The sequence below is a fragment of the Puntigrus tetrazona genome, chromosome 14, assembly GCF_018831695.1.
Source record: "Puntigrus tetrazona isolate hp1 chromosome 14, ASM1883169v1, whole genome shotgun sequence".
Lineage (NCBI taxonomy): Eukaryota > Metazoa > Chordata > Actinopteri > Cypriniformes > Cyprinidae > Puntigrus > Puntigrus tetrazona.
The window spans coordinates 8,081,082-8,194,046 of record NC_056712.1 but is presented as its reverse complement, the minus strand read 5'-3'; the positions used below and the strand labels follow the sequence as shown (position 1 = coordinate 8,194,046).

Below are 112,965 nucleotides of genomic sequence, written 5' to 3'. Positions count from 1 at the left end.
TGTTTTGCCTGTGTATTCATCCTCTGGCAAGGGTGTTTAATTGGTTTGTACATGATCAGAACTCTGCTTGCTTGTTTATTTAATGGTGTTTGTCCTGTGTTTAACTGTTTGGTCTGTGACTGCATCCAAATCACATGTTCATGGAGCATGATGGTTGTTGTAATTGACTGAATTGTTTAGCCAGATTCTGTTTGTAATGTTCATTTCTTTTAGCAATACAAAACTCTTGTTTGCAGCCATTTGATGTTTTCTGTGTTACTGATGTTTATTCCAAAGTTGTTTTTCTAAGCTTGTTCTAAAGGCATACTGATTCAATTTAAAGTTTGTAAAGTTGGTCTAGGAAGCTGATTTTTTTGTCCCAGATCTTCTCTTTTTCTTTTTCCTTTTTACTCACTTGTTTTCCTAAAAATATTTAGGTCAGTCTAATGTAGAATATTGAGTATTTAGCACATCTTAAATCACAGTTTTTGTGGATTTATTTTTTTTAAGGACAAAAATGCATGCATCTCAGACCAGTTAAATGTTTTTGGAAGCTGCAATGCAACTAACATTTTAGATCGCGAGATGTCAGTGTAAACCTAGAGAAAGACTCGTGACGTCAAACGGTTGCTCATGTGGGTTTTTTTCCGCCTTCTCGGTTTATTCGTGCGTTTTCTCATTTTCAGCACAGGAGCTGTTAGATTTGTCAAGATTGAGTACATCGTTTTTGCATTGCTGACAGGCTTTCGTCGCAAAATGTCGAGCAAAGATGAATCTATTCAACAAACATTTGCAGATTGATCTTGAAATTAATTTGGATCTTTGTGATATCAGAAAAAAAATGGAACAAAGAAGACGCTCTCGTCGGCCGGAGCTGAACGCCAAACTCGCTTTTATTGCTGTCTGGTTGTTGTTTGGAAGAACGGTTTGGGCGCAAATACGGTACTCGATCTCGGAGGAGCAGAAGGACGGGGTTGCTGTGGGAAATATCGCGAAGGATTTAGGTATTGATCACAGAACACTGAAGGAAAGAGGATTTCGCATCGTGTCGACCTCAGGCGAGTCCATGTTCAGTTTGAATCAGAATGACGGCGTCCTTTATGTGAACGGTAAACTAGACAGAGAGGAGGTGTGCGAGAGAAGCGCTCCGTGTTTAATCAACCTGAAAATCGCTCTAGAAAACCCGCTGGAAATTCACTATGTCATTGTAGAGATACTAGATGTGAACGATCACAGTCCACGGTTTCCTGAGTCTGAAAAGCGGCTAGAAATCGGGAATCTGTTCGCGCCAGGCGCGCGATATCCTCTACAGGCAGCGCGTGATCCTGATAGTGGAAGTAATTCGGTTCAGACATACAAACTCAGTCAAAACGAGCATTTCCGTCTTGAGATTAAAGACAGAGAAGAAGATGGTAAAATTCCTATTCTGATTTTGCACAAGTCTCTTGACAGGAAGTGATGAAAAACATCAAATTAGTATTAACTGCTTTAGATGGAGGGAGACCTCCTAAGTCTGGCTCAGTAGAAATATTTATTGATGTGCTGGATATTAATGATAATGTGCCTGTATTCACTGAAAGAAACTTACACTGTGACACTGAATGAAAACGCAGCCGTGGGCACAACAGTTGTGCAGGTCAATGCCACTGATTTGGACGAGGGTCAAAATGGAGAAGTAATTTATGCATTGGGAAATAATGTTGACAATAATTTACGTGAACTTTTTAAAGTTAATGAAATTACTGGAGAAATTATTTTGAATGGCCTTTTAGATTTTGAGGTCAAAGATATATATGAGATTGATATTCAGGCGTCTGACAAAGGAACTGTTCCTCTTGCGACGGATAAAAGTGTAATCATAAAAATAGTTGATGTAAATGATAATGCACCGGAAATAGAAGTCACATCATTTTCAAGCGCCATTCCAGAAGATTCTAGACCTGGGACTACAGTGGCTTTGATTAGCATCACTGATTTAGACTCTGGACTCAATGGAAAAATCTCCTGTTCAATATCTGATGATATACCTTTTAAATTAATGCCGTCATCACACGATAATATTTATTCTTTAGTTACTTCTGGATCACTAGACAGAGAAACCACGATTCAGTATGACATCACATTAAGTGCAAAAGATATGGGACAACCATCACTGTCTTCTGTTAAATCTATAACTGTTCTGATATCAGATGTAAACGATAATAGTCCAGCATTCTCATTTTCTCCATATGAGTTTTATGTTACGGAAAATAATGTCCCAGGCAAATTTTTATTTTCTGTGTCTGCGACTGACAAAGACTCAAATGAAAATGCTATAGTTAGCTATCAAATATGGAGAGAAGGTAGTGAGAGAAAACAAATATACGTCCTTCATTAACATTAACTCTGAAAATGGGAGATTTATGCTCTAAAGAGCTTTGACTTTGAGTCTGTTAAAAGTTCCAGTTCCACGTCCTCGCCACAGACTCTGGAGCTCCGTCTCTGAGCAGTAACGTGACAGTGAACGTGTTCATTCTGGATCAGAACGACAACGTTCCAGTGATCTTCTATCCAGTCAGCGCTAACGGTTCTGCTGAGGGTGTGGAAGAGATTCCTCGTAATGTGAACGCAGGTCATTTGGTGACTAAAGTCAGAGCCTATGCGCGAGATATAGGATACAACGGCTGGTTATTATTTTCACTGCAGGAAGTTAGTGAGCACAGTCTCTTTGGTTTGGACCGCTATACAGGACAGATAAGGACCCTTCGCTCGTTCACAGAAACAGACGAGGCCCAGCATAAACTGATCATACTGGTCAAAGACAATGGGAACGTTTCTCTCTCAGCAACAGCGACTGTGATTGTCAAAGTTGTGGAGCCCAAAGAGGCTTTTGCAGCTTCTGACGTGAAAAACGCAGTAAAAGACGAGGAGGAAAACAACGTGACATTTTATTTGATCCTCACTTTGGGCTCGGTTTCGGTGCTTTTTGTCATCAGCATCATCGTGTTGATTGTAATGCAGTGCTCTAAATCCACAGACTATTCGTCCAAGTATTTACAGGATACAAATTACGACGGGACTCTGTGTCACAGCATCCAGTACAGATCTGGAGACAAACGGTACATGTTAGTTGGACCCAGAATGAGTATCGGCTCTACTATAGCACCAGGCAGTAATAGAAACACTCTGGTGATACCAGATCGAAGGAGGAGAGAGTCTGGAGAGGTAAGCAATTGGCCAATGCATCTGTGTATTGTTGAAAACAATCTTAAGTCATGAGTTGGCTGCTCTCCATGGTACTGAACCTAATCAGTCCACTACTGAAGTGGCTCCCAATCCCGTTTCTAGATGCCCTCCAACTCTGCAATGTTTTCCATGTCTCCTTAATCAAACACACCTGATTCAGCTAATCAGCTCATTAGTAGAGACTCCAAGACCTGAAATGGTTGTATCAGAGAAAGGAGAGATCCAGGCCCCCGGGAACACTGGAAACCACTGCAGTACTGATATTTTTAAAAAGAACACAGTTTTCTTTTCTTTTCTTTTCTTAAAATCAGACTTTATATGACTTAGACTTACAATTTTACACTACCAAAGCCCATGATTATAACTATTATTTTGGTCATGGAATTTAATGTTAGAAATATTACAATTATTTGTGTGTTTTCATTGTATTCTGCTCTTGAAGGCATTATGTGGATTGTGTGCTGAACTCTGCTTGCAGTCTCTAATGATGTTTGTCCTTTTAGAGAAAGTGGTCTGTGAATGGACCCCATATCACATATCTACAGAGTGTGATGTTTTTTGTTTGTTTGTTTTAACTGACTGGATTGTTTTCGGACGTAATCTGATTGAAATGTAAATTAACAATCTTCTCCAAAGTATAATACTCCTAATGCCTTGTCCCCAGATTGTTTGCAGCTTTGATGTTTTCTGTACTGCTGATCTTTATTCTAAAGTTTGTGCAGTTCTAAATGTGTGTTAACGGCATACTGTTCAATTTTTAGTTATAAAGTTGGTATTGGAAGCAGAGTCTTTTTCAGAACTTCCCTTCTTTTTTCTTTTCCTTTCATTCACTCACTTGTTTTCCTAAACAATATTTTCGATCTTGTGTAATTCTATTTGGTATTTCAGCACATCTTATATCACGGTTTATATGGATTTATAGATTTTTTGAGGACAAAACTGCATGCATCTGAGACCAGTACAGTATTTTTAGACGCTGCAATGTAACTAACGCTTTAGCTCGAAAGATGTCAGTGTAACCTAGAGAAAGACTCGTGACGTCATAAGGCTAAGGGTTTTTTTCTTGATCCGCCCTCTCTGTTCATTCTTGTGTTTTCTCATTTTTAGCTCCGGTGCTGTTAGATTTTGTCCAGATTGAGTACAGCGTTTTTGTATCGCCTGACAGGCTTTCGTCGTAAATGTGAGCAACGATGGAACTATTCAACAAATATTTGTAGACTGATCGTGAAATTAATTTGGAACAAAAAAATCAAAAATGGAACAAAGAAGACGCTCTCGTCGGCCGGAGCTGAACGCCAAACTCGCTTTTATTGCTGTCTGGTTGTTGTTTGGAAGAACGGTTTGGGCGCAAATACGGTACTCGATCTCGGAGGAGCAGAAGGACGGGGTTGCTGTGGGAAATATCGCGAAGGATTTAGGTATTGATCACAGAACACTGAAGGAAAGAGGATTTCGCATCGTGTCGACCTCAGGCGAGTCCATGTTCAGTTTGAATCAGAATGACGGCGTCCTTTATGTGAACGGTAAACTAGACAGAGAGGAGGTGTGCGAGAGAAGCGCTCCGTGTTTAATCAACCTGAAAATCGCTCTAGAAAACCCGCTGGAAATTCACTATGTCATTGTAGAGATACTAGATGTGAACGATCACAGCCCACGGTTTCCTGAGACTGAAAAGCGGCTAGAAATCGGGGAATCTGTTCTGCCAGGCGCGCGATATCCTCTACAGGCAGCGCGTGATCCTGATAGTGGAAGTAATTCGGTTCAGACATACAAACTCAGTCATAACGAGCATTTCCGTCTTGAGATTAAAGACAGAGAAGAAGATGGTAAAATTCCTATTCTGATTTTACACAAGTCTCTTGACAGGGAAGTGACGAAAAACATCAAATTAGTATTGACTGCTTTAGATGGAGGGAGACCTCCTAAGTCTGGCTCAGTAGAAATATTTATTGATGTGCTGGATATTAATGATAATGCGCCTGTTTTTACGAAGGACGCTTACACAGTGACACTGAAGGAAAACGCACCCGTGGGCACAACAGTTGTGCAGGTCAATGCCACTGATTTGGACGAGGGTCAAAATGGAGAAGTAATTTATGCATTGGGAAATAATGTCAACAATAATTTACGCAGGCTTTTTAAAGTTAATGAAATAACTGGGGACATTATTTTGACAGATCGTTTGGATTTTGAGGTCAAGGATAAATATGAGATTGACATTGAGGCGTCTGACAAAGGAATTGTTCCTCTTGCGACGGATAAAAGTGTAATCATAAAAATAGTTGATGTAAATGATAATGCACCGGAAATAGAGGTGACATCATTTTCAAGCGCCATTCCAGAAGATTCTAGACCTGGGACTACAGTGGCTTTGATTAGCATCACTGATTTAGACTCTGGACTCAATGGAAAAATCTCCTGTTCAATATCTGATGATATACCTTTTAAATTAATGCCGTCATCACACGATAATATTTATTCTTTAGTTACTTCTGGATCACTAGACAGAGAAACCACGATTCAGTATGACATCACATTAAGTGCAAAAGATATGGGACAACCATCACTGTCTTCTGTTAAATCTATAACTGTTCTGATATCAGATGTAAACGATAATAGTCCAACATTCTCATTTTCTCCATATGAGTTTTATGTTACGGAAAACAATGTCCCAGGCAAATTTTTATTTTCTGTGTCTGCGACTGACAAAGACTCAAATGAAAATGCTATAGTCAGCTATCAAATATGGAGAGAAGGTAGTGAGGAAAACAAATATACATCCTTCATTAACATTAACTCTGAAAATGGGGAGATTTATGCTCTAAAGAGCTTTGACTTTGAGTCTGTTAAAAAGTTCCAGTTCCACGTCCTCGCCACAGACTCTGGAGCTCCGTCTCTGAGCAGTAACGTGACAGTGAACGTGTTCATTCTGGATCAGAACGACAACGTTCCAGTGATCTTCTATCCAGTCAGCGCTAACGGTTCTGCTGAGGGTGTGGAAGAGATTCCTCGTAATGTGAACGCAGGTCATTTGGTGACTAAAGTCAGAGCCTATGACGCAGATATAGGATACAACGGCTGGTTATTATTTTCACTGCAGGAAGTTAGTGAGCACAGTCTCTTTGGTTTGGACCGCTATACAGGACAGATAAGGACCCTTCGCTCGTTCACAGAAACAGACGAGGCCCAGCATAAACTGATCATACTGGTCAAAGACAATGGGAACGTTTCTCTCTCAGCAACAGCGACTGTGATTGTCAAAGTTGTGGAGCCCAAAGAGGCTTTTGCAGCTTCTGACGTGAAAAACGCAGTAAAAGACGAGGAGGAAAACAACGTGACATTTTATTTGATCCTCACTTTGGGCTCGGTTTCGGTGCTTTTTGTCATCAGCATCATCGTGTTGATTGTAATGCAGTGCTCTAAATCCACAGACTATTCGTCCAAGTATTTACAGGATACAAATTACGACGGGACTCTGTGTCACAGCATCCAGTACAGATCTGGAGACAAACGGTACATGTTAGTTGGACCCAGAATGAGTATCGGCTCTACTATAGCACCAGGCAGTAATAGAAACACTCTGGTGATACCAGATCGAAGGAGGAGAGAGTCTGGGGAGGTAAGCAGATTTCAAAATCATAACATAAATTATACAGAATCCTTTCATTATTTTCCTCTGCAGTTTTTAAGACATATATCTTTAGACTCTATGATAAGAAACGTATTGTTCAGCTGGTATAAAAACAGTAACTGAATTGAGTTTCTGAACATAGGAAAGAGGCGGATCGCTTTCTGTGGTGCTGATATTGATTTGTTTTGTTACTTTATGTTGTTTTCTGTATTGGTGCAGTATGTATGTGTATCTATGAGTACGCACAGCCTAATGTAGTATTTGATTCATTTGAAGTACAACTTTGCAACAGAATGCAATGCACTTCAGCTGTAAGATCGCGAGATGTCAGTGTAATCCTGTAGTACGGCTCGTGACGTCAAATAGCCTACTGTTTTTCCTCCCCTTTTCATTTACTGCTCGTCCTTCCTACTGGTCGATGGGATTTATTGTTTTCTTGCTTTTGCCATTAAGCGGTCCGTTTCTTTTTTTTCTGCAGTGAATGTCAACGTTTAGATGTTAAAGAAATGGTTAATCTAGTCGAGGAAGTGAATTAAAGGAACTGTCGTAGAACCTGCTGGTATTATCTGCAAAATGGAACAAAGAAGATACTCTCAATGGGTGATGGAGCACACGAAACTGAGTCTGTTGACTGCACTGCTTGTGTTTGGTTCGGTGGGACGAGCGCAAATCCAGTACTCGGTCTCCGAGGAGCAGAAGGACGGAGCCGCTGTGGGAAATATCGCGAAGGATTTGGGTTTAGATCATAGAAGCTTAAAAGAGCGAGGATTTCGGATCGTGTCGACTTCAGGCGAGTCCATGTTCAGTGTGAATCAGAATGACGGTGTGTTGTATGTGGACGGTAAAATAGACAGAGAGGAGGTGTGCGAGAGAAGCGCTCCGTGTTTAATCAACCTGAAAATTGCTCTAGAAAACCCGCTGGAAATTCATTACGTAATTGTTGAGATTTTGGACGTAAACGACCACGCACCGAGTTTTCCTGAAAGTCAGATGCAGTTAGAGATCGGAGAATCTGCCCTTCCCGGCGCGCGATTTCAGCTCGAGGCAGCGCGCGATCCCGATAGTGGAAGTAATTCCGTGCATCAATACAAACTCAGTCATAACGATCATTTCCGCCTTGAAGTCAAAGATCGCGGAGAAGACGGTAAAATCCCCATCTTGATTTTACAAAAACCTTTAGACCGAGAGGTTATTAGAAATATTATCTTACAGTTAACAGCTCTCGATGGAGGAAAGCCTGCCAAATCAGGGACAATGGATATAATGATTAACGTGATCGATATTAATGATAATATTCCCGTTTTCACCAGAGATACTTATTCAGTCACGCTTAATGAAAATGTACCTATAGGTACAGCTGTGATACAGGTCAACGCCACAGATTTTGACGAAGGCCCAAATGGTGAGGTTGTTTATTCATTTGGTAAAAATGTTAACAGTAAAGTACGAAACATTTTGATATTAACACCATCACTGGTGAGATAACTGTTAAGGGGCTATTAGATTATGAGGACAAAGACAGCTATGAGATTGATGTCCAAGCGTCTGACAAAGGAACAGTTCCCCATACAACAGATAAGAGTATAATGATAAAGATAGTTGATGTAAACGATAATGCTCCAGAAATAGAAGTCACGTCATTTTCAAACTCCATTCCAGAGGATTCTAGACCTGGGACTACAGTGGCTTTGATTAGCATCTCTGATTTAGACTCTGGACTCAATGGAAAAGTCACTTGTTCTTTAGAAGATAACATGCCTTTCAAACTAGTACCTTCTTCGCAGCATAGCACATATTCATTAGTTACCACCTCACCTTTAGACAGAGAAACACAATTTCAGTATGACATCACATTAGTTGCAAAAGATACGGGACAGCCATCACTGTCTTCAGTTAAATCTATAACTGTTCTGATATCAGATGTAAACGATAATAGTCCAGCATTCTTATATTCCCCATATGAGTTTTATGTGATGGAAAACAATGTCCCAGGCAAATTTTTATTTTCTGTGTCTGCGACTGACAAAGACTCAAATGAAAATGCTATAGTTAGCTATCAAATATGGAGAGAAGGTAGTGAGGAAAACAAATATACATCCTTCATTAACATTAACTCTGAAAATGGGGAGATTTATGCTCTAAAGAGCTTTGACTTTGAGTCTGTTAAAAAGTTCCAGTTCCACGTCCTCGCCACAGACTCTGGAGCTCCGTCTCTGAGCAGTAACGTGACAGTGAACGTGTTCATTCTGGATCAGAACGACAACGTTCCAGTGATCTTCTATCCAGTCAGCGCTAACGGTTCTGCTGAGGGTGTGGAAGAGATTCCTCGTAATGTGAACGCAGGTCATTTGGTGACTAAAGTCAGAGCCTATGACGCAGATATAGGATACAACGGCTGGTTATTATTTTCACTGCAGGAAGTTAGTGAGCACAGTCTCTTTGGTTTGGACCGCTATACAGGACAGATAAGGACCCTTCGCTCGTTCACAGAAACAGACGAGGCCCAGCATAAACTGATCATACTGGTCAAAGACAATGGGAACGTTTCTCTCTCAGCAACAGCGACTGTGATTGTCAAAGTTGTGGAGCCCAAAGAGGCTTTTGCAGCTTCTGACGTGAAAAACGCAGTAAAAGACGAGGAGGAAAACAACGTGACATTTTATTTGATCCTCACTTTGGGCTCGGTTTCGGTGCTTTTTGTCATCAGCATCATCGTGTTGATTGTAATGCAGTGCTCTAAATCCACAGACTATTCGTCCAAGTATTTACAGGATACAAATTACGACGGGACTCTGTGTCACAGCATCCAGTACAGATCTGGAGACAAACGGTACATGTTAGTTGGACCCAGAATGAGTATCGGCTCTACTATAGCACCAGGCAGTAATAGAAACACTCTGGTGATACCAGATCGCAGGAGGAGAGAGTCTGGGGAGGTAAGAAAAAACATTTACTAGCTTTATTGTACTTCATGGCCAGAATTGAACTTATAAGTATTTATATACGTTCAATATGTATATATTCTTGTATATATATTTGAACAAATATTCTATCTTCATTTTTATAGCTACACATGCATGTTATTCCTGGAATTATTCCTGTGTGTAAATGACTGAGCAAACTGTGAAGAGCGAGAGTCTCTGTCCTTGGTGCTGAATACATAATGCAGCTTTCTGCTCTACGTATTTTATGTAATTTTCCTATTTCTAATACACTTTTTAGGTGCATAAGATGAGCTCCAAGAGATTAAAAATTGTTTATTAGTTTCATTATGTACTTGTAGATTTTAATAAATAACATTGCAACGATAGAGCACTAGGTGTCAGTGTAAACCTGAAGTGAATCTCAAATCGTAGGAGTACCTCCTCCTTTTTTTTTTTGTCATCATTTAGATTTGTATATCTCTCTCTTGTTCATCAGCGGCGTGGCTTGGTCGATGGTTTTATTCTTCATCTTTATTTGTGATCTTTCGAGGATTAAAGAACCTTTCATGTGTTCATTAGACTAATATTTGGACATTCGTAGAGAAATTGCTGTGGAACCAATACGTTACAAAAATGGGACAAAGAAGACTTGAGCAGTGGCCTGAGCGGCATGTGAAAATCGTTTTCATTGTTATATCGCTTCTTTGTGGCAGAACGGTTTGGGCGCAATTACGCTACTCGATTTCTGAAGAGCAAAAGGACGGAGCTGCTGTGGGAAATGTTGCAAAGGATCTGGGAATTGATTACAGAACCTTAAAGGAACGTGGATTTCGCATCGTCTCGACCTCAGGCGAGTCAATCTTCAGTGTGAATCAGAATGACGGCGTCTTGTATGTAAACGGTAAATTAGACAGAGAGGCGGTTTGCGACAGAAGCACCCCGTGTTTAATAAATCTAAAAATCGCATTAGAAAACCCTCTCGAGATTCATTACGTGACTGTTGACGTAATAGACGTGAATGACCACGCTCCGAGCTTCCAAGATCAGGAAAAGCATTTAGAAATAAGTGAAACGGTGCTTCCCGGTGCGCGTTTCCAACTTCAGGCAGCGCGCGATCCAGACAGCGGCAGCAATTCAGTTCAGACTTACAAACTGAGCCACACCGATCATTTCCGTATCGACATTAAAGATCGTGATGAAGACGGCAAAGCTCCCGTGCTGATATTACTAAAGCCACTCGACCGAGAGGTCACAAAAAATATGAAATTGCAGCTGACTGCTTTAGATGGAGGCAGACCTCCAAAATCCGGAACTATGGAAATAACGATAGATGTGTTAGACATAAACGACAATGCACCTGTTTTCACCAAGGAGGCTTACATTGTAATGCTAAATGAAAACACACCCGTTGGCACGACCATTTTTAGGGTGAACGCGACTGATTCGGATGAAGGTCAGAACAGCGAAATAGTTTATTCATTAGGGCATGAAGTAAACGATAAACTGCGCAAGCTTTTTAACGTTAATCCAATCACAGGAGAAATCGTTGTGACCGGTCTTTTGGATTTTGAAGTTAAAGATAAATATGAGATTGATATTCAAGCATCAGACAAAGGAACTGTTCCTCTAACAACAGATAAAAGTTTAACTATAAAAATTGCTGATGTAAATGATAATGCCCCTCAGATAGAAGTGACATCATTCTCCAATGCCATTCCTGAAGACTCCAAACCTGGCACGACGGTGGCTTTAATAAGTGTATCTGATTTAGATTCTGATATAAATGGGAGAGTCACCTGCACTTTACCTGAGGACATACCTTTCAAACTAATGCCGTCATCACAAGAAAATGCATACTCTTTAGTGACAACTTCATCTCTTGATAGAGAGACAATTTCTAGCTATGACATCACTTTAGAAGCCAAAGACGCTGGTCAGCCACCACTGTCTTCTGTTAGATCTATAACTGTCCATGTATCAGATGTTAATGACAATAGCCCAGAGTTTTCTTTTTCTCCTTATACATTTTATGTGATAGAGAATAATGCGCCAGGCAAATCTTTATTTTCTGTGTCTGCGTCTGACAAAGACACAAGTGAAAACAGTGCAGTGAGTTATCACATATGGAGAGATGGTGCTGAGAACAAATATGCATCTTTCATTAACATTAATTCTGAAAATGGGGAGATTTATGCTCTAAAGAGCTTTGACTTTGAAACCGTTAAAACTTTCCAGTTCCACGTCCTCGCCACAGACTCTGGATCTCCGTCTCTGAGCAGTAACGTGACAGTGAACGTGTTCATTCTGGATCAGAACGACAACGTTCCAGTGATCTTCTATCCAGTCAGCGCTAACGGTTCTGCTGAGGGTGTGGAAGAGATTCCTCGTAATGTGAACGCAGGTCATTTGGTGACTAAAGTCAGAGCCTATGACGCAGATATAGGATACAACGGCTGGTTATTATTTTCACTGCAGGAAGTTAGTGAGCACAGTCTCTTTGGTTTGGACCGCTATACAGGACAGATAAGGACCCTTCGCTCGTTCACAGAAACAGACGAGGCCCAGCATAAACTGATCATACTGGTCAAAGACAATGGGAACGTTTTCTCTCAGCAACAGCGACTGTGATTGTCAAAGTTGTGGAGCCCAAAGAGGCTTTTGCAGCTTCTGACGTGAAAAACGCAGTAAAAGACGAGGAGGAAAACAACGTGACATTTTATTTGATCCTCACTTTGGGCTCGGTTTCGGTGCTTTTTGTCATCAGCATCATCGTGTTGATTGTAATGCAGTGCTCTAAATCCACAGACTATTCGTCCAAGTATTTACAGGATACAAATTACGACGGGACTCTGTGTCACAGCATCCAGTACAGATCTGGAGACAAACGGTACATGTTAGTTGGACCCAGAATGAGTATCGGCTCTACTATAGCACCAGGCAGTAATAGAAACACTCTGGTGATACCAGATCGAAGGAGGAGAGAGTCTGGGGAGGTAAGAAACATTACGGTATGATATAGATATATACATTAATTTTTACATGTATTGTTCTGCTCATTACCATTGAGATACAGATCATAGTTAAAGAGTTCCATCAAACCTTTAGACATACATTACTAGATCTGAGTGGATTTCTGGGTCCAAATGTACTTTGCATGGGATTGAATCACAATAGTAATGTTGATGTTACCAAGTGCGGGACATACTCGCTAGTGTTTAATTTGTTCATATTTAGAAGAGTTTATGTTGTTGCTATATTTGTAGTTGCTATTGTGCTGAAGCATGGATCCTGTTCTAAGATTGTGGGCCGCTGCATAAATACAATGGTGCTGCTTTACTAAATATGCCTAAAAATGCTATTACAGTGTATCTTTTCTGGCTTTCTTTTATTATACATTACAATTAGTTAATATTTATTACAATTATTTGTAGCATGTGGACATTACATATTCTATATTACATAGTTTCATTCAATTGACAGACATTTTATTTCATGGTGCAGTTTGATAAATTCATGGTCAGATTAAACTAGTAAACTTTGCCGAAATCTACCTATCTACCTATCTATCTATCTATCTATCTATCTATCTATCTATCTATCTATCTATCTATCTATCTATCTATCTATCTATCTATCTATACTTTTCATTGATTGTTAAAGACAATGGTGATTTTTTTAGTGCAGTGGTTTGAGCTTTTTTCCCCACCATATAAAATGCAAGTTTTAAATTTAGTTCTATTTAAAAATAAGTCATAATGTTATACAACCCTAGTACTACAGCTATTAGTAAAGGAAGGACGTCACACAGTAGTCCCTAATCTGACTATTACTGGCCTTACACATCCTGTTTTGTGAACTCTGTGTCATTCTATGGTGGTTTTAGAATGTTAGTTTTCAATTAGAATGTTTGATGATGAGCTTCAATTCACATAATTACTGAGAGACAGTGATCCAGCTTCTACCAGTATGTGAGATACAGCCAACTTCCTTTCCATGTCTTTGAACTCCTTTCTGATGCCATATAGCTTGTTTAAAAGACAACAAGTTAACGTTCATGATGGTAGGTCTGGGCTATAAAAGTGGATTGTTTTGGTTTGTGTGAAAAATGAAACTCTTATGCTGCTAAACACTTCTGTGCGCCGTTTGGACATACATCTCTTGTCCTAAATATGACTTATTTTAAGTTCATGATATTCCGGTTTATGTTCTTTTTTTTATGTATATGATTTTGTCAGATAAACCATTTTTTTACTTAGCTTGTCTATTGTTTTAAGCTTTTTAGTTACGTTCGTTTGCAGTGAAAAATAAATTCGCGTGGTGTCAGTAGACACCAAAAATACGGACCTGACTTGGTGTCGCGTGTTGGCGGTTTCGTTCTCTTTCTCCATCAGTTCGTAAAGAACGCCGCGGACATCGCTTTCACGTTCGCCAAGAGCTACCTGCTTTCCATCGTAAGGATTTTCTAGCATAAATCATGATTTTCGTGGTCTGTTTTTAAGTTCGTTTCAACATTTTCGAGCGGAGCATCTTTAAACGTCGTTTTAATTTCCTGCAAAATGCAACAAAGGGCGCGTTCTTCATGGCGCCGCAGACTTGTGTTCATGGCGCTGGGGATGCTGCTTTGGAGAGAGGTACGCGCACAGATACGATATTCTCTTTCTGAGGAGCAGAAAGAAGGATCTGTGGTCGGAAACCTTGCGAAGGATTTAGGTCTGGATTCCAGAACGTTAAAGGAGAGAGGATTTCGGATCGTTTCAACCTCAGGCGACTCGCTGTTCACGGTAAATCAGAACGACGGGATTTTGAGCGTAAATGGGAAAATAGATCGCGAGGAGGTGTGCGAGAAAAGCGGATCGTGTGTCGTCAATCTAAAAATCGCGTTAGAAAACCCTTTGGAGATTCACTACGTGTCGATAGAAATCGTGGACGTCAATGATCATTTTCCGACATTCCCAGAAAAAGAAAAGCGATTGGAAATATCTGAATCTGCTCTACCTGGAGCTCGGTTTCAGTTACAGGCGGCGCGGGATCCCGATGGCGGAATGAACTCTGTTCAACAATATAAACTCAGTCATAACGATCATTTCCGCATAGAGGTTAAAGATCGCGGAGAAGACCGCAAAATGCCCTTTTTAATTCTACAAAAGCCTTTGGATAGAGAAACAAGCCGTAGACACAAGCTGGTCCTCACTGCGCTTGATGGAGGGCGACCCCCAAAGTCTGGAACAATGGATATAATAGTTGATGTTTTGGATGTTAATGACAATATGCCAGTTTTCACACAAGACGTTTACTCTGTAACGCTTCGAGAAAATGTACCTGTGGGCACAACTGTTATACAGGTTAATGCTACTGACATGGACGATGGGCCAAATGGAGACGTTTTTTATTCGTTTGGTAAGGATATAGATAATAAGCTTACAAATCTTTTTGATTTAAACCCCAGGACTGGAGAAATGACTGTGATTGGCCCAATAGATTTTGAAAAGATGAATAACTTTGAAATAGATATCCAAGCTTCAGACAAAGGAAGTGTTCCTCTCACATCAGATAAGAGCATAACCATTAAAATCATTGATGTAAATGACAATGTGCCCGAGATAGAAGTCACATCATTTTCAAGTGCAGTACCTGAGGACTCTAAAATTGGAACCACAGTGGCTTTAATCAGCGTTAGTGATTTGGATTCTGGTGTAAATGGGAAAGTATTGTGTTACATAACCGAAGAAGTACCTTTCAGGCTAACAGCATCATCCCAAGATAACATTTACGCACTGGTTACAGCCTCATCTCTTGATAGAGAATCTGTACCTCGCTACGAAATCACATTAGTAGCCAAAGATGCTGGACAGCCACCTCTGTCTTCAGTCAAAACTATAACTGTGCAGATATCAGATGTGAATGACAATAGTCCAGCATTTTCACTTTCACCCTATGCTTTTTATGTCATGGAAAACAATATTCCGGGAAAATCTTTGTTTTCTGTAGTAGCTTCTGATCGTGACTTAGATGAAAATGCTGTTGTACACTATAACATTTGGAGAGACCCTGGAGAAGAAAACAAATATACGTCTTTCATTAACATTAACTCTGAAAATGGGGAGATTTATGCTCTAAAGAGCTTTGACTTTGAAACTGTTAAAACGTTCCAGTTCCACGTCCTCGCCACAGACTCTGGAGCTCCGTCTCTGAGCAGTAACGTGACAGTGAACGTGTTCATTCTGGATCAGAACGACAACGTTCCAGTGATCTTCTATCCAGTCAGCGCTAACGGTTCTGCTGAGGGTGTGGAAGAGATTCCTCGTAATGTGAACGCAGGTCATTTGGTGACTAAAGTCAGAGCCTATGACGCAGATATAGGATACAACGGCTGGTTATTATTTTCACTGCAGGAAGTTAGTGAGCACAGTCTCTTTGGTTTGGACCGCTATACAGGACAGATAAGGACCCTTCGCTCGTTCACAGAAACAGACGAGGCCCAGCATAAACTGATCATACTGGTCAAAGACAATGGGAACGTTTCTCTCTCAGCAACAGCGACTGTGATTGTCAAAGTTGTGGAGCCCAAAGAGGCTTTTGCAGCTTCTGACGTGAAAAACGCAGTAAAAGACGAGGAGGAAAACAACGTGACATTTTATTTGATCCTCACTTTGGGCTCGGTTTCGGTGCTTTTTGTCATCAGCATCATCGTGTTGATTGTAATGCAGTGCTCTAAATCCACAGACTATTCGTCCAAGTATTTACAGGATACAAATTACGACGGGACTCTGTGTCACAGCATCCAGTACAGATCTGGAGACAAACGGTACATGTTAGTTGGACCCAGAATGAGTATCGGCTCTACTATAGCACCAGGCAGTAATAGAAACACTCTGGTGATACCAGATCGAAGGAGGAGAGAGTCTGGAGAGGTAAATTTGTGATCTGCAATGGCTGTTGAGTTTCAGACCAATTGATTGAACATATGTATGTGTTTATGTATTATCTGTTTATGTCAGTGTTTCCCAACCACGTTCTTGGAGGCCCACCCCAACACTGCATATTTTCTATATAAACACACCTGATTCAGATAATCAGCTCATTAGTAGAGACTCCAAGACCTGAAATGCGTGTGTTAGACAAAGAAGAGAGGGGCCTTTAGGAACGGGGTTGGGGGACCTCTGGTATGTGATATAGTGTTAGTTACACTCTGTTGAAAGTAAATCTCAATATTATTTCAATAACTGCTGCTGCAAAGATGCAATGATATATTTGATTTTTAATTTTTAATGTTTATAATGTTTTAAAGGATTTCGTCTTCCAAATTTACAAACATAATATAAAAAAACTCTCTCTCTCTCTCCATCACTCTTTTTCTCTCTCACTAACTCACTGACTTATTCGCTTGTAGCATTTATTTCCCCTGACCTTATCTGTATTTGAGAATTTAGCTTATCTAATGTGTGTCTCATTCGCCATATGCTTGCAGATGTGACAACAAATTCTGTCATCATTAGCATTCCATCATATGGCACATTCTGATTCCCATTCGGTCTCTGTCTGGTATCCATGGCAACACACTCCTTACCCAGAGAAAAGGGAGTATGAACAGTAAATGGAGACAAACAGAAAAAGATTAACAGAATACATTCGTTGATCACCTTGCTGGGTCATAAACAATTGGCTATATTGCTTGAAATGGATTTAGATGGAGAAGTCGATGCTGCAATTTAGTCAGCAGATGGTGTCAACAGATTCAGCCCCCTGTGAAGAGGACACGGAGTCGTGTGTTTGATTGTGGGAGGCAGTCTCGGTCGCGTGTTCTCTCGGACGTGTGTGTAGTGGGTTGTGTTGTCATGCTTGTCTTAATAAGATTGTTTCTGTGCAAATAAACATCATATTAATGAGGTTGCTTGTTTTAATGTAGCACTCCGATGACAGCAGATTTTTTTTTTATCTGTTGGAGAGTTATTTATGTACTGAACACCTCAGGCTGTTACTCTAGTATATTTTAGTCCATCAAGCAGACAGGATTGGCCTTGTTCCATGTTGTTGAACACACACAGTGCTCCCTTAGCCACAGAGCTTTCATCTCTCTTCTGAAGAGTTTTTTTTCCTGTTCTATCTTTCCTCACTCTCCTCATCTTTTTGTTTCCCTTGTAATTTTTTCATCTATCTATCTATCTATCTATCTATCTATCTATCTATCTATCTATCTATCCGATTGATTGATTGATTGATGATGAGGATTTAGTGTGGTGGTTTATGCTTTTTCCCCTACATATAAAATGCAAGTCTTAAATTTAGTTATATATCTATCCGTATCACCTGTATTGTTATTACTATTAATTTAGACAAACTGTTGTATACTATTCAAGCAATTAATGTGTCCAATTAAATCAGTATTTTATACAGAATGCTGGGATGAGTCAGGTTCTTAAATGCGTTTTGCGTGAATGATGAAATCCACTGTTCTGCTGCGCAGGAACTGCAGGTCTAGTCAAGTATTGCAGAGATCAGCAAAATATTGAGTCTGGTCAAGCAAAAACACACACACACACACACACTCATCATAGACCAGCCCTGCTAGGGTGCAGCTCAGCATCTCATTAAGCCGCTGCAGCATCTGCTATCCGAAGTCTTTGTGTTGTGTCTGAATTAAAAACCTTGGATTTTATAACAGTGTAAATCTATTCAGGCGGTCTCAGTTTCAAGCTCGCGTTGTTGGTTCAGATTTCAGTTCAAATAAATTCACACCGTTAAACCATTTAGCATTGCAGTTGATTTATCGGTGCTTTGACATTCAGCCTGTACGAAAATAATTTCACAATATTATATTGTTTTTGTAATAGAAAAGGCAGACATTTAGACCTTTTTTTGCCCACCCCAGTTGCTATGGTAACAGAAGAGCCAGAACACTTTCTTTGTTTACTGATTCCGGTTGCTTAGGTGACAGAAAGATTTTTTTGAAGCTTTTATTTTTATTTGTTTATCTATTTTCACAATTGCATTTAAACTGAAATAATTAAGCTTTGTTTGTTTGTCTGTTAGCTGGACAAGTGTGGTTTTGTAGTTACCTGTATGCGATTTGGATCTAATCCCCACTCTGCTGCCTGCGTTTTATCTTTTTGATGCATATGCATATTTGTGTCATATAAACGATGCGTGTTATTTTAAAGAAATGTGGTTTGTTTGTGTCATTTTTCAAATCTAAAAAGTCACTTTGCCCTGTTCGTGTTGACAGATCGTCCAGGATCTCTCTCTCTCTCTCGCTTAATGCAGAACAGAATTGCCCGAGGCATTTGCACATGACAGATCGTTTAATGGGTCGGGTTAGGTCCGTGCGCTAACATATGTTGTTATAGCTCCGGCAGGTCAGCGCAGATGAGCTTTGAGGCAACTGCAACACGCTACAGGTTGGTAGAACACAAAATGCTCTGTGCATATATAAATGCACAAAAGGCTTGAGCAGGAAACGTGGCAATGACAGGGCAGACAGTTCTGTGCATGAGAGCAGGTCAGGTCCATTCTGCAGTGGTTCAGTACTTTAGTGGGTCACATCAGTTCTGCTTTTGGTTCATGCGGTTATAAGTAGCACTGTCCTCTATATCTCTGTCTGCAGCTGGTCTCAAGTGTATCTCTCTCTCGTTTATATAATCTTTGACTTTAAGTCTTCATTTATCTTCTGAGCTCTCTCACTCTCCTAATGGTCGTAGAAACGGTTTAGAAGTGTGTTTAATTTATTATTATTAGACGCGTTGGTCTTTAATGATATGTATAAAGTCTTTATTGTTCGTCTTTGTTCATTTGCTAGCATTAGAATAATTTATATAGTACATACTTTAGCATATTTCCTTCTGCAAGTGAGTGTCAGATGCTTCACATTACAAATAGCCCTACGTTATACAGGCACAAGACTTTTTCACATTACATGTTTATGACTGCCGGTGTTGCTCTGTTACTATCTATCTGTTGTGTTTTTGAATACAGATGTGTATAAAATGTCTTGGAGTCTTTAAAGTTTGATCTAACAGATAGTTTATATCACTTAAGATTAATTTAAGTGTATCGTGAGATACATTTTTCTGTGCATTGTGCTCTTATTGCATACCCATTGCATATTGCATGCATATATATATATATATATATATATATATATATATATATATATATATATATAAGAAAAATCAATTCCTGTGTACAGTATTCATACTATCTGCTGCAGAAAGAGTTAGCATGCTATTCCAAACGCACTGCTTGATGACTGTAACATAGATGATTCTGACACAGTTTTAAAGCTTCCGTTTGTGATTGCTGGAGCGCTACAATGCCCACAAGAGATCTCAGGCTGAAAGCATAGCTGTGTACTGAATGTGGGTGGAGTCAGGGATATGAGTGCTATTTTTAGAAAGCCTGTGCTGCTTGTCTTATATGTGAGATTTAGTAGTAGTGTAGAAGTATTATGATGTGTAAATCCTAAATTAAATTGGGTTAAAACCATGCTGCGAGGAATGGTATGGTATGGTTCAGGCATATTTATAGATGGTCTCTGGAGTCCTGAGCTGTTAGGTCATATCTTCCCTGTGGTCTCTGCACTACTTGGCATTCTGGGTAATATTCAATCATCTGAAAAATTAAATGTTTTGCAAGTCAGCATTTTTCCGAAGTTCTTGCTTGCACTGAAAACAGTTTCAGGGGCCTGTTCTGCGTCATTTAAACTTGAGAGTAACAAAGAAACATGAATTCATGTGAAAATACAGGGCAGGATGTGCAGAAAAAAAAAATTGAGGTCAAAGAAGAACATGGTTTTATGGGGTGTTTCAGGTTATCGGATCTTTGACTTTCGTGTCTTTGGCAAATCTGTGACATTGTATTTTGGTGGAAAATAAGGTTTTTGAGGTGTGTGTGTGTCTGTTGGTTAATGATTGGATTTATACTTTTTGTTTTGCAGTTAGAGGCAAGATGGTCTCACAGAATTGCATTGTTGTTACTAGTGAATGTAATTTTTTTTCTGTTTAATACATATTGTTATTAATATGGTAATTATTCAATAATTCCAGATTTAAATAGAATTGGTGATAGTATTTTACATTAAACATTCTTATTTATATTTATAACTAACTTTCATAGCGCAAAGTTTGCCCCTAAAGTGAAGACTACTTCACATTGACTGATGCATATATATATATATATATATATATATATATATATATATATATATATATATATATATATATATATATTCCTTAATACACAAATATAGCATAAATGTACAGGTATAGCACATATAGCAATTTTTTTATTGATAACAAATATATGCCAAAGACGTCAACATGTCTGCATCATAAGAACATTATTTTTATGTCCATAGAAAGTACATTAAATTTAAGTACTTTTAAGGTTTCAAGTAAGTTTTTCTGCCAACAACAATTTAAAGCAGTATTTTATTTATTATGGTTAAACCCTTAAAATCTTTGACCCATATATGTATATTTAAATTAAACATGGTTTTCAAATATTTAAAAAATATGTTGAAATATAAGTTGCAATTAAACACAGAAAAGTTATGGTTTCATTTTTTTGTTAATTATTCGTTATTACAATACAGTATTAGTTTAGTTCATACCGTGCTGTACAATACAGTTTGAGATATGCTAATATTATTAGACAATAGCAGGTTTTCAAGTTATTTAAAATGTATTTAAAGGATAGTTCATCCAAAAATAAAGTTTTTTTTCCTGCTGAACAGAAAGGATATTTTGAAAAAAAGGTTTTGTATCAAACAGTTTTTATAGTAGGTGGAACAAACAATATAGATGCATGCAAGTAAAATTAATTCTATCTATTAATTCTAGACTTGGATTATACCTCTCCGTTCGCATGGATCGGTTATACAACACATTTATGGCCTTTTTTTCTATTTGCATGTACTTCAGCTGGAGGGACAGAAAAGGTTTCATTAAACATATTTTAATTTCTGGGTGAACTTTCCTTTTAACATGAGTTTAACATGCTGTCAATTACTTAAAAAAATAACTAATGCAGAATCTTCACACCACTGAGCACAGACACAGAAAGGACATGAAGAACAGTGATATACCTGGTGTGGATGTCCTCCTTGTTATAATGATAAAAACAGTGAAGTAAACAATACACAAATGAAAAAAACAACAACAACAACATGATTTTAAACGATTCAACTAATCATACATACACACAGAAAAAAAGAATATCAAACAGCAAACATTAATGCTAAGTTATGTACAGACATACAGCTATGTACGTTTTTTACGAAGGCTTGATTTGCTTATGTACTAATGAACAAACTCCATATTGTCCTTCAGTTCATTTATCTTTTAAGTTCTAAATTGATTAGCGCTCGTAAAACAATTCCCACTCTCATGGCCTAATGCATAAACGGGATGTTAAGTTCCACGAAACCTAAATGAAGCACATGTTTTAAGTGCTTTACAACTAAATATCAAACACGACTAATTAAAGACATTTTGCATACCTTTACTTTATGCTTTTAAATGATGTGCATGCAGTTTTTATTCTAAACACAGTACTTGCTCTCATAAACGACACAAGTGGATGCAGTATATAGCCTAGTAGCCTAACTGTTATACAATAAACAGATTTCAAATATTTAAACAAAAGTAATACTGCCACTTCTAAATTATTTTAAATGCACAATTAATTAGCTATTAATTATTAATTAATATATCATTGCAAGATGCAGTTTTTGAGTGCAATTAAGTGTTAACTATACTTAAGTGCCTTTTCATTTTTTGTTAATAGGTTACAATATTACCTGCATGTAAACTTTAAAAAAAAAAAATCTAATTAAAAGGTAAATGTTCCTCACATGTTTGTTCATACACTTTTATCATATATGTCTCCATCAAATATTGGAATAACAAATATGTGTGCATATATCTTTACATATATTAACTATTATACATGTATATGTGTATATATGTGTGTGTGCACCTGGTATGTATCACGTTATGGGGACCAAATGTCCCCACAAGGATAGCAATACAGTCAATTTTGACCTTGTGGGGACATTTTTTAGGTCCCCATGAGGAAACAAGCTTATACAGAATTAATTTTTTTGAATATGAATTTGCCAATAGTTTCCTGTAATGGGTAGGGTTAGGTGTAGTGTTGGTGTATGACAATAACACCTACAGTATAAAAACCATTACATCTATGGAAAGTCCCCATAAACCATGAAACCCAATGTGTGTGTGTGTGTGTGTGTGAGTCTATGTATCGCACTTCCATATGGCCTAGCTCAAATCCAAATGTGTTTTGATTTAAAAAGTATTTTGTTTCCTTTTCTTTGGCATCCAGAACATGAAGGTGAATTAATGACATTTTTAATGTTTTGTTTGGAAGCTCAGTATATTTAGTTTTGTTCAGGATGATGAGAGAGCCTTGACGTAAAAGCATGGAGGAGGAGGAGGAGGAGGAGGAACAGTGACTCATCTCCACTTGTGTGTGTGTCTCTGTGCATGCGTTCATATATGTGTGTTCTTTAGAGACAGCAGCCATTTTGAAAGTATTCATAGGACAACAAGGTATGCTTTAATTATAGGAGATAGCAACCTATAATTATAAAGTGTCTGTATCATGGTCTATTTTTCCGTAGTATACAGATATCATGCCAAACATGTTAAAAATTAGGTAACAGGCAGTCAGTGTTTTATATGGCAAGCTGTTTCCATGCAGACGCAGTCTTTTAAGCATGCTATATGTTCTCCTACAGTTCCATTCAAACAGGATCCTTCTGTGTGTGTGTGTGTGTGTGTGTCTCTGTGATTGGATTTCTGCCCTGAGGGAGGGGCTTTGGAGCAAATACCCGAAGAAACAAATGTGAATTGTGTGCTTGTGAACATGCATGAGTGCATTCAACTAGATTTAGACTCATACTGTAAATTCTTAATGCACAAAGGAACTTAGAAACACACAAACACACACACACACACACACACACACACACACACACACACACAGAGAGAAGAAAGTGGAGAGAAAATAAGTGAGTGATGTTTATTTCTAATGTTTATTATTCATCCTGGTAAAGTACTCAGCCAACACTGTTGCAATAATATACTCACCAATACATTTTTTCTCTTATTTTGGAGCTTACCCAGTGTTAACCTCAGGTTCTGCATACAAATGAAAAACATGTAAAAATGGCAGCCAGTGCTGTTTGCGTGGTCATCTGGGTATGTGTCTTTTGTGAGTGGCAAAGACATTTGGACAGTGACTCATGCATGCATGTCAGATACAAGCCTTGTGTGTGTGTGTGTGTGTGTGGGTGTGTATCGGTCAATCCATGAACATGAGGAAGATCTCTTCTCCTGTAACAGAATGTCATCATGTATAAAACTGGGCATATACACTCTACTTGTGCTAATGGTCTGCTCTGTAAATTTCTAGCTTCAGTTTTCATTCTCTATCACAGTGACCTCTCTAGTGAGAGTCGTTCTTTTGGGGATTTCACAGAAGCTTTTAATGTCGCTGTGAATTTCGGAGCATGTTTGAGTCCGAACAGCATCCTTGCATCCCTCACACATGAACACACACACACACAGACATTTGCCTGGAAGATGTAGGCCAGCACGATGTGAATAATTTAGTCTGTTCACTGACTGCAGCTTAAATATGGCTGAATTCTCTCCTTTCTTTTTTTAAAAAGAGGTTTTGTGTGGATAACCTTGAAAGCTCCGTCTCTTAATTTATTCTGTAGTCTTTCTTTAATTGTTCTGTTTGTTTTGCATGCATAGTTTTTGTTTACACTGACTAGAGTTAAGAGGTTGCATTAATACATTAATAAATCTCAGTTTGATTATAATGGACTATCGTGGATTAATAATGGATTTTTTCGTGATGCAACTATTTATTTTTAAATGTTTATTGTTATTTTGCATTAATACAATTTAATTTTAGTTCTGGTAAATGGTTAAAAATACTTTTTTTTTTGTCTGCTTTTAATATTGCAAATATCTTTTAATATTTTAATGAGCACTAGGGATGTGAAACATTAATTGTAGTAAGTTATTTTTGCTCAAATTAATAGAGCTTAGGTTTTATGTCCATATTAGCCTGGTTATACAAAGCCGTGTTTGCTTGTGGTTTATTTTTGAGAATAATGGTGGTTGGCATGCAGGTGCAGGGAATTAACATGGTTTTCCTGTGTTTCTGCTGCTCTCTGGATGTGTGTGTGTGTGTGTGTGTGTGTGTGTGTGTGTGTGTGTGTGTGTTCATTACATCTAAGAGCGATTCCAGCCACATCCTTCTGCAGCTGCTCTCTCTGAAAGAGAGCAGTGTGTGTCAGCCGTGAAAGACGTTCAGATTAACTCAGGTTCTGAATCGGTGTCAGATTTGCTTTTGTCCGTTATCTTTTCCTTCATCTTTTTTCCATCTCTTGTTCATTTCAACACTCGTCATCCTGCTGTTCCTTCTCATTGCGCTCATTGTAATATTCATGGTGTATAAACTTCACACACCTCAAGTGTGTGTGTGTGTGTGTGTGTGAGAGACACATTTTATAACTGCATATAATATTTGCTCATAACAGTTTGATGTGTGGTTTTTTTTATGCCTCGATCTCATTCTCTCTCACTTTTCCAAATAATTATGAATGCACACAATACCTTTAATGGTTTATTATCTGTACGTGTTTGTGTGATTGCTGATTACCTTCGGTAAAGGTCACTGACAAACAGTATAATGCTAGTACATGTGAAGGTGCTATCTTTGTCAGTGACATGATTTTTTTATTTTTTTTTTTTCCTGTACGATTAGTTTTGCGTGCAAAAGATTGAAAGCGCTGACTAGGTCTGTAAACCATCTGGGATCTGTACGCGATTTATAAAATATTAGATTGTCTGGATGTTTCCATTTCACTGATAATCTGTTGGGTTTATAAAGGCTGAAAATGTCTGGTCTCATGCCTCATACTCTTTCTGTGTTTTCTGTTAAACGTAAATAAGATGCAGTGAACACTGTAGCGATGTTTTATTAAACATAACCAAGAAGACGGAAAAGCATTTCATCCATTCCGTCAGTTAATAATGAACACCGATGTGACTAATTGTGTTGATCGCTCTTGAACAGTCGTTAGGGAATACTCAAGTTAGCAGTGACCTTGCGCTCTTCAGAATCGCTCTGCCACGCCGTGAGTGTTGATATTGATATTTTCAGATTGGCTTTGGAGAGAGTCTTCTCGGCTGAGTCTGTGCAGCTCAGGTGTTTTGAGGTTAATCTGGTCCAACGAGCTTGTGGTTCCGGTGGTGTTGATGTGTGCTGTTGTATTAGGCCTGTCAGCATAACCGGGGAGACGGTAATCCAACTACGAGCTTTCTAATGGGATTACAGAGGAAAGTCATCAGCTTTACAGCGGTCTGAAGGGGGAGAGAACTTTATCCAGCATGCAAAAGACCTGTCATTCACACGTGCAATGCACACACATTTAGTCCATCGGGAGCCACTAAAAACTGTAACATTAATTTCCTGTCTAATTTGGTTCTCACACACTTCTTTTATCTTGTTTTCCCCTCACTTTTTCTCCACCTCTTAATCCCGGTTTAATTTGCCTTTATCTTTCTTTAATTCACTCCCTCACTAACCTCATTCTTTCATGCTGCTCTTCTTTTTTTTTCTTGTCTGCGTGACCGGTCTGCTCGCTCTCTTATGCTTTTGCTGTTTTTGCTCCATTTTCACTGCCTCCTTTCGTCACGCTGTTAATCACGTCTCTCTCTCTCCCTGGCCTTGGATTTTTTTAGTTGTTTTTTTTCACGCATAGTTTATCTTTGAGAGTCACAGGCATTAATATTGATGATGCGCTTGCTCTTTGGCCTTAAAAGTGGTTTTGGTCACTGTCATGGATTATTGTTATAATGCATATTTGGTTTTCGGGCCAAAAAGTGCACTAGCGTGTTTTCAGGTTTGCAGACCTTATCTGCTGCAATTATGTTTACAAAGATATTTACTTTGCAAGAAGTAGAAGAGGCTTCTAGAGGCTAGAAGGCTGAAATGCGTGTGTGTGTGTTTATATAAAGGTTTGGCATGTTTAGTGTCTTTTTGGCATGTCTTGATGCTTTGACCTTTTATAAATGCTTTCCCAATAGTCTAGAAATGTAAAACTTCTGCATGCTCATCTCAAATACATTTATTAAATTTACATATAAAATCTGAATCCATAACAAAAAAAAAACATACGATGGAACGATATTTATGGACGTAAAATAACAATGGTAAGTACATGGTGGCCGCATTGACTTATATTTCAGTGTTTAAGTTGGTTTTACAGGTATTTTAACCCCTATTTAATCCATATACAATAAGCAACCGTAGGTCTTTTTCAGGAAAACTCCAAATGTCCATCTTTGTGTCTCAGCACAGCCGGGCCTCTGACCGGATATCACATCTGTTTGAGTTTGAAACGTGTGCATTTCAAGTCGACGCTTTAACAAAAGTAAAGTACTAACCTCTGCTCCTTTCTCTTCTTCTCTCTTTTTCATCGCAACCTCCATGCGTATGCTGCGTCCCCAGAGCACACTCAAGGTAAGACCATGACGACGACTACTTTTTCTTTTTTTTTTTTTTTGAAGTAGATAGAAAAATAGCTAAAGTGGTTATAAAAGAATTAGGATGTGAAGTTCTTGATAATGCATGAGACCAAGTGAAATTAAGTTTTGATGAGGAGAGTGAAAGAAGTTTGGCTTGTGTGTGTGTGTGTGTGTGTGTGTGTGTGTGTGTGTGTGTGTGTGCAGGAGAGAGAGAAGGTTGAATATAGAACAGAACTTTGGGAACACTAGGTTCTGTTTCTGTCCACTTGAAACGTCCCATAAGCGTTCTTGCTGATGTCATTCTGCAGTACCCCAGCACACAGTCGCCTGCAGCACCACTCCATCTATCTATTCTCTATCTATTCCTCTGCACCGAAATCTGCACCGCACCGTTTACACACAATCGACAGTCACACACACGAAGCATAAACCACCGAGGATACAAATAATGTTTTTGAGTTTATAAACAATAGTATTTACAAGTAAGTAAATAATTAGGTCGCATGCGTGGGGAGCAGCTGGATTATATTTTTTGTGCACGTTTTTTTTCCAGGTTAATGGATTATAGGGGAATAGGGGTCAAACGTGTTTATTACAACAGCAGGTCACTAGATTACTACAATGTGTGTGGGTTACTTACATGATTATATGCTGTATAGTTTGGTGACCAAGATTTGAAAAAAAAAAAAAAAAAAAAGATATCCAACATAATGTATGTCACTGTATGCCATCACATTTTTCTCTCTTTGTCTGTCTGTATGTATGTGAGTGACTACAAATTGTTCTAGTGAAATCATCCTAAATCTGAAACAAATTTTATTAGAACAAATTTTATTAGTTGCATGAATACAACGCACAATAGGCAACTGAATAACACTGCAATGCTGTACAAATCATGCACAATATAATAAATATTACAGTCTAGATTTGTGATATGTGTGTTATCAGATTGCTCTGCCTTTGCTGAGTGGATTCCTTTCTGTCTTAACATTATGCCAGCTGCATTTTCATTTCCTCTGACATGGAGTGTAAGAGAGAGTGTGTGTGTGTGTGTGTGTGTGAAAGAGCTTTGGTTTCTTTGTTCCACAACTGACTCACAAATGAAAATCTCCACCTGGTGGCGGATCAGTGTAATGATTTATTGTGTGTTTTGGGTGCATGTAAATGTCTGTGTGTGTGTTTGTGTGTGCTTGCACTAGCTTTTGTATACAAAACGCTGCCACCAGTTTACACTTTAGCAGTGTTTGTCAATACGTCATTCATTCTTTCTGTTTCAATATGTGTTAGTGTGTCAGAATTGATTTGGTTTAATAGGTGATGACCTATTTACATCAGATTGTTCGTTTGTGTGTGTGTGTGTGTGTGTGTGTGATTTACGCATCATCTGTCCTTGTGAAACACTCTCTCCTCATTGGTTTTTCTGAGGGCGTGGCTCACACATCTGTGAACAAAACCAGGCAAAATGTAAATCAATACTCCGACCTCATTGGTCGATTATTCTCCTGAGAGCCTTACACGCATAAATCAGTTTCAATCACCATTCTCACCAGCATAGCTGTGCACGGTAACACCTCGGCCAATCAAATAGCCAGGAGCATCAAACAGAGTGCACTTAACCAATCAGGTAATGAAATAGCTGTTGCAGTGCGTGTCAGGAGCCAATCAGAGCTTTTGGTCAGTGTGAGCAGCCAGAGCATCTCTCAGCAGAAGCCGTTTCGTCACATGCTGCTTTAGCCTTATTACCTAAAAAGCCTATTTATGGGATTGAAGGGGATTTTATTTTTCATGCGCAAACAAAACATTTTTTCTCTTTATGTTCCTTCGTTTCATACCAAACTCACAAACATCGAAGCTCATTCTTTTAAACTAGAAGTATAAATGTATATTTTAAATCTCCTTTCATTGTAATATAAGGTTTATATGACGATGTCCCATTAAAATTATTCATTTGAATTGCATAAATTCCATAAATGTATATATTCTTTATATCAATGTATATGCTTTTTCTTTTCTTTTTTTTTAAATATATTTTTGTATGGAATATATCACTGTTGTGTTTTAGCAATATGTGACCCCGGACCACAAAACCAGTCATAAATAGCGCAGGCATATATTGTCCTATCATAATAAACCATAGATCAGCAAAAAGCGCATTTATTCAGCTTTTAGATTTCAAATAAATATCAAATAAATTACCCTTATGCCTAGACTTACTGAGCAGTGCATTGTGACAGATGAAATGATTTGGGCTTTTATCTGTCTCATTTGGCCGTCTAACCTTTTTCAAGTGAATTAGAGATGATTGAATTCTGGTGCATATGAGTTTCGGGCTTTGAGCCGAATTGTGGTGAGCATCTACAGTAATCGTTATTGTTAATGAATAAAACGTCATTTCTGTCCCTTTATTAAATGTATCAGTATTTGTTAAAGTGCAGCTTTATGAATTGGAGGTTAATGTGCATGTACTGTATGTGCCTGGCCTTGTTACTGTCTCTTTGACAGACCCGTCCTGCCCTGTCCCATTTCCGTCAGAGCAACTGTGGAAAGCAATCTGAGCACAGATTTAGAAATGAAAGATTAAACTCTAGTTGGATTAAAATTCTCTCAGAGTTTCATCTTTCTCAAGATTCGCACTTGTGTGTGTGTGTGTTTGATGGCATCTGCTCAGTTAATATTAACACATGGTGGAATTAATTTGCTTTTGATTAAAAATGTATCAAAACCAGAATTTAATCTGAAATATTTGATTGCTTATGGCGCAATTCGAATGTAAAAGAAGCACAGAAACAGAGGGCAAAGGCATGAAATGGGTTGTAAAATGCGTGTGGCCTACGGGAGGGATGGTTTTTCAGCCAACGGATTTCCAACTTAAAATATAGCTTGTAACAGATCTAAGTGTTAGTCACAATTTCATCCAGCTTGTCTGCTTATTAATCTTACACACTGAAGCATTTCCTTCTCCTCGCAGATCTGTCTATATGTCATTGAGAAGGCAGCTGCATTTGTCTCTTTCTAAGAACCTGTAGTCTTGTCATATTTTGTGTGTAAGTACCAGCTTTTTACTGAAAGATTACATCCTCTTAAAGTCAAACACTTAATCAGGAGAAACACATAATTTTGCAGCACATTTTTTCATATATTCTTTTGTCTACGTCTAGCACATATTCCCATCTTTTTAATTACATATATATATATATATATATATATATATATATATATATATATATATATATATATATATATATATATATATATATATATATAAAATAAAAAATTCACATGTGATCCAGTAACATAAACCGGGTTAATTCTTATTCCATGCTGGGTCCTTTTTCACTCAGAAATCGCTAATAAATGTTACAAATAATTACAAACATGGCATTTTAAAGTATAAGGGCTGCAGTTGTATTTTCTTTTGTCTTGTTTCTGGTGTGGTGTTATTTTGATTTCTTTATGTAGATGGCAAATGTCAGGTGTAACAATGCTGTAATCTGTTGAATGTTTAATGCGCAGTAGGGTGTGTTAGCAGTGTTTTTGGCTCGTAGCAGAAGCGTGTTTGTGGGGGAGGTGATAGGAGTCAGCAGGACCGTGTCTCTATGCTGCTGTTGCAACACATCACTGCTTGAGCTGACCTGTGTGTGTGTGTGTGTGAGAGAGAGAGAGAGAGAGAGAGAGAGAGAGAGAGAGACAGAGAGACAGAGAGAGATGCAGATGAGAAAGATTATAATTTCCTCATCCTGTCTGTCAGATGGATGACTCGCTTTTAATGTTAATATTCATGAGATAGTAATGAAACACCGTGATTTACAGCTCATTTGATCAATTGTCTTTAGTATCGCCTCACTCTCACTTAAAGCAGAATGGGGTCTCGGAAAAATCCCCCTCCTGCTGTAATGCGGTTTCCGTGGCAACAGGCGTACTCTGCGGAGCGGGATCTTCTGCTGCCTGACAACATCACCCCTCCCCCTTTCTCCTCTCTCTCTCTCTTTCCCAGGGACATATGTACGTACAACGTATGCGCCTATATAGCCATACTAACCTTTTCTCTTACTAAATCCTGATTCTCTGATAAATATAACGGTTCACAGAGCATCCACTCTTTCCGTCTCTCTATAATCAATCAGATATCAGATCAGATTACCACAGTGAGATATTAAAGACCCTTCCTCACACATCTCTAGTGGCAGCCCCACCCTTGATGATATCACACACACTATCCAACCGCCCCCTCTGGTGTTCACAGTGCTTCCACGCATCCTCAGGCTTTTTTTTTACCCTCACGCATGCACGCAGACACAGAAAGGTCAGATCCAGCCTCTGGTTAATGAATATGCCATAGTAAGAATTCTGTTGCATTCATTCAGTATGCTTCATTTCAATAATGTTTCTACACATGCACGTTCAAGCATCATATTTTGAATGCTGTTATTGATCATAGGCTCATTTTAGTGCAAATTAAACAGCGGTTATTGAGACTAATAACTCGGTGCATATCTAAAAGTAAGCTTTCCCATTTTTTTTTCATCAAGATTTTTTATTCTTTATTCAGAGTTCCCTAATAACTATATATCATTTTACATATTAAATGAAAAGGATATAGGATGTGTATAGCGTTTCCCGCTATATTAAAAGATAAATAAATTAGGGCTATGTTTACAATAAGCTACGTTAATCACTATTATTATTTGTAAATGTGCAAACAGACTTGTTCTTATCAGTGAGACTTCTTTATAATATTTGCTAAAATAAAGAAAAGTGTAGTCAATTTTCAGAAAGGATTCTGTAACATTTTTGGGCCGGTGCTATTGTTTATTTGCTACATTACTCTATTGTCTGAGAAGACTTGCTATTTCTATGGCCTAGTGTGATGTGCCTTCATATTTTTTGTTACCAGTGCAGGGGATTATGATTATTAATATTTGAAATCATTTTGAGGGAATAGAAATAGGGCATTTGAGGCTGCTAGCGGAACCTAATCCCTGGATTACACAGAATTTGAACGTAAATTCCATCTCTATTTATCTCTCTCTATCTCTCCTGCCTCGGTCACACACATCTTCAGGAAACATGCGGTGAAATATTAAGAATGCCCCACTTTTACGTGATTTATTTCTCTCACATGCGCTCTCGTTTATAAAGCGTCTCGTTCGTATAGGAAAAAGCAAGAAATGAGGAGATTATTTGCGTGTGTGGGTATTTAAAAATTCTATATTCTTTTAAAATCATGCGGCTCCAACACGCTCAGTCTAACTACACACACTCGTTATTCAAAAATAAATCTCGGGCAGTATACAGACGCTTGCTTTTATACTTTGTAATTAAATGCATCGACAATCATACCTTTTTTTGATAGAATAATGTCTAACTGCAACAAAAACAAAAATTTTCTCTGCACTCTTTATATATTCTTAAATACATTTTTGTTTGCTTGTTTGTTTTTGAGTTACAGAAAGTCTAACCGGTTTGACTATACGCTTCAATTTAAATGACATTCAAGTGAATCCTTTATATAAGTTAGTAACTTAAATCAGAAGTGCATATTTTCTTTTTAACTTTCTCTTATCTTAATTTAATGTGTGGTGACACCCATATACATAAGAGCAGAGGTTCTTCTCGACAGGTAAGCTTGCTCTTTGCTAAGTTAATATGTATATTTTACACCATTATTAATATTATGAATATTGATATAATGCATTATTGTAACATTTAATATTTATTATTCTTAGCATCTTACAACAGTAACACATTAAGCGCCAACCTTTGTAGAAAAAATTAAGCCTCCCTGTAGATTAATAAGTATTTTGCTATATATATATAATAATATTTTTTTTTTTTTTTTTATCCTTATACTATATGAAATAACCTACCTTGTTTGCTACTGCCGTTTGATTATGTTGTTTGAAAACAATTTTTATATATATAATTCTGTTTGGTGATGTTTGGGTGTCAGGAAATACGCATATCAGTTTTAAAAGGGTTTATTTATTTTTCTGATTAGTTCTTCAGCTAATGTTTAGCGGAAAGGAACGTGCTTATGCAGATTTCTGGATTTATTTCAAGCACTTGGTTAGTAAGAGTTTAAAAGTAAACGGTAAACTTTTCCTGACTATACATACTAAATCAAGGAACAGATGAGGATTTCTCGAGGGCTTTTTACAAATGACTTGCAAACCTTTTATCTAATTTAATTACATTTAGCTTTATGTAAGGCTATGTAGCTTTCTGGGAAAAGCCGTGAAAATAGGGTGCAATGTGAAATGTCTATGTGAAATGTAAAGAGTAAAACTGATTATTTTGTCTTGGTAATGTAAAGTAAGATAAACATATTTAGTTGCAGTAGGCCTAGTACACTTAACCCTTGTATATCAGTATAATTCTTCAAGTATTTTAAACCCCATAAACTGCAGTTAATGTAGAAGCCACTATGTGTCGCTCTTGTTCCACTAGCTGTGTTAAAGGTGTGTCTCTCCTCCTCCTCCTCCTCCTCCTAATCATGACCAGCCCCCTTCTCTCTCTCTCTCTCTCTTTCTCTGTCTGTCTTCGCTCTCTGATTCTCTCACCATCTCCTTCGTGTATCTCTTGTATTAAACCTCTTCGCTATAGAACGTCGGATTTAGATGCGAAAAACCATCTAGGCATTTATGGAATATTGTATGCTGATTTGGGCTGGCTTTGAGGATTTCTGACGGATGCAAAACTTCCATGCTTTTGGATTTATGGGTTTGTCCTGAGGATAAAAGAAAATACACGGCTGTTTCCTTTTGTCTGTGGTGGCCCGGAACAGATCCTTTCCTCAACTCTCATTCGTTTTGATGGCGATTTTCAGAATTACTGTGGAGGCAAAATAAGCAAAGATGTTTACATCTTCACAGAGGTATTTGCTAGCCTGCTTCTCATTTGCTTTGACCTGTCATTTCTTAAAGGCTGTAACCGGCCAGATCTCATACAGCGTGTCGGAGGAGGTGAAACAGGGAACCACAGCCGGTAATGTAGCTAAAGACATGAACCTTTCAGTAAAAGATCTGCAATCCAGAGGCTTCCGTATCGTGTCGGCTTCTAAAAAGCAGTATTTTAGCTTGAATGCAGAGACGGGAGCTTTGCAGGTGAGCGAAAGGATCGATCGAGAGGAGCTTTGCTCAAGCGTAATCTCGTGCTCCGTTAATCTGGAAATCGTAGTGAACGGTCCACTTCAGCTCTACCGGGTAAGAATTAACGTTCTTGATATTAATGACAACTCTCCAGTGTTTCCCATGAGCTCTGTAGTGATTAACGTTAGTGAAAGCACCGCGCCCGGTGTGCGCTTTCCATTGGAGAGCGCGCATGACGCCGATATTGGAGTGAATTCAGTAAAAACGTATAAACTTACACCTAACGATTTTTTCACGTTAGATGTACAAACGCATAGTGATAAAACGATCTCCGCCGAGTTAGTGCTTCAGAAGGCTTTGGACAGAGAGAAGACGCCGCGACTCGAGTTCACAGTGACTGCGGTAGATGGCGGATCCCCTGCCAGGACTGGAACCGTAACGATCGAAGTCAACGTAATAGATACAAACGACAACGCTCCCGTTTTTAGTAAACCGTTATATAAAGTCTCCATAGCCGAGCACGCGCCAACTGGCACCACGGTAATCAGACTACAGGCTCGAGATCTAGATGAAGGATTGAATGCGGAGATAGTTTACTCATTTATTAGTCGGACACCCCAAAATATTTTGGAGAAGTTTGAAATTGACGCGCAAAGTGGCGATGTCAGAATTAAGGGTGATGTTGATTATGAGGAGAACGGCGCTTTTGAAATCCGAGTCCAAGCCACCGATAAAGGTCCAGTGACTATGTCGGGTCATACTAAGCTTTTAATAGAGGTGCTAGACATTAATGATAACCCCCCGGACGTGAGTGTGACGTCACTTCTTAGCCCTGTAGATGAAAATGCAGGAAAAGGAACGGTAATAGCCCTAATGACGGTATCAGATCTAGACTCGGGTAAAAACGGAGCAGTGCACGTTCGCCTTGCCAACTCCAATCCATTTAAACTACAGTCGTCTTTTCAGAATTACTATTCGTTGGTTTTAAATGGCGTATTGGATCGGGAAAACGTCACAGAGTATAACATTACAGTCATTGCTGAAGACGAAGGGTCGCCGCCAATGTCCAGAGCGAAAGTAATACAAGTGCAGGTCTCTGATGTGAATGACAATGCGCCTCGCTTCCCAAATTCTGTAGTTTATGCATATCTGCGCGAAAACAGCAAAGTTGGCTCCATTATATCCACATTGACTGCCTCTGACGCGGATGCCATGGAGAATGCACATATAACGTACTCTTTACTGCAAAGTTCTGTCACTGGTACACCTGTTTCAGCGCTCCTTAAAGTAAACTCAATGACAGGAGAGATCGAGAGCATGCAGTCGTTTAACTATGAGGAAATAAAAACGTTTGAGTTTAAAGTTCAGGCCACAGACTCTGGTGTTCCTCCGCTCAGCAGTAACGTGAGCGTCAATGTTTTTATCCTGGACGAGAACGACAACAGTCCCGGGATTCTGGCGCCCTATTCCGAGCTCGGTTCCGTGAACACCGAGAACATTCCCTATTCTGCTGATGCGGGCTACTTTGTGGCCAAGATCAGGGCTGTAGATGCAGACTCTGGGTACAACGCGCTGCTGTCTTACCACATCTCTGAACCCAAAGGAAACAATCTGTTCCGAATCGGAAGCAGCAGCGGGGAGATCAGGACTAAGAGGAGAATGAGTGACAATGACCTGAAAACTCACCCGCTGCTCATTTTGGTTTGTGATAACGGAGAGCCCTCACTGTCAGCGACTGTGTCTATTGATGTTGTGGTTGTTGAAAACGCAGGTGACGTCCAGACTCCGTTCAGACACGCGCCGATAAAGGAGGAGAGTTTCTCGGATTTAAATCTGTATTTGCTGATCGCCATCGTGTGCGTGTCCGTCATCTTTTTCCTGAGTCTCATCAGTTTGATAGCTGTAAAATGTCACAGGACAGACAGTAGTTTGGGCAGGTACAGCGCCCCGATGATCACCACTCACCCTGACGGGAGCTGGTCTTACTCCAAATCTACTCAGCAGTATGACGTGTGTTTTAGCTCGGACACGCTGAAGAGTGACGTAGTGGTTTTCCCTGCGTCATTTCCTCCTGGAGATGCAGAACTGATCAGTATTAATGGAGGAGACACTTTTACCAGAACTCAAACACTTCCTAATAAAGAAAAGGTAAGGTATTAAAGTGTTTCATTGCAATTACTTTTATTTAGTTATTTTAATTAGCGGGGCATCTAATATAATTGACTAGGTTTCACTGAAAGACAGTTTTATTACAAATTTCTGAGATGTAATTGTTAAAACTGGATTAATGCTTAATAATGTTTTGCTAAAGTAAACAAACTTATAGGAATGACTTAATATCAGAATTACACCGTAAGACCAAAACCTTGCGCTTTGTGGAGCTGTCCGTGGTTCTGAACTTGTGGTCTTTTCACAACTTTCTCTGTTTCTCCTGTATATATAATGTATGTGTGTGTCCAATATATACATTTACATATACTGACTAAATGGAGACATTCCATTGGCGTAAAGGTTTTTATACTGTACAATCTGTGTGCTTTTGCACTGCACCAACCCTAAACCTATTTATTTTTCATTTCTCAAGAAAATAAATAAATGAACATAAAAAATAAAAAACCTTGTTTAGTCTATTTAGGAACCAGTTTTGCAAATGAAGGTTTTCTTTTGGAGATTTTATCAAGTTTACCTCCCTTTGGCTACAGTTTGGTCCCCAGAATATGGTTAAGTAGGTACGCGCACGCAGTCAAAGTATTGTAGTAATAGTTAGAAAAGACAATTAACTTCAATAGTATATGATTATTTGTTTGGGATCATTTAAAGAGGGTTGTGCATATGAATGCATAAATCCGCGTGGTGTCGCTATAGTCCGTTGAATCTCGAGCTGTCTCCAGTGTCTGGAAGCCCCTCCCGGTTTTATCTGGGAGGAGTTTTCTCATGGCTTTGTTTCAGAGAGACTGGACGCAGAAGAGAGTGCGCGCGGGCCTCGGGTTGTTTTTTGTCGCTAAAATGGAATATTGTTCATTATTTCTTTACTCACGTTGATGAACCTGGAATACAGACTGCTCTTTCGTGGATCATTGCACGGGATTCACCGGATGTAACGATGTTCTCGCCGTGCAGAAGGAAATCTATCGTGGTGTGTGTCGTGCTCGTTGTTTTAGAGTGCTGTCGGGACGCGGTATCAGGACAGCTCTCTTATTCCGTCTCAGAGGAGCTTAATCCGGGAACATCGGTGGGAAATATCGCTAAGGATCTAAACCTTAATGTTCAGGAACTGGAGTCGCGCGTGTTTCAGATTGTCACGGGATCCAAGAAAAAATATTTCGAGGTAAATCTAAAAACTGGATTTCTTTATGTGAGCGACAGAATAGACCGAGAGGAGCTTTGTGCCAAAGCATCTAAATGTACTCTCAGCGTAGAAGCGGTTATCAACAACCCACTGAAGCTTTATCAAATAGAAATTAATATTCTGGATGTAAATGATAACTCTCCGTCCTTTACTGCTAAAACTCAGTATTTAGACGTCGCTGAGAACACTTTACCGGGAGTAAAATTTCCTCTTTCGTATGCGTCTGACGCGGATGTAGGAAAAAATACCGTGAGCACATATAAATTAAGCCAAAATGAGTATTTCTCTTTAGCTGTGCACAAAGGAGGAGAGCAGAGTGTCTCTGCCGAGCTAGTTTTACAAAAAGCGTTAGACCGAGAGAAACAGCCTGTGATACAGCTCACTCTTACCGCTGCAGACGGAGGAAATCCACCAAGATCAGGCACGTCTCAGATAAGTATTAGAGTTTTAGATAATAATGATAACGCTCCTGTGTTTAGTCGCTCCTTGTATAAAGCTGATCTTGTTGAAGACGTACCGATTGGTACCACTGTAATAATTCTAAACGCAACAGACAAAGATGAGGGAACAAATAGTGAGATTATCTATTCGCTTAGAGAGACAGATCAAGATCACATTTTAGACATTTTTCAAATTGATCCGAATACTGGTGTTATCACAGTCAAAGGCAATATAGATTTCGAGGAGAACAATGCGTTTGAGATCCGCGCACAGGCCAGTGATAAAGGACAGCCTCCGATGTCCACGCACTGCAAAGTCCTGGTGGAGGTGCTGGATATTAACGACAATGAGCCCGAGATAACCGTGACCTCACTCCTAAATACAGTGAAAGAGGACGCCAGTGTAAGCACTGCTGTAGCTCTCGTGTCAGTGATCGACAGGGACGGCGGCAAAAACGGTGTAGTTCATTGTGTCGTGTCCAACAAAGTGCCTTTTAAACTTGAGACGAATTACAAAAATTATTACTCTCTGGTTGTAGACGGTCCTCTAGACAGAGAGCGCGCGTCCGAGTATAAGGTGACTATCACAGCTACTGATGAAGGGACTCCTCCTCTCCAGCACCAGTGTCATTACTGTACACGTTTCTGATGTGAATGACAACGAGCCGCGCTTTCCAGAGCCCGTCATTAATGTTTATGTGAAAGAGAACAGTCAGATCGGAGCTGTTATTCATACAGTATCTGCTTTTGATCCCGACGAAGGAGATAATGCTCGGATAACATATTCTTTACTAGAAAGCTCGAAAAGCGGCCCGGTGACATCCATGATCAACATAAACTCTGACAGTGGAGATATACACAGTTTACAGTCGTTTAACTACGAAGAGACCAAAACGTTCGGGTTTAAAGTTCAGGCCACAGACTCTGGTGTTCCTCCGCTCAGCAGTAACGTGAGCGTCAATGTTTTTATCCTGGACGAGAACGACAACAGTCCCGGGATTCTGGCGCCCTATTCCGAGCTCGGTTCCGTGAACACCGAGAACATTCCCTATTCTGCTGATGCGGGCTACTTTGTGGCCAAGATCAGGGCTGTAGATGCAGACTCTGGGTACAACGCGCTGCTGTCTTACCACATCTCTGAACCCAAAGGAAACAATCTGTTCCGAATCGGAAGCAGCAGCGGGGAGATCAGGACTAAGAGGAGAATGAGTGACAATGACCTGAAAACTCACCCGCTGCTCATTTTGGTTTGTGATAACGGAGAGCCCTCACTGTCAGCGACTGTGTCTATTGATGTTGTGGTTGTTGAAAACGCAGGTGACGTCCAGACTCCGTTCAGACACGCGCCGATAAAGGAGGAGAGTTTCTCGGATTTAAATCTGTATTTGCTGATCGCCATCGTGTGCGTGTCCGTCATCTTTTTCCTGAGTCTCATCAGTTTGATAGCTGTAAAATGTCACAGGACAGACAGTAGTTTGGGCAGGTACAGCGCCCCGATGATCACCACTCACCCTGACGGGAGCTGGTCTTACTCCAAATCTACTCAGCAGTATGACGTGTGTTTTAGCTCGGACACGCTGAAGAGTGACGTAGTGGTTTTCCTGCGTCATTTCCTCCTGGAGATGCAGAACTGATCAGTATTAATGGAGGAGACACTTTTACCAGAACGCAAACACTTCCTAATAAAGAGAAGGTAAGATAATTAAATTAAAAGCAAGCTAAAGACATTATTTTGTTTGCTGTGGTTTGGTGCTGCTGTTTATTTTTCTTGTATTCGTCTTGCTGTTCAAATATATAAACGAAGAAGAAAATAACATTCGTTTCGTTTATTCCCTATTTCCTTCGCTTATAGTTTTAAACTGCATTCTGTCCATGGTGCTGAAAACTCTGATGCTAAAAGACATGCAAAACCTTAGTTATATTGCTGACAATTATAGGTTGCTTTTTGACTATTTGTGTCTCAATTACATTCACAATATGAGCTAAAAATTTTTCATGTTCATGTGCTTCCTGCCCGGTCTGAAAGTGTCTACTGTCCATGGTGCTGATAGCCTTGATCATAGATAGCATTATAGATAGCATAGATAGCATTATAATAACACAATCACAATCACAATCATAATCACAATCACTTGATTTATTTGATAGTGTTATTTGTTGCTTTTGTGCAGTAATTTCGCTTCGCGTGGATTTAATTGCAGTCTGTAAAATACACGAGCGAAGAGCTGTCCGTGGTTCTGAACTTGTTTTACGTAAAGTAAACTCAAAAGAGAATAGACGAACGGAACTAAACGCCGGTAACGAACGGGAGAAGTTAAAAAACGGTTCGTTTTACGACGGATATATGCCATTTTATGGAGCTTTAAAATAAAGGCCAATGTTCACCAGTATTATCAAGGTCGGAAGAGTCAGGATTTTTTTTTTTTTTTTTTTTTTTTTTTTTTTTTTTGAAACTTTGTCTGAAAGACGAAAGTCAAAAACACCTAGAATGGCTTGAGGGTCAGTAGATTATGAGCTAATTTTCATTTTTCGTGTAAACTATTCCTTTTAATAAACGAAAGTTTACATATTTTCAACAATATGTTATTATTAATATCATTACTGGCATGTTTATTATTAATGCACCTTTCCATAACAACACGATGTGTATCGTTCGGGTTCCTGTAGGCTATTTTTTAGATTTCATCTGTTGTATTGCTTGTTTTATCCAGTATATCTTGGATCATCTGATTGTGATCAGTGGCGTCTTATATATCAAGATATGGCGGATTGGTTCCTACGTTATCTTTTCAATATGTTGCGTAAGTTTGATGTCCAAAAAAATGCGGGGTATTTTGAAGTATAGAGCATGTTTGTCCACACGGTGTCAGTGGCTACCCGTGTAATATTGTCCTGCATCTCGGTAAAGCTCCTCCTTTCGTTGGGCAGGGATCCTCGCCTCGTCAGAGGTCTTTGTTTGAAAGGACTGGGACGCTTTGGGTTGATATCTCGGTGTTTTGAAAGAAAGCAGCAAGCGTGTTACGGAATATGTGAATTATATATATATATATATTTTTTTTTGTTTAAGCCACAGTTTTACTAACCTGAGGAAGTATGGACATGACAGAACGCTGCCGGGGATTTAAGTGGATTTTTATCGTGCTTTTCTTTAATAACTGGAGTTACGCAAACGGGCAGATTGTGTATTCCGTATCGGAGGAGGTGAACACTGGGACCACGGTAGGAAATTTAGCAAAGGATCTGAACTTGAACGTGCAAGACCTCGAGAGGAGAGGATTTCAGATCGTCACGGGTTCAAACAAAAGATATTTTGATCTACATGCAAAGAATGGGATTCTCTTTGTCAGGGAAAGAATAGACCGAGAGGAGCTCTGCGGCAGGAGCTCGAAATGCTCTTTAGAGTTGGAGGCCATTGTTAATGCGCCGATGAACATATACAGATTCGAGGTAAATATTTTAGATGTTAACGACAATGCACCGACGTTCCGCACCTCAAAACTGTATCTTAATATTTCTGAGCAGACATATCCTGGGCAGAGGTTTACATTACCAAGCGCTTTCGATCTCGATGCTGGAGTTAATTCGATAAAAAGCTATAAGCTGAGTCCGAATGAGCATTTTTCTTTGGATGTTCAGAGCGGAGGAGATCAGAGTGTGTCTGCTGAGTTAGTGCTGCAGAAAGCTTTAGATCGAGAAAAACAGCCGGTGATCCAGCTCACACTGACCGCCGTAGACGGAGGAAAACCTCCGAGATCAGGTACGACACAGATCATAGTTAATGTAGTAGATGTGAACGATAATATCCCTGTGTTCGACAAGCCACTTTATAAAGTGCGCATACCGGAAAATTCACCACCCGGTGCTTCCGTGATCACGGTGAACGCGAAAGATGCAGACGAGGGTGTCAACGGTGAAGTCATGTACTCCTTTATAAATCATGATCATGATAACAGTGTAAATGCTTTCTCTATCAACACAGTTACTGGCGAGATAATCATAAAAGGTCGTATAGATTATGAAGAAACCGCTGCGATTGAGATTCGTATTCAGGCAGAGGATAAGGGTCCAAATCCGCGAGCATCACATTGTAAGGTCTTAGTCGAAGTGATTGACGTAAACGATAACGTACCAGAAATAAGCATGATGTCTTTGGTTAATGAAATAAGGGAGGACTCGCCTCCAGGTACGATGGTGGGATTAATCACAGTTAAAGATGGCGACGCTGGTAAAAATGGTGTTGTGCAGCTTAAAATAATAGATTCTGTGCCATTTAGCTTAGAAAATACTTACAAAAGCAGATATTCCTTAATGGTTAACGGTCCTCTAGACAGAGAGCGCGCGTCCGAGTATAAGGTGACTATCACAGCTACTGATGAAGGGACTCCTCCTCTCTCCAGCACCAGTGTCATTACTGTACACGTTTCTGATGTGAATGACAACGAGCCGCGCTTTCCAGAGCCCGTCATTAATGTTTATGTGAAAGAGAACAGTCAGATCGGAGCTGTTATTCATACAGTATCTGCTTTTGATCCCGACGAAGGAGATAATGCTCGGATAACATATTCTTTACTAGAAAGCTCGAAAAGCGGCCCGGTGACATCCATGATCAACATAAACTCTGACAGTGGAGATATACACAGTTTACAGTCGTTTAACTACGAAGAGACCAAAACGTTCGGGTTCAAAGTTCAGGCCACAGACTCTGGTGTTCCTCCGCTCAGCAGTAACGTGAGCGTCAATGTTTTATCCTGGACGAGAACGACAACAGTCCCGGGATTCTGGCGCCCTATTCCGAGCTCGGTTCCGTGAACACCGAGAACATTCCCTATTCTGCTGATGCGGGCTACTTTGTGGCCAAGATCAGGGCTGTAGATGCAGACTCTGGGTACAACGCGCTGCTGTCTTACCACATCTCTGAACCCAAAGGAAACAATCTGTTCCGAATCGGAAGCAGCAGCGGGGAGATCAGGACTAAGAGGAGAATGAGTGACAATGACCTGAAAACTCACCCGCTGCTCATTTTGGTTTGTGATAACGGAGAGCCCTCACTGTCAGCGACTGTGTCTATTGATGTTGTGGTTGTTGAAAACGCAGGTGACGTCCAGACTCCGTTCAGACACGCGCCGATAAAGGAGGAGAGTTTCTCGGATTTAAATCTGTATTTGCTGATCGCCATCGTGTGCGTGTCCGTCATCTTTTTCCTGAGTCTCATCAGTTTGATAGCTGTAAAATGTCACAGGACAGACAGTAGTTTGGGCAGGTACAGCGCCCCGATGATCACCACTCACCCTGACGGGAGCTGGTCTTACTCCAAATCTACTCAGCAGTATGACGTGTGTTTTAGCTCGGACACGCTGAAGAGTGACGTAGTGGTTTTCCCTGCGTCATTTCCTCCTGGAGATGCAGAACTGATCAGTATTAATGGAGGAGACACTTTTACCAGAACGCAAACACTTCCTAATAAAGAGAAGGTAAGAAACTGAAGGATTTTCATTTCGGTATTTTTTTGTAGTTTTGTGGCACTTAGTGGGACTTTTAAAGTTTTCTGTCATTGACCTCTTTTTATTGACAGACATTACTTATTTCTGAGAATTAAAATGTTAAAAGTGGCTTAATGGTGAATAGTGTTTTTTTTTTTTTCCTGAAATAAACATAATTAAATGAATAGTTTAATATGTTGTTTAATTATTAATTCTCGCACGTTTGTGGAGCTGTCCGTGGTTCTGAGCCTGTCCTGACCTTTTACATCCAACAACTACTTCTGCCTTCCCTTTATTTTCTCCTTCCTAATTTTTTTATTTACCATGCTTTATTTCCATAAACCAATGCTAGCTATGGTAATTAGTTTCAATAACCTCTATTAGTAAAAACTTGAAACCATAGTTCATTTTGGGAAACATGCCCAGATTTGTATTTTCAAACATGCTTAAATGTAAAATTATAGCTATGCTGTGCAAATTAATTACTGTTGCACGCATTCCTTTCAATTAATTCATGACAATGCTAATATATTCATTAGGTTATATTTGGTCAACCTATCGTACTACAAGGGACTTTAATACTATAGAACTTCATTTTTCTCATGTTGAAATGTAGTTAAGTTTATATATATATATATATATATATATATATATATATATATATATATATATATATATATATATATTTAACATGAAATATGAATACAGAATTTGTGTTTTGATAGCTATAATGCCCCATGTCCTCTAATATACTGGATACACCAAATATTTATTTATTTTCTTCTAGCATTAATTACAAATGACAAATAACAGCAATTTGATAAGATGGTCTTTTTTATGAAGGTTTTGATGGATATGAATGTATAAATCCGCGTGGTGTCGCTATAGTCCGTTGAATCTCGAGCTGTCTCCAGCGTCTGGAAGCCCTCCCGGTTTTATCTGGGAGGAGTTTTCTCATGGCTTTGTTTCAGAGAGACTGGACGCAGAAGAGAGTGCGCGCGGGCCTCGGGTTGTTTTTGTCGCTAAAATGGAATATTGTTCATTATTTCTTTACTCACGTTGATGAACCTGGAATACAGACTGCTCTTTCGTGGATCATTGCACGGGATTCACCGGATGTAACGATGTTCTCGCCGTGCAGAAGGAAATCTATCGTGGTGTGTGTCGTGCTCGTTGTTTTAGAGTGCTGTCGGGACGCGGTCTCAGGACAGCTCTCTTATTCCGTCTCAGAGGAGCTTAATCCGGGAACATCGGTGGGAAATATCGCTAAGGATCTAAACCTTAATGTTCAGGAACTGGAGTCGCGCGTGTTTCAGATTGTCACGGGATCCAAGAAAAAATATTTCGAGGTAAATCTTAAAACTGGATTTCTTTATGTGAGCGACAGAATAGACCGAGAGGAGCTTTGTGCCAAAGCATCTAAATGTACTCTCAGCGTAGAAGCGGTTATCAACAACCCACTGAAGCTTTATCAAATAGAAATTAATATTCTGGATGTAAATGATAACTCTCCGTCCTTTACTGCTAAAACTCAGTATTTAGACGTCGCTGAGAACACTTTACCGGGAGTAAAATTTCCTCTTTCGTATGCGTCTGACGCGGATGTAGGAAAAAATACCGTGAGCACATATAAATTAAGCCAAAATGAGTATTTCTCTTTAGCTGTGCACAAAGGAGGAGAGCAGAGTGTCTCTGCCGAGCTAGTTTTACAAAAAGCGTTAGACCGAGAGAAACAGCCTGTGATACAGCTCACTCTTACCGCTGCAGACGGAGGAAATCCACCAAGATCAGGCACGTCTCAGATAAGTATTAGAGTTTTAGATAATAATGATAACGCTCCTGTGTTTAGTCGCTCCTTGTATAAAGCTGATCTTGTTGAAGACGTACCGATTGGTACCACTGTAATAATTCTAAACGCAACAGACAAAGATGAGGGAACAAATAGTGAGATTATCTATTCGCTTAGAGAGACAGATCAAGATCACATTTTAGACATTTTTCAAATTGATCCGAATACTGGTGTTATCACAGTCAAAGGCAATATAGATTTCGAGGAGAACAATGCGTTTGAGATCCGCGCACAGGCCAGTGATAAAGGACAGCCTCCGATGTCCACGCACTGCAAAGTCCTGGTGGAGGTGCTGGATATTAACGACAATGAGCCCGAGATAACCGTGACCTCACTCCTAAATACAGTGAAAGAGGACGCCAGTGTAAGCACTGCTGTAGCTCTCGTGTCAGTGATCGACAGGGACGGCGGCAAAAACGGTGTAGTTCATTGTGTCGTGTCCAACAAAGTGCCTTTTAAACTTGAGACGAATTACAAAAATTATTACTCTCTGGTTGTAGACGGTCCTCTAGACAGAGAGCGCGCGTCCGAGTATAAGGTGACTATCACAGCTACTGATGAAGGGACTCCTCCTCTCTCCAGCACCAGTGTCATTACTGTACACGTTTCTGATGTGAATGACAACGAGCCGCGCTTTCCAGAGCCCGTCATTAATGTTTATGTGAAAGAACAGTCAGATCGGAGCTGTTATTCATACAGTATCTGCTTTTGATCCCGACGAAGGAGATAATGCTCGGATAACATATTCTTTACTAGAAAGCTCGAAAAGCGGCCCGGTGACATCCATGATCAACATAAACTCTGACAGTGGAGATATACACAGTTTACAGTCGTTTAACTACGAAGAGACCAAAACGTTCGGGTTTAAAGTTCAGGCCACAGACTCTGGTGTTCCTCCGCTCAGCAGTAACGTGAGCGTTAATGTTTTATCCTGGACGAGAACGACAACAGTCCCGGGATTCTGGCGCCCTATTCCGAGCTCGGTTCCGTGAACACCGAGAACATTCCCTATTCTGCTGATGCGGGCTACTTTGTGGCCAAGATCAGGGCTGTAGATGCAGACTCTGGGTACAACGCGCTGCTGTCTTACCACATCTCTGAACCCAAAGGAAACAATCTGTTCCGAATCGGAAGCAGCAGCGGGAGATCAGGACTAAGAGGAGAATGAGTGACAATGACCTGAAAACTCACCCGCTGCTCATTTTGGTTTGTGATAACGGAGAGCCCTCACTGTCAGCGACTGTGTCTATTGATGTTGTGGTTGTTGAAAACGCAGGTGACGTCCAGACTCCGTTCAGACACGCGCCGATAAAGGAGGAGAGTTTCTCGGATTTAAATCTGTATTTGCTGATCGCCATCGTGTGCGTGTCCGTCATCTTTTTCCTGAGTCTCATCAGTTTGATAGCTGTAAAATGTCACAGGACAGACAGTAGTTTGGGCAGGTACAGCGCCCCGATGATCACCACTCACCCTGACGGGAGCTGGTCTTACTCCAAATCTACTCAGCAGTATGACGTGTGTTTTAGCTCGGACACGCTGAAGAGTGACGTAGTGGTTTTCCCTGCGTCATTTCCTCCTGGAGATGCAGAACTGATCAGTATTAATGGAGGAGACACTTTTACCAGAACGCAAACACTTCCTAATAAAGAGAAGGTAAGAGAATTAAATTAAAAGCAAGCTAAAGACATTATTTTGTTTGCTGTGGTTTGGTGCTGCTGTTTATTTTTCTTGTATTCGTCTTGCTGTTCAAATATATAAACGAAGAAGAAAATAACATTCGTTTCGTTTATACCCTATTTCCTTCGCTTATAGTTTTAAACTGCATTCTGTCCATGGTGCTGAAAACTCTGATGCTAAAAGACATGCAAAACCTCAGTTATATTGCTGACAATTATAGGTTGCTTTTTGACTATTTGTGTCTCAATTACATTCACAATATGAGCTAAAAATTTTTCATGTTCATGTGCTTCCTGCCCGGTCTGAAAGTGTCTACTGTCCATGGTGCTGATAGCCTTGATCATAGATAGCATTATAGATAGCATAGATAGCATTATAATAACACAATCACAATCACAATCATAATCACAATCACTTGATTTATTTGATAGTGTTATTTGTTGCTTTTGTGCAGTAATTTCGCTTCGCGTGGATTTAATTGCAGTCTGTAAAATACACGAGCGAAGAGCTGTCCGTGGTTCTGAACTTGTTTTACGTAAAGTAAACTCAAAAGAGAATAGACGAACGGAACTAAACGCCGGTAACGAACGGGAGAAGTTAAAAAACGGTTCGTTTTACGACGGATATATGCCATTTTATGGAGCTTTAAAGTAAAGGCCAATGTTCACCAGTATTATCAAGGTCGGAAGAGTCAGGATTTTTTTTTTTTTTTTTTTTTTTTTTTTTTTTTGAAACTTTGTCTGAAAGACGAAAGTCAAAAACACCTAGAATTGCTTGAGGGTCAGTAGATTATGAGCTAATTTTCATTTTTCGTGTAAACTATTCCTTTTAATAAACGAAAGTTTACATATTTTCAACAATATGTTATTATTAATATCATTACTGGCATGTTTATTATTAATGCACGTTTCCATAACAACACGATGTGTATCGTTCGGGTTCCTGTAGGCTATTTTTTTAGATTTCATCTGTTGTATTGCTTGTTTTATCCAGTATATCTTGGATCATCTGATTGTGATAGGTGGCGTCTTATATATCAAGATATGGTGGATTGTTTCCTACGTTATCTTTTCAATATGTTGCGTAAGTTTGATGTCCAAAAAAATGCGGGGTATTTTGAAGTATAGAGCATGTTTGTCCACACGGTGTCAGTGGCTACCCGTGTAATATTGTCCTGCATCTCGGTAAAGCTCCTCCTTTCGTTGGGCAGGGATCCTCGCCTCGTCAGAGGTCTTTGTTTGAAAGGACTGGGACGCTTTGGGTTGATATCTCGGTGTCTTTGCGAAAGCAGCAAGCGTGTTACGGAATATGTGAATTATATATATATATATTTTTTTGTTTAAGCCACAGTTTTACTAACCTGAAGAAGTATGGACATGACAGAACGCTGCCGGGGATTTAAGTGGATTTTTATCGTGCTTTTCTTTAATAACTGGAGTTACGCAAACGGGCAGATTGTGTATTCCGTATCGGAGGAGGTGAACACTGGGACCACGGTAGGAAATTTAGCAAAGGATCTGAACTTGAACGTGCAAGACCTCGAGAGGAGAGGATTTCAGATCGTCACGGGTTCAAACAAAAGATATTTTGATCTACATGCAAAGAATGGGATTCTCTTTGTCAGGAAAGAATAGACCGAGAGGAGCTCTGCGGCAGGAGCTCGAAATGCTCTTTAGAGTTGGAGGCCATTGTTAATGCGCCGATGAACATATACAGATTCGAGGTAAATATTTTAGATGTTAACGACAATGCACCGACGTTCCGCACCTCAAAACTGTATCTTAATATTTCTGAGCAGACATATCCTGGGCAGAGGTTTACATTACCAAGCGCTTTCGATCTCGATGCTGGAGTTAATTCGATAAAAAGCTATAAGCTGAGTCCGAATGAGCATTTTTCTTTGGATGTTCAGAGCGGAGGAGATCAGAGTGTGTCTGCTGAGTTAGTGCTGCAGAAAGCTTTAGATCGAGAAAAACAGCCGGTGATCCAGCTCACACTGACCGCCGTAGACGGAGGAAAACCTCCGAGATCAGGTACGACACAGATCATAGTTAATGTAGTAGATGTGAACGATAATATCCCTGTGTTCGACAAGCCACTTTATAAAGTGCGCATACCGGAAAATTCACCACCCGGTGCTTCCGTGATCACGGTGAACGCGAAAGATGCAGACGAGGGTGTCAACGGTGAAGTCATGTACTCCTTTATAAATCATGATCATGATAACAGTGTAAATGCTTTCTCTATCAACACAGTTACTGGCGAGATAATCATAAAAGGTCGTATAGATTATGAAGAAACCGCTGCGATTGAGATTCGTATTCAGGCAGAGGATAAGGGTCCAAATCCGCGAGCATCACATTGTAAGGTCTTAGTCGAAGTGATTGACGTAAACGATAACGTACCAGAAATAAGCATGATGTCTTTGGTTAATGAAATAAGGAGGACTCGCCTCCAGGTACGATGGTGGGATTAATCACAGTTAAAGATGGCGACGCTGGTAAAAATGGTGTTGTGCAGCTTAAAATAATAGATTCTGTGCCATTTAGCTTAGAAAATACTTACAAAAGCAGATATTCCTTAATGGTTAACGGTCCTCTAGACAGAGAGCGCGCGTCCGAGTATAAGGTGACTATCACAGCTACTGATGAAGGGACTCCTCCTCTCTCCAGCACCAGTGTCATTACTGTACACGTTTCTGATGTGAATGACAACGAGCCGCGCTTTCCAGAGCCCGTCATTAATGTTTATGTGAAAGAGAACAGTCAGATCGGAGCTGTTATTCATACAGTATCTGCTTTTGATCCCGACGAAGGAGATAATGCTCGGATAACATATTCTTTACTAGAAAGCTCGAAAAAGCGGCCGGTGACATCCATGATCAACATAAACTCTGACAGTGGAGATATACACAGTTTACAGTCGTTTAACTACGAAGAGACCAAAACGTTCGGGTTTAAAGTTCAGGCCACAGACTCTGGTGTTCCTCCGCTCAGCAGTAACGTGAGCGTCAATGTTTTATCCTGGACGAGAACGACAACAGTCCCGGGATTCTGGCGCCCTATTCCGAGCTCGGTTCCGTGAACACCGAGAACATTCCCTATTCTGCTGATGCGGGCTACTTTGTGGCCAAGATCAGGGCTGTAGATGCAGACTCTGGGTACAACGCGCTGCTGTCTTACCACATCTCTGAACCCAAAGGAAACAATCTGTTCCGAATCGGAAGCAGCAGCGGGGAGATCAGGACTAAGAGGAGAATGAGTGACAATGACCTGAAAACTCACCCGCTGCTCATTTTGGTTTGTGATAACGGAGAGCCCTCACTGTCAGCGACTGTGTCTATTGATGTTGTGGTTGTTGAAAACGCAGGTGGCGCCCAGACTCCGTTCAGACACGCGCCGATAAAGGAGGAGAGTTTCTCGGATTTAAATCTGTATTTGCTGATCGCCATCGTGTGCGTGTCCGTCATCTTTTTCCTGAGTCTCATCAGTTTGATAGCTGTAAAATGTCACAGGACAGACAGTAGTTTGGGCAGGTACAGCGCCCCGATGATCACCACTCACCCTGACGGGAGCTGGTCTTACTCCAAATCTACTCAGCAGTATGACGTGTGTTTTAGCTCGGACACGCTGAAGAGTGGCGTAGTGGTTTTCCCTGCGTCATTTCCTCCTGGAGATGCAGAACTGATCAGTATTAATGGAGGAGACACTTTTACCAGAACGCAAACACTTCCTAATAAAGAGAAGGTAAGAAACTGAAGGATTTTCATTTCGGTATTTTTTTGTAGTTTTGTGGCACTTAGTGGGACTTTTAACGTTTTCTGTCATTGACCTCTTTTTATTGACAGACATTACTTATTTCTGAGAATTAAAATGTTAAAAGTGGCTTAATGGTGAATAGTGTTTTTTTTCCTGAAATAAACATAATTAAATGAATAGTTTAATATGTTGTTTAATTATTAATTCTCGCACGTTTGTGGAGCTGTCCGTGGTTCTGAGCCGGTCCTGACCTTTTTACATCCAACAACTACTTCTGCCTTCCCTTTATTTTCTCCTTCCTAATTTTTTTATTTCCCATGCTTTATTTCCATAAACCAATGCTAGCTATGGTAATTAGTTTCAATAACCTCTATTAGTAAAAACTTGAAACCATAGTTCATTTTGGGAAACGCGCCCAGATTTGTATTTTCAAACATGCTTAAATGTAAAATTATAGCTATGCTGTGCAAATTAATTACTGTTGCACGCATTCCTTTCAATTAATTCATGACAATGCTAATATATTCATTAGGTTATATTTGGTCAACCTATCGTACTACAAGGGACTTTAATACTATAGAACTTCATTTTTCTCATGTTGAAATGTAGTTAAGTTTATATATATATATATATATATATATATATATATATATATATATATATATATATATATATATATATATATATATATATATATTTAACATGAAATATGAATACAGAATTTGTGTTTTGATAGCTATAATGCCCCATGTCCTCTAATATACTGGATACACCAAATATTTATATATTTTCTTCTAGCATTAATTCAAATGAAAAATAACAGCAATTTGATAAGATGGTCTTTTTATGAAGGTTTTGATGGATATGAATGTATAAATCCGCGTGGTGTCGCTATAGTCCGTTGAATCTCGAGCTGTCTCCAGCGTCTGGAAGCCCCTCCCGGTTTTATCTGGGAGGAGTTTTCTCATGGCTTTGTTTCAGAGAGACTGGACGCAGAAGAGAGTGCGCGCGGGCCTCGGGTTGTTTTTTGTCGCTAAAATGGAATATTGTTCATTATTTCTTTACTCACGTTGATGAACCTGGAATACAGACTGCTCTTTCGTGGATCATTGCACGGATTCACCGGATGTAACGATGTTCTCGCCGTGCAGAAGGAAATCTATCGTGGTGTGTGTCGTGCTCGTTGTTTTAGAGTGCTGTCGGGACGCGGTCTCAGGACAGCTCTCTTATTCCGTCTCAGAGGAGCTTAATCCGGGAACATCGGTGGGAAATATCGCTAAGGATCTAAACCTTAATGTTCAGGAACTGGAGTCGCGCGTGTTTCAGATTGTCACGGGATCCAAGAAAAAATATTTCGAGGTAAATCTTAAAACTGGATTTCTTTATGTGAGCGACAGAATAGACCGAGAGGAGCTTTGTGCCAAAGCATCTAAATGTACTCTCAGCGTAGAAGCGGTTATCAGCAACCCACTGAAGCTTTATCAAATAGAAATTAATATTCTGGATGTAAATGATAACTCTCCGTCTTTTAGCGAGAAATCACAAACGCTAGACATTGCTGAAAACACATTGCCCGGTGTTAGATTTCCGCTCCATCACGCTACAGACGCGGATGTTGGGAAAAATTCAATAAACACGTACAAGCTCAGCTCAAACGAGTATTTTTCATTAGCTGTGCACAAAGGAGGAGATCAGAGTGTGTCTGCTGAGTTAGTGCTGCAGAAAGCTTTAGATCGAGAAAAACAGCCGGTGATCCAGCTCACACTGACCGCCGTAGACGGAGGAGCACCCTCTAAAACAGGCACATCTCTAATAATTATTAAAGTTTTGGATATTAATGATAATGCTCCTGCTTTTAGTAAGTCCTTGTATAAAACAACCTTATCTGAAAATGTGGCTATTGGAACGACAATTGTAGTGTTAAATGCGACAGACCTGGATGAAGGAACTAATGGAGATATTGTTTATTCTATAATTAAAAGAGATCAGAATAAAATCCTGCAGATGTTTGATATTGACCCGAATACTGGTGTTATCACAGTTAAAGGCGATATAGATTTTGAGGAGAACAATGCGTTTGAGATCCGCGCACAGGCCAGTGATAAAGGACAGCCTCCGATGTCCACGCACTGCAAAGTCCTGGTGGAGGTGCTGGATATTAACGACAATGAGCCCGAGATAACCGTGACCTCACTCCTAAATACAGTGAAAGAGGACGCCAGTGTAAGCACTGCTGTAGCTCTCGTGTCAGTGATCGACAGGGACGGCGGCAAAAACGGTGTAGTTCATTGTGTCGCGGTCCAACAAAGTGCCTTTTAAACTTGAGACGAATTACAAAAATTATTACTCTCTGGTTGTAGACGGTCCTCTAGACAGAGAGCGCGCGTCCGAGTATAAGGTGACTATCACAGCTACTGATGAAGGGACTCCTCCTCTCTCCAGCACCAGTGTCATTACTGTACACGTTTCTGATGTGAATGACAACGAGCCGCGCTTTCCAGAGCCCGTCATTAATGTTTATGTGAAAGAGAACAGTCAGATCGGAGCTGTTATTCATACAGTATCTGCCTTTGATCCCGACGAAGGAGATAATGCTCGGATAACATATTCTTTACTAGAAAGCTCGAAAAGCGCCCCGACGACATCCATGATCAACATAAACTCTGACAGTGGAGATATACACAGTTTACAGTCGTTTAACTACGAAGAGACCAAAACGTTCGGGTTTAAAGTTCAGGCCACAGACTCTGGTGTTCCTCCGCTCAGCAGTAACGTGAGCGTCAATGTTTTTATCCTGGACGAGAACGACAACAGTCCCGGGATTCTGGCGCCCTATTCCGAGCTCGGTTCCGTGAACACCGAGAACATTCCCTATTCTGCTGATGCGGGCTACTTTGTGGCCAAGATCAGGGCTGTAGATGCAGACTCTGGGTACAACGCGCTGCTGTCTTACCACATCTCTGAACCCAAAGGAAACAATCTGTTCGAATCGGAAGCAGCAGCGGGAGATCAGGACTAAGAGGAGAATGAGTGACAATGACCTGAAAACTCACCCGCTGCTCATTTTGGTTTGTGATAACGGAGAGCCCTCACTGTCAGCGACTGTGTCTATTGATGTTGTGGTTGTTGAAAACGCAGGTGACGTCCAGACTCCGTTCAGACACGCGCCCGATAAAGGAGGAGAGTTTCTCGGATTTAAATCTGTATTTGCTGATCGCCATCGTGTGCGTGTCCGTCATCTTTTTCCTGAGTCTCATCAGTTTGATAGCTGTAAAATGTCACAGGACAGACAGTAGTTTGGGCAGGTACAGCGCCCGATGATCACCACTCACCTGGACGGGAGCTGGTCTTACTCCAAATCTACTCAGCAGTATGACGTGTGTTTTAGCTCGGACACGCTGAAGAGTGACGTAGTGGTTTTCCCTGCGTCATTTCCTCCTGGAGATGCAGAACTGATCAGTATTAACGGAGGAGACACTTTTACCAGAACACAAACACTTCCTAATAAAGAGAAGGTAAGATAATTAAATTAAAAGCAAGCTAAAGACATTATTTTGTTTGCTGTCATTGTATTTGTCTTGCTGTTCAAATATATAAACAAAGAAGAAAATAACCTTTGCCATTTCGTTTATTGCCTATTTTTATTTCCTTCGCTTATAGTTTTAAAATGTATTTCCCCTATGCTGCACTGGTATTCTGTCCATGGTGCTGAAAACTCTGATTCCAAAAGACATTCAAAACCTCAGTTATATTGCTGACAATTATAGGTTGGTTTTTGACTCTTTTTGTCTCAATTACATTCAGAATATAAGCTACATTTCTTTTTTCATGTTCATGTGCTTCCTGTCCCGTTTGAAAGTGTCTACTGTCCATGGTGCTGATATCGTTGATCATAGATAGCATTATAATAATGCATTTTACACCCACTTGATTTTATTTGATAGTGTTATTTGTTGCTTTTGTGCAGTAATTTCGCTTCACGTGGTTTTAATTGCAGTCTCTAAAATACACGAGCGATTGTGTTCACTGGCTTTTAAGATGGGTCAAAGAGATTTTCCCATGAAAACATTTTTGTTCAGTAATGAAACGCATATTATTAATTTTAAACAATTTCACAGTTATTTATTGTTTTCTTCATCCTTCAGTTTACTGAGTTATTATTTCTGAATTTGGACAGTGGAGTGTTAAAACAGTTCCATTGCACTCCAAACATATTCAGTATAGAATTTTCTGTTTCATACTACCTATATATATCCACAAGGTGTCATCAGCGACCTGCGCTAAAATGATCTTTTTTTAAATATAATTATTCCCTGCGAGACTCCTCCCCGTTTTGGGGCAGGGCGTCAGAGCTGGAGCAGTGCTTTGTTCGGGACCAGCCACAATGGAGGTTTTCTGAATCGCAGAGCAGATCGTGGTTTATTTTGCTACAACGGTTTACGGATGTTTTTACATTTCCCGTGGATGTGATGCTGACGGATCATGGGGAATTCACTAAAAGAAAGGAATGCGTTGTGGATATATGTGACAGTATTTCATTTCCTTCCGAGCATATCTTCCGGGCAGATTGCGTATTCTGTGTTGGAGGAGGCCAGTCCGGGGACTACGGTTGGCAATATAGTAAAAGATTTAAACCTTAATTTGCAAGAACTGGAAAACCGTGGATTTCAGATCGCTTCTGGACCCAACAAGAGGTATTTCGATGTAAATGGAAAAACGGGAATACTTCAAATTAAAGACAGAGTAGACAGAGAGGAGCTTTGTGGACGTAGCTTAAAATGTACTTTAGAATTGGAGGCCATTGTTAATTCGCCACTGAACATGTACCGATTTGAAGTGAATGTGTTGGATGTAAACGACAATTCTCCCACATTTCACTCTTCATCTTTACAATTAAATGTATCTGAAGCCGCGTTTTTAGGAGAGAGGTATGCATTACCGAATGCGTTTGACGCGGATGCGGGCATTAATTCAGTAAAGACCTACAAGCTGAGCCCGAACGAACATTTTTCTCTGGATGTTCAGAGCGGAGGAGATCAGAGTGTGTCTGCTGAATTAGTGCTGCAGAAAGCTTTAGATCGAGAAAAACAGCCGGTGATCCAGCTCACACTGACCGCCGTAGACGGAGGAAAACCTCCGAGATCAGGCGCGATAAGTCTAATTATTAATATCATAGATGTGAACGATAATATTCCTGTTTTCACAAAGTCGCTGTACAAAACACGAATTCCAGAAAATGTTCCCATTGGAACGTCCGTTGTTACTGTAAACGCGAGAGATGCAGATGTTGGTTTAAACGGAGAAATTGAGTATTCTTTTATTAAACATGTTAATGATAGAAATATCGAGTCATTCGCAATCGGTCAAAAATCTGGTGAAATAACAGTTCAAGGTAAATTAGATCACGAGTCAATAAAGGCTATAGAAATTCGGGTTCAAGCGAGAGATAAAGGCTCGACACCAAGAACAGCTCATTGTAAAGTATTGGTGGAAATATTGGACGTCAATGACAACATTCCTGAAATATCTATAACTTCTCTTGTTAATATTGTGAAGGAGGATTCACCAAAGGGGACAATGGTCGGCCTAATTACAGTGAAAGATGAAGATTCTGGCGAAAATGGGTCTGTATATTTAAAAATAATTGACCTTGTTCCGTTTGTATTAACAAACACGTATAAAAATAAATATTCTCTGGTTGTAGACGGTCCTCTAGACAGAGAGCGCGCGTCCGAGTATAAGGTGACTATCACAGCTACTGATGAAGGGACTCCTCCTCTCTCCAGCACCAGTGTCATTACTGTACACGTTTCTGATGTGAATGACAACGAGCCGCGCTTTCCAGAGCCCGTCATTAATGTTTATGTGAAAGAGAACAGTCAGATCGGAGCTGTTATTCATACAGTATCTGCTTTTGATCCCGACGAAGGAGATAATGCTCGGATAACATATTCTTTACTAGAAAGCTCGAAAAGCGGCCCGGTGACATCCATGATCAACATAAACTCTGACAGTGGAGATATACACAGTTTACAGTCGTTTAACTACGAAGAGACCAAAACGTTCGGGTTTAAAGTTCAGGCCACAGACTCTGGTGTTCCTCCGCTCAGCAGTAACGTGAGCGTCAATGTTTTTATCCTGGACGAGAACGACAACAGTCCCGGGATTCTGGCGCCCTATTCCGAGCTCGGTTCCGTGAACACCGAGAACATTCCCTATTCTGCTGATGCGGGCTACTTTGTGGCCAAGATCAGGGCTGTAGATGCAGACTCTGGGTACAACGCGCTGCTGTCTTACCACATCTCTGAACCCAAAGGAAACAATCTGTTCCGAATCGGAAGCAGCAGCGGGAGATCAGGACTAAGAGGAGAATGAGTGACAATGACCTGAAAACTCACCCGCTGCTCATTTTGGTTTGTGATAACGGAGAGCCCTCACTGTCAGCGACTGTGTCTATTGATGTTGTGGTTGTTGAAAACGCAGGTGACGTCCAGACTCCGTTCAGACACGCGCCGATAAAGGAGGAGAGTTTCTCGGATTTAAATCTGTATTTGCTGATCGCCATCGTGTGCGTGTCCGTCATCTTTTCCTGAGTCTCATCAGTTTGATAGCTGTAAAATGTCACAGGACAGACAGTAGTTTGGGCAGGTACAGCGCCCCGATGATCACCACTCACCCTGACGGGAGCTGGTCTTACTCCAAATCTACTCAGCAGTATGACGTGTGTTTTAGCTCGGACACGCTGAAGTGACGACGTAGTGGTTTTTCCTGCGTCATTTCCTCCTGGAGATGCAGAACTGATCAGTATTAATGGAGGAGACACTTTTACCAGAACGCAAACACTTCCTAATAAAGAGAAGGTAAGAAACTGAAGGATTTTCATTTCGGTATTTTTTTTTGTAGTTTTGTGGCACTTAGTGGGACTTTTAAAGTTTTCTGTCATTGACCTCTTTTTATTGACAGACATTACTTATTTCTGAGAATTAAAATGTTAAAAGTGGCTTAATGGTGAATAGTGTTTTTTTTTTTTTCCTGAAATAAACATAATTAAATGAATAGTTTAATATGTTGTTTAATTATTAATTCTCGCACGTTTGTGGAGCTGTCCGTGGTTCTGAGCCGGTCCTGACCTTTTTACATCCAACAACTACTTCTGCCTTCCCTTTATTTTCTCCTTCCTAATTTTTTTATTTCCCATGCTTTATTTCCATAAACCAATGCTAGCTATGGTAATTAGTTTCAATAACCTCTATTAGTAAAAACTTGAAACCATAGTTCATTTTGGGAAACGCGCCCAGATTTGTATTTTCAAGCATGCTTAAATGTAAAATTATAGCTATGCTGTGCAAATTAATTACTGTTGCACGCATTCCTTTCAATTAATTCATGACAATGCTAATATATTCATTAGGTTATATTTGGTCAACCTATCGTACTACAAGGGACTTTAATACTATAGAACTTCATTTTTCTCATGTTGAAATGTAGTTAAGTTTATATATATATATATTTAACATGAAATATGAATACAGAATTTGTGTTTTGATAGCTATAATGCCCCATGTCCTCTAATATACTGGATACACCAAATATTTATATATTTTCTTCTAGCATTAATTCAAATGAAAAATAACAGCAATTTGATAAGATGGTCTTTTTTATGAAGGTTTTGATGGATATGAATGTATAAATCCGCGTGGTGTCGCTATAGTCCGTTGAATCTCGAGCTGTCTCCAGTGTCTGGAAGCCCCTCCCGGTTTTATCTGGGAGGAGTTTTCTCATGGCTTTGTTTCAGAGAGACTGGACGCAGAAGAGAGTGCGCATGGGCCTCGGGTTGTTTTTTGTCGCTAAAATGGAATATTGTTCATTATTTCTTTACTCACGTTGATGAACCTGGAATACAGACTGCTCTTTCGTGGATCATTGCACGGATTCACCGGATGTAACGATGTTCTCGCCGTGCAGAAGGAAATCTATCGTGGTGTGTGTCGTGCTCGTTGTTTTAGAGTGCTGTCGGGACGCGGTCTCAGGACAGCTCTCTTATTCCGTCTCAGAGGAGCTTAATCCGGGAACATCGGTGGGAAATATCGCTAAGGATCTAAACCTTAATGTTCAGGAACTGGAGTCGCGCGTGTTTCAGATTGTCACGGGATCCAAGAAAAAATATTTCGAGGTAAATCTTAAAACTGGATTTCTTTATGTGAGCGACAGAATAGACCGAGAGGAGCTTTGTGCCAAAGCATCTAAATGTACTCTCAGCGTAGAAGCGGTTATCAACAACCCACTGAAGCTTTATCAAATAGAAATTAATATTCTGGATGTAAATGATAACTCTCCGTCCTTTAGCGAGAAATCGCAAACGTTAGACATTGCGGAAAGCACCCTACCTGGTGTTAGATTCTCTCTCCATCACGCTACAGACGCGGATGTTGGGAAAAATTCAATAAACACGTACAAGCTCAGCTCAAACGAGTATTTTTCATTAGCTGTGCACAAAGGAGGAGATCAGAGTGTGTCTGCTGAGTTAGTGCTGCAGAAAGCTTTAGATCGAGAGAAACAGCCTGTTATACAGCTCACACTGACCGCCGTAGACGGAGGAGCACCCTCTAAAACAGGCACATCTCTAATAATTATTAAAGTTTTGGACAATAACGATAACACTCCCGTTTTTAGTAAGCCGTTGTACAAAACAACTGTTTTTGAAAATGTGGCTATTGGAACGACAATTGTAGTGTTAAATGCGACAGACCTGGATGAAGGAACTAATGGAGATATTGTTTATTCTATAATTAAAAGAGATCAGAATAAAATCCTGCAGATGTTTGATATTGATCCGAATACTGGTGTTATCACAGTTAAAGGCGATATAGATTTCGAGGAGAACAATGCGTTTGAGATCCGCGCACAGGCCAGTGATAAAGGACAGCCTCCGATGTCCACGCACTGCAAAGTCCTGGTGGAGGTGCTGGATATTAACGACAATGAGCCCGAGATAACCGTGACCTCACTCCTAAATACAGTGAAAGAGGACGCCAGTGTAAGCACTGCTGTAGCTCTCGTGTCAGTGATAGACAGGGACGGCGGCAAAAACGGTGTAGTTCATTGTGTCGTGTCCAACAAAGTGCCTTTTAAACTTGAGACGAATTACAAAAATTATTATTCTCTTGTGGTGGATGGACCTTTAGACAGAGAGCGCGCGTCCGAGTATAAGGTGACTATCACAGCTACTGATGAAGGGACTCCTCCTCTCTCCAGCACCAGTGTCATTACTGTACACGTTTCTGATGTGAATGACAACGAGCCGCGCTTTCCAGAGCCCGTCATTAATGTTTATATGAAAGAGAACAGTCAGATCGGAGCTGTTATTCATACAGTATCTGCTTTTGATCCCGACGAAGGAGATAATGCTCGGATAACATATTCTTTACTAGAAAGCTCGAAAAGCGGCCCGGTGACATCCATGATCAACATAAACTCTGACAGTGGAGATATACACAGTTTACAGTCGTTTAACTACGAAGAGACCAAAACGTTCGGGTTTAAAGTTCAGGCCACAGACTCTGGTGTTCCTCCGCTCAGCAGTAACGTGAGCGTCAATGTTTTTATCCTGGACGAGAACGACAACAGTCCCGGATTCTGGCGCCCTATTCCGAGCTCGGTTCCGTGAACACCGAGAACATTCCCTATTCTGCTGATGCGGGCTACTTTGTGGCCAAGATCAGGGCTGTAGATGCAGACTCTGGGTACAACGCGCTGCTGTCTTACCACATCTCTGAACCCAAAGGAAACAATCTGTTCCGAATCGGAAGCAGCAGCGGGGAGATCAGGACTAAGAGGAGAATGAGTGACAATGACCTGAAAACTCACCCGCTGCTCATTTTGGTTTGTGATAACGGAGAGCCCTCACTGTCAGCGACTGTGTCTATTGATGTTGTGGTTGTTGAAAACGCAGGTGACGTCCAGACTCCGTTCAGACACGCGCCGATAAAGGAGGAGAGTTTCTCGGATTTAAATCTGTATTTGCTGATCGCCATCGTGTGCGTGTCCGTCATCTTTTTCCTGAGTCTCATCAGTTTGATAGCTGTAAAATGTCACAGGACAGACAGTAGTTTGGGCAGGTACAGCGCCCCGATGATCACCACTCACCCTGACGGGAGCTGGTCTTACTCCAAATCTACTCAGCAGTATGACGTGTGTTTTAGCTCGGACACGCTGAAGAGTGACGTAGTGGTTTTCCCTGCGTCATTTCCTCCTGGAGATGCAGAACTGATCAGTATTAACGGAGGAGACACTTTTACCAGAACGCAAACACTTCCTAATAAAGAGAAGGTAAGAGAATTAAATTAAAAGCAAGCTAAAGACATTATTTTGTTTGCTGTGGTTTGGTGCTGCTTTTTGTATTTTGTATTTTTTTATCGGAAGTGAGGAAAACATATGTAAAGAATGTAGTTTTGTAGTGTTTTGAGCGAGTGCCCTCTCTCTCTGTCCGTGGTGCTGAAGCGCAAATATCAAATCAACTGTCCTTTCTTCCTATATTGTAATAATTGTGTCGAGTTTAGTTTCGTTTCGTCCTGTCTGTTGATTTTGTCTCATATTGTCTTGCTTGTTACGATATTATTGTAATTATTCCTTAAGAGTGCACATATAGACTTTTTTTTTCCTTTTTTTACGCAGTGGACCATGCACTGTTTAACAGCGTGTTTATTCGTAATTATTGGAGCTGTTTGTGGTGCTGATCGCCTGACGCCCAAAATAATCAAATAGTCAATTTACTCACCTTTTTCTTGTCGTGAGAATCATAATATGCAATACAGCACAAAAACACACAAATAATGAAACAGGAACTAGAAAAAAACGATGTTTTTGCACGTTTGTTATAGTACTTTTAATGCAACGACCCTAAGGTGTCTATCTTGGGGGGAAAAAATAAAACAATGGCACATATATTTTAAGATCAATCAGTGCAGGTTTCTCTCAGTTAAAACAGCCCAGACATACGTTTTAGTTTAGGACCAGGCTTAAGCCTTGTCTGTGAAACCGGGGTTAATTTCCCCTCCTTTTAAATTCATTTAAATGCAGAGTGAGTTGACAAAACGTACAAACATAAAACGGTATGGTCACGTTTTTATTTATTTTATTTAGTTAGTTTTTAAGTGGATTTTAAAGACACACGTATTACTTTGTTTAATAACAAAGCAACTCATTTGGAATGATTCTATTGTGATTGAAGACATTGGGTGCCGCTTTACTTGAGGTATCTTCGCCTCAATTTGTCCGCGCGGTGTCGTTAGAGACCGGGATTTTCTCGTAGCCCCGCCGCGCAGAGCTCCTCCTCTTCAGGGAGGGTTCAGTTTATCACGTGGGGCTTTTGTTCGCGAAAGGCCACATCACTGTCTGCGTTATTTCACGAGCCGTGAGGAATAACCTCTTTGTTTGCTTATATCACCGGAAGGATGAGACCGATTTATTGAGGGGATTATGAAAATGTCGAAGCACGGATTTGAACGGTGGATGTATTTCATCGCAACGCTTTCAGTTTGGAATATTAGCGATGGGCAGATTGTGTATTCGGTTTCGGAGGAGGCTGATCCGGGAACCGCGGTGGGAAACATAGCAAAGGATTTGAACCTAAATCTTCAGGAATTAGAGCATCGTGGGTTTCAGATCGTTTCAGGCACAAACAAAAGGTATTTCAGTGTTAATTTAAAAAGCGGTGTTCTCCTTGTCAAAGAGAGGATGGACAGGGAGCAGTTATGCGGAAGGAGCAGCAAATGTTCTCTGGAATTAGAAGCTATTGTTAACTCCCCCTTAAACATGTATCGACTGGAGGTGAACGTGTTAGACATAAACGATAATATTCCTACTTTTAAGTCGCCAAAGACAGAACTAAACATTGTAGAATCAGCCTTTCCGGGTGAGAGGTTTACTTTACCGAATGCGTTTGACGCGGATGCGGGCAGTAATTCGGTAAAGAGCTACAAGCTGAGCCCGAACGAGCATTTTTCCCTGGATGTTCAGAGCGGAGGAGATCAGAGTGTGTCTGCTGAATTAGTGCTGCAGAAAGCTTTAGATCGAGAGAAACAGCCGGTGATCCAGCTCACACTGACCGCCGTAGACGGAGGAAAACCTCCGAGATCGGGAACATCGCAAATTATTATAAATGTTGAGGATGTGAACGATAACATCCCTGTATTTAGTAAATCTCTTTACAAAACAAGAATTATGGAAAACGCTCCCCCCGGCTCCTCTGTTGTCACAGTCCATGCTAGTGATGCCGACGAGGGTTTAAATGGAGAAATAGTGTATTCATTTATAAGACATGATGATGACAGTATAGTGAACGCCTTTACCATTGATTCTGTCAGCGGCGTAATCTCTGTTAAAGGGAACATTGATTACGAAGCAAGCAATGCTGTGGAAATCCGTGTTCAGGCAAAAGATAACGGCCAGAAACCAAGGGCTGCTCACTGTAAAGTTTTAGTTGAAGTTATTGATGTTAATGATAACGCACCTGAAATTTCCGTAACATCTCTTGCTGAAACAGTGAGAGAGGACGCTGCTGCCGGTACAATGGTGGGACTAATCACAGTGAAAGACAAAGATGCGGAAAAAAACGGCGCAGTTGTTCTGAGGATACAAGATTCTGCACCTTTTCTTATACAGAATACTTATAAGAATAAATATGCTTTGGTTGTTAACGGTCCTCTAGACAGAGAGCGCGCGTCCGAGTATAAGGTGACTATCACAGCTACTGATGAAGGGACTCCTCCTCTCTCCAGCACCAGTGTCATTACTGTACACGTTTCTGATGTGAATGACAACGAGCCGCGCTTTCCAGAGCCCGTCATTAATGTTTATGTGAAAGAGAACAGTCAGATCGGAGCTGTTATTCATACAGTATCTGCTTTTGATCCCGACGAAGGAGATAATGCTCGGATAACATATTCTTTACTAGAAAGCTCGAAAAGCGCCCCGACGACATCCATGATCAACATAAACTCTGACAGTGGAGATATACACAGTTTACAGTCGTTTAACTACGAAGAGACCAAAACGTTCGGGTTTAAAGTTCAGGCCACAGACTCTGGTGTTCCTCCGCTCAGCAGTAACGTGAGCGTCAATGTTTTTATCCTGGACGAGAACGACAACAGTCCCGGATTCTGGCGCCCTATTCGAGCTCGGTTCCGTGAACACCGAGAACATTCCCTATTCTGCTGATGCGGGCTACTTTTGTGGCCAAGATCAGGGCTGTAGATGCAGACTCTGGGTACAACGCGCTGCTGTCTTACCACATCTCTGAACCCAAAGGAAACAATCTGTTCGAATCGAAGCAGCAGCGGGAGATCAGGACTAAGAGGAGAATGAGTGACAATGACCTGAAAACTCACCCGCTGCTCATTTTGGTTTGTGATAACGGAGAGCCCTCACTGTCAGCGACTGTGTCTATTGATGTTGTGGTTGTTGAAAACGCAGGTGACGTCCAGACTCCGTTCAGACACGCGCCGATAAAGGAGGAGAGTTTCTCGGATTTAAATCTGTATTTGCTGATCGCCATCGTGTGCGTGTCCGTCATCTTTTTCCTGAGTCTCATCAGTTTGATAGCTGTAAAATGTCACAGGACAGACAGTAGTTTGGGCAGGTACAGCGCCCCGATGATCACCACTCACCCTGACGGGAGCTGGTCTTACTCCAAATCTACTCAGCAGTATGACGTGTGTTTTAGCTCGGACACGCTGAAGAGTGACGTAGTGGTTTTCCCTGCGTCATTTCCTCCTGGAGATGCAGAACTGATCAGTATTAACGGAGGAGACACTTTTACCAGAACACAAACACTTCCTAATAAAGAGAAGGTAAGAGAATTAAATTAAAAGCAAGCTAAAGACATTATTTTGTTTGCTGTGGTTTGGTGCTGCTGTTTATTTTTCTTGTATTCGTCTTGCTGTTCAAATATATAAACAAAGAAGAAAATAACATTCGTTTCGTTTATTCCCTGTTTCCTTCGCTTATAGTTTTAAACTGCATTCTGTCCATGGTGCTGAAAACTCTGATGCTAAAAGACATGCAAAACCTCGGTTATATTGCTGACAATTATAGGTTGCTTTTTGACTATTTTTGTCTCAGTTACATTCAGAATATGAGCTAAATATTTTTCATGTTCATGTGCTTCCTGCCCGGTCTGAAAGTGTCTACTGTCCATGGTGCTGATATCGTTGATCATAGATAGCATTATAATAATGCATTTCACAATCACTTGATTTATTTGATAGTGTTATTTGTTGCTTTTGTGCAGTAATTTCGCTTCGCGTGGATTTAATTGCAGTCTCTAAAATACACGAGCGATTGTGTTCACTGGCTTTTAAGATCGGTTCAAAGAATGAAATGAAATGAAAACATTTTTGTTCAGTAATGAAACGCATATTATTAATTTTAAACGATTTCACAGTTATTTATTGTTTTCTTCATCCTTCAGTTTACTGATTTATTATTTTGAATTTGGACATTGGAGTGTTAAAACAGTTCCATTGCACTCCAAACATATTCAGTATAGAATTTTCTGTCTCATACTACCTATATATATCCACAAGGTGTCATCAGCGACCTGCGCTAAAATGATCTTTTTTTTTAATATAATTATTCCCTGCGAGACTCCTCCCGTTTTGGGGCAGGGCGTCAGAGCTGGAGCAGTGCTTTGTTCGTGACGAGCCACAATGGAGGTTTTCTGAATCGCAGAGCAGACCGTGGTTTATTTTTCTACAACGGTTTACGGATGTTTTTACATTTCCCGTGGATGTGATGCTGACGGATCATGGGAATTCTACTAAAAGAAAGAAATGTGTTGTGGATATATGTGACAGCATTTCATTTCCTTCCGAGCATATCTTCCGGGCAGATTGCGTATTCTGTGTTGGAGGAGGCCAGTCCGGGGACTACGGTTGGCAATATAGTAAAAGATTTAAACCTTAATTTGCAAGAACTGGAAAACCGTGGATTTCAGATCGCTTCTGGACCCAACAAGAGGTATTTCGATGTAAATGGAAAAACGGGAATACTTCAAATTAAAGACAGAGTAGACAGAGAGGAGCTTTGTGGACGTAGCTTAAAATGTACTTTAGAATTGGAGGCCATTGTTAATTCGCCATTGAACATGTACCGATTTGAAGTGAATGTGTTGGATGTAAACGACAATTCTCCCACATTTCACTCTTCATCTTTACAATTAAATGTATCTGAAGCCGCGTTTTTAGGAGAGAGGTATGCATTACCGAATGCGTTTGACGCGGATGCGGGCAGTAATTCTGTAAAGAGCTATAAGCTGAGTACGAATGAACATTTTTCTCTGGATGTTCAGAGCGGAGGAGATCAGAGTGTGTCTGCTGAATTAGTGCTGCAGAAAGCTTTAGATCGAGAAAAACAGCCTTTAGTTCAGCTCACACTGACCGCCGTAGACGGAGGAAAACCTCCGAGATCGGGAGCGATAAATCTAATTATTAATATCATAGACGCAAACGACAATATTCCTGTGTTTACAAAGACACTTTATAAAGCGCGAATTCCAGAAAATGCACCTATTGGGTCTTCAGTCATCAGAGTACACGCGAGTGATGCGGACGACGGACTAAACGGAGAGATTGAGTATTCATTCATCAAACATACAAATGATGAAAATCTAAAATCGTTCACAATTAATCGTGATTCTGGCGAAATAACAGTACATGATAAATTAGACCACGAATCAAATAATGCTATTGAAATACGTGTGCAAGCAAGAGATAGAGGACCGCTTCCCAGAGCAACTCATTGTAAAGTATTGGTCGAAATAACGGACATTAACGACAACATTCCTGAAATATCTGTTACGTCTCTTGTTAATATTGTGAAGGAGGATTCAACAAAAGGGACAATGGTCGGCCTGATTACAGTGAAAGATGATGATTCTGGCGAAAATGGATCTGTAAAGTTGAAAATAGTAGATTCCCTTCCGTTTGTGATACAGAACACTTACAAAAATAAATATTCTCTGGTTGTAGACGGTCCTCTAGACAGAGAGCGCGCGTCCGAGTATAAGGTGACTATCACAGCTACTGATGAAGGGACTCCTCCTCTCTCCAGCACCAGTGTCATTACTGTACACGTTTCTGATGTGAATGACAACGAGCCGCGCTTTCCAGAGCCCGTCATTAATGTTTATGTGAAAGAGAACAGTCAGATCGGAGCTGTTATTCATACAGTATCTGCTTTTGATCCCGACGAAGGAGATAATGCTCGGATAACATATTCTTTACTAGAAAGCTCGAAAAGCGGCCCGGTGACATCCATGATCAACATAAACTCTGACAGTGGAGATATACACAGTTTACAGTCGTTTAACTACGAAGAGACCAAAACGTTCGGGTTCAAAGTTCAGGCCACAGACTCTGGTGTTCCTCCGCTCAGCAGTAACGTGAGCGTCAATGTTTTTATCCTGGACGAGAACGACAACAGTCCCGGGATTCTGGCGCCCTATTCCGAGCTCGGTTCCGTGAACACCGAGAACATTCCCTATTCTGCTGATGCGGGCTACTTTGTGGCCAAGATCAGGGCTGTAGATGCAGACTCTGGGTACAACGCGCTGCTGTCTTACCACATCTCTGAACCCAAAGGAAACAATCTGTTCCGAATCGGAAGCAGCAGCGGGAGATCAGGACTAAGAGGAGAATGAGTGACAATGACCTGAAAACTCACCCGCTGCTCATTTTGGTTTGTGATAACGGAGAGCCCTCACTGTCAGCGACTGTGTCTATTGATGTTGTGGTTGTTGAAAACGCAGGTGACGTCCAGACTCCGTTCAGACACGCGCCGATAAAGGAGGAGAGTTTCTCGGATTTAAATCTGTATTTGCTGATCGCCATCGTGTGCGTGTCCGTCATCTTTTTCCTGAGTCTCATCAGTTTGATAGCTGTAAAATGTCACAGGACAGACAGTAGTTTGGGCAGGTACAGCGCCCCGATGATCACCACTCACCCTGACGGGAGCTGGTCTTACTCCAAATCTACTCAGCAGTATGACGTGTGTTTTAGCTCGGACACGCTGAAGAGTGACGTAGTGGTTTTCCCTGCGTCTTTTCCTCCTGGAGATGCAGAACTGATCAGTATTAATGGAGGAGACACTTTTACCAGAACACAAACACTTCCTAATAAAGAGAAGGTAAGATAATAAATAGCATTTTTTGTTTTATTTGGATTTGAGTCTCACGATTTTAAACTAAATATCTAATTGCCATTATCTCTGTTTGTTTGTAGTTACAATACATAGTAGTTTTAGTGTGAAGTGCACATTAAACACGATAGACACGGTGGATATTTCTGTAGAGTTTATTGTTGGTACAACTGGAGCTCTTCTTGTTGCTGAACACTTTGCATTCAAAGTTAACTGTTATTAACTGTGTAATGCGTTTTTATCTTAGAACTGAAGATTTCATGTTGTTATACAATACTTGTAATTATAATATGATATGATATATGATAATATGACAGGCTTTTTGTACGAGGGGATAAATGTAGCTGATGGAGTAATTATTTCACTAAAATGTTAAACATTTTGTTTGGAACTATATATATTTGATTGGTTGATAATAATGTTTCGCTCTTCTGCTATGATGCTCAGTTTGAACCGCGAGATGTCAGTATGCGCCCGTGGTTTGACGATTCGTTACAAGATGAGGCTCCTCCTATCTTTCTTGTTCCGTTTTCCCGGATAAGGGCTTTGTTAGTGGTTCGCCATTGTCCTCGGCCACAGTCCGCTCGTGGATTAAGCAGAAAACGTTTCGCAGTCATACATGCGAGAGAATTCCGGCGATGGTCTGCTAAAATGCCTTTGACAGAGCAACGCGTTTTGAACGCGTGGATATTTTTCTGTGCTTTTCTTCGCTTTGGGATTTTTACAGACGGGCAGGTTGTATATTCCGTAACGGAGGAGGCGAATCCAGGCACGGCAGTTGGAAATTTAGCTAAGGATTTTAACCTGAATTTACAGGACATTGAAAGACGTGGATTTCAAATCGTGTCGGAATCCAGCCGAAGGTATTTCGATTTGAATTTAAAGACGGGTGTTCTTCAAGTTAAGGAGAGAATAGACCGAGAGGAGCTATGTGAACAGAATGTGAAGTGTTCTTTACCTCTAGAAGCAATTGTTAACTCGCCTTTGAATGTATATAGATTTGAGATAAACGTGCAAGACATTAACGATAATCCACCATTGTTTCGTACATCAAAGACAACACTGAATGTTTCAGAATTAGCTTTTCCAGGGGAGCAGTTCGCTCTGCCGAGCGCGTTTGACGCAGATGTGGGCAGTAATTCTGTAAAGAGCTACAAGCTGAGTCCGAATGAACATTTTTCTCTGGATGTTCAGGGCGGAGGAGATCAGAGTGTGTCTGCTGAATTAGTGCTGCAGAAAGCTTTAGATCGAGAAAAACAGCCTTTAGTTCAGCTCACACTGACCGCCGTAGACGGAGGAAAACCTCCGAGATCGGGAACAATGCAGATAATCGTAAACGTCGAAGATGTCAACGACAATGTTCCTGTTTTCAGTAAATCGCTGTATAAAGCTCGCGTAAAGGAAAACTCGGCACCCGGTACTTCCGTTGTCACAGTTCAGGCCAGCGACCCAGATGAGGGTGTGAACGGTGAGATTGTTTATAGTTTAGTGAACCACGATAATGATAAAATTGTCGATTTGTTTTTAATAAATCCTGAAACCGGCGAGATTACTGTGAAAGGCGATGTAGATTACGAAAGAAAAAGTGCTGTGGAGCTCAGAGTGCAGGCAAAAGATAAAGGGCATAAACCTAGAGCTGCTCTTTGCAAAGTGTTACTGGAAATTGTTGACATTAACGATAATATTCCAAAAATATCCGTAACATCTTTGGTTAACGATGTAAAAGAAGACGCTCCGATTGACACGATGGTAGGAATGATAACTGTCACTGATAGTGATACTGGTAAAAACGGACAGGTAACCTTAAATGTTCAGGGCTCTGCTCCTTTTAAAGTTCAGAACTCGTACAAGAATTATTATACTTTAGTTGTTAACGGTCCTCTAGACAGAGAGCGCGCGTCCGAGTATAAGGTGACTATCACAGCTACTGATGAAGGGACTCCTCCTCTCTCCAGCACCAGTGTCATTACTGTACACGTTTCTGATGTGAATGACAACGAGCCGCGCTTTCCAGAGCCCGTCATTAATGTTTATGTGAAAGAGAACAGTCAGATCGGAGCTGTTATTCATACAGTATCTGCTTTTGATCCCGACGAAGGAGATAATGCTCGGATAACATATTCTTTACTAGAAAGCTCGAAAAGCGGCCCGGTGACATCCATGATCAACATAAACTCTGACAGTGGAGATATACACAGTTTACAGTCGTTTAACTACGAAGAGACCAAAACGTTCGGGTTCAAAGTTCAGGCCACAGACTCTGGTGTTCCTCCGCTCAGCAGTAACGTGAGCGTCAATGTTTTTATCCTGGACGAGAACGACAACAGTCCCGGGATTCTGGCGCCCTATTCCGAGCTCGGTTCCGTGAACACCGAGAACATTCCCTATTCTGCTGATGCGGGCTACTTTGTGGCCAAGATCAGGGCTGTAGATGCAGACTCTGGGTACAACGCGCTGCTGTCTTACCACATCTCTGAACCCAAAGGAAACAATCTGTTCCGAATCGGAAGCAGCAGCGGGGAGATCAGGACTAAGAGGAGAATGAGTGACAATGACCTGAAAACTCACCCGCTGCTCATTTTGGTTTGTGATAACGGAGAGCCCTCACTGTCAGCGACTGTGTCTATTGATGTTGTGGTTGTTGAAAACGCAGGTGACGTCCAGACTCCGTTCAGACACGCGCCGATAAAGGAGGAGAGTTTCTCGGATTTAAATCTGTATTTGCTGATCGCCATCGTGTGCGTGTCCGTCATCTTTTTCCTGAGTCTCATCAGTTTGATAGCTGTAAAATGTCACAGGACAGACAGTAGTTTGGGCAGGTACAGCGCCCCGATGATCACCACTCACCCTGACGGGAGCTGGTCTTACTCCAAATCTACTCAGCAGTATGACGTGTGTTTTAGCTCGGACACGCTGAAGAGTGACGTAGTGGTTTTCCCTGCGTCATTTCCTCCTGGAGATGCAGAACTGATCAGTATTAACGGAGGAGACACTTTTACCAGAACGCAAACACTTCCTAATAAAGAGAAGGTAAGAGGCTTATATTGCACGAAAGCGCTTTAATTAGAGTTGTGTTTTCTATGTATTTTTCGTGCTATAAATTGCCAATTCAGGCGATTTTTATCAGGTTTGAGGATAAATAAAAATCATTGTCACCCTAGTTCCTCTTAAATTATTCTACTATGGTTGCACGAAGGTTTAGTTGCATCTTCCTTCGTTTCTTTTCGGTCATACTCTGTCCATGGTGCTGAAGACGCAAGGGTTCGTATCTATTGTTCTTTCGGTTTGGTTCGTGAGTTGATGAAAATCTATTAATGATTAATATTATTGTCAATACTAATAAAAAAATAGTGATTTTTGTTTAAATACATCAGTATATTTGAAATATTGTAATAAAGTTGAAATGTGTAATAAAGTAGTCTATGATCGCAGCGCTGCTTTGTTAACGTGGTTAAGGTGACGGCTATTACCTGCTGTCAAACCGTGGGTTTATTCAGTCGTTCTGCTTTTTTTTTTGTGCTGTTTTAGACATATTTTTTTCTTCGTAACTCTTAAGTAGTAGATGGAAAAGAAACTAATGTACATTCTAAAAAAAAAATCAACATTTACAATAACAGAGTGTGTAGATTTGTTTGCGAATCCGAAACAATCCCTTGGAAAAAAGAAAAGATGCAAAGCCTGAAATGTCAGATTTCACATTTTATAAATCTTTTTTTTGGTCGAAACTTTATTTCAACACGTGTTACATTTTAGCAGATAACAATATGCTCCAAGTGGACAGACCGATATTTGTATTTTTTTTTTTACAAATCTGTAGGTTTTTTACTAAATTTCTGTTTAAGTAAGTACTTCTTGAAGATTTCCAGCCCATTCTAACAATACAGTGATAATATTGAGCGTTCTGATAATTTAGATTACTATAATAATAATAATATTAATAATAATAATAATAATAATTACATTTTCATGCTATTTTGTGTTTTAAATGTTAATAGCTATGTAAACGAATTCTGATATAAAATGTAATTCTGTTAAAAGAAAAACATGTTTTTGAAATAGACATGTAAAAAGTGCCTTTAAGTTACTGAAATATTTAATTAAAATTTCGGGGGCTTCTTTAAATACTGTAAGACAAAGTTGCTCGGCTGCAAAAAAAAAAAAAGTTTGACAACCCCTTCAAAAGATGGAATATATGTCCGTTTTAGGTCTTGTCAATCTGGGGTGTTTTTCCCAAAAAATATCGTTATCTAACTCTGGTCGTTAGTTCCATTTAACTCTATCTGTAACGACCGAATTTGCGACCTTAGTTATTTTTGGGAAACGCACCTCTGTCTTATATATATGAATTTTATGCTCATAATAACCGAAAGCTTAAAGGTATCGAGGTATTTAATTTAGAAACAGTGGAGTTCGCAGTTGTCCACACGATGTCACTAGCCTTTCATTTTTCACTAAATTCTCCCTGACTAAACTAAGCCCCGCCTCATTTTGTAGTTTCCGGAGCAGAGAGGCTTTGTTCAGAATTCGCCATTGTGTCTGGAAGCTGTCAGTACGTGATTTCGCTGGACCATTTCCTCAGATACTATGCTGTCGGATTTTTATGACTTTGGAAAATTCGGGAGATTTAGAGGCAATGGCATCCAAAGGGCAAAGAAGATTTCGGCTTTGGGTTTCTGCGTACTTTCTGTGTTGGCTTTGGAATATAGCGGGCGGACAGCTGGTGTATTCAGTGTCGGAGGAAGCGAGCACGGGCACTACAGTTGGGAATTTGGTGAAGGATTTTAATCTGAATATTCAGGACCTTGAAGTTCGAGGGTTTCATCTTGTTCCGGGACCGAACAAGAGGTATTTCGACGTTAATACTAAAACTGGAATTCTCCGTGTCAGAGAGAGAATTGATCGAGAAGAGATTTGCGAGCAGAATATGAAATGTTCTCTGCCTTTAGAAGCCATGATTAGCTCACCTTTGAATATCTATCGATTTGAAATAAATGTTATTGACATTAATGATAATGCACCGGCATTTCGGACATTAATAACAAATTTGAATGTCAGCGAATCGGCTATTTCAGGAGAAAGATTCCCATTGCAAAGCGCGTTTGACGCAGATGTGGGCAGTAATTCGGTGAAGACCTACAAACTGAGTACGAATGAGCATTTTTCTCTGGATGTTCAGAGCGGAGGAGATCAGAGTGTGTCTGCTGAATTAGTGCTGCAGAAAGCTTTAGATCGAGAGAAACAGCCGGTGATCCAGCTCACACTGACCGCCGTAGACGGAGGAAAACCTCCAAGATCAGGTACAACGGAGATTATAGTTAACGTTGTTGATGTTAATGACAATATTCCTGTTTTCAGTAAGTCTTTGTATAAATCCAAAGTAACAGAAAATGCGGCACATGGTACTCACGTAATAACCGTTCAAGCCATTGATTTAGACGAGGGCGTGAACGGTGAAATAATTTATTCAATAGTAAATCACAACAATGACAAAAGTGTTGATGCATTTTCGATAAACTCAGAAACGGGAGAAATTACTGTAAAAAAAAATGTGGATTACGAACAGAGGAATGCAATAGAACTCAGAATACAAGCAAAAGATAGAGGTTATAACCCAAAAGCGGCACATTGTAAAGTATTGGTGGAGGTGGTGGATGTCAATGACAACATACCAGAGATATCTGTGACGTCTTTAGTGAGCACTGTTAAAGAAGACGCTCCGATTGACACGATGGTAGGAATGATAACTGTCACTGATAGTGATACTGGTAAAAACGGACAGGTAACCTTAAATGTTCAGGGCTCTGCTCCTTTTAAAGTTCAGAACTCGTACAAGAATTATTATACTTTAGTTGTTAACGGTCCTCTAGACAGAGAGCGCGCGTCCGAGTATAAGGTGACTATCACAGCTACTGATGAAGGGACTCCTCCTCTCTCCAGCACCAGTGTCATTACTGTACACGTTTCTGATGTGAATGACAACGAGCCGCGCTTTCCAGAGCCCGTCATTAATGTTTATGTGAAAGAGAACAGTCAGATCGGAGCTGTTATTCATACAGTATCTGCTTTTGATCCCGACGAAGGAGATAATGCTCGGATAACATATTCTTTACTAGAAAGCTCGAAAAGCGGCCCGGTGACATCCATGATCAACATAAACTCTGACAGTGGAGATATACACAGTTTACAGTCGTTTAACTACGAAGAGACCAAAACGTTCGGGTTTAAAGTTCAGGCCACAGACTCTGGTGTTCCTCCGCTCAGCAGTAACGTGAGCGTCAATGTTTTTATCCTGGGACGAACGACAACAGTCCCGGGATTCTGGCGCCTATTCCGAGCTCCGGTTCCGTGAACACCGAGAACATTCCCTATTCTGCTGATGCGGGCTACTTTGTGGCCAAGATCAGGGCTGTAGATGCAGACTCTGGGTACAACGCGCTGCTGTCTTACCACATCTCTGAACCCAAAGGAAACAATCTGTTCGAATCGGAAGCAGCAGCGGGAGATCAGGACTAAGAGGAGAATGAGTGACAATGACCTGAAAACTCACCCGCTGCTCATTTTGGTTTGTGATAACGGAGAGCCCTCACTGTCAGCGACTGTGTCTATTGATGTTGTGGTTGTTGAAAACGCAGGTGACGTCCAGACTCCGTTCAGACACGCGCCGATAAAGGAGGAGAGTTTCTCGGATTTAAATCTGTATTTGCTGATCGCCATCGTGTGCGTGTCCGTCATCTTTTTCCTGAGTCTCATCAGTTTGATAGCTGTAAAATGTCACAGGACAGACAGTAGTTTGGGCAGGTACAGCGCCCCGATGATCACCACTCACCCTGACGGGAGCTGGTCTTACTCCAAATCTACTCAGCAGTATGACGTGTGTTTTAGCTCGGACACGCTGAAGAGTGACGTAGTGGTTTTCCCTGCGTCATTTCCTCCTGGAGATGCAGAACTGATCAGTATTAATGGAGGAGACACTTTTACCAGAACACAAACACTTCCTAATAAAGAGAAGGTAAGAAACTGATATTACACCTGAAGAAAATGCTTCAATTAGAGCTGGTGTTACTTTTAATTTGCGTGCTCTATATTGCTTATTCAGGTGATTTTTATATCAGGTTTGAGGGGAAATAACAATCAGTGTTTACTTTATTTCTCCCTAAATTATTCTTTTCTGGTTGCACAAAGTTTAAACTGCAGTTTTATCTCCTTTTACACCGACATACTCTGTCCATGGTGCTGAATAAGCATATGTTCTTATCTACTGCTCTTTCAGTGGGGCTGTGAGTTGTTGAAAAGCTATTAATTAATACAATTAAAATGTTGAATGATAAAATATAAGGTTGAAATGCGTAACAAAGTAGTGTTCGTGTGACTGAAGCGCTGCTTTGTTTAAAGAGGTTACCATGAAAACATCTCTATTTTTGCTGTTACTCAAGCACTTGCTGACAAACAGTGGGTTTAAGCTTTTATTCAGCATATCTGTTGTTTTTGTTCTGACCAACACCAAACATGGGGCTGTTTCATAAAACAGGTTTACCAAACCAGCCAGGTTTATTTTGAACCAAATGAACTGACAATAAGACAGGCTAACTAAAATAAACCTGGCTTATTCTGAAAACTTGTTTTTTGAAACAAGCCCCAGGTTTTGCATCCCATAACATTTTGGGAAACAAACTAATGTTGCCTCTGAAAATGTCAGCAATACAATAAAATAGCCTATATGTGTAACTGTTTATGACGTAGATGAAACCTCTATGATGTATCATTTTTGAGTCATTTTCTTGAACAATACAAACCACTTAAAGCCTGAAATGCAAGTTGTTGTTTTTTTTAACATAACTATTTGAACATGTGATATACAAATTGGTGACTTACAGCATTTTTACTAACATTTATTTTGTTTTTATTTATGCGTGTATGACTGTCTTGATCAGTTTCAGCACATTTTAACAATACAGTGGTGATATAAATAACTGATTATTTTGGTTACTGTATAATGGTGATAAAACTTTCATGCTATTTTATATCACTATTAACAGTAGTTATGTAAACTAATTTTGATAAGAGCTTTGAAACTATTAAAAACTTTATTTTTTTTTTTTTTAAACCAATATGCAGAGCATTTACCATTTAAAATATTGAAACTCATGCTCAAAACAACAGGGGTGCTTAAATAATTTAAGGCAAAGGTGTTTGGGGTCTGCAAAAAAAAAAAGTTTAACAAATCCTGCACTATAAGTAATATATGTCCGATACAGGCCTTCTTAAGTGAATACTTTACCCAAAAATTGTAATTCTATCATCATTTACTCATCTTTAAGTAGCTCCAAATATATAAAATTTTATTTAGTTCTGCCTAACACAGAGGAAGATATTTTGAAGAAAGTTTGTTCCAGGCTGTTTGGGTCACCACTGACTTCCATAGTAAGAAAAATATACTATGGAACTCAATGGTTACTCAAAATATGTTCCTTTGTGTTCGACATTGTGTTCGATTTGGAGCTACTTGAGGACTAGTAAATGATTTCAGAATTTACTTTTTTTTTTGGGTGGACTATTCCTCGAACCTGTTCTGTACTTTTCCCCGTTATTAGCTTGTTAAGTGTGGGTTCAATACCCAATTCTTATTATAGCCAGTTTGATGTAGACACTTCCTCCATTCTAGGCATGATCAAATTAATTTACATTGTGTGCTCCCCTAACCGAAAGCTTAAAGGTATCGAGGTATTTAATTTAGAAACAGTGGAGTTCGCAGTTGTCCACACGATGTCACTAGCCTTTCATTTTTCACTAAAGTTCTCCCTGACTAAACTAAGCCCCGCCTCATTTTGTAGCTTCCGGAGCAGAGAGGCTTTGTTCAGAATTCGCCATTGTGTCTGGAAGCTGTCAGTACGTGATTTCGCTGGACCATTTCCTCAGATACTATGCTGTCGGATTTTTATGATTTTTGCATATTCGGGAGATTTAGAGGCAATGGCATCCAAAGGGCAAAGAAGATTTCGGCTTTGGGTTTCTGCGTGCTTTCTGTGTTGGCTTTGGAATATAGCGGGCGGACAGCTGGTGTATTCAGTGTCGGAGGAAGCGAGCACGGGCACTACAGTTGGGAATTTGGTGAAGGATTTTAATCTGAACATTCAGGACCTTGAAGTTCGAGGGTTTCATCTTGTTCCGGGACCGAACAAGAGGTATTTCGACGTTAATACTAAAACTGGAATTCTCCGTGTCAGAGAGAGAATTGATCGAGAAGAGATTTGCGAGCAGAATATGAAATGTTCTCTGCCTTTAGAAGCCATGATTAGCTCACCTCTGAATATCTACCGATTTGAAATAAATGTTATTGACATTAATGATAATGCACCGGCATTTCGGACATTAATAACAAATTTGAATGTCAGCGAATCGGCTTTTCCGGGCGAGAGGTTTCCCTTAAACAGAGCATTTGATGCTGATGTTGGAGTTAATTCAATAAAGAGCTACAAGCTGAGTCCGAATGAACATTTTTCTCTGGATGTTCAGGGCGGAGGAGATCAGAGTGTGTCTGCTGAATTAGTGCTACAGAAAGCTTTAGATCGAGAGAAACAGCCGGTGATCCTGCTCACACTGACCGCCGTAGACGGAGGAAAACCTCCGAGATCCGGTACAATGCAAATTGTTGTTAATGTTGTGGATATTAACGATAATATTCCTGTTTTCAGCAAGTCTTTGTACAAAGCTCGAATCAGTGAGAATGCGGCGCCTGGTACACGCGTTATAACTGTTCAAGCTGTTGATTTAGACGAGGGCGTGAACGGTGATATCATTTATGCAATTGTTAACCACGACAATGACAAAAATGTAAATTCGTTTTCGATAAACCCCGAAACAGGTGAAATTACTGTGCAAAAAGACGTTGATTATGAGCAAAGTAATGCAATAGAACTCCGTATACAAGCAAAAGATAGAGGTTATAACCCGAGGGCTGCACACTGTAAAGTATTGGTGGAGGTGGTGGATGTCAATGACAACATACCAGAGATATCTGTGACGTCTTTAGTGAGCACTGTTAAAGAAGACGCTCCGATTGACACGATGGTAGGAATGATAACCGTCTCTGATAGTGATACTGGTAAAAACGGACAGGTAACTTTAAATGTTCAGGGCTCTGCTCCTTTTAAAGTTCAGAACTCGTATAAAAATTATTATACTTTAGTTGTTAACGGTCCTCTAGACAGAGAGCGCGCGTCCGAGTATAAGGTGACTATCACAGCTACTGATGAAGGGACTCCTCCTCTCTCCAGCACCAGTGTCATTACTGTACACGTTTCTGATGTGAATGACAACGAGCCGCGCTTTCCAGAGCCCGTCATTAATGTTTATGTGAAAGAGAACAGTCAGATCGGAGCTGTTATTCATACAGTATCTGCTTTTGATCCCGACGAAGGAGATAATGCTCGGATAACATATTCTTTACTAGAAAGCTCGAAAAAGCGGCCCGGTGACATCCATGATCAACATAAACTCTGACAGTGGAGATATACACAGTTTACAGTCGTTTAACTACGAAGAGACCAAAACGTTCGGGTTTAAAGTTCAGGCCACAGACTCTGGTGTTCCTCCGCTCAGCAGTAACGTGAGCGTCAATGTTTTTATCCTGGACGAGAACGACAACAGTCCCGGGATTCTGGCGCCTATTCCGAGCTCGGTTCCGTGAACACCGAGAACATTCCCTATTCTGCTGATGCGGGCTACTTTGTGGCCAAGATCAGGGCTGTAGATGCAGACTCTGGGTACAACGCGCTGCTGTCTTACCACATCTCTGAACCCAAAGGAAACAATCTGTTCCGAATCGGAAGCAGCAGCGGGGAGATCAGGACTAAGAGGAGAATGAGTGACAATGACCTGAAAACTCACCCGCTGCTCATTTTGGTTTGTGATAACGGAGAGCCCTCACTGTCAGCGACTGTGTCTATTGATGTTGTGGTTGTTGAAAACGCAGGTGACGTCCAGACTCCGTTCAGACACGCGCCGATAAAGGAGGAGAGTTTCTCGGATTTAAATCTGTATTTGCTGATCGCCATCGTGTGCGTGTCCGTCATCTTTTTCCTGAGTCTCATCAGTTTGATAGCTGTAAAATGTCACAGGACAGACAGTAGTTTGGGCAGGTACAGCGCCCCGATGATCACCACTCACCCTGACGGGAGCTGGTCTTACTCCAAATCTACTCAGCAGTATGACGTGTGTTTTAGCTCGGACACGCTGAAGAGTGACGTAGTGGTTTTCCCTGCGTCATTTCCTCCTGGAGATGCAGAACTGATCAGTATTAATGGAGGAGACACTTTTACCAGAACGCAAACGCTCCCTAATAAAGAAAAGGTAAGAAAAAAACTCAAAAAGTAGGGCTAATATAAAAAATGTCAGATCTTTTTTTTGCCATATTTCTAAAACGTATAGATAATGAGAAACGTAATGCTTTAACTGATATTGACATGTTATAGCTTTCTTTTCGAAGCCACTTGGTGTCAGTATTGAAGTGTTTTGCAACTTTTGCGCGCGAACACATTGGCTCCTCCTCAGTGTCCTTTGGGCGCGCGCTTATGCGCTTTGTTCCGTTTCGTCTTGATGGCTGCAAGCGTTGACGCACATGGGCTTATACGAGAATTCTACCAAAAAATGGAACCCGTTTTATTAACACTTACGAAATAGATGCGCAATGGCTCGGATAATATTTCTTGGCTGGGCCGTTTTTTGTCGTCTTTTGCTCTGCTTGCCGTCCATGGCTTCAGCCCAGATCGCGTATTCCATTTCAGAGGAGGTGAGCACGGGGACGTTTGTTGGAAACATCGCGAAGGATTTTAATTTGAATGTTCAAGAACTGGAATCGCGCGGATTTCACATCCCAGCGGTGTTGGGAAGGAAATATTTCGATGTCAATTTGAAAACCGGTGTTCTGTTTGTCAGCGAAAGGATCGACAGGGAGGAATTTTGTCCAGCCTCACCGCAATGTAAAGTGAATTTAGAAGCCATTGTTAACAATCCGTTAAACCTGTTTCGCATTGAGATAACCATTTTAGACATTAATGATAATGCTCCGTCGTTTCGTGCTAGGTCGAAACAGTTTAACATATCGGAAAATGCCTTTGTTGGAGACCGGTTTCAGTTGCCTAGAGCGTCGGATCCTGACGTTGGAGCGAATTCGGTTAAAAACTACAAGCTGAGTCCAAACGAGCACTTTTCTCTGGATGTGCAGAGCGGAGGAGATCAGAGTGTGTCTGCTGAATTAGTGCTGCAGAAAGCTTTAGATCGAGAGAAACAGCCGGTGATCCAGCTTACACTGACCGCCGTAGACGGAGGAAAACCTCCGAGATCAGGTACGATCCAGATAGTCATAAATGTGCAAGATGTGAACGATAACGCACCCGTGTTTGGTAAAGCTCTTTACAAAGTGCGTCTTGTCGAAAATGCACCAGTGGGGACATTAGTAATACATCTAAACGCCACCGATTTAGATGAGGGTGCGAACAGTGAAATTATTTATTCCTTAGTGCAACAAGACGGCGATGACAAAGCAAACGGCGTTTTTAAGATCGATTCTTCCACCGGTGTGATTTCAGTGCAGGGCGAAGTGGATTTCGAGCTACGCAGCGCGTATGAGATTCACGCTCAGGCTAAAGACAAAGGGTCCAGTCCGCGCTCCGCGCACTGTAAAATATTAGTGGAGGTTTTAGATATAAACGACAATGAGCCGGAAATATCATTAACGTCCCAAGTGAACACAGTAAGGGAGGATGCTAAAAAAGAAACGACGGTTGCTTTGATAACGATATCGGACAAAGATTCGGGAAGGAATGGGAATGCTCATGGGAAAGTGGTAGGCGATGTTCCTTTTAAACTACAGTCGTCGTATAAAAACTATTATTCTCTTGTAGTGGATGGGCCGTTGGACAGAGAGCGTGTTGATCGATATAATGTCACAGTCATGGCTTCAGATGAAGGGACTCCGCCTCTTTCTGCCACTCGTGTTTTTACAGTATACGTGTCTGATGTTAATGACAATTCGCCACGTTTTCCAAATCCTCTCATAAATATCTTTGTAAAAGAAAATGGCCCTAAAGGCCAAATCATTTACACTATTTCAGCTGTTGATCCAGATTCAGATGAAAATTCCAAAATTACTTATGGATTATTGGAACCGCTTCATAAATCTGGAAATGCATATTCTGCTGTTAGTATAAACCCTGATACTGGAGATATACACAGTTTACAGTCGTTTAACTATGAGGAAATAAAAACGTTCGGGTTTAAAGTTCAGGCCACAGACTCTGGTGTTCCTCCGCTCAGCAGTAACGTGAGCGTCAATGTTTTTATCCTGGACGAGAACGACAACAGTCCCGGGATTCTGGCGCCCTATTCCGAGCTCGGTTCCGTGAACACCGAGAACATTCCCTATTCTGCTGATGCGGGCTACTTTGTGGCCAAGATCAGGGCTGTAGATGCAGACTCTGGGTACAACGCGCTGCTGTCTTACCACATCTCTGAACCCAAAGGAAACAATCTGTTCCGAATCGGAAGCAGCAGCGGGGAGATCAGGACTAAGAGGAGAATGAGTGACAATGACCTGAAAACTCACCCGCTGCTCATTTTGGTTTGTGATAACGGAGAGCCTCACTGTCAGCGACTGTGTCTATTGATGTTGTGGTTGTTGAAAACGCAGGTGACGTCCAGACTCCGTTCAGACACGCGCCGATAAAGGAGGAGAGTTTCTCGGATTTAAATCTGTATTTGCTGATCGCCATCGTGTGCGTGTCCGTCATCTTTTTCCTGAGTCTCATCAGTTTGATAGCTGTAAAATGTCACAGGACAGACAGTAGTTTGGGCAGGTACAGCGCCCCGATGATCACCACTCACCCTGACGGGAGCTGGTCTTACTCCAAATCTACTCAGCAGTATGACGTGTGTTTTAGCTCGGACACGCTGAAGAGTGACGTAGTGGTTTTCCCTGCGTCATTTCCTCCTGGAGATGCAGAACTGATCAGTATTAATGGAGGAGACACTTTTACCAGAACGCAAACACTTCCTAATAAAGAGAAGGTAAGCATTTCTAAGGGGGCTCTGTTTGTATAGTTCAAATATCTTCATATGTGTGCTTTAGCATAGTTTCAGTTCTTGTATTGAGTTCCTGACCACTGCAGATTTATGGGCTTTTTTAATTTGCCTGAGACTCAGAGCTCTCCGTGGTGCTGAATCACACTGATAAGTACAGTTTCAATCCAACCAGAAAATTGTGCTAAATTGAGTAAAGTTGTTTGTTTGTTTTTTTTCTTTTTGGTGCCTATATGAAATAGCAAGTTTGATGTTTGGCAAACAGCTGGTATATTATTGTTATTTTATTTTTGGTAACGCTTCATTTTGATGGTCCCTTATGAACAGTCTGTTCACGGTAAGCAACTTTGCACCTTGCATGTCACCTAACTTTTTTTTCTTAAGAGTGTAATTAGACTGATTATTATCTGCTAACTCTTGTAATTATTTACAAACAGACATTGTACTGACTATAGCTAGCTTATAAAGGTAGCTTATTAAGGTACTTATTTTTAACAGAATACTCATAAGATACCATCAAAATAAAGTGAAACCTTTTTTTTTTTTTTTTTTTTCTCTCCGGTTCTGGCCACTTGCATTATGCAGAGATTACTGCGTTTGTCTTTAGGTCTGAACATGAGTCAGATGGCTGTCGTGTGGAGTGGATTTTCGCTGCCTGGGTCATGTTGGTTAAGGAGGCCATGCCCAGCTTCTGTGCTCCCCTTGGATGATCTCTGGCATGTAAACGGCAAAAACAGATTTGCCAGGGCTATCTCACTGAACACATTTTATTGCTTTTTTGTGGTTTGTTTATTTTGTTATCTTACTGCAGGCAATACTTGCTGCTGGTGGTGTTCCTTTTCAACATCTTTGTGTGCTTTTCAGTCATTCTAGAAGCTATTTCATTTCAATTCGCTTTGCAAGCAGGGTTCAGTAGATTAGAATTTCAACTGCAGTCTAGCCACACGCGGTCTCTTTTTGCAGCTGAGGTCTCTCAGCAGGGTGGGAGCAGTACAGTTCATTTCCACAGCCTATAATTTGAAGGGCTGTCTTACATTTATATATATATATATATATATATATATATATATATATATATATATATATATATATATATATATATATATATATATATATAATCATAAATTTAACATTTAATTTTTGCTTTATTTTTATCATCCCTATGCTTTGAGGTCAATATGACTGTATTTTTTCTCTGCTGTGGATTTAATCAGTTAAATGTATAAGGATGATTTAAATGTTTTCTAAGCAACATAAGTGTTCTACCTCTAGTCATACTGTAAAAGGAAAATAGTGTATGTATTTGTAAAATTGTCTATATATTTGTTATATAAATATAATACATTTATTATAAAAAAATATTTTTTGATATATCTTTCATCTGCTGTTTTACAGTACAGCTGCGGGTTTTGTTTTGTTAAGCAGAACCACACAAAGCAGAATTCAGCTCTATTATTGTCTCTGCACCGGCTGAGATTTTCCTCCTAAGCGGATGCACGTTGCCTGTGTGGGAGAACGAGAGGGGGATGGGAGAGAGAGAAAAAAAAGGGAGTAGAGTGGGGGTGTTGAGAAAGGAGAGATGGGATAAAAGGTAGAGGGAAAAATCCAAAGAGAGGGAGAGAGAGATGGGACGTGTAGTGGGGGAGGGGCCGGTAATTTTCCGTTCTGCGCTGCAGGAGCCCATGGTTTGCAGGCTGAGCTCATACTTCTGACATCATCACTGTCAATCACGCCGAAGCCCCACCCTGTGCTCCAGTTCTGCTGAGGACAAGAGTCACTGTGACAACAACCACAAACACGGTCGTGCCGTTTATAGAGTGAGCTGTATTAGTGCGTGTTTGTGATACTTTGCTTGTATGAGCAGAGCTTGCGCGTTTGATTTTTGTTGACCAGCAGTAAGAGTAAGTCAGCAAGCAAAAGGTTTCGTTACAGTCCTGCACTGACTCTGAACAGAGCGTTAAACTGATTTCGTAAGCACATTACCAAGATGCAGCTCAGCTAATTGCTTTACATTTCAGTAATGTGCCTTAATGCAAACAGGATAAATCTTGTGAGAAGAAATTCAATTCAACGTCACATCTGCCGCAGGATAGAATTCTGTTTACGCTAAATTGTTTTGCAATGAAATAATTTTACTATTTTGTCAATAGAACATTTCCCTTCGAATCCTTCCGTGCATCATGACTTGCAAAAATGCATTTCATCTCTTTGTCCATCCATTAGCTCAAACCCTGATTTAGCTATTTGCTTGGGGGCATCATTTTAAAAAGAATTTTGATTGCATGATTGTCTTGGCAACGAATATTTATTGCATTTAACCTTAAACATAAAATTATCAATAATAGCTTTTTGGTGAGTTCGTAACTAAATAAAACATTGAATATTTTTGGCTCCATCATTACAGTTATGTGCTCGAGGACATTATTTATTGGCGTAAATCATTGACCAGCTGTTATTTAAGTAACATGCGTGTCTTTTGTTCCCTTTACTCTTCTGTCTCCCTCACTTCCTGTTCAAACACGCGCCATAATGATGTTACATTGCAATCTTAGCACTTAGTGTCTTTTCTTATCCCTTCATCTTCAGGTTGCCATGGTGACCGGGCTCTGTTACTTTACGACCAGCCAATGCTGCATTTTGCCACACCCGCGCACACACAGTGAGAGAGAGACAGGGAGAAAGTGAGGGGGAGAGGAAACGGGAAAGAGTGTGTGTGTGTGTGTGTGTGTGTGTGAGAGCAGAAAGGGTGTGGTGAGCTGGTACGGTAAATGAACGGAAGAGAGATGGTAGATTTAGAGCATGTTCATGAAAAGGGGGAGCAGGTGGCATCAGGCAAACAAATGAGGGTGTCGGGGACACAATAAAAACCTGATTTGCTGAATTAATTCACTCTTTGGAGTGTGAGTGGGGAAACGGCAGCCTCTGGGAGTTCAGCCACTGATTAAACATGACAGAATTTATCACGGGCTCATTGAGAGACGGAGAGGAAGAAAGAGAGGGAGAGACAAGGAAAAGGAAGAGATGAAACACGGGCGGCGCCAGTGGTGATTTCAGGATGTAAACCCTGCTTGTTTTTAGTAAAAGCCCAGATGCTGTTTTGCTTTTGACCTCACCTCCTTTACAAGAAAGCAGCTAATTTTTGTTGCTAACAAAAACGCATTTTGTTTTCCAGGATTATAATTAATACATGTATTGTCATGAGCCAAGTCTGCTGCATATATTAGCTTATAGGTGCTCGGGAGAAGTTAACTGTAGGACACAAAAACCTGGACATTTGGACCAAGCCACAATGTAAAGAAATTAGATTGATAAACTAGGCAGGTATTTATTTATTTATTTTTTATGCATTTTAACAGTCTTCTAAATAAAACCGTAATCCCGCGGCAACCCAACTGTTACTAGTACTTTGTACCCGGCAGCCTGATTTATTCTGGCTTTCACACACAACGCAGCATTTATGGGGTTCTCAGTAGTGGCTTTGCAGCTCTGTCTGTGCAGAGGACTGCTGAGGCTTGTCTGCACTGCCTGATAGCTTTGTTTCACCTCCACAGGCGTCTATTTTAGCATCGGGCTTCTGAAGGGCAGCCGGTGCTGAGGCAGCAGGGTTTATCAAGGTCCCGGAGGTTGACTTGTTTTGTGTTTAGTAAAATCGTGGACCGTTCTCTGACAGAGAAATGTAATGGAGAAGAAATTACACATGCTTTGGGATCACGGATCCGGGGATCACGTCGGTTTACAGAAGCAGAGAGCATTTTAAATGCCTTTAGCTGTGCCTGCAGAGAATAGAACAGAGAATTCTGAATGTTTTATTTATTCGGCTGTCCCTAAAACGTCCTGTTGAAGATGTACTAGAAGTTTGAATGCTTTTTTGAAAATCTAGGCTGTGATTAGTAACTCCTATCTTGGGAGTTTTAATTATTAGAGAAAGAATGTAGACGTTTGTTCTGGCAGTGATTTTGTTTAATTACAGTTATTTTAAATAATAATAGTGAAAATAATAAACAAAAAATTCTAATTGTAAATAAAAATATGAGTGTTTTACTTAATGTAATGTAAAATTTGCTAACAATTTCTGAATGTATGTATGTGTGTGTATACATTATTTACATATATGTATATATATGTGTGTATATATGTATATATGTGTTTATATATGTGTATATATATATGTATATATGTGTTATATATATATATATATATATATGTATATATGTATATATATATGTATATATGTATATGTATAAATAATATTTGTACACCTTTTTAGTGCATACTTTGTTTACCAATGTTGAACGTTAGAAAGAAGATACGTATATATATATGTTGCCTTCTCACTCAACCTTGCCTCTTAGTTCTTGTTTCATATGTGAATATTTTAATGATCGGTCAGGATATGTCAGTTTGTTCTAAATTTAAATAATATTTTTAAAGGTAGCTGAAAGGAAGAGAGGCAGGGAGAAGAGGTTTTAAAAATAGAGATCACACTGCAGGAGGAACATGGAAATGTCTGGCAGATCTAAATATTGAGGATAAGAGCATAATAATGTTTAGAGAGAATTAAATGTGCAAATATATATATATATATATATATATATATATATATATATATATATATATATATATATAATCTCATTGCTGCTTTGATTTATGACCATATGCATTCTGAAATGAGTTATGCAGACCTGCAATTCCTCTTTGTACCCATAGAGGTCCGACTTTACCCATCCTATGTCTGCCACCATCCAGTTAACGCTGACACACCCTGAGTATTCTTCTTCTTGGTCTGTCGACCTATAGCTAATTAATTTTCAGGTATTCTAGAAATAAAATAGTGAGGGGGGATGATAGACCAAAAATAAAAATACAGTGTAGCAAATAATGATTTTAATCTGTAATTTATTACTTATTGCATTCTTTTTTTTTAATCTGTAAAAATATCCAAAGTTGTTCAATTGTACAATAAAAAGGTAGAATTTCAATTAAATGTTGAGCAAATATCTAACTGTATTAGATATTTAAAGATTAAACTTTTTTTTACATGTTTCTATAACAAACATCTTTCAAATATCCCATTAGATACACGGTAAAACATTAAAGAAATAAATAGTTTGTTGAACAGAGCGTTGTGGTCCTCTGATGATGTCATCTTTTACTGTGAATGACGAGTGCAGTGAGGTCATCTCTCGTGGCCCTGAGCGGTGTGACAATGAAGAGGGAAGCCCGAGTCAAACAAATCACAAAACTGACTCACGCGCATTTTTTGAGACGGACACCACTGACTCACACACTCCCATAACGACCCTCATTTTATAAAGACATGCGAGGACAATGCAACGCACGAGATGTAGAGATATAGAGATATAAAGTCCCTCTCATAAACATTTCTACTCAGACTCAAACAGTCTCAAAGCCGCTCCTGCAAAACGCTCTTCTGCGTAACAGCTATTATTGCAGTCTAATTAATGTCTTTTTAAAGGGCCGATGACCTGCACTGACTCTGAACAGAGCGTTAAACTGATTTTCGTAAGCACATTACCAAGATGCAGCTCAGCTAATTGCTTTACATTTCAGTAATGTGCCTTAATGCAAACAGGATAAATCTTGTGAGAAGAAATTCAATTCAACGTCACATCTGCCGCAGGATAGAATTCTGTTTACGCTAAATTGTTTTGCAATGAAATAATTTTACTATTTTGTCAATAGAACATTTCCCTTCGAATCCTTCCGTGCATCATGACTTGCAAAAATGCATTTCATCTCTTTGTCCATCCATTAGCTCAAACCCTGATTTAGCTATTTGCTTGGGGGCATCATTTAAAAAGAATTTTGATTGCATGATTGTCTTGGCAACGAATATTTATTGCATTTAACCTTAAACATAAAATTATCAATAATAGCTTTTGGTGAGTTCGTAACTAAATAAAACATTGAATATTTTGGCTCCATCATTACAGTTATGTGCTCGAGGACATTATTTATTGGCGTAAATCATTGACCAGCTGTTATTTAAGTAACATGCGTGTCTTTTGTTCCCTTTACTCTTCTGTCTCCCTCACTTCCTGTTCAAACACGCGCCATAATGATGTTACATTGCAATCTTAGCACTTAGTGTCTTTTCTTATCCCTTCATCTTCAGGTTGCCATGGTGACCGGGCTCTGTTACTTTACGACCAGCCAATGCTGCATTTTGCCACACCCGCGCACACACAGTGAGAGAGAGACGGGGAGAAAGGAAACGGGAAAGAGTGTGTGTGTGTGTGTGTGTGTGTGTGTGAGAGCAGAAAGGGTGTGGTGAGCTGGTACGGTAAATGAACGGAAGAGAGATGGTAGATTTAGAGCATGTTCATGAAAAGGGGGAGCAGGTGGCATCAGGCAAACAAATGAGGGTGTCGGGGACACAATAAAAACCTGATTTGCTGAATTAATTCACTCTTTGGAGTGTGAGTGGGGAAACGGCAGCCTCTGGGAGTTCAGCCACTGATTAAACATGACAGAATTTATCACGGGCTCATTGAGAGACGGAGAGGAAGAAAGAGAGGGAGAGACAAGGAAAAGGAAGAGATGAAACACGGGCGGCGCCAGTGGTGATTTCAGGATGTAAACCCTGCTTGTTTTTAGGAAAAGCCCAGATGCTGTTTTGCTTTTGACGTCACCTCCTTTACAAGAAAGCAGCTAATTTTTGTTGCTAACAAAAACGCATTTTGTTTTCCAGGATTATAATTAATACATGTATTGTCATGAGCCAAGTCTGCTGCATATATTAGCTTATAGGTGCCTGGGAGAAGTTAACTGTAGGACACAAAACCTGGACATTTGGACCAAGCCACAATGTAAAGAAATTAGATTGATAAACTAGGCAGGTATTTATTTATTTATTTTTATGCATTTTAACAGTCTTCTAAATAAAACCGTAATCCCGCGGCAACCCAACTGTTACTAGTACTTTGTACCCGCAGCCTGATTTATTCTGGCTTTCACACACAACGCAGCATTCTTCCTCTCGGTCTGTCGACCTGTTGCTAATTAATTTTCAGGTATTCTTGAAATAAAATAGTAAGAGGGGATGATAGACCAAAAATAAAAATACAGTGTAGCAAATAATTATTTTAATTTGTAATTTATTACTTATTGTATTATTTTTTTAATCTGCACAAATATCCAAAGTTGTTCAATTTCAGTTGTACAATAAAAGGTAGAATTTGAATTAAATATTGAGCAAATGTATCTAATTGAATTAGATATTTAAAGATTAAACTTTTTTTTTGACATGTTTGTGTCTATAACAAACATCTTTCAAATATCCCATTAGATACACGGTAAAACATTAAAGAAATAAATAGTTTGTTGAACAGAGCGTTGTGGTCCTCTGATGATGTCATCTTTTACTGTGAATGACGAGTGCAGTGAGGTCATCTCTCGTGCCCCTGAGCGGTGTGACAATGAAGAGGGAAGCCCGAGTCAAACAAATCACAAAACTGACTCACGCGCATTTTTTGAGACGGACACCACTGACTCACACACTCCCATAACGACCCTCATTTTATAAAGACATGCGAGGACAATGCAACGCACGAGATGTAGAGATATAAAGTCCCTCTCATAAACATTTCTACTCAGACTCAAACAGTCTCAAAGCCGCTCCTGCAAAACGCTCTTCTGCGTAACAGCTATTATTGCAGTCTAATTAATGTCTTTTTAAAGGGCCGATGACTGCACTATAATGATAAGGCGTTAATATTTCAGAGTCATTTATAATGAGCGAGTAGATTTGGAAATTCGTATCTAACTGTACCTCTGGTGAGACTGATACAGAGAGACGAGATCTATCCATCCATCCATCTAAAGTGGTCCATTCCGAAAGTTTGATTTTGTGTTTTGGAGCACAAGAAAGTGGTCTTTTGGATATCATGCATGTAATTAATGCATGTGTATTATATTTACATCTAGAATGTGTACAAATGAACATTGTTCAGACAAATTACAGAGTAACAGGGAAAGGGAATAAGTGTGTTAGGGTGGTGGATGGGAATTACAGAATGTAGGGTATAATTTGTGGATTTAAAAAAGCCCAAAATACAGAAATATTCAGCCATTGCATTGCATTTAAGACACTGACTTCCATGAAAGTTGGCTTCAGCGGGATCTTGACAGGTGTCCATTTAAACAGAAAGTAGGAGAGATAACTTCATCTAAAACCCCGAGAGAGGGGGAAACAATTAGCAGCAGACAGCAGATGGATGCGGTTCCAACAGGTAAGACAGGGAGATGTCAATGTTGTACAAATGCATCACAGCACAATTAGAGACAGACAAGGACAGTGAGAGAACGTGTGTGTGTGTGTGTGTGTGTGTGTGTGTGTGTGTGTGTGTGTGTGTGTGTGTACATGCCAGACAGACCTCGAAGGAAAGGCCAGGTGTTTGGATCAGCTTGCGTGCATAATTGGCGAGATTATCTCTCTTTTTTTTCCTTCCTCCTCTTTGAAACGGGCGTAAACAGCCGTGTGTGTGTCCCGCGGGGAGCGTCCGTGAAATGTCAGGGCAGCGCAGTCGGGGCTCACCTTTGCTGAGCAAAATAGAAAAGAATGCGTTTGATGACTTTTGAGTTCGCGCAACGAAATGCTTAATAACCGAATCGTTGCCTGTGGTTTTCTTTTCACAGTTTGCATCGAATAGTGTACATTTTAGCATAATTACATATAAATGTATTTATATAATGTTTCTAAATGAGGCAAACCGCATATGTGGTATAAATAGCTCTAATTTATTGCACACACTCTCTCTTGTTGTTAATGCTTTTATTGTCCTTTCAGAGAGAAAGTCCGTTTTTCGTACCTTTTCGTAGGTGTCCAGCGCTTTAGCCTTTATTTGATGGTGTGCAAAAACATTTCAATCATTTTAATGCAAACTTTTTATTTTGTTCTTTAAATGTGTTCAAAAACGAAAGCGCGATTGCCAGTTGTTGCATTTCGTTTTGGGTAAAGCCAAAACGTCCATTTACATACACATTTTTTTTTGTTGTTGTTTTGTGTTTACAGCTACGGTCAAATCGACGATTTTAATGGCTTTTTGTGTTTTCAAGGCTATATACTCTTTAAACAGTTCTGAAAGATCATGGTGTCGTAGATGATCTTTGCGCGTTTCATGAGATCGGGTAGTTTAAGTTCCGATCAGAGCGCGTCGTGGGCGCGCGGAGCCTCCAGAGGCAGAGGGAGGCGAGCTGAGGCGAGAGAGGGCGGGATGTGGGGGAGCTTTTACTCGCCCTGTGGCCTGATGACTCAGAGCACCAGGTTCTTCCAGGTCATTCCGTCTAAACGTCAAGCTAAACATAGCGCTGCTGTTTGTACAGCAAAGCCTGCCAGACATCACTCGTCGTCAGATAGCGTCGCTGGTTGTCACGTTTTTAATCGAGTAAAGATTTGACAGTGTGGGTTTATTTCTGTGTGGTCCAATATCCTCGAGTCTTGGCTACACAAAAGGCAGGCAGGTGTTTAGGGCCGCCTCAGGCCATTATTAGACGAAAGAGACATCACGATTGAATCTATTTCCAGTTTCTAATTGAATTTGCACGAGCTCGGGTCATCATCGTTGCGAGTCATCGTTAGCAGCCAATCGTGGACACGTTGCAAAACACCGTGGAAATCCATAGTCTGGTCACTTCTGCCCAGAGACAGCGTGAGCTGGCGGCTCGGATGTGTGAGATGTGTGCTAATGTCTGACTGGAGAAAGAGAGAGAGAGAGCCAAATACACTGCCCAGGGTTTATAGCTTCCAATTGATATCTAATAGCCCCAGTGGACATTAATAGATACAGTGTCAGGACTGTTGGTGGTCTGATGTAACTTCCCGCCTGGCCTTGATTAATTAAAGAGTTTTATTGGCTCCTGCGAGATACCGTTATTCGTTGGCAACTTGGCACCAAAAGGCCCGCAACAGAAACGGACCCACAAGCCGTATTAGGAGTGTGCGGTGATTTAGTTTGCTTTTTTAAAATATTTGATTTGTCATGGCTTAAACTAATAATGTGTAGATATTAGTATCGACTATTTAGATATTTATTTTGTTGCTTGCTTAGAAAAAGGCCGCCGTTTCTGAATCTTCCTATCTCCACTCACTTTTACAAACCGTGCATCAACTTAAAAAGCCTGGTGAATGAGCGGCGCCCCGTGGCTCAAAAACACTTTCTCGAACCGTCATCTTTACCGTGAGCATCTTTCTGTTTATTCTTTGTATACGTTTTTACCTCTATTTTCTCTTATTGCGGAATTTCATATGTCGCATTCTTAGGATGGATCGCTTTGTTGCGTTTCCCTTATTTTTTACACTCTGGTTTGCTGTTGGTTGTCAATTGGAAAAAAATATGGCTAAATTGCACTTAGCTTATGCGTGCAGGTTTGTAATGTTTACAGGTACGGAAGAGGAAAGCGGCATTATGTCGGCGGGCTGGCTTGCATCAGAACGTTTATCTCCGCACCTGTTTTCTACATAGAAAATGAACGAGTGGATGAGCCCCATGGTGAAAGCAAAAGAGGAGAGAGAGAGAGAGAGAGAGAGGAAGAAAATGTATGGGGGAGGCAAAGCAGTCAGAGATGCTCCATTTGTAATCGGTGACAATTTAATCTGTCAGTTTTGGGGACAGTGGGAAGAGCGAGTGAGTGGCCAGCGAGTGAATGCTGACGGCTAACTATAAAGGCTGTCGGCTGTATCGATGCATAGACAGTGAGAAGTGAAATGGCTTTCTGAGATGAAAGGCGACAACAAACCAGTCAGGGCATTGCACATGAAACGTATAGGTTCATTAAAAGTCAAAAATGTTGTTGTGATAAATTATAATTTGTCGTTCGCGTGTATGTGAAATATGATTTAATGCGAGCGATATTCTGTATAGAATCCCATCTAGTCACCTCAGCTGTGCGCTGAGAAGAGGAGACAATGAAAAAAAGGGCGGTGGCACTGTCTCTGTGATTGAATGCAGCCGTGTTTTAAATCGATATTAATGAGAATGTTTTGAAAACAAGACGAATGCCGCAAAAGGCGACAGAAAGCGACCGTTTTCTAACCATACTTGCGTTTTTTTTATTATTCGTGGCGCATCTGGTTGTTAATAGGCTTGTCGGTGTTTTTGTTCGGAGGTGCTGAAATGCAGTGAGCTGCGCTGGTTAGAGCGCGTTGCTCCCATCCCCCGCCTGTACGGCACAGGGTAAGGGAGGGGGACCGGAGAGAGAGAGGGGGGGAGCGATAGGCAGCACCCTTGTGAGGGGAAACAAGAGTCAGCTTCGCGGAGAGGAGAGAAGAAAAAAGAGCTGGGGCGCAAACAAAAGAGAGAACATGGACGAAGCAGGAAAATGTCTGTTTAAAAAGGCAGAGCAGCGGAGGCTTTGGTCATCCTGCACATAGTCCGCCCGTTTTTTGTTTTTTTTTGTTTTTTGGATGCCGTGGTTTGGAGCGGTTGCGCGGGGAGCTCTCAAGGCGGAAAGCGGTTTTTAATCCGTCTGTGGATGTTGCCAGCTTGCGATGGCTGTTGCAGGGCGATGTAGCTGCATAAAAGAGAACGTGCCTCTTTGTTTTTGTTTCTTCATTGTTCTACTAAGTGTCCTTACAAATGCACAAATTCGCTACAGCATTCAGGAGGAGCTGGAGAGCGGCACTGTCGTCGGTGATCTTGTTCGGGATCTCGGGCTGGATCTGCGAAAGCTCTCGGCTCGTCGGATCAGAATCAGCTCCGACAGCGCGAGGCGATACTTCAGCATCAACCACAAAACTGGTAAGCTTGTTATAAGCGACCGGATTGACCGCGAAACGCTCTGTGAATTCAGCGGCACCTGCACGCTTAGCCTCGACGTGGTGTTAGAAAACCCATTTGAACAGCACAACGTGGATGTTGAGATTTTGGATGCTAATGACAACTCGCCGCTTTTCCCGCGAGACGAGTACCAGTTGGAAATCTCCGAGGGCGCACAGCCAGGCGCGCGGTTTTCCATTGAGGGCGCGCAGGATTCTGACGACGCCTCAAATTCCGTGCGCCATTATCGCCTCACCTCCAACGAACACCTGGCGCTCGATTCAACCAAACCACCTGCGGACGGAAAACACATAGAGCTCGTGCTGAAAAAGCCTTTCGACCGCGAGCTTTTGCAGTCCCACCAGTTTCTGCTCACCGCTACCGACGGCGGATCTCCTCCGCGCTCAGGCACAGCCAAAATCAACGTGCGCGTTTTGGATACCAATGACAACGTGCCAGTCTTCGGCAGCTCGGTATACAAAGTGAAACTGCGGGAAAACTCTCCTGTTGGCGCGCTGGTTATTAAATTAAACGCCACTGATAGGGATGAGGGCTCCAATGGGGAGGTGTATTACTCATTTAGCTCTTACACGCCAGATAGAGTGAGACAGGTGTTTTCAGTAGACACAGACAGTGGAGAAATTAGAGTTAAAAGCAATGTGGACTATGAAGAAACCAACAGCTATGAGATGTATATCCAGGCAGCAGACAGAGGCCAAGGGGCCGTAGCAGTGCACTGTAAAGTGGTGGTGGAGGTGCTGGATGTGAATGATAACCCTCCTGAGATTGTGCTCTCCTCTCTCTCCAGCCCAGTTCGGGAGGATGCTCGTGCAGACACTGTGGTGGCTTTAATAAGCATAAATGACAAAGACTCTGGGCAAAACAAGCAGGTCAGCTTGGACATCATCCCCCCAAATCTACCTTTTAAAATCAGATCATTCCGAAACCATTACACTATTGTTACCTCTGCCTTCCTGGACCGGGAGACAATAGCATCGTACAACGTCACAGTTACAGCCACAGATGGCGGAACGCCACCTCTTTCATCGTCAATGACGGTACGGGTAGAAGTGGCAGACGTAAACGACAATCCGCCACGTTTTGAACAGACTTCATACACTGTTTATGTCTCCGAAAACAATGCACCCAGTGCACCTTTGTGCGTCGTCAAGGCAACAGATCACGATGCCGGAGAAAACGCTCGCATCACATACACCGTCCTAAATGACAACAACCATGGTATTTCAGTGGCATCGTATGTTTCTGTCAAACCTGCCTCAGGTGAGGTGTATGCACTGCGATCGTTTGACTTCGAGAAGCTGCGTGAGTTTCATTTCCAGGTTAAAGCTCAAGACAACGGAGTGCCACTTTTGAGCAGAGTGGCAACTGTTTACATTTACATCATGGACTCCAACGACCACAGCCCGCAATTTGTCCGCCCAGCGGCAAACGGCTCACACTCCACAGAGACTATTTTGCGTAACTCGGAGGCAGGTGTCCTCGTTTCACGTCTCCTGGCTTGGGACCTGGATGCTGGAGAAAATGCCTGGTTGCTATACAGCCTCCATCACCCGCCAGAATTGGATTTGTTTAAAGTGCACGAGTACACGGGTGAAATCCGCACAACTCGACGAGTAAACGAGGACAATTCTACAGTCTTTAGCCTCACAGTGCACGTACGAGATCATGGTTTGCCTCCTCGCTCCTCATCTACGACAATCAACATTGCCGTTATGGAGCTCCCACCCAAAGTGGCCCCAGACCCAAAACGCATTATCAGGCCACACGGCACGATGTTATTCTCCCACGTAACCCTCTATCTGATCATTGCCCTAAGTGCAACCACCTTTGTTTTCTTGCTCACCATCTTTGTCCTAGCAATTGTTCGCTGCCATGCCTACTGCAGCCAACCCGATGCTTGTTCCTGCTCACCTTGCTGCGGGTCCAAGAAGAAAAAGAAGACCACGATGAAGAAGGCACCCAAAGACGGTGGAGGCGGTGGTAGTGGCGGGGCTGCAGGCGGTGGAGGAGGAGGAGCCGTAGGGGGTGGAGGAGGCGCTGCTGGTGGGGTCACAGTCCAGCAACAGTCTGCGGTAATGCGGAGAGACCTAAAAGTAGAGCCACACTACATTGAGGTGCGAGGAAATGGCTCTTTAACCAAAACGTACTGCTATAAGACCTGCCTGACTGCCACCTCAGGAAGTGACACTTTTATGTTCTACAATACGGGCCGGCCGTTGAGTGGGACTTGGGGCTCGGGGGCAGACCGTTTCTTCACTGGACAGAGTGGACAGTTTGTGCGCAGACTGAGCATGCCCGACGCTACGGCAATTCAGGTGTGTGCAGTGCCCACACTGTTATAGCATCCATTAAGTGACTCATCCATCTATCTGCCTCATCCATGCATGAAGAGGGGAGAAAATCTCTTCTCTTCGACAATGTGGTACCTTTTCGCCATCAGATGTGTGGATGATTTATGTGTAGATGTTTTTGTTTGTCTTGCTTCCAAATACGCGCACGCTGGAAAAAATTGGTTTGGAAACAGTTTTCAGCTAGTAAATCTCACAATTCTTAACAAGGAGACAAAAGTAAAACATGCTGTAGTAATATTTTTTTATTTAAAAACAAAACAACAACAACAACAACAACAAACAGATAGCTTAGTTTTATTGCTGACGGTATGTAGGACTGCTACGGGCCAGTTTCAGCAGAGGGAAGAACAGGTGTTTTGCTCTGTGTTCAGCAGGGCTCAGTAATGGATCCTGTTATACTGGAGCGTTTTTGCTTTTTCTTTTTGTGCCTCATTAATTCACAGCAGCAGCATTCAGTGCGAACTGCAGAATGTGTGCGTGCGCAGTTTTGATGATTTAGGGTATCAGACTCTCTTTCCACTTGTTTGCAGCTGTCATCAAATTGCATTTCATCAGTTATGAATTTAGAGAGAAGTGTTCTGTAGGGAGGATGGTAGCCATTGGTGTGGCAGAAGGATTCTTGTGTGTTACTGTCTTTCCTTTTATTTCCTTTTACATGTCGGTTTTCAGTAATCACATTTACATGATTCTATTGAACTCTTTACTTTATATGTTACTTGTTCGTTAGGAACCTGGTTACGCAAGCAAAGTTTAACTTGGACTAAAATGCCAATCAGAGCCGATTCAACTACAAGAAACTTAAGTGATCTTAAAATATGTCAGTGCCTTTTTGTTTCAAGATGCACACCAGTATTGTTGGCATGTATTGTAAATGTCTTAATTGAACTATTGCCTAATCCTGGTTTAACCTAAGCCCCGTCTTTGTAACCAGGCCTATGTTGCTCAGTGTCTTGCGCTGCCGTTAACACACATATCACGGTTGCACCAGTCACCAGTCTAATCTTTAGCCAGAGGTGATGACTAATACTATTAAATGCGCCCATGCTTGCTATTTTATTTAATAGTAATTTTGTCTAGTCCCCTACTGTGAATATGACTGCCTAACAGCTTAGCAAGTCAAGCAGTTAGTCAGAAATCTGGAATCCCACCTGCTCTATCTAACCTGAGATGTAGAATTTAGAGATCTAGACACAGATTTACGGTAACATAGACCTTCACTTTATCTATTTGAGGAAATTATAATATAAATAATCATATATATATTTATAATATAAATCGGAAATTAATTCAAACATGACAATTTATTCACCAGGTAACTGACTAGCATTGGTCAATCATATAAAACATCTAATAAGAATAGGAATCTAGAAGCATGATAATTTGAAATCCAATAAGAATTTAGAAGCATTTACCTGGTAATGAGAACTACACAAACTTTTACTACCCTCATTTTAATATCCAGATAAGCCATTCATTTACCAAATGTTGTTGTTTGCTTATTATAACGATTTTAGCAAATTGGTCTGGGATTTGTGAGTAGTGATGATTCTTATGTGATTGATGTGGGAAGGTGCATCTCGTGTACGTACATACAAGACGTAATATGTGTGAAAACTGCATGCTGTTGCAAATCTAAATGAATAGATTTTTCTGTATTTATTTATTCCTTTATTTAGTGGTGTAGGAGTTTTACCTTTATGCTCTAAGACAGATGCCAAACATGAATTGTCATAAACTTGTTTACTTTGATTTAGTTTACTTTGATTTAGGAGTTTAGCAGGAAATGAGTGGGGGAGAGAGACGGGGAGAGTAAGTGAAGGAAACAGATGTTGAATATCAAAAGTGAACTGTTTTAATGCTAACCAGATGTTGATTCTCACGAGTTTTTTGTTTTCTCGGAAATTGGCCTCATCAGGGTTCAGTTATCTTGGCAGCCTTGCAGCTCTGTTTTTTTCTCCTCTCTTTCCCTCTCTCATGCTTGTTCTCTCGCCCTCCCTCTCTCCAGCCTGTTCTGCAGTGCGCTGTTTCAGGACAGCTGGGTGTGTTTATATTTAGAGGTGTGAAGCTCAAACAACACTCCAGTTTCTCCGTACCCACACTTAAATCTCTCTAGAGAGACTTTGCAGTCTAGCTTCAGTTTAGTTACACAGCTTCACGTTGGACATCATCCACCAAAACCAATTGATAGATCTTTAATCGTTCAACACAGGCTAGCATGATTGGTCCTCAGATAGATAGATCGAGACATATAACTTCCAGAGTAAATCAAGCTGCCCCACTAAGTTATGCATCATTCATTCCTAACAGATGAAATTATTTTCTTATCAGGAAGTCCTTGCAGAGTCTCCCAAGCCTTAGCATGACCACCAATTTATTACAAATAAAGCCATCCCTTTCTGTTCTGTTAGTTCACCGGAGATCATCATTACAAACTGAGTGCCTTTATGTTGTTGACTGGGCTGTGAGTGTTTCAAGGATTACTGGATACGAAAATAGTTTCCCTGCGCAAGCGCCTCTTATTTGTGAAGTAATTACTGGCTCATTTCAACTGTTCTCATTAAATGTCAGTCATGTTTGTTCTCCCTGTGTGTGATTAAGTGGCAGTGGAGCTGAGCTCTGCGTTTCTGCTGGCTGATTGGCTGGTTGGGTTTGGAAAGAAAAGGACGGAAGGATTGTGATTGGTTGCTGCAGAGGTGCGAATGCTGTATCTAGGCGAGGTGTGTCCACTCAGAAGGGAACCAAGAGAGAGAAAGAGAGAGAAAATAAGCAAAAGAAGAGTAAGAAACCGCTGGTGAGATGAGACCAGACTGAACTCATTCTGCTTCACACACAGTGATAAATCAAAGACCTGTGAGGTGCATAAAAACAGATCACCGGTTTCTTTGCTCAGCAACCCTAACTGTTATCATATTCACTTTATTTGAGTGTCTTTAATTTCTATGAGGGGTTTAACCCAAGAATCTTTCAAAAATGTTACTCCTGCACATGCTTATTTATTATAAACGGTTAGCGTATGCATTTTAAACCCTCTGGGTTTTTTCACTTTTTTTCATTACTGACATGGTGCACTGATTTGAAACTGATTTATATTCAACCTTCCTTTATAAAATGTGTTCTTTGACAGTTTGTGAAAGGTGCGTGCTAGGTTGAACATCAGTGCGAGTGTGTCATGTTTTTGGGCATGACTGCTAGCTGGTGTGTATAGTAGTTGTCTTGCAGGGTTGTATGATGGATGTGTGTGTTTGCGTGTTGTGTGGAGGAAAAGCAGGCCCTGCTGATTACGTTTTGAATTGGATTTCACATTGATAAATGTCCTTCAGGAAATGTTTGTTGGAGGGTGAAAATGGGTGACAAAAGGGAGGGTAAGGAACACCGATGCCATGCCTGCCTTTTTGTATATAAAAGTTGATAGCGCTGAAAATCTGTGCAGCATCCAGTAAAGATAAAGATTCACACTAAAATTGTTTTATATTCTATTTTGCATAAAGAAAATGTAATCTATTTAACTTTTTTTTATTCACTTAAACATTTTCTGCTTTTATGGTGAATTACTCGTGAGGTTTTGTTTAAGGATCCTTATAGGTTTTTTGCTTTGGGACATTTCCTCCATAAACTCATTGCTGACAATAAAGTCTTTACGGTGCTAAAAAATTAGCTTCATTTCCTTTAAGCGAGATGCAGTGTCTTGTTTCTGTACTTTTGACTTCGGAGTGTAATATGACCTAGACATGTTCTTGAAAGGTTTCATGACATTCACTAACCTTGTGCATTTTGAACTGCTGATATGCATCAGTTTCCTTCTCCCTGAGGAGACTCATTTGAGCTGATCACCCTTCTGTTACTGCTCCTTTAGGGTTTTATGACCCTGATTCATCTCATTTGTTTGAATGGTTGGTTGAAATCTTGTTTTGGATGATGAGCGTTAATGTTTGTGTGTCTGTGTGAGGGTAAGAATGTGAATGAAATCTTGACCCAACTCTAACCCTTTCCTCAAAAGCCAGAGTCCTGCAGCCATCATGACCATATGCATGATTAATTAATGAGACGGTATTGGTTTTTTGATCCACCCCAGTGCTTACTGTCATCTCTTTTTCTCTCTTTTTTGTCTTTGTCTTTCCCAGCCTAAAGCTCCCAATGCAGACTGGAGATATTCAGCGTCCCTCAGAGCAGGAATGCAGAGGTAAGCTTTAAATAGTTTAGTTGCCTTTTTTGTTGTCATCTGCTGAATATAACCTATTGCTTTAAAGGATTAAATAAATAGATTAATACTTTTATAATAGCCTATATATAGGCCTGTATATTGGCAACAGGAAAACTACTACATAAAAATAATGAAGACTTTGAATGCATGAATCTGGTGGATGCAAGTCAAGAAAGACATATTAAGCAAGACAGTAATTCCCAGACATTTTATGGACGTAGTTACCTATAAAAACAACTGATGTTGATATGATCATGGAAACTCATGTGCACAGACATTGCATTACCCATAAACCCCCTGGACCGTGCTGGGTAGCATATAGTTATCCACCACTCATTGTGAGTAAACCAATGGTCTGATATAGATGTATGCAGCCACTGAATGACCAGTACAGCTGTACAGCGTCAATTTCCGTGGAAGCAGAAGTAGGTCACATGCGGCGATTGAAGTATTGCCTGCAGCCATGTCGGCAAAACGATGGCAACGAAGGACATTGCAGACAACAGACTCGGCAGCATGTTCACATATGCCAGAGCTATGTGTGTGTGACTGAATGACCTCCGATCTTCATTAGCGGTACACTGATTCCCTCCTAATTACAGCAAGGTTTAATGAGAGCTAATGCAGCCTCGCAAATCATTCTCATGCATTAAATCAGATTCCTGTCTCACAATTTATGTGCTTAGAGAAACCGCTGCAAAATTAATTTCACATTTATGGTGCTCTTGCTTTTTCTGTCTTAAGGCAAATTTACAAGGCTTTCATTTGTGGCTTCTTTGTAAAGTCAGTGGCTTCTCATTAATATTTGCTGTTACTCATTTTTAGAGGTTAGAATTTAAACAAACCCAAAATCCCAAGTATTGTTATTTTGCCATGCTAAATAGTTTGCTGCTGTTACTTTAATAATAGATAAGAAATATTCATAGGGATCCAAACCATATTATTTTATTTACGGGTTTATGCAAAACTAGCTTTTCGCATGTTAATCAGAGAAATGATCAGTGGAGAAAGCAGTGACGTTGACATGCAGGCGGAAGAGAACGAGGAAGGAAAGGCAGACAGAGGAAGCGAGAAGGGGGCTGTTTGAACATTAGCTTAGGATCATGTATTTGGTCCAGTGTTTCTCATTAATAATGTATTAGCCTTACTGACTGCTGTTTCACAGCTCTTTAAAATGGCTTCCACACACACACACACACACGCACACACACACACGCACACACACACACACACACACAGCATGTAATAGCAGCTATAACCGCCTGACCTTGGACTGCAAACATTCATCACAGGAGGAGAAAGGGGGTGACTAAAATGGTGGTTTTCCAGCTGTTCTGCATCAGGTTTTGCCTGATTTTTATCATATATACATACACACGCACAAACACACACATACATACATACATATATATATATACACACACACATACATACATATATACTGTATATATATATGATACAGAGACAAAATTCCAGCATAGCAATCCGCAGAAACATTCAACATTCTGAAGTGTATTTATCCCCAGTTGTATATGATAGTCGATGTTGTGTTGATGTTTGGGAGCGAATCTAAGTGCTTCATGTTTTCAGCCACTCCGAGCACAGTGACCTAATCCTTTCTTAACACACTCGCAGCTGCACGCAAAGCAACAGAGGGAACGTATCAGTTGATAACACCCTTTTCTAAAAGTAACTGAAATCTCCTGCTTGGTTTGATTTTCTGCCACCGGCGTTTTTTCTGGCGCTTTTTCCTGATGCATACACGAACGTGGGTGTATGCAGAGGCAAAATAAAATGGAGTTTGAAACACATTTCGCTTCCTTAACGTGGCGTATTTCCAACTGAAGCAGGATGATCATCTGCACGAATTACACTGATAGATGTGTTTGTGTGTGAGAAAGAAAGTCTTTGATGTGACATTTGTGCAGGAGTTGAGCGTGAGCTTTAATATCAGAGGTGGTGTGACTGCAGAGAGGAGCACGGCCTAATCCCTAATCTCTAATCCAAGCTTCTAGATTCCAATTCTCACAGAAGACCTGCGTATACCCACACTCAATCATTCAGCCCAGGTCATACATAAACCCTACTTTCGTGCCACACATAGTCCTTCAAAATCTGGGACGTTATCTACAGACAAATATTGCCTCACAGAGTATGAAAAAAGCGCATTACTGTAAAGAAAATAAATAGAGTAGAATTTTAAATAGTGATTCTTTGTAGTAGTATAATAATGAAACTTAATAATTTAACAGCTTTTCAATGAGGTCTTTCAGTCAGTTCAATTCAAGTTTTTTTTTGTTGTTGTTGTTGTTGTTTTTTTTAAAGGCAAATGAAAAACTTTCTTCTTTGTTTGTGTATAGTTCGGTCCATATGGAGGAGTCGTCCGTGATGCAGGGTGCTCAAGGAGTTCTGGTTCAGAACTGGCCCACCGTCTCCAGCGCTCCTGGTAAGATACGGCATCTAAACGTCCTACGGTAGACACACTCTTGTAGAAATTATGTATTTGAAAGTAAAATCCATTTGTTTCTCTAGTCAAATTGATATAAAATATACTTGTTTATTTCTCAAATGCTTCTCTTCTTGAGTTATGTCTTGAGAAGAGATTAAACTGTTTAAATGGTTTAAATGTTTCTGTTTCTCAAAAGGTTCTTTATGGTGAAAGAAAGATTCTAAAAAGTTAAGAAATAGATGGTTATTTAAATAACCTTTGACTCAATGCTCTTTGTGGCATCTCTGTGAAGAACCTTTTTATTTTTGACAGTGTAATCCACATCGATGCTTACATAAAACACAACCGCATTATTAAGTCTTCCGACCTAGAGCAACCACTGAGCAACACGATTTTTCCTCTGAGTGTCCTGGCAGGACTCTAACACTGTCTTTCGCAGTTTCACTGATATTACCCCTCAGGACCATCTATCACTCTATCAACCCCTGCGCCGATCTACACAATCACTCTCTTCTTCTCTGCCTCACATCATTCTTTCCCTTGCATGCTTCTTTCCCTGCAGTCTCCACTGCGTTGGCCTCTTTTGCTGAGCCGAGCTGCTGCAGTCATGCAGGATATAAGGAATATGACCTACATGAGGCTTCTTTAGGAAACCTAGCTGAGTAGCTCATGGAAACCACAGAAACCACTGCAATACATTAGCGATGCCACGATCTGCCTTTTTTGTGCTATGTTGAGTAGTAACAGTAAATATGAATTCATAATGGAAGCATAATGGAGTCAGTGTACCCAAAATTAGGATTTATCATTACGTATTCTGAAAGGAAAAATGATTTCTAAATAATGACATTATTTTGGGGATTTATAGGAATAAATTTGGGAATAAATAGTATATAAACTATTTTCTGTTTTTGGAGCTATGTAGCACAATCTGCTCAATGAGTGTTTAGCAAATAAGAGATTTTAAGTCAGTTAAAATTTTAAACAAAGTTCATTTTTATTTATATTGTATCCTTTTGTGTTTCACGAAATAAAGACATTAATATAAAGCTGAAACAACACAGGGGGTGAGTAAAAGATGCACAGTTTTAGGGCGAACTGTTCCTTTAAAACTGCTAGCCCGATCACAGCGGGCTCCCCTGGTTTTAATGGTGGATTATATGCATTTAGCTCTGTCAGGTGGCCTATCACGGCTAAGTGATGAAGAAGAGAGTGACACCGATTTCCACAGCTCTGACCAGATCAAGCATAAATCCAGTTTATCAGCTGAGAGAGGAAATGACACAGTCAGAGGGGATGCGGAGGTTATCAGCAACAGCAAGAAAGAGAAGCTCGGTACAAAGCAGCAACCGAGAAAGCGTGGCGAAAGCGCTGAGAGAGGACTCGATTAGGAGATGAATATTAATAACGGTCAGCTCGGAGCATTTCAACACGCGCGCGCACGCACTCTTTCTCGCTCGCTGCGGAGATGTCCGCTCATGGTAATTAATCCACAATATTAGATTCCATTCCTGTTTTGTTCGTCTAGTCTCTTCCTTGCGCTCCAAATAATTGAAGGATCACCTGTCTTTCTGTAGAAGATAGAGTCTCGGTTATTATTCAGAGATGTCTGCACACTCTAAAGCGCTCATGAATGGATCACCGTAACCATCAGGGCAAAACATATTAAGATAAAATACGATTGCGAGTCAAGAACATGCTTGGAATAACAAACTGTGTCATGCGGTAGGTTTGTGTTTGTAGCCATATAATATTGATGCAGTACGTTGTAGAACATTGCGTTGAGGAAATCAACACCTGGTTACACAGACGTAATGAATTTTAGAATGACGTTAAACTGGCTTGCTCTTGTGGTGGCATGTGATGTACACGATATGAAGGCAGCAGTAAACCTCTCTGCCGTCTGGGATCATTTCCCATCATCGGTAACTGGGGTCATCGGTAGGAACCCAGGTACGATTAATGAATATTTAATTTCCTGATTAACTCAGCGTGAGGGTCACGTATGTCTAGGTTGACGCTCGACCCTCTTGGATGGAATGATGATGTGACTTCTGGAGGTGTTCGAAATAATGAAAGTAATTTAGTTTCAATAAGATGAAAGGGAGAGAAGGAGGGAGAGAGGACAAAACGGGTGCAATTACTCGGGTGATGAAAGAGCAATTTGTTCTAATTAAGTCTCTGATGATGACTGCAAATGCAAAGACTGGAAATGAATGAAATAAGCCTCTTTAGATTTTTTGCGCTCTCTCTCTGTCTCTCTCTCTCTCTCTCTCTCTCTCTCTCTCTCTCTCTCTCTCTCTCTCTCTCTCTCTCTCTCTCTCTCTCTCTCTCTCTCTCTCTCTCTCTCTCTCTCTCTCTCTCTCTCTCTCTCTCTCTCTCTCTCTCTCTCTCTCTCTTTCTCTCTCTGTCTCTCTCTCTGTCTCTCTCTCTCTCTCTCTCTCTCTCTCTCTCTCTCTTTCTGTATATGTGTGTATATATGTGTGTGTTGTGTATATATATATATATATATAGATATGTATATATATATTATATTTCCTTTTCTCTGTCTCTTTCATTCTCCTATTCACTGTTTACATATCTTTTTTACTAATCTTTCACAAACTGCCAAGTCTGAAATGTTGCTTAGCTTTATAACACATTATTTTTGCCAAAAATGGAAAATTACCTATTATTTGATGTATATGGTGTATCGCTTTGTGCCAAACCATCTTTCTTCCATAAAACACAAACAGAAAATTTACCAATTTTTTCTTTAAGCTCCTAAAACCACTGCTATTCTTTTGCTATATGTGACCGTGGACCACAAAACCATTAAGTAGCAAGGATATATTGTAGCAATAGCCAAAAATGCATTGTATTGGTCCACATTTTAAAATTTTTCTTCTATTGCAAATATAATTAGAATATTAAATAAAGATCATGTTCCATGGAAATATATTGTAAATGTCCTACCTTAAATGTATTGAATTACATTATTTTTCGATAATTAATATGTCTTGCCAAGACCTTTATTTGGACTATTTTAAAGGCAATTTTTTCAAGCACTCTTTCAGATTTTCAAATAGTTATATTTCGGCCAGATTTTGTCGTAACAAGCCATACGTCAATGGAACGCTTGCTTATTTTTTGCAAAACTGACATTTATGACTGGGTTTGTGGTCCAGGGTAACATATGATGTGATGTTAACTGAAAAAAAAATATACGTATATATATAAATATATATATAGAAGTCAAAGTTATGAAAAACAAGCCATGATTTATTGATTATAAAATTTGCAGTGTATAGCGTAAGAATCATAAATTATGACTTGTTGATTTTTGGATGAACCAACCTTTTAAAACAGCTTTATATGAGAACAACAGCCTGATCTTTTAGGCTGTAACATTTACAATCATAAAACATACATTTTTGTATGTTTTTACTGATGTGCAATTTAGACGCATTTCAATTTTAGATTTTTGATTTGCGTATGTTTATAAAATTAAGATATTCGTATCAGTGCAGTGCAGAGAAAATGCCTCTTGTGGCCCATGGCAACGAACAGAATGAAATGTTATCATTTAGTAGTATAATAATGCAGTTGCAAACAAGGTCATCAATATGACAACTACAAACAACAAAAATAATTAAAATAATGGCGCTATTTTAATATTCATAAGGGTCCATTTCTAGGTGTAGTTAATAAATCAGTTTTGTGCGTTTCAGTGCTTGTAAAAACGTAAGTAAATTTACGTTTTATAAAACAACATTTTACGTAAAATTCATACGAATTATCATGAGATCACATTGAGAACAAATACATACATGAATCAGACAGCACGGTCAGTTTTGTTGTGAGCAGCAGGAGAATCAGCAGTTTAGGTGGTAATGTGAATGCTCGGTAGGTAGTGCTGGTTTGCTTTATGTTCTGCATTTTTATGAGCTTTTTTTTTTTTTTTTTTTTTGAGCTCTGGCTTGCAAAACACTGGAGAAACCAACGCCCCTGTCTCTCTCTCTCCGTGTCTCTGTGTCGTGTGTGAAACAGATGGGCAAAACAACCAAAGCGTAGATCTACAGAATTAAAGTAATGAAAATAGGATAAAGCGCGCTGTCTGTCTCATTTTCCGTCTAACTCTCTTTTTTTTGTTTTTGTGTCTGTCCGATTTTTGTTCCTGTTTTTATGTTTTTTTTCTGAAATGCGGCAAAATGTTAGATTGAAACGGCGTGACAGAGGCAGAGGGCAGGTAGACAGCCTAAGGGAAAGAGGGATTGAGAGAGTGACAATGAGGGGGGAAAAAGGTGACCGAGGGGGAGAGTGAAAGAGAAAAACGGAGATGCAGAGAGGAGGGGGCGGTGACTGCCTCTGTTGCTAGGGGAGAGGAGTATTTGACCATTGGGGAGAGAGAGAGAGAGAGAGAGAGAGAGAGAAAGAGAAAGAGAAAGAGAGAGAGAGAGAGCGAGAGAGAGAGAGAGAGAGAGAGAGAGAGAGAGAGAGAGAGAGCGTTCTGTATTAGTTTCCATCAGTGTCTCTGCCACAGCCAGATTTCACTGGAGGAGGCAGTTTCCACGGCAACCATTCATACCACGAGCAGGGTGTTGGAAGAGTAGAGGGAGGGTGAGAGAGAAACAAGTAAAGGAGAAATGCAAAATGGAGTGAGAAAGAGAGGAGAGGTGTGGCTGAACGTGAGAGTTAACAGAACGTCATATAAAGTAAAGCGAATGGATAAATCTGTGCATGTAAGGGCAAGAAGGAAGTTTAAACGAGAGTTTTTCTTACTTTTGTCATCTCGGTAACGCTATATGAATTGAGAGAAAAACATTTTTCTGCTGCGAATGTGATTGTTCAGTTATAGCAGGCTGGGTGAAGACGGATGAATGGAGAGATAAATGGATGGGCGGATGAGTGTGACCTATCCTGGTCTGTCTGTTTAAAGATCATCTCTACAGGTGGGCCAACCTGCGCAGCCCACAGGCTCTCGTTTCAGCTACGGTGCCATATGGCGCACAGAAACGCTTGCCCACAATGCAACGCACATTCACGCTCGCAGCCTCACAGTCAAAAAAAACACACACAAAAGAAGTGTAAATAAAAACGATATAGCCAGACGTATCAAGAGACGAAAACTGCTATTGCTCGCATATAACGCGAATAAAAAATGCCAACGGGTCTCGTTTTGTAATCATTTTATGATTTTGGTTTTCTCGCTCACTCACAGTCAGTGACAGAGGAAAGGCCGTGCGAGACTGTTTGTGTGTTGTAGGTCTAGTGGAATTTTCCAGAACACGCCAGGGGCTTTAGTCAGCTCAAAAGGGTAAACCGAGGACAATCCCTCTCTTTTTGTGCCAGTGTTTGTCTTCATATCTTTTAGTTGCTGATGTTTTTTTTTTTTTTTTTTAAAGGGGGGGTGTTTTATATGAGGGGGATATTTATTTATTTATTTATTTATGCATTACTTGTGCACTGATGTTTTAGTATTCTTCCCAATAAAACTGCGTTGCTTAAAATTGCAGCATTATTCTCAAAATATGCAGCTATTACGGATTGCAGAACTGTCCTTAACACACACATGCACTGCTGTCTTGGCAGGCTCATGAGAAAGCTTGTGGTGCCATCTGGCACATATTTTATCAGGATTACTAGAGCCTGACGTACCAAGGTGTGACACACACACACACACACACACACACACACACGCACGCACACACGCGCTAACTACAGTGTGATTATATTCATTCTGCTCAGACAATCAATGCCACGTACACATATCTAATTAATATCGTATGTCCACGCGTGCTGTATTGCTCACACACGCAGTCAGTGAAAGTTAATCAAATTTCTGTTAAATATTGACTATGAAAGCATGCAATTTACATACAAAGACCGTAAATAACAAATTGCTGGTTCATAAATAGACAGAGCTACCTAACATGTATTATAATCTAGACTTATTTCATATTACAGATTTAAATGTAGTCTTTTTCAGGCTAGCTGTATATGTGAAATCAGCTAATTTTCTGTGCTGTCGTCCGCCGTTGCACATGCACACGCATACTGCTTCAAAAGCGGTGTGGTCTCATTTAAACGAACCCATAATTCCTTGGCTATGCGGTATTGCTCTGAAATCTGCTCCTTCAGGAGTTTAGCGTTGGAGTTTGGCTCATGTTTCATCCTCAGACCGCCCTTCCTCACCTCCTCTTCTGCATTACGTAACACGGCTCTCCACTCCTCCTTGAGAAAGGAGAGAGATACGGAGATATAGAGAGAGTAGATGGGAGGGGGGTCGGCAGGCTCACGTTGTTTTGTTAATGATGAGTCTATTCGATTTTCTCCCCATCATCTTTTTATGAGGTAGATCTTTCACTGGCCGCGACGATCATGCCCTTGTCATGCAGCTTATTAAACCTGCGCCATTATCTGCTAGCTAGACGCGAGTGTGTCTGTTCATAGACTGCATTTCACGAAAGGTCAAGGCAAGATGGAGATATGCAGAGGAGGTTGTAGTCGGTGTAAATGTACTGGGAAATTGCTCGTAAGCTGTATTTTGCAAAGACACTAGCTACTCCCCGTTTTTAAAACAGTTTAAAGCAGTTTGTTGAAATAATGAGGAAATAATCTATATACAGGCCAAAAGTTTACGTTCGCCTTTCAGAATCTGCAAAGTGTTCATTATTTTAGCAAAATAAGAGGGATCATACAAAATGCATGTTGTTGTTTTAGCACTGACCTGAATATGACATTTCACATAAAATATGCATATATCATAAACAAGAAAGTAATAGTTATAAAAATGTCCCCGTTGAAAAGTTTACATTCGGTTATTTGTTATTGCTTTGTCATTACCTGTTTTTTTGTGATACCTGTCCATTGTTTGCGAGTCAAGTACAATTTAACTGCCCGCTTTTGTTCGGAAATATCCTTCACGTCCCACTGTTATCCTAGTTTTCATTTTAGGCTGAACCATACCTTTAAAAGCATTGCTGCTTTTTAGCGCTAATGAATTTTGTGCCTTATAATGTCAGAAACAAAGAGAGGAACAAAACGGGAGGGCCATGGAGAGAGGAAGATTACATGTGATGAGAGGGAGAAGGAAGAGAGAAAACAAAGCATTTGGGCGTTTAGTTGTTGTGTTGCTGAGGGATTTGGAAGGGTTGTCAGTTCCCCCGAGGACTCATAATGGATGCTGCCTGTTTCTCGTTCTTATTTCACACCCACGGTCCCGAATACAGACCTTCTTTCACTCACAGATATCGTAGTCAGAATGGTTCCGAGGTTGTAATCCATCTTAATCTTCACCGCAACATAAGCTATAGACAAAAGGCAAAGTGCAAACAAAGACCTGCACGCAGATACGAAGCCAAAGGTGTTGTCTGTATTAAATTAAATGATGTTGTGGTGATCCAGTGTCATTATAAATGAGATTACCTGCTCATCAGGCAGAGAGAGAGAGATTTTCAGCAGTGCACAGGGGATGTCAAACATAGACCAGACCAGCCACCACAGTATTTTACACTAAAATACACGAGTTCATTACATTTTTTCCTACTGTTCCGTTTACATGAGTGGAATTTAACAAGATAGACGTGTGTGATGGAAGTGAATTTTGTCTATATGAAAGAAGGTTTTAGGGAAATGTATTTTTAAAGTAAATGTGACCAATTTAGAGTGTAATGCATTGCACAAAACCAACACAAAATCAGAAATAACTATACTTTTCACTTATTGTTGAACTAAAATAGACTCTTGGTCCACTAGGATTTACTTGAAACTAAAACTTTTTTTTACTCATCATAAAGAAAGAAAAGGCTGGTTAATTTACAAAAGGAAAAACTATTATTAAACAAAATTATTACTAGGTTTAAATGGAAATTATTAAGTTAAGGCTACTTAGAAATATCCAGTAAATTTGTTTGACTCTTTGTGAATTTTAGCTTATTAATTACTTATCACTGTAAAGAAAATGTGCTGTTAAATAACAGTAAATTACTTCACTATTAATGGATCGTTTTAATAAACTCCAGATGCCATAAAACAGTTACTAAACCTAACAACAAAAGCAACCATAAAACTCTGGTACAACTCAAAAACAGTTGCATGATGGTAAAAACATAATCTTTAACATAAAAACATTTAATACTATAATACTGATTTATTGTAACGTAACGAACAATTCCAAGTAAAACATACTTGTGAGTTCAAAATTACATTTCTGCAAGATTAAATTGTATTAATACAGAATGAACTTTTTTACTAAATTAACATAGAAATTCAATTTCAAATTCAAGTTTTTATGTAGCATTTACTTCACCACAAAATAATTTTGTGCGGTGTGAAAAACAAATGTGGAAGAAAACAAGACTTATGCGTTAGAGAGATAAAGATGTTAAGTGTTAGCCCCTGTTGGTCCACTTCTCGTGTGTTTTTTTTTTTTTATAAGTTAATTGAATATGAACAGATTGGGTTAATTCTCCCGATACTGTAAGTAAAGTACTGCAAAGCGTTTTCCTTCCCCCAGGCTAAACATTGCTGATTCACTGTCTGTCCTCTGGAGCGAAGCTCTTTACTGCAGAACAGAGAAGTGTCTTTCACCATGCTTTTTTTAGGGTCCGGAGGTCCTTCACCCTACCTGAAACATGGAGAGGTCCCTCCTAATGTTTTCATTATTGACTGTTACATTATTATAGATTGTAATGGATGGTTTTGTTTTCCTTCGTAGATAATGAAGGTGGAGAGGTCTCTCCCCCCGTAGGCGCTGGAGTGGACAGCAACAGTTGGCACTTTCGATACGGGCCGGGTCCCGGAGGCCCTCCGCATCTGAAACACGGTGAGGTGCCTCCTGAAGCCTTCATCATCCCTGGTTCTCCAGCCATTATTTCCATCAGACAAGGACAAGACGGAGATGACAAGAGCGACTTTATTACCTTTGGAAAAAAGGAGGAGGCCAAGAAGAAGAAGAAAAAGAAGAAGGAGAAGAAGGATAAGCGGGAGAAAGGGAAAGATGATGATGATTAGAGAAACAGAGCAAGGAGTTGAAGAAAGAGCTGAATTTTTAAGACCGAAGTCTCAACAAAAGTCTGTAGAACAAAACACGTTTTTGTTAATTATGAAATCCGTACTTGGGGCTGAAACAAACATTATCTAACTGATTTTCTGTTACATTAAGGATAGGATTCGCTCACACCTTAGCCACTACTCCACATGCAATGTTCTTCAGACTCCTGTTGGTGCGTCTGTCTTATTCATTCTCTTTGGTTTTGTTTTCCGATCTTTCCGATAGGGAGACAAAATCCGATTTGTTTGTAAGCTGTGTGCCGCTTCACATGTGCTTTCGTGGTTAAAAAAAAAAGAAAAAAAGAAAGAAAAAAAAAAGAGGGATTCATAATTGAGTAAAGTTAGACATTATGGAAGCAGGACACACTCTGGTGTAAATACGCTGGTTGGGCACCGCTGTATGTAAAGCAGTGAAGACGCTGAATTAATGCTTTTGCTCATTCACTTCTCCTGGTGTGGGATTGAAGAATCATCCTTTAAAACAAGAGACTGAAACATTTTCACAAAAAATTCTCACATCCTGGACAAGTGGGGGTGGGGGTGGATCGGGGGTTAAAACAGTGTTTTATCGAAAAGAAAAAGACAAAAAAAAAAAAAAAAAAAAGTACACTGAATGATGGAATGCACTTTTATTTTGTTGCTTTCATTTTGTTACCAGCAAATGTTCTCCAAGGCATAGTATATATATGTGAGCAAGTAGTCCCGTATATATACACACACACACATTTATAAACGCACACATCTAGTGAACAGGGTCAACAATCTCTATAGCGACTCCCGAAACCTCTCCAGATCGGAAATATTTCTAACCTGGTTGGCCTTTCGGGTTAACCGGCGGTCTGAGAGGTGTGCTCACAAGTCAATATCATGTAAAGTTCGTAAGAAATCAGCTCTTTA

General features: G+C 40.4%; 3 protein-coding genes and 11 pseudogenes across 5 annotated transcripts; all 14 read left to right on the top strand.

The window, feature by feature from the left end:
- The first annotated feature begins 806 nt into the window (after nt 1-806).
- Nucleotides 807-3,441, top strand: LOC122357478 (annotated as a pseudogene).
- Nucleotides 3,442-4,276: 835 nt separating this feature from the next.
- LOC122357475 (protocadherin beta-15-like) lies at nt 4,277-6,973 on the top strand. The gene has a single exon (XM_043256888.1). It carries the CDS (start codon nt 4,460-4,462, stop codon nt 6,956-6,958), a length of 2,499 nt encoding a protein of 832 aa, XP_043112823.1. The 5' UTR covers nt 4,277-4,459; the 3' UTR covers nt 6,959-6,973.
- Nucleotides 6,974-14,161: 7,188 nt separating this feature from the next.
- LOC122357473 (protocadherin alpha-C2-like) lies at nt 14,162-112,163 on the top strand. Of its 3 annotated transcripts, XM_043256887.1 has the most exons (5): nt 14,162-16,670; nt 27,307-27,318; nt 100,507-100,565; nt 102,947-103,032; nt 111,734-112,163. In XM_043256887.1, the coding sequence occupies exons 1-5, from the start codon at nt 14,316-14,318 to the stop codon at nt 112,027-112,029; spliced, it is 2,808 nt and encodes a 935-aa protein (XP_043112822.1). In that variant the 5' UTR covers nt 14,162-14,315; the 3' UTR covers nt 112,030-112,163. The 3 variants fall into 3 exon arrangements, with proteins under 3 accessions (XP_043112822.1, XP_043112821.1, XP_043112820.1); XM_043256886.1 differs by lacking the exons at nt 14,162-16,670; nt 27,307-27,318 and adding an exon at nt 33,902-36,559; XM_043256885.1 differs by lacking the exons at nt 14,162-16,670; nt 27,307-27,318 and adding an exon at nt 93,473-96,349.
- Nucleotides 37,335-39,902, top strand: LOC122357474 (annotated as a pseudogene).
- On the top strand, nt 41,267-43,683 carry LOC122357483 (annotated as a pseudogene).
- LOC122357480 lies at nt 44,702-47,200 on the top strand (annotated as a pseudogene).
- Nucleotides 48,469-50,964, top strand: LOC122357484 (annotated as a pseudogene).
- On the top strand, nt 52,086-54,488 carry LOC122357485 (annotated as a pseudogene).
- LOC122357481 lies at nt 55,331-57,836 on the top strand (annotated as a pseudogene).
- On the top strand, nt 58,900-61,326 carry LOC122357479 (annotated as a pseudogene).
- On the top strand, nt 62,324-64,832 carry LOC122357482 (annotated as a pseudogene).
- Nucleotides 65,756-68,157, top strand: LOC122357486 (annotated as a pseudogene).
- On the top strand, nt 68,724-71,223 carry LOC122358141 (protocadherin alpha-8-like). The gene has a single exon (XM_043257928.1). The coding sequence runs from the start codon at nt 68,812-68,814 to the stop codon at nt 71,221-71,223; it is 2,412 nt and encodes an 803-aa protein (XP_043113863.1). The 5' UTR covers nt 68,724-68,811.
- On the top strand, nt 72,674-75,181 carry LOC122357477 (annotated as a pseudogene).
- Nucleotides 112,164-112,965: the final 802 nt, after the last annotated feature.

Bases quoted from the DNA above. Each gene is read 5' to 3' on its own strand.
- LOC122358141 (XM_043257928.1), top strand. From the start codon at position 68,812: ATGCCTTTGACAGAGCAACGCGTTTTGAACGCGTGGATATTTTTCTGT.
- LOC122357475 (XM_043256888.1), top strand. From the start codon at position 4,460: ATGGAACAAAGAAGACGCTCTCGTCGGCCGGAGCTGAACGCCAAACTC.
- LOC122357473 (XM_043256885.1), top strand. From the start codon at position 93,746: ATGGCTGTTGCAGGGCGATGTAGCTGCATAAAAGAGAACGTGCCTCTT. The intron at 100,566-102,946 runs GTAAGCTTTAAA...GTTTGTGTATAG, and splicing joins CTCAGAGCAGGAATGCAGAG to TTCGGTCCATATGGAGGAGT. The intron at 103,033-111,733 runs GTAAGATACGGC...TTTCCTTCGTAG, and splicing joins CACCGTCTCCAGCGCTCCTG to ATAATGAAGGTGGAGAGGTC.